Here is a 122,026-nt window from a genome sequence, read left to right on the forward strand (position 1 = left end):
CAGGGCACACTTATGTCACCTCCCTTCCTTCCTTCCTTGGCAGCTGCATATGTGACAAGTTTGCCTCTCCCACAATGTTTAGCTTACACATTCCCCTTATTAGCTTCTCTGTGCTTCTTCAGCAGGAGCCATATGCCTGTTAAGCCTCTGCCTGTGGCTTTCTCATAGCTCGTAACAATTTCACTTATTTGTATTCTTGCATGCTCTCTGCAGTGGGTCACATGTTCTTTCCAGAATAAAAGCTGTGTATCATATATTTACACACAGTCACTCTTAACATGGTGGCTGGTACGTTTTAGGCATATGGTAATTGTTGATTGACTTGGTTTTCTGTGTCATAAAGAGAAAGAAGGCAGCCCATGTAAACACTGAACAAACTAAGACACAGAAAGCAGCTCAACGCTGTGAGGTTGGACATACCCGGTTCTTCTCAAGGGACCCAGGTGACAGGCTCATGGGCAGGCGGTCCTCTTCCGGGTCCTCTCAGAGGAGACTTCCTCCCTCCTGTCTTGGGCAGCAATCAGTCCCCCAACATGGAAGAGGCTGTGAGTAAATAGGAGCCTAGATCTCCCTGGAGAAGAGACAGTAGACACCCAAGATCCACCCCCACCCCATCCCCCAGGGGAAGCAAGAGCTAGCCAGGCAGAGCATTGAATGAGAGTATTTTGCCAATAGGGTGATCCCAACTGCAGCCTTCATTCAGTATTTAGGCTGGTGTTTCAGCAGCAGTAGGGAACCAAAATTGAAAAGAGAGCACCGATGTCCCATCTTAAGGGACAGCCAGTGTGCACTCCAGTGTAGCAGGGCCACATGAGTGACAGGAGGTGCGATCATGTCTACTTGAATTTTTCAAAAGAACATGAAAACGTGGACTTAAAAAATTTCAGAATACCCTGATTTTCAACATTGGCTCAACTTGAAAAAAAAAATTAAAACAAACTATATGGGCCAAATGAAACACACCTGTGGGTTTTATGGGCCAAATGGGTAGGCAAATTTGAAAGCCCCAAGTTAGAAAGGATATAAAGTCAGGGGTGGAAAGTGAGTAGCCATAGGCAGAACTTGAAGGCAGAGAATGAGGGAAATGTTCAGACTTATTAAGGAGACCAACTGGCAACGAAGGGCGGCTGGAGGGCTGTAAACGCGATCGAGTTGCTGATTAAGAGGACTGGTCCGGTTGCAGCCTAGAGAATCACCGGGAAAGAATCTGCAGTGTAAGTAGGAAGGCCGTGTTTGAAAACGATGGTGACACACAGGTGAGTTGTGCCAGGGCCTGGTCTCCAGTGCCGGCACTAGAGGCCAGAGAGCGATACGTTTGAGAACAACTCTGGAGTTAGCCTAAAGGTTTCTGTCATGCGTCGTTCTCTAAAAAGAAAACAAAAAGATTGATTAAAAAAAAAAAAGTGTGTGTGTGTGTGTGTGTGTGTGTGTGTGTGTGTGTGTGTGTGTATGAATGTATGCCACATGCATGCCCAGGGTGTCACATCACCAGAAACAGAGTTACCATGTATTAGTGAACACTGTATGGGTTCTGGGAATAGAACCCAGGTCCTCTGGGAGAGATTCAGTGCTGCCAATCACTGAGCCATTTCTCCAGCACCCCAATTCCTTTCCTTAAACAATCTTGTTTTGTTTGTTTGTTTGTTTCTTTGTTTTGTTTTTGTTTTTGTTTTTTCAGTGCTGGGGCTTGATCCTAGGGCTTCAGGCATGCCAGACAAGCACTCTACCACTGAGAAATATCCCTAACCATATTTTCCTGACTTTTAAGGTTTCAGGTTGGACAGCTGAACTTGAACTCACTCTGTAGCCCAGGTTGGCCTTGAACTTGTGGACTTCCTAGCTCAATCTTCTAAAGAGCTGGGATTACACCATCAGGTACAAGTTCTCCTCTCCTCTCTCTCTCTCTCTCTCTCTCTCTCTCTCTCTCTCTCCTTCTCTTCCTCCTCCTCCCCTCTCCTTTTTCTCCCCCATCGCTTTCTTTTTGTTGTTTTCTTTTGAGCTAAGATCGTGCTGTATAGTTGGCCTCAAACTTCTTGTGATCCTCCAGCCCCAGGTTTCAGTGTGGTGGGATCACAGCCCTGTGCCACCATACTTAATTTAATCCGTTTACTTATTGATATTTATTTATTCATGCTTTCATATTGTTGAGGATAAAAACCAGGCGCTGTTCAACTGACTCCAACCTCAATACTGCAAAAACCATTCTTAACTCTCAGCTGTACACATCCCAGTTCTCACTGGATATGCCCATAACTAGACTTTTCAGCCTTCTGGCATTTTCCGGGAATAATAGGATGAAATAAAAGCATTATAAACTCACAGAGAGTTTAATAAATTCCATTTATATATGGAAATCAAACAAAACTCATAACTACAAAAAATAGCTGATTAGAAGCTACAACAAAGGAATGATCCCATTTAAATAGCCACAAGAACTAAAACTCTTGAATAAATTTAACAAGAAATATGCAGGACTTACAGTTTGCAATTTTAATGTAACTGAAGGACACAAAGGTTTAACAATGCTGAAATATACCATGTTCTTAGAGTCTCACCATCATAAAGCTCTCAAAGGTAGGGCACCTATAAGCTTCATGTGATCTCAATAAAAATACCAAAAGGGTATTCTAGAGGGAACTAAATAGCTAGTATTAAAATTCATGTGGAAAAATTGTCAATCATAGCCTAGAAATTTGGGGAAAAATTAGAGTAACAAGAAAGGCTAAAACTACCGGGTTTAAAAACTGATTGTAAATGCTTGATAGTGAAAGCAACGTGAATGAAAAAAAAAATCACTGAAACCCAGTGACAAATCCAGAAGCAGCTTCTAGGGTACGAGAGAATGCTGTGTACTGACTTAATGCTGTCAGCTCATGAGGAGCAGTCTGAGGAAACAATTGCCAAACCTACGCCTGTGTAAGTAACTCCAGGAGATATTCTCACCTCTGAAAGATTTCAATGAAATTATACATTTAATAGAAGCAGACATGAGAAATCTTTTATAATCTCATGTGAAAGCATGAAAGGTTAGTGAGCTTGGGATTATAAAATCTTTGTACAGTCTGTGCAAAACAAAACAACAATGATGCTGATAATGATTATGATGATGATAATTTCTTGGCAAAAATCAAAATATAAACAATGACTGAGAACTTGAACTCATGATGGGCAAATACCACTTTCCTTAATTATTGGGACTTATCTTTTAAGGATTAATTATAAGATGATACAACTAATAAAGAGAAAAAAAAACCCAACAATTTAATGGGAGGGGGATGGTAAAACTAGGAACAGCTGGCAGGAAATGGAACCCATACTGCATTATTCACTGGCCAAGGAAGATGTGACCACTGGTGCAACAGTGGCAAGCTGGCTATGGAATAACCAACTGCTTTCTGATTAGAATTGAAGCCTGCTCTACAGGACAGAATTTCCACCTGTCACTATACACCTGGGCAGAATCCCATGGTTGGAAGGCTAACAGGGAGTCTACAGCTGCTGTTTTGCTGAAGAAACCATGCAGGTTGCCTTTGAGATAATTACATTTATCCCCCTAGGTCAGAGGTATCGTCGGTTTTGGTCAGCAAACCTCTTTGCAGTGGATAGCTGTAACTGCATAGACGCATTGCTGGTCAGAGTGATGAGAATACATGATTATTTAATGCACTGCCATAAATAGGATGTTTATATTCATGGTTTCCAAGGTTCAAAGCACATTGTAGAAGAGAGACCAAAAAGGATGTGAGAGCTGGAGTATCGTAGAACACTGCCTTCTGGAAATGACACGGTCACAGCACTCTCGAACTTACTGAGCTGTCATTGGCTGGGCAAGATTGGTCATGTCAACATCCTACCACGGAATGGGGAGGAAACTCAAGAGTCCCCACCCATCCACGAAGATCTAGAAACAGTCGATGGGTGCTGGGAAGAGAGATATTTCCCTCAGTGTTGTAAGCACAGGCAAGTTGCCTGTACTCCTGTAAAGAACCCCTTATCCCTACAACCCAAATACAACTCACTGAGTTACTAAAAATACTTTTTAAAAGACATTAAAGCAGAAGAGGGCCTGGTAGGAAAGAGGATTGACAGGAATTGGAGGGGGACAAGAGAAGACAGAGACCACATGTGATCAAAGGCGTGCACACATACATATGACACCCATTATTATGTGTGATATATGCTAATAAAAACAGGAATCCAGATGTCCTTGAACTTGTGAAAAAGATACTAAACTCCACTTATCATGAAAGAAAGCACATCAAAAGCTGTAAGAACACCATCTTTTTTTTTCTGGAAGGTTGATATTTTCTTTTGTCTTAAATTTGATAACATTCTCATGATGATGTGGGAAAACAGACATTCCGACTCTATTGATGGGAAGGCAAGCTGGACGCATTTGTGATAGGGTCTCACTGTGTAGCCCAGGCTGGCTGTAGACTCATTATCTTCCTGCCATGGCCTTCTGGATGCATGAGGTTATAGGAATTCCCTCACCATATCTGCTTCAATCATTTTACTTATTGATAAATATCTTTCTCCAAATTATCAAAATTATAAATTCAACTACCCTTTGAGTAAACTGTTTCGTTTCTAGGCATCTATTCTGAAAATATGTTTGCAATTCACACCCACAAAATGGGACATTCTGCATCATCTACAACCCAAGGAGCAGGGGCCAGTGCATTAGGGAGCATGCAGGCAGAGACAGGAACCGCTGCACACAGGGGCTAAAAGTCAGGCTCGAAGACAGGGAATCCTCAAAGACAGGGAAGTGGAATGCAGAACATATACAGAAATACTGTGCCAGATGACAAGACATACAATAATGTATTAAAACTTGTATTAAATATACTCTGTGCGTGCGTGCATGCATGCCTGCGTGCGTGCGTGTGTGCATGCGTGTGTGTGTGTGTGTGTGTGTGTGTGTGTGTGCGTGCAGGAGGCAGAGAGAAGGAGAGGCAGCAGACAGACAGGAAATGAGGAAGAGGAAGAGGAGGAAACTGGTTGTCTTTGAAGAAAGAAGCTCGGAGGGAGGGGTGTGATGGGGACTTTCTCCCCTCCACCTAGTTTTTGGTACTCTATGTATGTAGACTGTAGTAAAAAGGCAGTGTATATAACAAAATAAAATAAAAAGGGAAGAAAAAGGTCATAATCTCACCACTAACGACAACAACAGTTGGGAGATTGCTTTCGTATCCTCATGTTTTCCCTGAGACTGTAAGTTTAGCGTGGCTGAAATGTGAGGATCACACCGCATGTGGCTTTGTGTCCTGAACACCTCTTCCACTGTCACATCATGAGAATACACTCCCATTTCCCACCACAAAGTGTGTTCTCACACAGTCTCATGATTGCTTACTGGTTCAGAACCAGGACAATGCTGGTTCTTGGTTTTGTGCCTCTAGAAGCACCGTGTTGGGGGCTAATGCACATCAGGAGCGAAGGCATCTGTTGCCCGAGCTGACTGGAGAGAGGAGCTGGGTCTTTTGCTTCCTACCAGCTCTGAAGTCCAGAGGGAAAGAGAGAGAGATGACTGCTCGGCTCACTCCTTACAAAGTGCCTGACAGAAGCAGTTTCAGGCAGTAGAGATTCCTTGTGGCTGGTGGTTTCAGGTGATTTCAGGCTGTCCTGGTGACGGAGGCATGGCCGCAGGAGCTACTCTGTGGAAGCACTCAGGCCACTTGTTCACAAGGCACCAAACCAGGAAATGGACAGGGTTGAACTAGAAGCCCCAAAACTCTGTCCCCAGTGACAACCCCTGCCCCTGTGACACCCACCAGCAGCAGCCAGGTCACGCCTCCTAATGGTACCACAGTCTCCTGAAACAGCATCCCCAATGGTGAGCCTGTAGGGGACATTTTACATTCAAACCGTTAACATCGCCCATGTGCTGGGAGAAACATCATGTGGTGGAGCCAAAGCAAGGTAGCAACCATCCAGGAAGGTGTGTGGTCCCCTTCGCCCTGTGGGAAGTAGGTAATGAGAGACCTCAGCAAGCTTGGAGACTCCCATTCAAAGCCATGAATGAACAACTCCATTTTGCCTCACTGGGTCGCTGTCTTGGTTAGGGCTCCTATTGCTGTGATGGGACACCCTGATCAAAGCAACGTGGGGAGAAAAGGCTTTATTTGGCTTCCACTTCCACATTACAGTCCATCATTGAAGGAAGTCAGGACAGGAACTCAAACAGGGATGATGAAACCTGGAGGCAGCAGCATCTGATGCAGAGGCCATGGAGGGATGCTGCTCACTGGCTTGCTCCCGCTTGCTCAGCCTGCTTTCTTGCAGAACTCAGGACCACAGGCCAGGGATGGCAGCACCCACAATGGTCCAACATTCTAGTAGAATAAATGAGCTCTGGGTTTAATGAGAGACTCTGTCTACAAACTAACTAACTAACTAACTAACTAACTAACTAACTAACTAACTAACAGGTCTAGAATGATGGCTCAGAGGTGAAGCATACTTGCTGTCCTTGCAGAGGACATCATTTGAGTTCCCAGCACCCACATGGTGGCTCAGAACTATCCATACACCTAGTTCTGGAGGAATCCGACTCCCTCATCTGACCTTCCTCAGGCCCCAGGAACACAAGTGGTGCACATGCATACTGTTGTAAGTTAGGCGCTCTGCCAACCTGCCTTTCAGTGGCTCAGAAGCCACGGCTCAGGTCATCACCCATTGCTAACTGCTGGTACAGTTGCATGGTGACACTTGGGCACCATGTTCCAGGGGATCCACCCCAGATTGCCCTCTCTGTCTTGTTCCTTTTCTCTGTTTCCCAGTCTCTGTCTGCTTCTCTCTCTCTCTCTCTCTCTCTCTCTCTCTCTCTCTCTCTCTCTCTCTCTCTCTCTCTCTCTCTCTCATGTCCCCACTCCAAGAAGGCCTTTCCCTTTCCCCACCCCCAGTAAACCTCTTGCGTTACATCTGTTGCATGGTGTGATCTCTTAGCAGCACACCGAGGCCCCCAACACTCCAAAGGCACTTTCCTGCTGCCTTATCCTAACAAGTATATGCAGCCCAAACACTCTTACACATAAAGAAAATTAAGTAATAAGATGGATAGTGACAGAGAGAGACACCCAGCATTGACTTCCGGCCTCTACATGTACACACACACACACACACACACACACACACACACACACTTGCACATGTACACGAGCATGTACTCATGATACAGAAGACAGAAGACACACAGAAGGCAGAAATCACTTTTCTCCAAATTTTGAGAGCCAGAAGTCCAAAGGGGAGATGTGTGCCGGGATACAACCTTCTGACCCTTTCAGGGAGGAACGCGCCTTCCTTGTTTCTTCCTGTCTCTGGTGATTTGCTGAGAGCCTTGCTCACCTCAGCACTTCCATCACCCTGGCCTACACAGCATCCTTCCTTGGGCGTCTGTCTCTGTCCTCCTTCTCTTCTCCATACTCAGCTATCAGTAGTATTACATTAAGACTGCTGGGCTGGAAAGATGGCTCAACAGTTAAGAGCATGTATTGCTCTTTCGCAAGACCCGGGTTTGATTCCCAGCACCTACAAGATGGCTCACAACCATCCCTGACTCCAGTTCCAGGGGATCCAATGCCCATTTCTAGCCTTTGAGGGCACCAGACAAGAACATGGTGTGCAGACATACATACAGGTAAATATTCATATGCATGAAATAAATAAATGTTTAAAAAAAAAAAAAAGGTCATTCTACACCAGCAGTGGTTTCCCCTAACTCACCTGCCACAACCCCACTTGCGAATAGTCATGTTCTGAGGCGTTGTGGGTTAAGACTTACACATCACTTGCTTCTTACGCGTTAATAGATAGGTCTCCACAAGGAAGGAAGCAAAGGCAGGTGTGGACTGTAAACGGGAGGTGTGGTCGTCCCCTTTCACCCCCTCACTGTAGAGGTTTTCATTGGTACAATTTCTGAATTGATCAGTTTCATTCTTTCTCAGCAGGAATCCCTGCAAAGTGAGCTATTTCCGTTTGCAGCATGATACATCCGCCCTCTTCACTTGCTTTATCAGCATCCAGGATAAGAGACCTCCATTCACTAAATCTTACTCCACCACATGGAGTAAGAAATATCATCATCCCTGGGTCAGGGATGGGGAAACTGAGGCTCAGAAGGAGTATGGGGCAAAGCCTCTTGGTTAGTGACTCTTGCCTGCCCAGAATTTGGCTCCAAAAAGATTTCACTTCTCATGAAGAAGCAAACAAAATTTTTATTGCATTTACATTATAGAAACATGTGTTCGTCATAAGTGCTTTCAAAGGATGCAAAATGACATGTGGGAAAATGGAATAAACTTTCCTCCCCACCCCAGCCACTTCCAGGCTTGACTCCCTCCCAGGGGCCCCTCTTCCTTTCTGACGTCTGTTCTCTGTGTTTTTTGTTTTTTGGGTTTTTTTTTTTTTTTTTTTTTTTTTTTTGGTCAGATGTGTACATCTTGGCTTATTTTTAGTGCTTGTTTTTTATTTACATAAAGAGAATCTCACTCTCCATGTTGCTTTGGTACTGACATTTTCCACTTAACGACACCCTGGAGATTTTTTTTTTTCCTGTGTCAGCAAAGCTCATACTCATCTTGAATGTTCCAGAACAACAGAGGGGCCAGTTTCTGTTGCTGCTGCCGGTGTCCCTTCTGACCAGCACCTGTGCTTGAGCCAGCCTGTCAATCTTTCCCTTTTGGGATGGGTAAGAGGGGACTGGGTAGCTGGCTCAGTGGGTAAAGTTTGCTGTAACGTGCAAGCAGGAGGACCTGAGTTCAAATCCCTCGCACTGCATAAAAAGCTGTGTGATCCCTAAACTGGGAAAAACAGAGACTGAAGAAATCAGTGGGGGCTTGGCTGGCCTGTCAGCCTAGTGTAATGCATGAACTGAACACCAGTAAGGGATTCTATTTCAAAACACAAGGTGGACCATCACTCCTGTGAGCGTCTACTTCTGCTGCTGTAGTTTAAATGTGAAACGTTCCCCACAGGTTCATGTAACTGAACACTTTGCTCCAGCCAGCAGCTGTTTGTGGAATATTGGGGGACCTTTAGGAGGTGGCACATGGCTGGAAAAAGTCAGTCACCCTGGCAAGGATCCTTAGGGACTATATGGCCCCTGGCTGCTCCCTGCCTCACTCTCTGTTTCCTTTCTGGCCCCCACCACAGTGGACTGAAATCTTCTGAAACCATTAATCAAAATAGATTTCCCTTTATCCCCTGTCATTTCTGTCAGGCATTTTTGTCATAGTCATGATAAAAAAACATTATAATTGATATGTGTTGGGATTTAGGCGGTGGAAGTATGGGACAGGATCCATAGTGACACCATGTGACAGATCTCAAGTGTGAGATTTATTAAGGGAGGAAACACAGAGGCTGCCTCAGGGTAAGGGTAGAGGGAAGAAGGGAAGGTGGGGGAAAGGAGCAGTTCCTTTTATAAGGTGATATAGAACATGCTCAGGGGGAGGACATGAGGCCTATGTAGACAGTCGCATCTCAGTGGCTGGTGATGTGTCCTGCTGTTGCTAAGTCCCTGGAGCTGAATGTGGAGGTGCCTGGTTGCCAACAACAACTGTTTTTAGGTTTTCCCTCTTCCCAAAAGGATGGTCCCCAGCATTTGAGAACTTCCATATAAATTCTCTGCCCAGGAAAGACACCCAGGATTCGTCCTGCCCTGAAGTGGGATCCCCCAAAGGAGGCCGAGCTCTCTAGATACCCCCCCACTACCCCTCACAGTCATGAGACACCCCCCTCCAAGACAGTGGCTATACCACCTAGAGTGATTCTAAATAAAAGTCAGCCTGGGCCTGGAGCTCACCTGCAGGGAATCCCATTTAACTGAATGAGGTTGGGGCCAAAGCATTGAGACGCTTTTACTCCTACAGCGAAGTCAAGTTGCGAACAAATGACAGGGCCTGGAGAGTTGCTCAGTGATTAAGAACACTTGTTCCTCTTGGAGAGCTGTGGGTTCAGTTTGCAGAACACATATGGTGGTTCACAAGCATCCTAACTCCAGTTCCAGGAGATCTGATGCTCTCTTCTAACCGCTAAGAGCATCAGGCACCCAAACGGTTGCGCATACATACATGCAAGCAAAACATTCATACACGTAAAGTGAAATAAGCATTTAAAATTAAAAAAAAAAAAAAAACAAAGCAGACGAAGGATCTCCCCCCCCCCCCCCCCCGCCAGTTCCAAAACTGGAAAAGGGAAAATGTATACACAAAAGAGAGGCAAGTGGGCCTGTCTGGTGGCGCACACCCTTAAACCCAGCACTCTGGGAGGCAGAGGCAGGTGGATCATTGTGAGTTCAAGACCAGCCTGGTCTACAAAGGGAGTCCAGGATAGCCAAGACTACAGAGAAAAACTCTGTCCTGAGAAACAAAAACAAAAAAACAAAGAAATGAAGAAAGAAAGGCAAACAGGACAGAAAACAAAAGTAACAGTAAGTTAAAAAAATTACATACCCCTTCCCTCAGAGGCTAAGGCTGCTTCCCAAGGCCCTGAGGAGCCCCACTGTTAGGTCCAAAATCTCTCTCCCCATGAGCTACTTATCCCCATTATAATCTGCATGGCTTGTCCACACCCACCCCAGCATGCTAGCCCCCTCACTACTCTCCCTGCACCCTCCCTCTCTCTCTCTCTCTCTCTCTCTCTCTCTCTCTCTCTCTCTCTCTCTGCACTGCCTCTTGCTATCTCCACTGCTCTCTCCTGCTCCTCTAGTTCACGCCCTGCGCAGCCAGCTTTTTTCTCTGCCCTGGATTCCTCCAGATGTCTCCGGATCTTTTCTCACTCTTGCCCCAAACCAAAACTTCCCCCCTAATGGAGCAGTCATGTGGGTAGTTTCTTTACTGCGTTTCACTGTTATATACCCACGTGTCCCTGTGGACATATCTATCCGGGCATCTCCTAATAAACCCTCACCCTGTGGAAGGCCCAACTCCAAACCAACAACCCAGCCTTTGTGTTCAAGAAGACAGCCAGGCTTCTTGAGACACTAGTCTGTGGTCCATGTTGGTGACATTAGGATAACGTACATGGGTGCATCCGGCAAACCACACTGTGACTGACCAGCTGCCGGGAACGACAAAGTGTCCGAGTCTGCTCCTTTGTGAGAGATCACACCATTGCAGGAGGGAATCAATGGCTCCCACAGAACGAAACAAGCAAATGCTGGGCAGGAGAGAGGAAGCCTTCATACGGGAATCAGCGTGGGGGTTCCTCAGAACCCTGAAACCACCCTCTCTGATACCCAATTCACGTACTCCTGGGTATACACCCGTAGGACTCTAAGTCTGTATGCTACAGAGATAGTTGCCCATTTATGATTCACAATGGCCAGTTATGATGTCATCATCAGACAACTAAAGAGAATGTGGCTGTTCACATGCAATGGAATATTACACAGACCTTAAAAAAAGAACTAAATGTTGTCATTTTCAAGAAAACAGATGTCTCCTCATGTTAAGCGAAATAACTTGTGCCTCTCGTGTAGAACCCAGCTTTTTTGAGGGGGCGGAGAGGTTCGAGACAGGGTTTCTCTGTGTATCCTTGGCTGTCCTGGACTCACTTTGTAGACCAGGCAGGCCTCGAACTCACAGAGATCCATCTACCTCTGCCTCCATGGGTGCTGGGATTACAGGCATGCACCACCGCACCTGGCTGAATCTAGATGCCTAAAAAAGAGGTCTTGAAAGTAGAAGAGTCTTTAGAGACAGGAAGGAGACCAACGTGAGGGGGAAAGGGGACCAGAGGAGGGTCCTGAGAGGATGGTTTTGATCACAGGACATGTCACATATGCATGAGAACGTAATAATGAAACTCATTGTTTTGCACAATGAATGTACACTAATGAAAAAAAAAGAGAGAGAGAGAGAGAGAGAGAGAGAGAGATGCTAATGAGTGATAGTGACACCTGGGAGGGGCAGGGTCACGTGTGTGGAACGCCCAGCACCCTGCTCAGGTTTTTTTTTTTTCCCCCTACCTTGTAAAAACAGAATTGCTACAAAAACTAACGTGTACTGATTAAGGAAAGACTCCCACATACAAAGCTTCCCTTCCGGGAGCTTCGGCATCGCGGAGAGGCTAGCTGGGCTTTTCTGTCTTTAGATAGAGAATGACTGAGGCCCTCTGAATACCTTGAGGCTTTCAAAAATAAATAAAAGGAGCCCCAGCGCTCACCTGTGTCGTCGTCCTCGGGCTCCCGCGCCCACAGATGGGCCTGGCGAGGCTCATGAGTTCACAGCGCTCTCTGCCTCCCTGTTCCTCCGCGATTCTCTAGAGCCACACAGGGGTTAAGGAGCACAGAGCGGTGGGAAGCCCTGCTCTTTACCTTTCTCCCCCTACGTTTCCGGGCCCGAGACTTCTTTTTCAAAGGAGGTTAATCTGATTAGAGCCGAGGTGCTAATAACTTAAATGAATGCCATTAAAGAGCACTAGATAACATCTGCACGTAAACCTGTCCTCAGAAAGGCCAGCAGCTGGAATGCCAAGCATCTGGCTGGCTCCGTGATGGGGGAGGGGCTGATCCCACGCTCCCGGGAGTCTCCTGCTGTCCCCGCGATAATCCCTTCTTCAGAGCAGCGGTGGGTGGATTGCAATGTATTTGAATAAGGACTCTCTGGAGTGTTCCTGTGTTAGACACAGGGCTTGGCTCTCTGCACCTATCACATCACTTAACTTTTGTGGTGACCTTGTAAGAGACTGTCATTTCTATTCTGCATGGGAGGTCTTTAAGCTTGAGTTTGCCAAGAGACTCATTCAAAGGGGGAAAAAAAAACCACCCTCAAATTTAGTTTGAATCTTGCTCTAATCCTTTTCCTTTCTAATCTGCACCCTGCCACCCTGTCACCCCACCCCGGAGCTGCCCACTCTCTCTTTCGGTGGTGGCGTTTATATGAAGTAGGATTTCCATCCCAGCTGGTAACAGCAGAGGGTGGGCTTCTAGCATAGCCATCCCTCTGCCTGGCCTGGCCTCTTTCCTCTCCTCCCCTCTTCTTCACCTGCATAGAGAAATCACAAAGCTGAAAGCTTTGGCCCTCAACAATCTCTACACGGAGCCACCCATCCGTTGCGAGCCATCTGGGGTCTGGTGGTTGGCTCATGGGTGGGGGAGGGGGACACCACATTCAAGAGCAAGACTGGGTATAGCTCACCACTGCTTTTCACACACACACACCTGGATTCCCTGCAAGAGAACTGAGGGTGGGACGCTACCTATGACAGGGATGAGGTCCCTGTCCTCAGGAGCTTCCTCACACCAGGAGAGGAAGAAGAGGGTGAAAAGAGAATTTCAAGACAAGTGACTATTCATCTTGTGGAAGGCCACCGTGGACTCTGATAGCGGGCCCCTTTGGCTGACAAACACGAATTTGTTTTTTCTGCCATTGTGATAGCTTTGAACGTTGGTAGACTTTAGTCGACGCGCACGCACGAGTCAGCCCTGTCCTTTCCCCTACTGGAGACAATTATGCTCTCCGTGTTGCAATGTTTCACATGCTGGTCCAGGAAGAAAGCAACAAACATCTCACTTAGTACAGTCGGCTGTCTCATAGACAAAATGATGCTTGGAGGTGATTTCAAACCTATCCCTGCCCTTACTCAGCAATTTGCTTGACCAGCGTAAATTGAATGAGTCCTCCTCTTTGTGCCTGGGAAGGAACCAAGCTGTAAAGAACAAAACAGATGACAGTGCTCTTTCAAAGACGTCTCCTCCCAGTTGGGCAGTACACCCTATCTTGATAAGTGGGTTGGGCATTTATGTGGATTGCTAGACTTCAAGTGCTAGACAGAAAAAGAGAGGAGGGTCAGAGGCAGGTAAGGACGTTCTATGAGAATATAAATCCGATAAAGAGAACCGTGCCACACAGGAGCATCGGCAATTATCAACGACCCCTTACCCAAACTGCACAGCCGAAGCGCTTGAACTTAAGTTCAATGGCAAATACAGATTGAAGCAGAAATGAGGACTTTACAAACGATCCAACCAAGCTGTGATGTGGGACTCAGGCTCTGTGCAGGGTGCAGTTGGACGTCAGCCGGGGTTCAAAAACCTCTCTGTCCCTGGTGAATTGGGTGACCAGGGGACATCTCGGAGTCTCAGCTGAATCCTGAGAGAATATATATCTATCTGAAGATAGTATCTTAAGTTCCAAAGTTTAAGAACAGGGAGTGTTTGTGAAGGACTTAGACCCAACATTTGGCACTCAACAAGCACCTCGGGTACATGGTGGCTATGACCACTTTTGTAAGAAAAGGAACCCATTTCTTTGAGATGTCTCAGTAGGTATTTTTGGGCTTGTGTGTGACCAAGGATGACCTTAAACTTCTGATCCTCTTGCCTCCAACTCCCAAGTCCTGGGGTGACTATTGTGCTATACCATGTCTGGTTCAGCAGTATAAGAGATTGAGCCCAGGGCCACTGAACATGACTATATGCACTACACTTTCATGGGATGCTGAACCCAACATGGCCATATGCTGTGAGTCATATGAGCTGCTATGTGTAAGTGTTGTGTCACTAGTCATCAAGGAGGTTTTTATTCACATAGTTTCTCACTGGGCAAAATGTTGTTCTATGGCAAAAGTGTATACATACTGTTACTAATTTTTGTTACCAATAGTTGATTCTGGCCAAACATGTCACATAGTCTTAGTATTAGTAATAAAAAGCACAATTACTTATGTCTGCAATTCTTTGTGTTTTTTTTTTTAATTTCTTCTTATACATGCTGCTTTATTCCATCCTCAATGTTATTGAGGACATTTTCCTGCAAATAAGACCATAAATTTTTCACAAAACTGAAGCTAGGTGCTGAATTATTAATATCATCTTCTTTTCACTCTCCTGTGGCTTCCTGTTACTCACAGGAAATTGTCCAACATTCCCTAATTGCCTACCAAGGCCTGCCTGGCACAAGCCAGCCTGCCTTCCCACCCATTCCTCACCGTTCATCTGCCAGGGCTGAGTGTTATATGACAGGGCGAAGACAGCACAGAGGTTCCTCTGACTCATATTCTTGTTGAGGCCATTCTGGGTTTGACTACAATTTGATCTCCTTAATGGAAAACCCTGTGGAAAATTACCCAGCTCTGTTCTAGGAACCTGAGGTCAAGATGTCCCAGCTCATTTATCTTGGCTTCTGTCAAACTGATTGCTTGCACAAAACCACCTTTCAACTGCCAAGACAGATAACAGGATGTGGATTTTGCCTTTAAAAGCCCCTTGCTCTAAATGCTACAGTTGGTCCCAAACACCTGAGCGTAGTCACAGCCAGCTGGGATAAAGACTTTCAATTGGCTGGAGACTGTGTCTGACTGTCTTCTCTTGTCTTGTGGGCTCCCCATAACTCTGCCAACACCAAACGTCCCTTTGCAGGAACCCGCCCTGCTTCCTCTCTCTCCAGGCTGGTCCCGTCACCCTATAGTTTCTCCCGGTTTGATCCAGCTTGGCAGTGGTACTTGCACACACCTTCACAGCTGTCCTCATGAGCAGGATTGAGGGGTTATGTGCATTTCTGCTCAAACAGCAGTTTAAACAAGATGGGAGAAATATCCAATGTGACAAGAGGTTTTTTTTTCCTCCTCATGAAACAAGAAGCGAAAAGGCAAGCTGCTGAAGCTGATCTGCACCTTCCTCTGCTTACCTTGGCATGAAGGTTCCCCAGGTTCTGGCCACTGCAGAACATGCTTCCCAGTGAAGAGCTTTACTAGAAGAAACTTTATCATAGCACAGTGGCCCCGGGTTAGCTAGAAGTCCTGTCTTCCAGAGAACGTGGGGGTACAGAATTCTGGTTGGGCCCTTAATTACCCATGCTGCACTGGTACCAGTTGAGCAGAGAAAGGAAGTTGGATGCCGAGGTGCCAGTCAGCAGCCTCTGGTACCTATATTTCTGCCTTTTCTGCATAAGGCTTCCCCAAGATGAGAGTGACTTGTTAAACTACATGGTGGTGTTTTCAAGGCTTATCCTGTTTCCAGTGACTCTGTCTCAACATTTTAAAATACCTGTAACTGGAGTTTTTAAGGCAAAATCCTGGGCTGGGAAATTCCAAAAGGCTAGGCTCAACCACCAGTCCCAGAATGTCAATTAAAGACACAAGCTATGGTGAAAAACAGAGGGAAATCTATTACCTGTGGCTCTATTAGGAAGATGAACCAATGGAGGCATCCTGTGACCCCCAAATCTGACCTGAGGGTCAGTTTAAATAGAAGTCAAGCAGTATGTAAAGCTAAGCACTCCTGGTTAAGATGGTCCTACAATGCACTGCAATGTGGTTTTAACAAGTCTATACTACTTGAGGAGACAGGTGGCTCTCCAAAACACGGAATTGCCCTCATGGATAACAACACTCATTATCCTGTGAGGTTTTGCTTTTCCTGGGATCCAAGGCAACTAACAAAGACAATGACTTAGCTGGGTCTTCAGCCTTGACAGGGGATGAGAATGGGTTAGGTAGGCAGAGTGTAGCAGGAGTCTGACCCCCATGTGAAGTAGTCAGATGCACAATGTGGACCAAGAAGCCAGGCCTTCATCTGCTTGAGGCTACGCTCTGGGCTTAACTGCTCTTCAGCCAAAGTTGCAGCATCTACACGCCCTCTCCCACCCCACCCCACCCAAACACCCATAGGATCGTGGCTCTGGTCTGGTCTTGTTACTTATCCTGAGGCAGGTGGGATTTTCCAGGTAAGCAGTAGCCACAGGACTGGCATAGGAGCTGTGCCCTTCCCGCCTCTGGAAACACCATTGGCTGAGGGCACAGGCTACACACCTGAAACAAATGACCTCCCATGAGGGAGCCGACCTGAGCTTCTCCAGACGGAAAAGCCCACTGCCTCCACCTGCCTCTCTTCTTGTCCCTCACTTTCCAGCAGATACAGCAGAGCAAATGACTATTGTCAAACCTACATCCAGGATATTCATATAGGAAATGCTCCCACAGGATCATGTGCTAAACACTTGTTCCCTGCTGGGTGGTGCTGTATGTGATGTTATGGAACCCTTAGGAAGTGAGACCTGGCTGGCAGAGATGCTCACTGGAGGTGAGCCTTTGAAGGTTATAGCCTGCCCCTGTGTCTGGTACCATTTTGTTATCATTGTTTCGTTGCTTCTCTATCATCAAGAGGTAAGGAAACCAAGCTGTAACATTCTTGTCACCACAAATGCCACCATCAGGGACAGTGTCCCCTGAACCATGAGCCAAAATAAAGCTTTCTTCTTTTTAATTGCTTCTTTCTGGTGTTTGGTGACAGCAGTAAGTTGTTCTCTGGCTCTCACTTGAAGCTTCAACTGTGGATCTCTGCCATAACTTTGCCTGTTAGTCTTCCTCTTGGTATAAATACTTCCTAGTCACCAACACTTATGGGCTAACTACCCAACGGAATTAGGATCATGTGGGCAATAACAACCTGTTGAGAAACGGCTTGCAAACAACTTCAATCAAGATTCCTGTAATTATAATTTGTTTACGGTGTATAATGCTCCAGACACACTACACACACGTTGTTAAAATTCTTTCCCTGGGGGTGGGTTGGAAACAACATCTACCTTCTCCCTAAGGTCCTCAGCACAAACCAAGATAGATCCCACCCAAGTTCATCCTGGGGAACTGCTTTATTAGGCTAACTTACAGAGCCATGGGTGAGGTATTACGGGCAGGCATATGGGTGGCCTTAAGGCAGCCACACTGAAAGATCTGTACCCAGTATGGTTGATGACTCCCCTGTGGCTGCAGAGATTGAGGTCCCTCCCCTAGTCCGTCTCCCATATATACACTCCAAACTCTCTGTATTAATCAGGATTCTTTTAAGGAAGAGAGCTGATGGAATGAATATTATATTAAACAGAATTTATATTAGACTGGCTAACAGGCTGTGCTCTGTCTAGTCCAATGATAACTATCCCTCAAAGGAAAGGCCATGAGTCTAGTAGTGTTGGTCTTTCATCACAGATAAGCGAGTTCTAACACCAGTGGAGGAATGCCACCGCAGCAGGATAGATGAGCTTGCCAGCAAGAGTGAGGGCAAACAGGCGGAAAAAAAAACCCGTCCTTTTTCTATGTCCTTTCATGTGGGCTGCTACCAGAAGCTGTGGCCCAGATGTAGAGTGAGTCTTCTGACCTCAAATGATTCCGTCATGAAAATTCCCTGAAGCCTAGCTGCTTGGGATTTAGCTGATTCTAGATATATTAAAGTCGACAGCCAAGAGTAGCCATCACACACTCCCTGAGGTTTCCTAAAACTGACATTTCACACACCTGGTTTGGAGGGGTGGCTGGACACCCATGTGAAGGTTCCATGATGCTCTGTGCCCTTTACAAAAAAGAAGGTCTACGGGCAACAAGGCCAGGCATGATTATCTTCTGCAAACAGGCACAGCTGCTTTGGTGAAGACGGAGGCATGTGAGCGGCAAAAGGTCTGAGGATGGCCCTGAATGACAACTTCCTTTCAGGTCTCACCACAGACATGCAAGAAGACATTTGCTGAAGAAACCATCTGCCTGGGCATGTAATAGCATAGTTGTCACTGCAAGGGGAATAAGAGAGAATGTATTCTGAATCTAGTATGTGTGACCATGTCCTAGGAGCGTGGGTTCAAGTCGCTCCAAGTGACACATTTCAAATATACTTGATCTTTTTATAGTCATAGAACAAAGACAGTCAATACATTCAACCACACATATAAGCAGGGACATCAGGTGGTCTGGTTCGTGGGAGCTAGGGGTTCTATTAAGAATGTATTTAGTTAATACATGTTTGACCTGCTAGTTAAAAGGTCAGATGATTAGGTGTCTATAAAGGAAATTAAAGATATCTCTCCACAATCTTGGCTTTTGACCTGCATCATTCCTACTCTCCCCAAGCATAAAGCTCTAATCAGTCCATCAAATTTTCAAGCCAGGTATGGCTCTTCCAGGGCACTTCAGTTCTGCACCCAAAGACACACATTGCTGTAAGAATAAAAGCAGAACTTGAACATCAAACTAAGATCAAAGACTAGTGTGGTTCTCCTTTAATTCTGTAGAGTATCCCTACATACTCAGGGATCTTCCTGCCCTTTTTCCCATGGGAATCAAATGCATGGACAGCCGTGCTCTCAGCCCAGCTTACACTGTTTCATATCATAAACCAGTAGGTGAGCAGCTATCTGCAAGACTGCTCGGGAGGGGGAGGGGAAGGAGGAAGGGGGGGGCTTTCCTATGCACATGTATAGGAAGCAGGCAGCAGACCATGTATTTTCACCAGGGAAGTTCACTTAGAACTGCTTAAAAGAAACAGACCAAGATTAAAGGGATTTCTTGAGCCCTTTACAAAGGATGGCCTCTGAGCATTCCCTCACAGAGAGCAGAGAGCCATCTTTCAAGTGACATTGTTTAGACAGTGCCTTGCCTCTGTGATGGAAGGGGTCCTAGGGTTGAATCTCCTTTGACTCTCTCAACACTGCATGCTCCTTAAATCATGGCAGAGGATACAGATTGGTGTCAATGTGGGACAGGGGGACAGGGAGGGGGCAGGGGTTCAGGCCTGCTTATCCATCAACCCCATCCTTTCTGCCTCTGGGTTGTTTACAAGACCCTCCATCCAGGCTGCCTCAAATAACCTTTGTTCTTTTTTTTTTTTTTTTTTTTTTTTTTTTTTTTTTTTAGGAGGAAGTGTTGTTTTTCTTATACCAACACACAAAAAAGCTCCTCCCTCTCTCCCCTGAAGGGCAAGCCTAAAAGATGGCATGGGGAAGAAAGGACTTCTGTCAGGTGAATCCAATGCCTACAAAAAAAAGTAATTGCTTTCTCCAGAGTCACTCCAAGACATTTTCCTGTTACCTCCTCCAAAACTGCTTATATGAGTTTATCTCAAATAAATAAATATGGCAGGAGGTAAGTCTTGGGCTGCCTCCAGGGTTAAGAACCACCAATGCAAAGCCCAAGAGTGACAACCAATGTGGATGACAAGCACATATTAAAATAATCTCTAATGCCTGATACCAGAGAGTCTTTTAGGGAAGTTGTCCTTCTTTCCCTTATAGATCATACTCATGAATGAGGGCAAATGCAGGTACTTCATTGAGTGACAACCAAGTCTGAGACTGTGCCATGCAGGAAAGCATCTGCTTTAGAAATTCAACCTGTATGCATAAGGCCTACAGCACAAGTAAGCCAACTGGTCAACCTCCATGCTCCCACCTCATCTGATCTTGGTTCTGTCCTCAGTACTAGCCACTCCTCCGTTCAGCAGTCTCATCTCACCCCCTTTCAAGAGTGTGTTCAGGGATGCATGTGCACTTTAACATGACCTTGAGGAAAGCAGCTGAAGGGAGATCCACTTCCTGCCTCAAGAGAATGAGATTCTTACATATCCTGGGCCTCTGTATCCCTGATCACAGGTGTAAATTTATCGCTTTCATCACTATTATAAGTCAGTGTTTAGGAAAATAGCTGTGTTGTAAACCTTTTTCTACAAGAGCCTGTCTTCCTGAGGACATCTTGCCTCTAGGTAGCAATCAGTGTGGATAACTGGGAGTTCCTTGTGGTGACATCCCTGATTCTGCCTCACATGCCAGTCGGCAGTTTCACTCCTGAAGTAGGTGACAATCTGGATTCCAGTTTCCATCAGGCATTCTTCATAACTCTCTGCTGCCGGAGCCTAAGGCAACAAGAGCCAAAATGTATCGAACTCTCCATGTACTTCTTTGGTTGGAAGCCCCTGGATTCCAAGACAGTATCAAAGTTAGCTGTCTGCTTTCCTAAAAATAGCTCAGTGAGGGCTGGTGGAGGAAGTGTCTGGCATAGTGAGAATAAAAGTCTGGGGGCAGTTTGATGACTAAAAAGGTTTGCTTCTGATATGAGCCTATGCACTCTCAACCCCAACTCTAGCCAGTAGCTATCAAAGCAGAAGTGGGAGTTCAGGCTTGGTAGAGATGTAAACTTAATTCACACTAATCCACAGCTCAGGTTTATCTTCCTACTTCCTAGATGAGAGCACTGAGAGCCAGACAGGGGAATTCACCTGCCTGACTGTGAAGACAGAGCTTCTACACAAGAACTGCCTCGGTCCTGCTTTCCTTTGCTGTATACTCCCTATATACCCGTTGGAAGCAGGCTGCTCTACCCCAAGGATGCCAGCTGGGGGCTTATGCTCCATAGGGCATCTCTTCTTGATGTCCTCCTTTTGAACTCCACAGAGTAGCAGAAATCTGTGCCCAGCAAATGAATCCTAGTTCATCTCACACAATTGGTGTTGAAAGTCTCCCATAGCTGAACCTTTCACCCAGGTAGTTTGAGAAACATCTTCCAGAAAGACACAGGATATAATTCTGCCATGGACATCTTATAAAGCCACAAGGGATGCCACCCTGGGGCCACATGCTGCCAGACCTCAAGTTCTCTGATCTTCAAGTCTCATTCTCCCTCTAAGAGATACCAACAGGGGCCACCATTACATGCAGAGTGTTTGGATTAGAGAGGTAAGTTTCCTACAAGGTACTGAACTCCTCAGTCATGAGGCAAAATGTATATAAACTCTGCTAGAAAATATAAGAAAATATACACCCTCACTCTAGTTAGAAGAGGCTGGAAGTGGACAAACTGAGGCAATTTGGCTTGGAGGAATCATAGCTTACCAAGTAAGGAAGAACTGAGGTATAGTCTGAGAACACACACACACACACACACACACACTCTCTCTCTCTCTCTCTCTCTCTCTCTCTCTCTCTCCCAGTCACACTTGACCTGTGTCTTCCACAGAGGGGCCAGAGCAGAGCCTCTGATGTTTCTGAGCTGCCTCTTCTATCTCCAAACACAGGTTAATGCCTTCCTTGCAGCAGCCCTGCTTACAGCATCCTAGTCTGCTTCCGCTGCTGTGATGAAATGGCATGATTGAAAACACAACTTGATAAGGGATGGATATACTTGGCTTAAACTTCCGTGTCACAGTCCATCGTTGAAGGACATCAGCACAGGAGCTCAATCAGGAACCAAGAGGCAAGAACTGAAGCAGAGACCAGGAAGCAATTGTGCTTACTGGCTTGCTCCAGGCTCATGGTCAACTGCCTTTCTAATACCTCCCAAGACCACCTGCCCAAGGGTGGCACCACCCACATATGGGCTGGATGTTGCCACATCAATCATTAATCAAGAACCTGCCCCACAGACTTGCCTACAGGCCAACCTGATGGAAGCCATTCCTTCCCTGAGATTCCCTCCTCCCAGATGACTCTAGCTTATGAAGTTGACAAAAAAAGAACCAATACATTCAAGCTACTGTTTCCTTCATATGCTTCATGCATTTCAAGGGACATTGACGAGGCATCTTCAAAACAAGGAAGATCTTCTTCTTCCCCTCCTTGCTCCTCCTTCACCTGTCTTTTTCTCATATAACCATCAGAATTCAATCATGGTACTCTGTCCTTCCTTAAGAGGGCTCCACCTGTAAACAACACTGTTAGTTTCGACCCACTTAGTGCCTGACATGAGGATTAAACTCAATCATAGAGTCAGATAATGGCAAGAAGAGACAAGTGGAATAAATCAGGAGCCACCACAAGACTTGCCGGGCTGGGAGCTGCAATTTTAAATAGGTCTGTTGAGAAGCCATTTGAGCGAAGACCTGGCCAAGAAGGTGGAGTGTGGCATGTGACAGCAGTGAAAGCTCACTCCAGAAGTGGGACAAAGGCAGCGTCCTGGGTAGAGATGCTGTCTTGTTGTGTAATGGCAAAGATAATGTTTTTGGTAAAAAAAAAAAATTTTTTCAATGCCCCAAAAAAGAGAAACAACCTTAAAAACATAAAATTGGCATCTTAACTGGACTCAGGGTGAGAGGGAGGTTTCCTGATAACTATAGTACTGCTAGGGCGGGGGGGGGGGGGGGAAGCTGCAAGGGGGAAAGAAACAGGAACTTTATGTATTAAAGCTCAGGGCTATTTGCTTGTTTTGTTTTTTAAACATTTATTTAGTGTATGCTCGTGGATGCTCTTATACGAAGTTGAAGAGGTTCACTGGCACCCACTTCATTTGATGTCTCAAAAGTTCTGCTAGAGGCAGGCCATCGTCACCTGCCTTTGGTTATTTTTAAGACAGTGTCTCAAGTAGCTCAGGATGGCTTGAACTCAGATCCCTTTAAATTCCTGATCTTACACACACACACACACACACACACACACACACACACACACACACAGGGGGCGGTGGAGAGATGAAAGAATGCACACATGCTCTCACACACCACACACAGATACGAATGCAGACACATATGCTCTCTCTCTCTCTCTCTCTCTCTCTCTCTCTCTCTCTCTCTCTCTCTCTTTCTCTCTCTCTCTCACACACACACACACACACACACACACACACACACACACACACGTTAAAACCAACAATAAACAAATAACTAAATGGCTTCCTATTATCAGAATGATTCCAGTAGATGAACCAGGGTTTCCCTTGGGTCAACCTTTCACTCAGCACTCAGCACTCCTACCCCACATCCTATCCAGCAGGTTCCCCTGTCACATGGATGGCATTCAATAAGAAGGGAGCAAAACTGCTCTTCTCGTAAGATGTTCTAGTTAAGAACCGTCAGACCTTAAAGCTATTACATCACTGCCCCGTTGTGTTCTCCTGGCCTCAACCTCGCAGACTCAGGCTTCAGTGAGAGAGGACCCAGTGGCCAGCATGCCAGGCCAAGGCCTGCAGCTCTCCCTTTGGTGACTAAGCCCTGTGACTAGATCATGCTTGCCCTCCTGGCTCCTTCTGCAGGGGGTTTCCCAGGAATCACCTGCTTGCTGGGAGAAACTCAAGGGGCAGGGTGTGGCCACCTTCTGCAGAGAGTTTAAACAGTAGTGGAACCCACTCACTCTGCCTCTTATTATTGTCTGGGACGTGCGTCACTGAAAAGGCCAATGATAGAACAGACCCCCTCCCCACAACCGAATTCACTTAGCCCAAAATTGCTGATTACTCTTTATTAATTTAATTATATTTCTCTATATGGATCTTAATAGGATCTTTAATTGCCTTTTCATTGCTCACCGTCAGTAGAATTACATCCAGCATGGCGGTTGACTTAGACCTATCTGTGATGTAGCTCTATGCCCAGCCACTCACGCTATCCCCAAAGATGGGGATAAACAAATACCAATATCCAAGAGCCCACAGCTGGCCACCTCACTGCCTTCTCACACCTAACAACCCTGCACTTCATTAGTTAGTGCATGAGGGCGCCCCTATTGGATTACTAGAACTTTCTTCCTGGCATAGTCCAATCCTCGCACACTCTAGACTATCTACTCTGCTGTTTCGCTGTGTAACCTCGGCTGTCCTGGAACTCACTCTGTAGACAAGGCTGGTCTCAAACTCACAGAGGTCCACCTGCCTCTGCCTCAAAGTGCTGAGATTACAGGTATGCGCCACCACACCCTGCTCAAGCCTCGGAGTTTTTAGTCTGTGGAAAGCTAAGGCACAGAAGCAGACTGTGTGGTGAGAAGCAGAAAATGGGGGTTAGGCAATGGCTCGCTTAGGTTCTAGCGGGAAATTTGGAGCATGTCTTTACTAATGGTGCTTATCTTTTTCAAATGGTTATTTTAAAATCAAAGAACATATCAAGAAAAACGGTTGTGATTGGGTGGTGGTTACTGGGGAGACCAACCTTGAAGTTTTACAGCTGGCCTCACTCCCTTTCCTTGCTCTGCTTCCTGACTGTGGATGCAATGTGACCGGCAGCTTCATGCTGCTGTTGCCTGCTTTCCCATCATGATGGACAGTATCTTGCCTTAAGCCATGTGCCCTCTCTTTCCCAAGTTGCTGTGGTTGGGGGCATTTTGCCATAGCAACAAGTAACTAGTTCACCCATCTATGTTACTATTGCCATGTTTTACAAAACTATTTCTGCCCCATGAGGAGTGAGGTAACATACATAGGGATCTGTCCTAGACAATCCTGCCTTTTATCACTCCTCTCAAAAGGGCCTCTGGCGCACTCTTGTGCATGCTGGCACAGCGGATCATTTCACTGGGTTCTGGAGAGGGCCACAGGGCTAGTGTAGGGGTAAGTACAGACTGTTCTAATTCATCCAAACTGAGCAAAACAGCCGGCAGTTAACTGTCTCCCCTTTAACCAGCTGCAATGGCAGTGCTGCTTCCAAAACTCCTTTATTAAAATGAGGAGTTGACTGGGAGGAAACACACACTTACAAAGTCATAGCTGATAAACAGAAAATCCATTTATGTTATTATACACTTAGAAGATGAGCCTGGACCTGCTGGGCAGAGACGAGTAATTGTAAAGAAACCAGCTCCTAATGAAGGCCAGCACAGGCTGCAACACCATCCCAGCACTTACAGGGCCTCCTCACGGCTCCAGAACGTGTTATATGGTGCGCTTGCCTGATTTATTTAATACAAGTAATTCCTGCTCATTATTCCTCTTATTATCATTGGTGGTGATAATGACAGGATGTTTGAACATGTTGCTTTTGCTCAGAGATTGGCCAGGGGGCTTAGTTTTTACCCTACTGTTGGTGACTCATCTAATGGTGGAGATTGGTGAACCAAGCGGAGTGCGCGTTAGGTGGACGGGAACAGTGCCTTCTGGACAGGGAGTTGGGCATCAGGGAAGCAGGCATTTCCCGTTGACATGGATGTCAGGCCTCAGCAGCACAGTGCCCTCTGTTCCTTCAAGGTGTGGGGATAGAAGACACAGAGGGATCATGTTCCCACACAGGTTACCAACTGTGCCACTGGACTTGTCCTTAGTATTACAGAGACCATAGACAGCCTCTTTCTGTGCCACATTTGCTCCACGGTGACTTCTTCATTAGACTTTTGAAGAGAGCAGTGGACAGACCCAGCCACAACAACTGGGGAAGACAAATTTCTCATTTAGGGCATTGTTACAGACAGAGGCAAAGGTGGTGAGACCCATACATCTTGCAAGGCCCTCTCTGTGGGAACGCAGCTTTGAGCCTTCTTTGTGTAAATGCTGTGATGAACACTAAGGAAGCAGCATGGTGGATAGCATCCAACAATCTCTAGGCTCCATTTTCAGGGCCAGCTGAATAAATGAATTAATGATCGAGTGGTACCCAAGAGCGGACAGCCATCTCGATCACTTAGAACAGATCTCCTGGCTTCTCTGATAAAGACACCTATGCAATTGCCCTCGTCTTGAACAAAAGAGAACAACAGTCAATTGGGTTGGAGAAAAGTAGACTCTGTCCTCAGCCTGGTTTTTCAGCTCATGCTGGTACTTGGGGGTGGGTTCTGTGAGTTGCATTTTCCTAGAGGGGCGAGCACACTGTGACATCAAACACACCGTCACAGGAGCACAGGCTCGTGTAGAGCTTTGTGTTAGACTTCTAACATACACCACTCATTCAGCTAAGGTGGTGGCTCCCATAGTGCTGCACTCAGCCACACCTGCTGCCACCGTGGTTCTCAGTGCTGTTCGTTCAGGTGGGCACTAAGGCTCTCAGTGTCCTTCACTCTTAATCTCCTTTCTACATTCCACTAATGGTCAGAATAAGAGTGTACTGGAACCCGGTGTGACGCTTCATATCTCTAGTTCCAATACTCAGGAGGCATAAGCAGGCTGATCTTGTAACCAGCCTGGTCTATATAGCAAGTTCTAGGCAAGCCAGAGCTACATAGAAAAATACACATTGGGATATTTCAGTTTATTTCCATCCAAGGAACTGAAAGATTGGCCTGACCAAAATATGATTTCACTGGTGTCTAATAATGACACAGAAAAATAAATATAATTATTCCCATTAGGTGATGAAACTAAGGCTCAGAGGAGTTGAAGGAATTGCTGAAAACCACACAATGGGCCAAAGCTCTTACTCAGGTCATCCTGGATGGGTAACCACCCCCAAGAATACTGCTCATTAATGTCATGTTGATGAGCGATACAATTCTCTCTGGAGTATGAGCCTTAAGACTTGGCACAGCATTGATGCTTTTTACAGTTTATCAAGAGCTTATAAATCCCTCCCTAACCTCACACAGTGCTACCACCTGAATCACTAAGTAGCACTGCCATTGGCATCAATTTGTCCTTGAGGAAACTGACATTTTGAAAGGCTCCAGGACCTTCCCAAGGTGCTGGTTTCTGTAGTTGGTATCCTGATATCTTCCATGTATTAGGGACATGGCTCCTCAGAGAGATACTCTTCAGAGCTGGTGAAACCATTAAGAGGTGAAGCCTGGAAGAAGGATTTTAAGTCATCAGGGTGTGTCCTTGGAGGACTGAGGGACCCTTCAAGCCCCTCCTGTCTTTCGTTCCTTGACTCTCTAGATTGTTCTGTCACACATACCCACTCTTTATGCTGCCTCATCAAGTCACGGAATGTCTGACATCCTGGCCCTAAATGTCTCTCTTCTCTCTATGAGTTGACTGTCTTAAGTATTGATCGTAGTGATGGGAAGTGGTCTGGTTTAGTTATTGTCAGCTTGTCACTCAGGAAAGGGGAACCTCAGGTGAAGAATTGCTTCAGTTAAATTGACATGTGGTTATGTCTATGGAGCATTGTTTTGATTGATGGTTGCTGTAGGAGGGCCCAGGCCACAGTGGGCAGCACCATACCTAGGCAGGTGGTCTGGCCTACATAAGAAAGCTAGCTAAGGGGCTGGAGAGTTGGCTCAGCAGCTAATCCCACTTGTTGCTCTAGATCCAGGTTCAGTTCCTAGCACCCACATGGGGGCTCACAACAATCCTTTTCTAATTAAATTATTTTTATAAATGTGTTTTAACCACAACTATCCTTAACTCAAGTTCCAAGGGGTGCAAACTTAGACCTCTGACCTCTGCAAACTAGAACACTGGTTAACACGTTATGCTGTTAGGTGGAATGCAGGCCAGTGTAGTTCCACATAGTGACATTGTTGCTTTACTGTGCTGTTCCTGTGTTGGTGCTGTAGCCCTGGCTGGCCTGAAATTTGTCAGGTAGCCCAGGCTTGGCTGAAACTTAAAATGGTTCTCCTGCCTCAGCTCTCAGAGCACTGGTAGTATATGAAGGTGTGAGCCACCTTCTCCAGCTTATGAATGCTGTTCTGTCATTACGTTTTCTGAGCATGTAAAGATGGTGTGAGTATTTTGCTCCAAGCCTTCTTTCTTCAGCCCTGCCGTGCTCATTAGATGCTTCCGCAGCTTTCTTCTCAGTGTTGTTGTTCTGGTGCTCTGGATGTGGCTCGCAGTGGCTCCTTCCCCACTTAACACCTTCCTTTCAGGCCTCAAGGGACCCTTAGTCTTCAACTTTTACCTGTACGGTCTTGACGTTCTGAAGGAGGGAAATGCGCATCCTGCATTGACAGGTTTCTATTTTATCACTCGACTTTGAAAAACTCAAGCACCCACAGAGGATAATCCAAGGTTTATGGGCCCTGAAGCATATGCAGTCGGGAGACCATGGACAGGAAAGAACACAGTTGGGTGGGGTTGGATGGGGCTTTGGAGAAAGCCCATGGATGGAGAGACTTTCCTCTGCACAGCTTCACAACAGAAAGGATGAAGTTGTGAATCCCCCTCTATGCACATGAAGATCGGAGGTCACCCCTTCGTAAGTCCATCTCAGGTGGATATGGAGAGTTTCACCTTGAAGGCTTGGCTCCCTTAATTCTTAGGGCATTTAACTTAACCATTGTCTCCCGTGTACACTTCAACTCCCCTCTGCTTAATTGTTTTCCATTTAACTTGTACCTCCTTCAACTTTGAGGATGGAACCCAAGGCCTCGTATATATCAGGCAAACACTCTACCAGTGACCTACACCGCAGCCCAGGAGCCAGGCTTTCTGTTTCTTCACAGAACCTCCCCCCACCCCCCATTGAGCCCAACCCAACTCAATGCTGTTAGTAAAAATGGACCCATAAATGTTTGAGCAAATGAATGAACGAAGAGTGTGTGTTCAATTGCTGCTTGTGGAATTTATGAGAGAAAATGTAATGGCCCGTATAATGACCATTTATTGAGTGCCTGTTATGAAAGTCAGGCCTCAGGCATCACTAGTGCTCACGGCAGCCTCACAGGGTGGGTGTCATCACCTCTAATTAATAGCTGGGGAAACTGAGGTTGTTGGTTAAGTCACTTGCCCAAGGTCAAGCAGTCAGTGGCAGGGCCTTATCCAATTCCTTTTCACTTCAGACTGTACCTTAGAGACAAAGAACAGAACTCCTGTCCACTGGGGGAAATGCAACCTGTACCTCTGTGGGCCCCCTCTGTGAGTGAGGGGGCAGAGGGACTTCCTACCTGCCTTCACAGGTCTCCTCCTGCCTCCCCTCTTCTCAAGGAACTTTGGACATGCCCTATCCATGCAACTCACTAGCCAGATGGGTAGGAGAGTGAGCAAAGTGTCCCCAAAGTGGGTCAGTAGTGGACAGTAGAATTAGTCAAAAGTCGGCATGGTGAATAGCGTAAGCTAGCCGTGGGACCTGGGGTGTTGATGGCAGCACTCAGGGAGCCTGCCTGGGCCCGAGCAGAGGGAGGAGGCCCTTGAGATGCCTTTGACTTCTACCAGACACTGCTGCAGATAGGCAGAAGAATGATGCCCTTTGTGGTCTCTTTGGACCAACACGACTCTGTGATCATAGAGGAATGCGAGGATGGATGCCAGCTTCCCACCGAGGGCGCGTAATGACAAAGTCTCTCTTGGGCAATTTTTAGTTGATGAAAATATGATGGTGCTTTAAAGAGGTTTCAAGAGCCTCGGGCGAAAGATGCTTTGATAACAGAAGGAGAAGAAGAAGTGCTCAGAGGCTCACACCTCCCGGTCTCCTTGAAGTCCCGGCCCCTTTGAGCCAAGAGGAAGGCCATCAGAGAAATTTCCATCTCACAGAGAGAAAACTGGGATCTCAAAGAATAAGAATTCGGGATTTATTCTGTATTTGGTTTGATATGGGATCACCCTGAGTACAGGAAGTGTCTAGAAGTCAGTCACGTGGACTCCCCCCCCCCCCGCCCCCCCACGAGCTGAAATTCAATTCAGAGAGCTGAGGTTTTTGTTGTTGTTTGGTTGGTTTGGTTTTGGTTTTGGTTTTTTTAAAGGATGCCACCTGATCACCTGATGCTGGTTTTGGGGAGGCCCATGGCCCTGATGCTGGAAATGGCATTGTTCGTCCTGTTGCTATTCATTCCAAGTCCCAAGTCCCATACTCAAGTCCTTGAATTCTGAGGCCCAAAGAATCAACATGGTGACAAACCATTTCTAACCTGGGGAGAACAGCCTTCTTCTTAGGGCAGATTTATGCATAGAGGCTCAGTTCTGAATTCCAGGGTCTAGAACTTGGCAAGACAAGATGTCCTTAGGAGCTAGGCTAAGAGCACTAGACATAAACACACTCTGGGTTTCTTTTGACACAGGTGGGGAGCAGGTGGGCAGGGATACCTGCCCCTTTGCTCAGATCCTGCAATGCATGTTTAAAAGGCAGACAGTTACCATCACCCAGCAAGGAGGTTGAGGGCCTTCCTACTGACCACGGATTCAACAGACCACACCATCATGTCTCCAGAGACAGGAACCAATCAGGCTTCTAAGAATCACTTATTTGTCCTACCCCTAAAAAGGCAGGACCAGGAACCGGGATACTAAGGTCTCTGGCTAGTGCAGGCTTACTATTTGCTCATTCTACTTGAAGCCACATCCTCATGTGCCCTCCAACTCTTTTTTTTTTTTTTTTTTGACAGGGTTTCTCTGTGTAGCCCTAGCTGTCCTGGAACTCTACCTGTAGACGAGGCTATCCTGGAACTCAGAGATTTGTCTGCTTCTTCCTCCTGTGTGCTGGGATTAAAGGTTCATACCAACACCGCCCAGCTGCCCTCCATACTCTTAAGAAGACTTTTCTGAACTCTGTGAAAGATCTCCAACATCTCCAGGTTCTGTAGTTATGGCCTGGACAGGTTTAGCTTCTTCAAGCTAGATCCATCCTTACATTCATCCCCTTGCCTCTGGGGTGGCCACATCTGGACCTTTCCAGGTCACTCAGCTACTTTCTTGCTTCTATATCCACCTCTGGAAGGCAGTGTGAATCCTCTAGTCGAACCAACCAGCCATCTCCAAGTCTCATCACATCCATGGTACCCTATCCTATGGTAGCTTGGGACCGGCACAGGCCCTGACTTAGTGGCTTACATCTGCTGCCCTGGTTTAGAAGGCTCAAAAATATCAGATCCTTTTGACGCAAGATGAGTCTCTTCTGGCCTCTGGGAGAATTCCCTCCTCCAAGCCCAACAGCCTTGTTTGTGTGTTCTGCTCTTCCAGCAGTTGCTTGTTAGGTCTTTCTGAATTTTCTGTGCATGTCTTTCATTTTCCCCAATAACATCCATTCATCTCAGGGAAGAAAAGCAGGCCTTCTCTTCTCTCTCATGGTGACTGCCATGAAGTCCAGCAAACAGTGACAATCCTAACAGGTGAGTTAGGAGTACTCTGGGCCTACTCTGGCCCAGACACTGTCAAAGGAATCTTAAATGCTTTAGCTTGACAAAAACCCAAAATGGAAGGGGGAAACCCAAGTCTGCCTTGGCCTTCTTTTAACTCCATGTCAACTTTCCCTCTCAGGCGAGTTCTCACCCTGATTCCACCTGCCAGTCATTTGATGCAGCCGAGGGGCTTCGTCAGCACCCAGAAGATGCCCATACCATGTTGCCTGCACATTTAGCTTTTGAGGCTGTGAACTAAACAAACAATTTCTTCTACAGATCTAGTCTCGGGCATTTCCTGTGGGAGCAAATATCAGATGGATACATGAACATCCTCAAAGTGGGTGCTTGTAACCCCTGATGTTCCCTAAGTGATAGATGTGTGGCCCTACACTATTTGAGATTTGGTTTTAATTCTTAGTTTTGTGTATGTGTTTTGCCTACATGTTGATCTGTAGACCACGTGCACGACTCATACCTGAAGAGGCCAGAAGAAGGTGTCAGACTCGCTGGAACTGGAGTTATAGGTGGGTGTTGGCAATCAAACCTGGGTCCCTCGAAGATCAGCCAGTGTTCTTAACCCCTAAGCCATCTCATCTCTCCTGCCCCACCGGTCAGACTTTGTCATCTTCCTATTGACTGAACACACGATCATCAGTGAGATAGAACATCTCTGTGCGTAGGATGCCTACCAGGTCTTATTTCTACTTCTCTGTGGGTTCATGTTGCTTTTCTTACTGATTAGTGAGAACAGTACATTTTTTTCAGGTGAATTTGTTTATAACTACCGCTCCAATTTCCTTAAAGAAGCATTTGAAGCTCTCTAATATCTCCAAGATCAGCATTTGTGTATGTGTGGTGCTGGGAACTTACACACGCAAGGCAGGTGGTCTGCATATTAGCTCTGTCAGTCATGACTGAGATAGGTTTCCAACTCTGAGAAATGCTTCCCTATAAATTTGGTCCTGTCTTTGTATGTGTGTGTCTACCCACAATTCCCACACACACGTGTGTGCAAGAGCAAATGTGCATATGCATGCTCATGTGCGTGAAGATATGTGTGATGTGTGTACATGCACACAAAGGCCGAAGGTCAACCTTAGGCATTTCTTCTTAGATGCCATCTGCTTTGTCTTCTAAGAGGTCTTATTCCTGTCATGGAACTCACTCAGGCTGGGCTGGCTGGCCACTTAGCCCCAGGAAAACTCCAGTTTCCTCCTCCTCAGCTCTGGAATTGCAAGCCCACACCACCACACCCGGATATTGGCTGTAGTTTCTGGGCATGGAACTCCCATGCTTGTTGGCAAGCGCTTTTCTAGTGGAGCCATACCTCAGCCTTTTTAACACTTGAGTGAGTGAGTGTAGTGGCTTATTTGTGTGTGATGTGAGGAAGGGAACCGGTGTCATCCCTTTGGTACAGACAACTGTTTTCTCCAGCTCCCTCCTCCTGTAGCCCGTGCCACCTCTTCATTCATCTCACGTCTAGACTCCTGGAGAACTGTTTCTGTTCTGTCTTACTCTGTTGGTCCATGTGCTCATGCAATTTTCACACCGCCTGAATTTCCCAGTGGGTGTTACAATGACCTTTCCAGCCTCTACTTCCAGTGTTCTCTTCTAGAACCTTCTGCTTATGATGGGTTTCCTTTCTCTTCAACCTACCCAACGTAGGGTCTCATACCTGTCTGTCTGTCTGTTGATCTATTCTTTTTGAGAGAATCTTAAGTAGCTTATGCTGGCCTCAGACCTCAGACTACGTATCAAAGACTGGACTTGAACTTCTTCTTCTTCTTCTTCTTCTTCTTCTTCTTCTTCTTCTTCTTCTTCTTCTTCTTCTTCTTCTCCTTCTCCTTCTCCTTCTCCTTCTCCTTCTCCTTCTCCTCCTCCTCCTCCTTCTTCTTCATCATCATCTTCCTCCCCCTGCTCGTCCTTCTTCTTCCTTATCTTTGTTGTTGTTGTAACATTCATCTGCACTTATTATGTACTTCACAAGCATGTCTGGTACCCATGGAGATCAGAAGACGGCATTGGATCTCCTCGAACTTGAGTTGCAGATGGTTGTAAACCACCATACAGGGGCTTAGAACTGAACCTGAGTCCTGTGTGAGAGCAAGCAAGTACTCTTATGCACTGAGCCATCCCTCCAGCCCCCGGCCTTGAACGCTTGATTCTCCTGCCCTGTCTTCCCCAGTACCGGGATGACAGGTGTACACTGCCTTGCTTGGCCACATTCTGTTGCTAGTTACAGTCGGTCTGCACACAGAAGGAGTTGGCAGCGTGTGGACTTGGCCTCATCCGGTGACACTCCTTGCCCAGCTCACTTTCCAGAGCCTGGGTCCCTGCCACCTGAGACTGTGGCCAATGACTCCCATCTCCCTTGGATCTCTCAGTGTGTCTGTATGTAGAGGGAACAACCATATAGAGTCCCCTTCTGTAGTCTCACTGCAACCCAAGGACACATTACATAAGAAAGAGAGACACCGCAGCCCTCCAGGGTTGCCCTGCCTAACTGACCCAGCTCGAGATACCAAGCCCACACTTTCAGAGCTACGTTTGTCTTTGTATACCCACTGGCAATGTCTAGGGTTAAGGAACACTCCTCAAAGGGATTTGTAGCTACACAATGCGAAATAGTTCTCTGAGTGATGCTAACGTTAAAAGCTGAATGGTTTTTCTCAGCCACCAAGGTGTCTTAAAGTGAATGCAGGGTTGAGACTCATTAAAAGAGGGCATGGGACAAATGTCTTTAGATAGAGGATCCCAGTTGCCTAAAGGGACTATGGCTCTCAGGGCAGGGTGGGGGTAACCAGTGAAAACAGTTCTATGTCATGGAAGAACCAAAGAGTTTCTAGAAACAGTGGTGTCTGACCTTCCATATGTAAGATTTTTTTTCCTTCCTTGTGCCACCAGCCAGTTATCCCAACCCTTGGGAAAGTCTGGTAAGTACAATAGCCTTGTGTTAGTGACGCTCTAGGGTGGGGGGTGGGGGCAGCTCTGAACTCCAGACGAGGGAAGGATGGGGAGAAACAGCTGCTCCGGGGCACTGGTGGGGTGGGAAACAGAGCAAGATGTGAGAATCAAGACTTCTGAAAGGGCAAAACTGGGGAGACAAATGTGGCCTTGAGAATAGAGAGCCCCCCAAATATCCCTGGGAAGCAGAAACAGGGCCCCACGTGCCGCTCTGGGCTTGTGTCCTGGGATGATGTTCAGCCTGGGTCATTTGGCTATGAAGGCAAAGGGGACAAGGGAAAGCCAGAGAGTGGCACCAGAGGGGTTGCCATGGATGGGGTGGTCACAGGCATTTATGATGCCTCCTTGAGTCTGGTCTGAGCCTCCCCCTCCCCCAGATCACAGCTGCTTTTTGAGAAGAATAGAGACAGCTGGGGCGGCCAAGCTGGAAGCTACAAGATTCACTGATGGTCCCTAGTTCCCAGGGCACAAGCTGCAGGTCCTTCTGTGAAGCAGGGAACAGCTGGCAGGGAACAGCTGGCACCAGAGGCAGGATAAGGCCTTCCTTCTCTCTCTCTCTCTCTCTCTCTCTCTCTCTCTCTCTCTCTCTCTCTCTCTCTCTCTCTCTCTCTCTCTCTGATCCTTCCCCGTTGAGGCTGCACTGACAGATGGATGGACTGACAAGGACTCAGCCTTTATGTGGTACCACTCACTCCTCAGCATCCAAATCCTCATCTCTTGCAGTCACTTCATTCAGCAATTTTTTTTTACAACCGTAGCAATATGTTCATTTGAACCATTTCACCATTTTAAAAACTGTTTGTGTGTTGTACATGTATGGGTGCACATAGGAGGGGTGTGGTTATTATACCCACATGCATGCATGTATGTGTTGGCCAGAGGTACACATCAGGCATCTTGCTTAATTGCTTTCCACCCTTTGTTTTGAGGCAGGGTTTCATTGGAGTTAGAGTTCTGTGGTTGAGCCAGGCTAGCTGGCTCATGAAACCTCAGAGGTCTTCCTGTCTCTGCCTCCCTGGCACCTGCACCATGGTGCCCAACTTTTAACATGGGTGCTGGGGATTTGAACTCAGGTACTCGTGCTTGCACAGTAAGTACTTCTCTGAGATCCATCTTCGCAGCCCTGATTCTTAGTATATGGTTTTTGCCATTAGTCATAGTCACAGGGCTGTACAACTAGCTTCCACTATTTCCAAAGTTCTCCATCAGTTCGAACAGAAACTCTGTATGTACTAAACACTGACTCCTCATTTCCCCCTTCTCCAGCCCCAGGTGACTTTTGATCTAATCTACTTTCTGTCCCTTGGAACATGTGAGGCTGCTGTCTCTTCTCTAGCTGAAGAATGGAGTTCCATTGTGTGTGTGTACGCCTCGTTTCCTTTATTCTCCATTGGTGGATACTTTCCCATTCACACAATACCACAATAAACATTAATGTACAAATATCTAAGTTCCTGCTTTCGATTAGAAGTGGAATTGACAGTTCCATAATAATCATTGTTATTGGAATGTGAGACACACATGTTTTCAGCACACGGTCAGTCCCATGCTGATAATGTAACTTAACATTAGTCATTTACTTGTTCTTGTGAATTCTTCCCCAAATTTCTTTCCGGATGGATTTTAAGTTTCATTTCTGATGGAAGAGTGGAAAGAAAATCCTATGCCTGCTTAAAAAAAGAAATTCGTTTGTAAGATTGGGGACAAGACACATATATCCTTTTTACAATATTGAAAGTTATACTCAAAAAAAAAAAAAAAGAAAAAAATTAAATTATCACTGTATACAAGGGAGATTCTGGAAGTCTGGAGGGTGGCGGGCTGTCAAGGGTATGATGTTTGAAGTCACTTTCAGGATCACTTCTTCTGTGCCTTGGCCTGCCGTAATAGACTTGCACTGCTATTCTGTGCGTAACAACAGACTGAAAACATCGCTCCTGTGAGCCAAAAGAAATCTTGCCTCCCTTTAAGTTTTCTGTGCCAGCGTCTTTGGCCATGCCAGTAGAAAAGTGACACTGCAGTCCCTCTGTATGCAGCCTTTTGAGGAACCACTAAGCTACTCTTCATGGAGAGACAGTACCATTCTAGTCCAGGGCAGCAGTGCAAGTCTCTCAGGCCTCACCATCTGCAGCCTCAGTTGGTTTCAGTTTGGGGTTGTCCTGAACAGCAGCTGTTACAAGGATGCAAAGCATCTCCAGGACCAGTGACATCAGGCGCCTTCGCGTGTATTATTGACCATCTGTATACGCACTTTAAACCCTTGGCCAAGCTCTGCCTTTGGTTTTCTTTATTATTGTGTCTGCGATGTTGGGGGCGGTGCCTGTGCATGGCACACTCGTGGACTCAGAGGGCTGCTTTGCGGAGTCAGTGCTCTGTCCTTCTACCTGTATGCAGGTTCTGGGGACTGAACTCAGAAAGCCAGGATGGTGTGGCAAGTGCTTTAACCCTCTGAGCCATCTCGCTGGCCCACTGCCAAGTTTTTGATGGGGTTGTTTCTTTGCTGTTGAGCTATCGGTGTTCTTCATACAATCTAGATATTACATCTTTATCAGATGTTTATTTTGCTGATCTTCCCCAATTCTTTGTGTCTTTTTAAATTTTTTTAAAAAGTTTCTAAATTATGTGGTTTCTTAGGTGATTGCATGCTGGTGGCTGTGGATGTCAGAAGAGGGCGTAAGAGTCCCCTGAGCTGGATTTACAGGTAGTTGTGAGCTGGGGATGTGGATGCTAAGAACCAAACCTGTGTCCTCTGCAAGAACATACATGCGACAGTGAGACAGCTCTTAATTACTGAGCCATCTCTGCAGCCCTGTGTGTGGGTTTGTTTCCTACTTTCATCCTCTTGAAAAATGTGTTTTGATGCCTGGAAGCTTCTATTATATATATTTTTTTCTAGAAATATATATTCTATTTATGTGTATATACACACACACATATATATATGTAATCCATTTATCTTTCTAAAAAATTATGCTTTCGGGGCCAAAAGTCACTGCCAAAACCAATGTCGTGGAATGGCTTTTGATGTTTTCTCTAAAAGATTTTTTTATTTTTCACTTTTATGTTTGGTTGCCTGGGTCCTTGTGAGTCCATAGGAATGTTGTTGAGAGGTTTCCTATTTTAAAATTGTTACACTCTTATGAGGGCTTACCTGAACCTCTGGATTGCTTTGAGCAATATTTTTCTTTTTTCTTTCTTTCTTCCTTTTTATGTTGTAGAGGAGTTTATTAAATGAGCATGGGGGAGAAGGAAAGGGGGAAGGGGTACCCCCAGAGAGAGACAGAGACAGGAAGAGTGAGAAGAAGAGAAAGGAAGAGTAAGAGGGGTAAGAGAGGGAGGGAGGAGAAGGGGAGAGAGCGAGAGACCATGAGGAAGGTCTATCCTTTTATAAGGCCCTGGGCAGGGTCACGCCCCCGTGCCAGGTAAGCAAGGACATCACAAGTAGGCAGACTGAAGCAGAATGCTAACATTCCTATCTTTTCCTATAATTATATTAACAATATTGCCTCCCAATCCATGAATGTGGTATGCCTTCCATTTATTTATGTCTTCTTTGATATCCATCAATGATGCTTTCTAGTTTTTCATGTATAGATTGTTCAGATTCTTAAGTGGATTTATTCTTACATTTTAGTTGTTATGGGTTGCTGAATTATCCTTTGAAATTATGGATTTTATGGAACAGAGCTTTTTTTGAGTTGATTTTGTGTCTTACAGCTTTGCTGAGTTTGTTGACTATAACATTCTCTTGTGGACTGTCACAACACATACAGACAGTGATAATTTAATTTTTTTTTCTTTTTCTGGGTAGAACTTTCACTATTGTAAAAAGGAAATATGTGTCTTGTCCCCAATCTTACAAATGAATTTCTTTTTTAGCAGGCATAGGATTTTCTTCTCACTCTTCCATCAGAAATGGAACTTAAAATCCATCTGGAAAGAGATTTGGGGTAAAATTCACAATAACAAGTAAATGACTAATGTTAAGTCTTCCCCTTGGGATAATCCTTAGGCTATTAAGCCTTATAGGAAGCTTGGGAATCTGTCCATTTAAAGGCCTAGAAGGTAATGCCACTTGTTTAAGCCCACAAAGCCAACTGAATAAGAAGCCAAGTCTTCATCAAATGATATTTGCATTAAAACACACAGACATACACACACACACATACACAGACATACACACACACAGGTAAAACATAGGACCTTGCAGCTCTGCCACTGAGAGAAGCATGTAAGAAAAGGGGAGAAGCACAGAATGGGGGTGACAGAAAAGCCTGACTGGTCCCCATGATTCAAGACTTGTCCTCAACACTTCACGGTTGGGTGAGGCTGCGCCCAGAAACAAGTTCAGTCACACAAGCTCTACCTGTAAGAGCTTCGCTTCATTCATTCATTCATTCATTCATTCATTCATTCACTCACTCAGAAAATATAAAACAACCTACTTCGTGCCTGGTGGTGGGAGCCCAGCACAGGAGACTGACGCAGTTCTTGCTCTCAGGAGCCACCCTGATGGGGCAGCTCACTCGCAACCGCGTTTTTTGATGCCCTTAGTTTCTTTTAATTCTCCACGGGATGAAGCCGGACGTGAGAAATGGGTGGGAACGGTTAGCTGAGGCCAGGGATCCCGGCTAAAGACAGACCATGGAAAGACAAGCAAGAGGAGCTGGTGATGACTCTGAGGACCCCTTTCAAGGAAGAAAGTCTTGCATGTCTGTCTCCCTGGACGATAATGAAGAGTGCCGAGCAGTGTCTGGGAGTGTTGGGGGAGCCCGCTGGTGTCATCCCCACACTAGGGATGAAGTGTTAGTGATCTTTCTCTGACATCGGACTCACTGCCAGTTTACAGGCACGGTTGGAAAAGGAGTTCATTTTTGAGAAAGACTTGGTATGGGCTGAAGGGCAAGAAAACCTTCAGTCCTCTCTGTGAGATGAGCATAGACTCTCCAGGCTGCCAGAAGGCCGCTCCACATCACCAACAGCCTTGGGTTACTTCTTATGGCTAAATCGCCCGGCTCTGCAGCCTCGGCCTTGGGAGAGATTTCCCACCCCAAGGTTCAAGGGACGGCCAGAGGCAGGGGACAGAACATTTGGGTTTTAGCTTTATCTCTTAGTTTAGTTTATTTTAGGTTGGGGGGGGGGGCGAGTCACTTTATAGTTCTTGCCCTGAGCTCTTTTGTATGAAAGATGGGAAGTAATATTAGTTGTGCTGGTTATTTGTGGCTGTTTGGCTGGATTGAGAGACAGCTTGGCAGTTGCTAGGGCATGCATGCTTCTGTATCGATCAGAGTGTTTCAGGGATGATTGGTCCATGGCTTGTGGGCTCAGTCGGGAGTCTCAAACCAAATGTGGGTGGCACCATCCTGGATGGCGCCTGCAGGAGGGGAACAGGGTGCCCGCCTGCACCCCAAGCTCTATTCTCCTGGAGCAGGCGCTCCTGCACTTGCCATCCCTCGTAGACTCCAATTCCATCTGGTTTTAAATGTGGTTTTGTACCAGAGACTGTCTAGAGAGCATCTGAGCCTTCAGCCTTACTCTGGGATGGTATCCTGGCTCTCTATTGTTCTCAGAATTCCCACTTCCTGTGCAGAACAGCTGGCTTTCTTGTCCCCCCCCCCGCACCCCCGCCCACATAGCCATTATGGGACAGCCCAGCCTCTGACTGTCCAAAGCATCTTAGGAAAGCTTCTTTTTCATTTTAGTTTTTTTCCATTAGTGTTCTGCCTCCATGTATGCCTGTGTGAGGATGTCAAATTCCCTCGAACTGGTATTACAGATAGCTGTGAACTGTCAGGTGGGTGCTGGTGATCTGAACCCAGTCCCTTGGGACAGTAGCCAGTGCTCTTAACCACTGAGCCATCTCTCCAGCCCCTAGGGAAGCTTCTTTACTCCGATCCATATAGTTTTGCTCTTCTAGAGCAATGACTCTCACCCTTCCTAATGCTGTGCCCTTTTAATACAGTTTCTCATGCTGTGGTGACCCCCCTCCCAACCATAAAATTATTTTGTTGCTACTTCATAACTGTAATTTTCTACTGTTACAAATCATAATGTAAATATCTGTGTTTTCTGGTGGTCTTAGGTGACCCCTGTGAAAGGGTAATTTGACCCCTCCCCTAAAGGGGTCACAACCCACAGATTGAGACCCACTGCCCTAAAGAATGGAAGTACTCTCCAATAGCCACCAAACCCCCAAATCTCAGTGGCTTTCTGTGAGGGAAATTTTCTTATTCATTTTAAACCCACCTGACAGTGAGGATGGGAGCTACTCCTCACAAAAGACAAAGGAATGTGACCAGCCAGGAGCATTTTAAATCTTTGGGGGTAGGGAGACTTGTGCTATCCAAGTGAAAATATCCAGAAGAAAGTGGAGAATGTGAGTCTGGACTTGGGCAAAACATTGGCTTGGACAACCTTCAGTTAAACTTTGCTTGCTTGCTTGTTACTCTGTGTAACAGTCCTGGCTGTCCCGAAACTCACTCTATAGACCAGGCTGGACTTGAACTCACAGAGATGAGCCTGCTGCCGCCTCCTCAGTGCTGGGATTTAAGGTGTGCGCCACCACAGCCTAGCCCTCATGGGTAATCTTTATTTCAGCTTGGCAGGATGCAGAGTCACCCCAGAGACACCCCTGAATGTGTCCATGGTAGGGTTTCCAGGGAGGTTTAACTGAAGGAGGCAATGCTCGCTCTGAGTACAGGTAGCACCAGTTCATGTGCTGAAGTCCGGGCCTGAAAATAAAGCAGGAAGTCAGTGGATAATCAGCATTGTCTCTGCTTCCTGACTAGGAATCCAATGGAACCAGATGCTTCTTGCTCCCATCACTGGGCCTTCCCCAGAAGGACAGATGATATTTCTTCAATCCATGAACCAGAACAACCCCCTCCTCCCCCAAGCTGCCTTTACCAGGTACTTTATCACAGTAATGAGAAAAGTGACCAACACAGAGGCCATTACCCAGAGGACACTGCTGCTTACATATACTGCAGAGGCAGGTGATCCTGCTCATCCCCAGTCCCCGGCACTAATGCATCAATCTTGGTTAGTCCAGGATACTCAGACAATCCCATTCTAACCCCCACACCCCCCAGTGTTTAAACACTAGACAATGATGTGGCAGGAGAAACTAGAAGGGACAGTCTAAACAGGACATCTTTAATTTTCAAAGGAGGCTCTTCCTTTCCTCTGCTTCTGCTCATGGCTCTGTGAGAAGGCATGACCAGAAGTTGCGGCAGCCATCTTGTAACCATGAGACAACAAGCCCAAGAGTGAAGCCCAAGCAAGATGGCAGGAGGGTATGATGAAAAGCAGGTCTCCAATGATGCCATCAAGCCACCAACTGGTGCTATTGTTTAAGCCGTGGCCTGTCTCCTTCAGTCACCACTGTATTAGTTATTTTAATGCTGTGGTAAAACGCAGGCTAAAAGCAACTTCCTCATGAGGTGATCTGATGGAGGCAATTCTGCCACTGAGGTCCCCTCTTCTTTCCAGGTGACTCTAATTTGGGTCAAGAAGATAAAATCCAACCAGCACACCCATCAACGGTGCCTAATGACCATACAGCAGAAGTGTGTCCAGTGTAGCTGAATGTGCCAAGTGGAGAAGTGTGCAAGGGGAAGCCTAACAGTATGAAGGGAGAGAAGAGAAGGGAAAGTAAACGGAAAAGGCTCCTGACACAGAGAGAATTAGAACTGACTGTGTCAGGCAGGGGAGAGAATGCAGCGGGTCAAACAGAAAGACCTGGCAAGCGGAATAAAGCTGTAATAAAATAGGGGCTGGGCATGATGGTGCACCCCTTTAATCCCAGCACTCGGGAGGCAGAGGCAGGTGGATCGCTGTGAGTTCGAGGCCAGCCTGGTCTACAAAGTGAGCCCAGGACAGCCAAGGCTACACAGAGAAACCCTGTCTCAAAAAACAAAAACAAAAACAAACAAACAAACAAAAAAACTCTAGTAAAATAATGATGGATGAGTACCACAACAATGGAGTGCTGGCAGGGACCACGTGTGACTTGACAGCATCTGTTCTCCAGCTCCCTATGGTCACTCTACGGTCATAAGGATGACCTGAGTGCCCAGGTCTGCTGTGTGCACAGAAGGTGGCCCATTCCCAGACCCAGTTCCAGACACCTGGTTCTGCCCCTATCTTCTGCAGACAGGACACAAAACACCTCCCTTTATCTCTTGAAGAAAGTCACTTTCTTGCAATCTTGTTCCCAATACTGGGCGCAGCCCCAGCTTCCTCTCCTCCCATCGGTTCTTCCTTGCTGCTCTGCTGTTCACTTTACCCCCCCACCCCCCACCCCGGAGCATCCTCACCTTGGACCACAAGGTTCCCTGATTATTATGAGGGCCTTCCTCCTCCTGGCATCGTTTCCTCTGTTTAGAGATGGACACCTCCTCCATGAAGCTGTCCACAGCCTCTCCCAGGTGGAAACTATTGCCTGCACTTCACCTCCCCATCTGCTCGACTTGAAGGGCTGTGTGAGCACCGAAGAGGAAGTGTTAGAAACACATAACGGTCCAGGAAGATCAATCCACAGACTCACCAATAAGCCTAATCCATAATCTGAGCACAGAGCCTGCAGAATCTGTGCGATGGACTGCAGAGGTAAGCGTGGTAGGAAGAGGACAGAGGGAACCTCACTTCCAGTCCAGCGCCTTTTCCCTTCTCTGATGATCCTGGAGGCAACAACCTTGACAAAGATGCCTGGGTAAGTCCCCGACACTGTCTGTGCCTGGCCCTCCCAGACTGAGCTGGGTACTACCACCTCCTGATTATGGTGACCTCACATATACACCCCCCTGCTTCCAACCAGCCTCACCCTGTCACTGTCCCTCCTCCTGGCCTCTGTCCTGGGCTCCAGGCCCAATGTCTGGTCACTCCATCTTATCTCTCTCCTCCTCTATCTGTCCTTGTTGCTTTCTCTGTCTGCCTGGCTTACTCAGATGCTGGCCTTGCCCTTTGCACCTCTCTTCCATACTCCCAGTCTCCTTGACTAAAGTGAAGACCCTGCCAAGAAAGCAGAGGCTTTCCCACAACCAGGGAGAGGTGAGAATCTTCCAAACACACTCAGAGGAGACACGGCTGGGCGGGGCACTGCCTGGCACAGAATCCACGTATGGGCTGCAGACTGGGCTAGACCTTGAAGGGAACGTCTGTCACAATCCAAGAAATGTGGGCCATGGTTTTAAACCGGTGGCTTCAATGTTTGGGTTCTGCGCTCCTATCAGCTAAAAAAAAAATTGTGTCTCTCTTCGGTAGTCCCAGTACTCAGAGATAGAAATTTCAAGGCCAGCCCGGCCTATATAAGGAATTCCAGGTCAGTTGGATTTTTGTAGTGAGACCCTGTCTCAAAACAAACAAACAAACAAACAAACACAAAACAAAACAAAACAAAACAAAAAACCAGAAAGACTGAGCACTGTCTCAATATATAAATAGCTAGCTATTTTATTATTATAACATATTAATTATATTTTAAAATAAAAATTATCAATATGGCAAAGTATGCTAGCTGCCACATTGTCCAATGTCACATCATAATTACCCCCCAAATGCCACACACAGTGCACACTGCCTGTTTCATGCTCCTCTGCCACCACAGGCCACTTGAATAAAGTTCTGGCCAGTGGGATTTGAGCAGAAATAATATGTGAACGCTTGAATCTGCCCTTTTAGCTGTCTTCCTCCAGGCTGCCTCTGGAACATGTACACCTTGGACTCTGTAGATGAGGACAAGTCTACCAGCCGAGGAGGAGTATAAAGGAAGGGCTTGAGCCCTGCGTGGCTGAGGAGGCAAAGACTTCAGAGCAGCCTGCTCATCTGCCTTCAGACACTTCTGTCTGACTCGCATCCCACTCACACCACCGAGCCTACGCTTTGGGCTCTGCCGTGTCTTTATGAGGGCATCGTGGCCAGCACAGTACACATGGAAACACTGACTACACAAAGGATGGCACTGGGCTGTGGAGGTGGCTTGGTGGTTAAAGCACTTGCACATCTCTAGAGCCCACCTAACTGTTGGGTGGGCATGGCAGCCCACCGGGCATGGCAGCCCACCTGCAACCCCAGTGCTTAGATGAGGGAGACAAGATCCCCCAAACAAGTTGGTTCAGTTGAGAAACCTAACCTCAATAAGCAAGGCGAAGAAGATGGAGGAATATTCCTAACCTCCACCTCGGGAATCCACAACACTTGTGCACATGTGTATGCACGCACTGCACAAATGCAAACACGTGTGTGCTCGTCCACCCACACATGTGAACATGCATAATGTACATATATCACACACTCATACACATAAGATTTATTAAAAAATAAAAAATGATATTTTGTGGCATTTTTGTTTTGCAAGTTTCTGTTTACAAGGCTTTAAGGATAGTCCAGGGGATTCCCATATGTCCTGATCCCAATATTCCTTGTTAATTCCTCATGTAAATGTGGCACATTGTTATTATTAATGAGCCAGTGTTAATACACTAATAACTAAACCTTTGCCGTATGGCCATAATCTTTAACTAAATAACTAAATAAAGACATGGTGGCTCCTCCTTGTAATCCCAGAGTTTGGGAGGCTGAGGTAGAATGACTGCCATGAGTTCAAGGCCAGCCTGGGTCACAATGATATTTGTCTCAAAAAAAAAAAAACCAATCAAGAAATAATCAACGGAGTTTATTCTTCCCCTCCAGCACCCATGCATGCTGATCACTCTTTCAGGCATATTTGGAGACCATAGCTTTAATGATCAAGCCCTTCACTAAGGCCCAATGGTCTCCTTATAGCACACTTTACAGGAATGAGGCACTGAGAGGGGACATGAGGTGAAAGGACAGTGCAAGATGCTTAATTCCTGAGCAGGTGCAGAGGGAAAGGGTTGCTGGTGTCCCGTCTGACTTGTCTGTGAGTCTAGCATACATACCTAAAGGGGAGGGGTGCCAGGAAAGAATGGAGGCAGGAGGTGGGCGTGGCAAGGCATGACTGATGGGCTGAGAAGCTGCGTGGAACAAGGCTCAGGGACAGGCTCTCAACGTCTGCTCTGAGATGCAGGTAAAGCTTTCCTTGTGTCAGAGCCCTCGGAGCCCCAGCTGTGTCCTCAAAGCCCAGCATGCTGTCTGCCCTGCTAGGGACTCTGTGGGGTTTTCCTTGACGCCTGGGAGCCTGTGGATCTGGAGGTCAGCCAGCACGCTGGAGAAAGCTCACAAGAGGTCTCATCTTGCCAGGCCAGGCTGTGCAATCAGAGCTCTTGGGAGAACCCAGACCTTAACTACCCCTTACTGTTAGCTTTTGCTCACATCCTGATTCCTAGCAAAGAACAATGCTGGGGTTTTCTGTGGCCCTGCATGGGGGTAGGAGGGTAGGGGTGGGTGGGAGGGTGGGGGTGGGTGGGAGGGTGGGAGGGCGGTGCCTGTGGCTCTGCCGGTCCTCTTTATCTCGGCTGGATCTCCAACATCACCTTTCCAGCATCACTGGACTCCTCTCGCTAAGCACACACATCAGCCCAAGTGGCCGTGCCCTTCTCTCATCCAGAACTTGATATTCCAAGACACGCACTTCTTGCTTCCACTCCTGTGCTCCAGTCTCCCCATGCATGGGCAGGCCATCCACCATACCTCTCCCCACCAGGACCCTTATGTCCGCCAAACTTTGGAATCAAATCTCACCTTCTACAATCTTAGTGGGCTCCCTCGCCCCCACAGGGCATGGTTACTGATCCCCTGTATATTGACTCCAGTGTCCCCGTTCGTTTTATGTGATTTTGGGGGGGGGATGCCCCAGGAGACTTCATGTTGTGTGGCACTGTGGATGTGGACCTCTTTTCTCTCCTTCAGCCAGGACTCAGCTGCCATATCTGATCCCTTTGAAGCCTGTTGCAGTGGGAAAGAATGATCGGCAGCCATTAGAAGATTGGCTGGGTGTGACAGTCCGCTTTTGGAATGAGAACAGTCCCAAATGGACAGCTTTCCTCTAATCTGATGGGACCATCCAGGGAACTGCTGTTGGGTCTCAGAGGCCAGGAGTCTAAGCAGGAAGGAATTAGTTTCTCTGTTGGTGTGTGGGAGCTTTTAGACCAACAAGGAAGGGCTGCTTAATTATCAGGCTGGGTGAAACCTGCTGGGGTTCCAGAGGCCTAAATGGCAAGATGAAGCAAGACAGACAGACAGACAGACAGACAGACAGACAGACAGACACACACACACACACACACACACACACACACACACACACGGAGGGAGAGAGAGAGACAAACAGACAGACAGAGAGACAGAGACAGAGAGAGACAGAGAGAGACAGGAAGAGAGAGACAGAGAGAACTTTGCCAAGTCACCAGCCTCTGCCTCTCCCTCTCATCCCGTATGGTGCCACCCTGCTCTGCTCTGCACTCACAAGAGATCGGTAAACAGTGGCAGAGTACAGGGGACTTCATGGGCACTTAGATTTCCCCTTGTGGATCCTGAGTCTACCATACCAAACTTCATCTTTATTTCTGGTGGGAATAAAACACAGATAGCCACCACGCTTGGTAAGGCACCTCTGATGGAGAGGAATCCTAAGTGTACCGTACTGTTTCCCCGGTGGGGCACTCTCCTTGCAGCACTGGGCTTTGAGGGTTCAGGGGCTCAGGCCAGGGCCAGTGACCTCCACCTGTCTATCTCTTCTTCCTTGGGATGGTCTCTAGAAATAAGCACCCTCCCTCCCACCCTCACCACCCTAGAGAAAGTTCTAGAATGTTAACAGAGCTCATTCCCATCAATAGCCTTCTCCCACTGCGCTCCATGGTATCCCCCCATTTCCTCAGAATACCACTGGGATCCTTGGATGGAAGGCACTTGGCAGCTTCCAGGCTTTCCCAGGCAGCCCCTCATCCCCTGACTCTGAGCACTGGCAACCTTTGCCCCGTGCAGCCATGACCCTTGGGTTTAAAGCCACTCGGTCTCATTATACAAAGGGGTGGCGCACATACTTCTGGGAAGTAGCTGGGCGCCCCCCACCCCCATTCCCGCTCCCATGCCTGTGTAAGGCTTGCTGCCCACTCTGCGCAAAAGGATAAGCTAACCTGAGGTGACACTGCGGCTTCCTTACGATGATGCCATCACGGGGCATCTGCTCACCCACCCCTCCTTGCTCTTCCTCAATATCACAAGGAAGAACTGGTCCCCAAAATGCAAATAAAGGAAGCGCCCCCACCCATTTCTGTTTGACTTTAGGGGACTTGCGGTTTGGCTTTTAACTTATCCGGCAGCTGACTTTGATAAAGATCGAAGCCCATGTATCCCAGTGGACGGTGATGGAGGGAAGATAGTGTCCCGCAAGACCTGCTGCAGAAAAGATACGAGCTAGATCCCATCTAGGTGTGGTGGCTCACGTGTCAACCTTCAGCTCCTGAGGAGGAGGAAAAAGGAGAAGGGACAGGAGAGTCTCGGGTAGAAGGACAACCTGGGTTCCCTGTCTTACCTACATGTGGGCACACACACACACACACACACACACACACACACACGCGCGGTTCTAACTCATGCTGGACGGGACCTTCCAGCCCCTGTCAGTGGCTCTGACCGTCCACCCATTTAAGGAGCTCCTCCCAGGTGCTTCTGCGCTGCAGTGGCTGAGTGTGTCATCTCTGATTGTATCATCAGTTTAATGACTTAAAAGCTCAAAGAAAAATGGGGTGCCTTTACCTTCCCACTCATAAACCCCACATTGTGAGCTATACTGGCTAACCTCTGATGGATCCCCTGGGGGTGACTGGTTCAGCTGATGTCTCCAATCTGGGGTTCAAGCTTGACTCTTTAGCTGTGTGACCTACCTCCCCTGGAGACGTGGAGCCAAGAGGTGGCTTGCCAAGAGAGGGTCTCAGTGCTTCATCAGAACCCCCCACCACACCTAAAAAATATCCTACTTGTAAAGTCAGAGCAAGACACAGCAAATCTCAATTCATGGGCAAAAATCCACTGAGTCCTAGAAACCAGCTTGTAACCCATCGCCTCTTCCTTCTGTGTAGAGCCAGGAGCACCCACTGCCCCACCAGGGTGAGCATCCACAGCTGAAAAACAAGCCAATAACAACTCGTTCTTACTTAAGCTAATAATAATTACCATTATCTAATTACTTGAAATAATTATATTTATTATTCATCTATTTGAAGACCCCCTCTGAAAAACCTATTTGGCACATAGATTAGAATCTAGTTCTGTAAATGGAGATTATGACAAATGACTTGATCACTACCCTTGCGATGCTCACAGATCCACAGAGGCGCCAGAGGACATCACACAAAGACTCTTGTGATGCAACTGCAGAGGGGGCAGCACGCAAGCTGTGATGATGACCGTGCACTGCTTCAGGATAGCTAGGAAAGCCTTAGAGAGAAGCTTGGGCAGGTATGTAGAGCCTGAGTGTACACAGAGGGAAGGCTGACTCCTAACCAGGCTTGTGAGAATCACAGAGGGAAGGATTACTCTGCAGTGAGGGCTTGGGGCGAGAAACAGAGGGTTTGAACTGTGTGCTGTCCTCAGCCCGTACGACTAAACAAGAGGGGGATGTGGGAAGCAACGGGCAGCGAGGCTGCGAGAGCCAGAACCTGTGAGTGAGCACAGCCTTGCTTCTTAGCATGGTTCCTGACCAGCTGTTCAAGCAAGTCCCTCGACTTCTCCGAGGATCATGTGGCCCCTTCCTACCAAGGGAAGGAGTGTCCATGGACAACGTCTCAAGAGAGTTTTGCAGAGGGTCCTGGGCCTCTTTTGAGAACAGCTGGAATGCCAGGGAAAGGAGAGAGGGCAGGGTCCTGAGCCTGGGGGTGGGGTGGGGGGGAAGCAGAGAGTTCCAGCTGGATGAAAGACCTTTACCTAGAAGTAATTCTAAAGGGCTCGTGAGTTAGAGTTAAAAGAAAAGAAACATGCATGATGAGACTTTCATGGTTTCTCTACACTCTGGTTACTACTGAGTTTTCCACTAGGAAGAAATCTCATTCCTCTGCCTGGCATGAGAAAGCTGAGGCTCTTGACTGTGGTCCCCTCAACTCATATGTTGGAGACTCAGCCCCAAGTTTATATTTGAGGGTGAGGCCTTGCAGAGGGGATGTGATTAGGATTGGGTAAAGTCCTGAGGCTGACCCCCTGTAGCCTGAACTAGCTAGCTGGCTCTCTGGACACCACACTGCATCCTCATTAGACATTTGGGCCATGTTTATAGACATCCTCTTCAAAACCATGATCTAAATAAACCTCCATCCTTGATAAGGGCCCCCGCCTGTGGCATTCAGTTACATCACCAGGAAGCCAACGGTTAGCCAGGTGTGGTCGCTCCTGCTTGTAATCTCAGCACTTGGGAGGCCCAGGAAAGAGGGAAGCCATGCATTTGAGGCCATCTGGGGCTGTACAAAGTGAGATGCTGTTAAAGGAAGGAGGAGGAAGAGGTGGGGAGAAGGAGGAGGAGAAGAGGAAGATGAAGGAGAAGGAAGAGGACAACACACACACACACACACACACACACACACACACACACACACACAGACTCCAATTACTACAACAACAAGACAAACTAAATGCCCTTTCAAAACCATGGAAACGGGAGAGGGGTTGCGAGGCTGAAGCCCATGTGGGCTCCATGGCAAGACCCTGTCTCAAAGCGACAAGGAAAGTAACAAGTGCCTCGAACTCCTTAGGGGAAAGAAGCCAGGGTTGCTGGTGCCAACAGCCGTGTGTAGAAACTTGATTTTAAAGCCACACCGTGTGGCTCGAAGCGGACTAAGAGCGTGTACGACAGATGGCGACACAGGTCGCGAGGTACTGTTAGAGGCCAGGCCATAGGAGGATGGTGTCTAGGAAGATAAAGCCTCACATGCTAAAGTGGCCACATGCACCCCCAAATACCTCTCTGTGGCCTCATTCCTGTATGCCGCCTTTTGCTTCGGGTAGTCAGGCAAAAGGGAGGCCTGAGGGAATACGACACAGAAGGAACTCACAGGAGGAGACTGGAAAAGTCTCTAGAGGACCCATATGTACTTTCAGGGGGACTGGAGAGAGAGAAATTGGGGGGGGGGTTGAGGAGGGACTTAGCTTTGTACAATGGAAGTACTGGGGTGACCCATGGTCTTGTCCCAGAGCGCTAGCAGGGTAAGGAGCCTCCTCCATAGAAGAGGCAGCCAGGAGCTGCCAGGCCCAACCCACTCCCTTCTGGTTTGGGTAGAGAGTGTGTACCTTCTGCCCTGCCTGATGGCCCCAGACCTCGCTGGCATCCCACCCACGGGCTGTCCAAACCTCATCCAGGCCCCCCCCTCCACCTCCGCGCCATGAGCTGTCTAAGCCAGGAGCAGGCGGCTGCCCCTAGGCCCAGAGCAAGCTGGCTGGAGCAAGGCTCGGGCTACCTCCAGCTCCCTACCCTCCAGCTGTCGCTCCCCCTCCATGCCCATGTGGTCCACACCATGTGGCACGGGGCTGCCCCCACCCCTAGCCAGCCTGGTCCAGCAGGCATGGCTGGCTCTAGTTTCCACAGAAACTCTGCCCTTCCTGGGGCTCCATGCAAGCCCGCCAGGAGGGTGGTGGGTGGTTTGTGTGGGCTGCAGGCTCAGCCGGCCATGTTCCACTCAGAGTTCCAACTGCTGCTGGCTTCAGAAGGCCTTCTCCTCCCACGCCTTCTGGCAGGGCACTGTCCTGACAACCACAGAGGCAAAGGCTGGCAGCAGTCACAGCTACGTGTCCCTTTATCCTTGCAAACAACTTCCCAAACTTTATCTCACTTGGTTCTCTATGAAGCAGGCCAACTAAGATCATTCTGGGGGGGGGGGGAGTGCTGAGGTGTAGCTCAATGGTAGTGTGCTTGCGTAGCATGGGGCACAAGGACCCTCCTTTCCCGCCAAGAAAACCACAGGAGGAGTCAAGGAGGGATGTGGTGTCTTGTGGTTACTTAGCTATCATGGACACCTCAGAAGCTTCCCCCAGCCACACTGTTGCCACTACCACATAATTTGTACCCTGCTTGGGAATCCCAGTATACATGTGTCCAGAGGCTGCTGCAAAAACCATCTTTAGGTGGCCGAATATGTAGCTTAACGGTAGAGAAATTGCGTACCATGTGCAAAGCCCTGGGGGTCCATCCTCAACATCACAAAACTTAAAGAAATAAAGGAAATAAATGAAATAACCAAAAACTGTAGTAACAAATTTTAAAAAAATAACAGCATTTTAGTTCACACCTGTCATCATGATTCTTGATGGCTGAGGCAGGAGAATTAATGTGAGTTCAAGGCCAGACTGGGCTGTAGTGAGTTCCAAGCCAAGCTGAGCTACACAGTGAGCCCTATTTCAAAATGAAAAACAAAACCAAACAACACACACACACACACACAGAAGCACTCACGCACGCACAGGCGCATACACGTTTATGCACTTTCCACAGCTTCAGAAAGTTTAGGAGAACCCAGAAGCACCCAGAATGGGGTGCATAGGGTGGCCGACAATGAGAGCTCACCATTGGATAACTTGGGCTTCAGGGCACAAAACTCCCTCCCCCGCTGTCCTGTCTCCTACAGATGGAAGCCCCATCGTCAGATGGCAGGACTCCCTAATTCTCCATTCTGAACAACTGTTTTCGTTATCAACAGGAAAACCCCACGAAGAAAGATGTTTTGTCTATGATTTTCCAGAAGGGCAACAAGAAGCTTCACGACTGAGGTGAAGGACAACCAGCCAAGCATGCTGACACATCAGTAACCCCGGTCCTGGGATGCTGAGACGTGAGGACCAGCAGTTCAAAGCCAGTTCCAACTATATTCTGAGCTCCAGGTTAGACTTAGCTATCTGAGGAGCTGCCTCAAAAAAAAATTTTTTTAAATAAGATTAAGAATAAACAAGATGAAGGAGAGCTGGTGATTTGGCTCAGCGGGCTAAAGCACTTACTCCAAAAGCCTAGTGACAGAGATCAGTCTCCAGAAGCCACATGAAAGTGGAAAGAGAGACCCAGGGCCTCCATCTACATACACTGCGACAAGCACAGGTGCACATGCGCGCGCGCACACACACACACACACACACACACACACACACACATACACATACACACACACATACACACGCACACACACACACACAGACTACTACTACTACTACTACTACTACTAATAATAATAATAATAATAATAATAATAATAATAATAATAATAACACAATAATGATAATTTTAAAGATGAGGACAGTCAGGAGGGAGAAGGTGTGTTAGATAGGCCTCTTCATGGTCCTTGTATTGACTTAGTAACACTACTCTATTCTTCTTACAGTGAGGAAATACTTCTGGATAGTCCATGGCCACCCACCCTGAGAGCACAGGAATAAACCATGGCAATGCCTCTCCCTCCACGCAGCTGTGTCTCTAAATTCCTCTAGCTGTGACCTGTCTGGGTGATCACCTTCAAATCCCCAGTGTGGCTGCTGCCTGGAATAGCTCTTCATGTCTCTGCACTCAGGGTGCTTCTCCTTTGGGATGGTTCAAAGGCCTCTTCTTTGGGAATGGGTGGAAGAAGACAGAAACCGTGCCAGCCAGCAGGAAATGAACACACACACATACACACACACACACACACACAGAGAGAGAGAGAGAGAGAGAGAGAGAGAGGCACGCACGCACACATGCATGCACACGCATGCACACATACACACACAGGCACGCTTGTCTTTTCCGTCTTTTCTTCCCTCCCCTCGGCTCCTCCGCCACCCCCACCCCACCCCTACCCTCCCTCTGCCACCCCCACCCTTGAGACTTGGAGTCAGACCTTTTCACTGCATTGAGTATGTGCTGTAGATTTCTGCTGTGAGCCTCCCAGCTTCTCCTCGAGGCCCCAACAAGGCAAATCCCATAAGGAGGGATTTCACGGAGCTCGGAGGCCTGGAGGAGCCTTGTCTTTCCATCTGTCACTTTACTCTAAGCTTTGACCTTTCTGTTCCCACGTGAGGCAGGACCATGGAGAGGCTCAAGTCCAACTGGGCTGCCAGCAGACTTTAGCAAAGCAGCCTGGGATTTGGATGGCACAAAAATGACACATTCAGGAAAGTGCACTTGCCTCAGGGGTTGGTTCACGGAAGGCTGAGTGGTAATGAGAAAGGTTTAAAATGGAGCCTCCCTTGAGCTGGATGTGGTGGCCCACACCTGTAATACCAGCACCTGGGAGGTTGACACAGGAGGAGTCTATGAGTTCTAGGCCAGCCTGGCATCAGAGTGCGAAGCACTGTCATTAGAAAAAAGTCAGAGACAGAAGCATCAACCAAAGAGCATGCGTGGACTGGACCTAGGCCCCCTACACATATGTAAACTGATGGGCAGTTTGATCTTCACATGGGTCTCCTAGTAAGTTGAGCAGGTGCTGTCTATGACATGGACTCTGTTGCCTGCTTTTGATCACTTCTCCCTAACGGGGCTGCCTTGTCTGGCCTCAGTAGATGAGTCTGAGCTCAGTCCTGATGCGACTTGATGTGCTGAGGAGAAGGGGAGAGGGATAGGGAGAAGAGGGTGAGAGGTGGGGACCGGGAGGAGAGGAAGGAGGGGGCTATGATAAGGATGTAAAGTGGATATATAAATTAAAAATAAAATTAAAAAACACAAAAGAATGAAAAGAAAAAAAAAGTCAGATATGGTGGTCCATGCCTTGGACTTCAGCTCTCAGCAGGCAGCGGCAAAGGATGGCCACAAGTTCAGAGATAGCCCCATCTACAAACCAAGTTCCAGGTTTAGTCAGGGCTCCTTAGGGGGTGGGTTGAGAGAGTGAGGTAGCTCAGCAGGTGAAAGTGAGAGACTCCAAGTGTGACAACCTTCGCTTATCTCCCAGATCCTGCACACTGACCCACTGAAGTTTACCTCTGACACATAACCACACATGTGCATGCACAAAGATACACACACACACACACACACACACACACACACACACACACACACACACACACACACACTCCCTTCACGCACACTCAGAAATGCTAATTTTTTAGAATTCAAAAATAAATAAAGAAAAATATAAGACAGTCTCCACTGGTTTAGGAGCTCCTATCTAGAAGCTGATAGGCAGAAGACCCCAGAGTCCTCTGTGTAACCCCCTTGCCAGGTGGTCAGGGACTTCATTTCTTCCCCAGAATCCAGGGAGATGCCAGATAATAGATATTTGAGTGCTGGCCCCTCCAGTGGCCTTCAAGCTGCAGTCACCTTGCACAGACGCCACTTTAGGCAGGTGAGCCGCACACTGTGTCTCTACCTGTTTCCCCACTTGAAAGACACAGGATCATGTTGCGGACAGGGAGCACTGTAGGGAGGAAGGCCCCTGCCAGGGTGCTAGCATCATTCTGAAAGACACACAAGTGTTGATTCAATGGCACAGTGGTGATGCACCCTCTAGCCAGGACAAACAGCAGATGAGACAGTAAAGCGAGGGGCTTTGATGCCCCACACACAGGGCCATCTTTGGATCAACTTTCCCATGTCAGGCCGATAGGGAGACTGAAAAAAAGCTGAGCCTGCTAGACTCTGAGGCCGTCCCTAGCAGGCTCAGCTCGGAAAGGGCACAGCCTTTGAGATTCACAAGGATGGCAATTCTTTGAAGTCTTCCTAACATTTTGTCTTCCCAAGACCTTGTTCATTTACCAGGGTTCTTAAAACCCTTTTGTTCACAAGCTTGTGATGAGCACAGAAAAGGGTCTAGCTAATATCGGAGCCCAGCTGTTTAGCGACGTGGAGGAAAGTCCTTTAAACAGGGGAAGGGGACAAATGCAAGCAAGGGCACAGCCTGGGGATGTGACAGGCAGGGCTGAAGGCCTCACAGGCCCCAGCTGCCTCACAGAGAACTGTGCTGTTTTGGGAGTGTGAGAAAAAGACTCAGCTGGCTGACAGTGAGGCCTCTGCCAGGTCCTGCAAATGCACAGCCCAGCCAGGGCCTGAGAGCTGGCCTCCTCCTGACTGTGGGGTTCCTGGCAGAGGAACCCCAGGCCCTGCCAAGCCCCTAAAAATGTCTGAAGTAGGTGTGACACCTTAAGGAACTCTTGTGAAGAATTAGTGTGGTGGGGACAGAGGTTCGGGTGGGGAGATGGGAGTGGAGGGGGGGGTGAAGGCAGGGAGTGAGGTGGGGGTGTTGAGGTTGGGGGTGGGGAACAGGGAGTAGAATTAGTAGGTCGACAGTGGGGTAGAGGTTTGGGGTTGGCTTGTGGAAAACTTTGTCCATCCCAGGGCACCAGGAAGCCTTTTCTAAAGAGGGCTTTGATTGCTGTGAAAACACGGGACAGAGCCAGCAGGGCCAGAGCAACGTGGGGACTAGGCAGCCCTGGCAGTGGCCATGTGAGATGAGGACAGACAGGTCAGCATCTAGTCTCTCCTCAACTCTGGGCTAGACCTGCGGGAGTGCACAGACAGCTACAGGAAAACACATCTGTGTGTATGAAGTGTCTAAAGCAGAAACGGTTTACGTGTCGTTTTATCTCACACTTGAAGACAATCTCTGGAAGATGAAGTAGATTGATGCGAATTTCCAACCTCAAACATCACCATGCCTTGTGAGCAGGACTCCTCCCTCACAGAAATTACAACCTTCCGAGTAAGGAGCACTTATGAGTGTAAATACGAGTGCTGTGTGACCTTCAGCAAATGTTTCAACCTCTCTGCGCCAAGGACTTCCCATTGGCTTGATGAGAATAGAGGCAGGTCCTTCAAAGCAGTGTTGAGAAGGCCACATGAGCTGTGACCTTTGTAAAGCATTGAGGAAAGCTTTGGGACATAGCCAGCCCAGCCAAGGGTTCTTGGAAGCACAAAGTCGCTTACAAAGCATGGTGGTGCTTACCTGCAAGACTGCCTCAAGCCTGGGGCAGAGTGTAAACCCTGTCTCAAGAGCAGCAGCAGCTATGGCGATTTTGAATGCAACCCACAAACGTGGATAAATACCCTTGATTCGCAGCTCCCTGTATTTGACGAGCATTCTGGCCCCAACACTTGGACTTTGAATGCCAGCTACTCCTACTAGATTAAGCTGTGTGCTGAGAGATGGATGGGGGAGGGGGACACAGGAGGGAGGCTACGTCAGGCCAAGTCAACCATGTTGAAGAGTTATAACTGACTTTCCATCAGGGCCGTCTGCCCCACGTACTCGGGCACATGTGCAGTACTTAGAGACAAGCCGCAGTGTTTGGATCAGCTTTAAGGGCATCTGGGCTAGAGAGGAACCGGGATTCAGAGGAGAGAACCATAGAGGTCTAGTGAGGGAGCGTGGATGTGGCAACTCGCTCCTGTAATTCCAACATTTGAGAGGCTGAGGCAGGAGGACAGCTTTAAGTTTGAGGCCAGCCTGGGCTACAAAGTAAGACTTAGCTACAGCAGCAGCAGCAGTAGCAACAACAACAACAACAACAACCAAAACAGAAATCAATCAAACAAACAACAACAACAACAAAATGAGACTATAGAAAAGGCTCAGTGGTTAGCGCACTCACTGAGCAAGCATTAGAAGTGGAGTTGAATCCCAGTACCCACATAACGAGATGGGCACCTGGGAAATGCCAGCAACTCCAGCTCCAAGGGTACCATGCTCTCTCTGGCCTCTGCTTGTGCACCTAAAAACACACACACACACACACACACACACACACTAAATCGTTTTACATTTCTTTCTTTATGTTTGAATGCTCACATGCATATGCCATGACACACATGTGGAGGGTCAGAGGACAACTTCCACTATGTGTCTTAGAGATCAGATTCAAGATATTACGGCAGTGTCTTTATACGCTGAACCACTTTGCCAGTCCAATAAAAAAAAATCTTTAAAAAATGAACAGAAAGCCGGCTATGGTAGTGCATCCTTTAATCCCAGGACTAGGGAGGCATGCGGATCCTTGTGAATTTCAGGCTAGCCTAGTCCACATAGCAAGCTCCACGCCACCCAGGGTTACATAGGGAGACTCTTAGCTTAAAAAAACAAAAGCTTATGGGCCAAAGAAAGAATTCAGCAGGTAAAAAATGCTTGCCTTGCAAGCCTAATGTCCTGACTTAGATCCCCAGACACCAGACACCATGCAAAGGTGTAAGGAGAGAACAACCTCCCAAAAGTGGCCTCTGACGGCACACACACTGCAGTATAAGCATGCCCAAGTTCACACACACTAGTGGTAAATACAACAAACAAGCAAACAGAAAAACCCAGGTGGCTCAGGTGCTAAAATCACTGACAGTTCTTGCAAAGGACCTGAGTTTGGTGTCCAGTGCCATGTTCTGGTTTACAGTTACATGTGACTCTGGCTGCCCTGGGCACGTGCATTCAGGCACGCGCACGTGTGCGCACACACACATATTCTCACTTTCTTAAAAATAATTAAGTCTAAATTCTTAATAAAAATCCCACAAAACTAAGGTCACTGATTACTCAGAAGCCCTGAGGGGGCAGAGAGCTCAGAGTTGGACTGTGGGCTGCAGATAAGCTGCTTTGGTTCTCCAGGCCACGGCATCTCCATCCTTATCTCGAGAAGGTGAGACTCAAATGCCTTCTGACAGTCACATGATGTGACTGTGGGATTCCCAGGGGCCAAGTATGTCTTGACAGGCTTTCTGGATGGATCATCACTTCAGTGTGTTGAAACCCTTTCAACATGCAGCCGAAGTCCGCTCTTGTTGCAGAGCCAACTTGAGAAAAGTTTGGCGCTAGGCGAAACATCGGTGGGGGCTATGTCCTTTCTCTCACCATTTATTCGGAGCCTCAGGTTTATTTCTTTTTAAATATTTATTTATTTATTACTTATACAATATTTGGCCTGCATGTGAGCCAGCTGGTCAGAATAGGGCACCAGATTTCATTATGGATGGTTGTGAGCCATCATGTGGCTGCTGGGAATTGAACTCAGAGCCTTTGGAAGAATAAGCGGTGCTCTCAACCTCTGGGCCATCTCCCCAGCCCTCAGGTTTGGTTTTTAGTGGTAAAAGACCAACCATAGTGAGAGCATTCAGAGCTTGGAAATTTCTCACAAACTCTATGCTCGTGAACTGCATGTAGATTTATAGGGAACATAACCAATCCCTTGTGTTTCTTTTCGCTAGAGCTAAATATTTCTCTTGAAGCGGAAGTCTGTTTAGCCCGTAGCAAGACAGCCTGGCTTCTTTGGGGGTACTTCAGATCTGAGGTCGCCGAATCACAAGCTCTCACATTGGGACTGGAGGTGTGGACACAGTGGGAGAGATCAAGTTGAATAGTGATGGCTTTGGAACCTTCCAGTAAGGGCGATCTCAACATCAGTCCTTGCACAACTGGGTGCATTCTCCTGTACGATGGAATGCACCACAGTTTCATTGAAACAGGGTGTCTCTCGGGGTCCCTCAGCCCCATCAGTACTTCTCAAGACTGAGAACTGGCCATGACGGCCCTAACCTGAAGTCCCAGCACTCACGAAGAGGTGGCCAGAGGATCACTTGAACCCAGGCGTTCAAGACTAGCCTGAACAACACGGTGAGACTCTCCACCGTATCCAAAAGGGGACTGCCAAAAAGGCAACATGATAGCTCACTATGCGAGCGTGAGGACCTGAGTTGTATCTCCAGCAAGCGTGTAAAGCTGGGTAAAGGGGCACACATCTGTAGCCCAAGAACGTGGTTGGGGGTGGAGGGATAGGTGGATGATGCCAGAGGGCCTCTGCTCAGTTAGGCCCAAGTGAGCCCCAGGTCAGTAAGAGACCGTGTCTCGGAGAACAAGATGAGGAGAGATAAATAAAGATGCCAGACCTTGACCTCTGGCTACACACACATACACACACACACACACACACACACACACACACACACACACACACACACACACACACCATACAGAGAGGGGGAGGGAAAAGAGGGGGGGCCTACACACCTCTCACTTTTTCCCTGGCACATATGGTTTCCCCAGCATTGACTGCACACGATATTTTTGTCTCAAAAAGCATTCATCCTGCCGATCACCAGAAACACAGACTGGAAACGGACTTGAAGGATCAGTGAGCCGGCTTTTTACTGAGCAGCTACTTCCCCTAGACACCCTTGTGAGGGGCTATGGGATATCCAAGGAGCTGTGACATTCTTTTTTGAGGCATAAATCAGAGACACGTTCCCAGACTCTGTCGCCTGGTGTGTAGCACGACGCCCCTTCCAGCTCGCCCCTTGGCCACTAAGTACTCAGGACCCCTTAACCCCTCTGTATGTGGCAACATAAATTACATCAAGTCGTGGAGTCAATGAGATGAGGAAGTGGGGGCGCGAGGGGAAAGGCAAAAGGACAAGAAGGTCCTGGTTGAAAGCGCAACCGAACTCTTCGTACATTTAATATCTGGAAGCACATCTCCACAATCCAGCTGGCTGCCCCTTTCCTCGGGTCTGCAGCCTCTTCCAGCAAGGGTGTTACACCTGGGTCATCCTCTACCTGCCCATCTGGGGTCTTGCAGCCGGTCACTGAAGGCAGAGGCTGATCCGCACATCTCCACATGCTTTCCCATATCCCCAGGAGAATTCGCCATACATGCTCCACACGCCACGTTCACCTTCTAGGGTGACTTTGGTGTGAATGATCCGGATCGTGTGTACTGGTGCCCTCGCTGTGCGGCGGAGTGGGTAAGAGCCAGGCTTTTGGCTTTGGTAAGACTATGGTTCGTCTCATTCTGTCAGTTACTAACTACAGGATTCACATATATTCATACAAATGCACACAGATATGTATGTTTATATATGTATATCCGTGCATATACATATGTGTGTGTTAATTGAGACAGGGTCTCAAGTAACTCAGACTGCCCTAGAACTTGCTATGTAGCCGAGAAGGACCTTGAACTCTTGATTCTTTTTACCCCACCCCCCACCCCCACTACTGGGATTCTGGGTGTATGCTGTCCTGCACCATGCCTGGTTTATTCAGTGCTAGCCATCTAACTCAGGGCTTTGTGCATATCATACTGTTAAATGAGTCATGCTCCCAGCCTCTGAGTGCATTTCTTATCACAGTAGAGCTGAGAGAGTGATAGAAGTCATGTGAGCTGCTTGGTGTAGCACTGGGGAAGAGAAAGGGTTAATGCATTCTGATCATTATTATCAACCCGAGTCTCCAAGCGCTGACCTACAGATGAGTATTTACTCATCATGAGCGCTTTGAGGGTATTGCTTCTGGTTGGGTATCAGGAGGAAGGTGAGGATCTGGTCTGTGTCCTAGATGCCTGTGCATTGGCCAGCATTGTTGACAGGCACCGTTCTGCTTGGGAAGGTCTCTGGAGTCCCCGGCTGGTAGGTCGTGTCCCCCTTACCACCACCACCCTCCCTCTGCGTGGACAGCGTACACTCTGGCATTGCAGCTCCCAGCCTTTGGCTTCTCCTTGTCCTGTAATTGGCACCCTGAGATTCCAGTGCGATCCAGGCACGCCAGCTATGTCAGCGTGACTCAGCCGCTGCATGTCTGACATCCACATGGCTCTATAGAAGGCTGGCTCCAGAGGAAGGTTATTTGGAACAGGGCTGAATGCTTGATGGCTGCACGTTATCTTGGTCGAGCCATTGAAGGTACATCTGATGTTTTGTAGAACGACTGAGATAGATCAAGTATAGAAACTCATGGGCCAACGAGGTGTTTATGGCCCTAGATAAAGCAACCAATAAAAGGAGATGGTTCTTTACCACTCCTGCAAAACCTTGTTGTTTCTCTTATACCCAGAATCCGAACCAGAAACAGCCTCCCCCAATAGAAAGAAGCATTGGTGCTGCCATGGTAACAGCTCCAGCAAAACCTGGGGCTGCTGGGAAACCTATGAAGAAAATGGACCCAGTCCTTAGGCTCATTGCGTTCAAACCAGGGAGCTTCTAGACACGTCCTTAAACTCTCTACCCCACCTTCAGCACACACCCATGGAAGCTTCTTTCACAGACAAGCCTAAGTCTCTCCAGTGTGCCTCTTAAAGTGCAGCCTCCCCAAATGCCCCTCTATTTCTATGTACTGCAAAGGGGGCTGATGCTGATGAGGTTGTACATACATTCGGAGACCACTGGATGCTTTGCTGCTTTTGTTCCTGGGCTTGCTCAGCTTTTCCCAGAGCAGTTTCCATTTCCCCCTTCACCAAGCCAAATATTCCCACTGAGTCTAGTGCAGTGACAACACACTGCCATGCAGACAGACAGACAACCTGGCCCTGGAAGCCCAGGCTCACGTGACACCTCTTCATGCAGGCTTCTTGGTCATTCACTCTTTTGGACCCTTCAGTCTCCCTCTTCCTGTCTCCCCACAGTATCTGGTATATTGTTCAGTTTTATGGCAACCTGACGCATGTTAAAGTCATCTGAGAACCTCAATTAAGAAAATGCCTCCTTAAGATCAAGCTTCAGGCAGGCCTGTAGGGCACTTTCTTAAGTAGTGATTGATGTGGGAGGGGGGGTCCAGCACACTGTGGATAATGCCGCACCTAGGGCTGGTGGTCCTGGGTTCTATAAGAAAGCAGACTGAGCAAGCCATGTGGAGCAAGCCAGTAAGCAGCATCCCTCCATGGCCTTTCCATCAGCTCCTGCCTCCAGGATTCTGCCCCGTTTGCGTTCCTGTCCTGGCATTCTTTGGGGATGAACAGTGATGCAGAAGTATAAAATAAATAAACCCTTTTCTCCCCAACTTGCTCTTTTGATCATGGCGTTTTGTAGTGAGCAGTTCTGGTTTCTTCAAGAACACAGAAATATTATGGGAATATGTTTTTGTTTTAATCTCAGGTGTGGGATATGGGGCTGCTTCAGCTTGACCACAGCAGCTGACTATAATTTGTCTCATGTTTTACCCAATAAAGTAGCCAAAAGCCTGGCTACAGCATTTCATCACAACAATAGAAACCTTAAGACGTCGAGTCACCTTGATCTCCCACTACATGACACTGAAGTCGAAATTATGTATTCGTTCTCTTTACTTCCTTAAGGATTATAAAGTTAGCAAAGAAGACAGACAGTGATAGCTAATCATGGCCAGTTCACTTGGATTTTAAATAACCTAGGAGAAGCCGGGCGTGGTGGCGCATGTCTTTAATCCCAGCACTCGGGAGGCAGAGGTGGGCGGATCGCTGTGAGTTCGAGGCCAGCCTGGTCTACAAAGTGAGTCCAGGACAGCCAAGGCTACAGAGAGACCCTGTCTCGAAAAACAAAAACAAAAACAAAAAAAAAATCACCTAGGAGACTCACTCTTGGATATCTGCCAGGATGTTTCCATAAAAGTTTATCTGGCAAGGGAAGTCCTGCCCTGAATGTGGGTGGCAGCATCTCTTGGGCTGTGGTCCTAGGTCAAATGAAAACAGCAAAGCAGAAAGTGAGCAAGCAAGCTTACTCTGCTGCCACCATGCTCTCCCAGCCAAGACGGACTGCTCCTTCAAACTGTGAGCCCATGTGAGCGCTCTGGTGCTTTAGCCAGACACTTTAAGTGAAGAGAGAAGTAACTAATACATGATTTCAAGGTGTTCATTTTTCCTCTTGGACCTTTTAATAAGTTGTACACGGACCATGAGCTCTTTCTCTACCCACATACACTCAGATGCAAGGGCCCTGAGGCTCGAGATGACTTTATTTATAAAAAGAACAACATCAACAACAACAACAAAAGCAGTGAGGGAGGACCCCTGAGTGTCCACGAAATCCAAGAAGTTGCCATGACACTTTCTCAATACTGAGAAATATCCCACGCAGGATGAAGGAAGCTTGGAAAGATGTCAGGAGACCATATTGCCCACTGGGAAGCACCAACCTGCAGAATATGTTTGGCAAGATCTCATGTAGGTTTTTAAACTCTTACTATACTCAAAAATCCAAAACTACATAAAGGCCCCTCTGATGTGATTGAGAAAGAAGTAGGTTATCTGGAAATGTTGGGAGAGTAAGAGATCATCAAGAGTGAATTACACATACCTTCAGCTTTTTATTTGAAATTAATGTACATTTATTTACCAACTTCTTGATGTTAAGCCAAAGCCTATTTTTAAGTCTGCATCGGCTGATTAGAGCCCAACATCATCATGTGTAAGCCACACTCATGGGGCATTGTGTAAGGGTTTTAGTTTCATTTTCTTTAAACCAAATTTACTTTAATATATGGAGATAGCATTTTCCTCCTACTCTTATAATCAATGCTGGCCTTGACCTCATTATGTGGCCAAAGATGACCTTGAACTCTTGACCTCACTCCATAGCTGTGTGCTGTCATGACTGGATCTTACATTACAATCCATGAAAACTTCATAATCTGCACTCTAGACACCTGTGTTAGCTATATTTTTCCTCACAGAGGCCAAATCACCCAATGGAAATAGTCTAAAGAGGTGTGGCATGGTGGCACATACCCTTAATCCCAGCACTCAGATTGCAGGCCACCTCTGTAAGGGAGCCAGAGTACAGTGGTCCCAACTGTGTAGGCAGCAACAAGTGGCAGAGGTTCTTCACGTAGCTCAAACTGAAAAGCAGTATGCACAGGGTAGAACTAGAGCTGAACACAACCTTCAAAGGCCCTACTGACCCACTTCCGTGAGCCAGGCCTCATCTCAATGGCTCCACAGTCCGCCAAACATTGGCACAAACTGGGGATCAAGGATTCAAGACTCGTCTGGAGAGGAGCATTTGAGTCTGAAAGCAAAACAGAAGATTTCTGGTCCTAGACTTGGGACACAGTAACAACGCTGAACGGGGCTAGGAGTGCTCCTTAAGGGGACAACACATGCTTATGGGAAGCTCTGGGTTCAAATTCCTGCTCCAAAAATATGGTGTGGTGTAGTGTGTGTGTGTGTGTGTGTGTGTGTGTGTGTGTGTGTGTGTGTGTGTGTATCTGCATTCCTCTGTATCTGTGTGTTTGTCTGTGTGTGTCTGTTTGACTGTGTATATGTGTGTCTGTGTCTCTGTGTGTCTGTATGTGTGAGTGTATGTGACTGTGTATATGTATGTATGTGTCTCTGTATGTGTCTGTGTGTCTGTATATGTGTGTCTGTCTATGTACATCTGCAGGCACAAGTTTCTCACAGGTAGCTGAGAGGAGGAAGGATGCATAGTGTGCACAAGTAATGCATGGTGTGTCCACAAAATATGTCATGTGTAGTAAGGTTGATTTGCTGTGGATTTAATTTGTCACTGCAGGACGGTGGGGAAATGAAGCAGCGTAGTGACCCACCAGAGCCTCTCTATCTTCCTCTAAGATGCTCCAACTCCAGAGGCTCCAGGGGAAGAGGCTCTTAGCATGACATCTAAGGGCATGAAAACGTGCTGTGCAGTGCGTGTGTAGTCGGTGGCAGAGCATCAGGGCTTAGCTGGCCGGCTTCTGCTCCGAAGGGTTTTGTAAGTGAAAGGCAAAGGGTTGGATCTCCATGGGAAAGTAGTAACAGAGATGATAACAGTAATAATGACACATATACAGCATCAACTGGAACATCTTAAGTTGCACCTTTTAATATTAACAGAGCCGCTGGTGCCACCCTCGCACTTCATTGGTTCACGCAATGGAAACCGTACATACGTGGCCACACTAGGAGATATTTAAAGTGAGCCTTGGGTCCCAGCACCTTTGACTTCTCACCTCTGTCTCATTGCATGGGGGTAGATCTGCTTTGTTTTTATATGGCTTCCCGCTAGGTAAGAAGGAAAGTGGTTAAGGAATTCTAGGCCTCAAGTGGGAGTTTCACCCCTGAAGCCCTGCAAGGCGCTTTGAAAGAGCTAGGTTCACATACTCAATTCTGATTCAACCTCCCTGGCAAGACCCATGGATTCTGTTGATCAGCTTTGGCCAATGAGACTCACCCTCCCTCCACGGAGCCCTGCTTCCCTGGGCGCTGTGCCACATCTAGGTAGATTATCACTTTCATCATGGAAAGCCTAGGAGCTGGGAGAGGAGCTGTTGGGTGTCCTTAGTTTAAAACTGAGGAAACAATGACCCAGAAGGGTTACACAACCCAAATGGATTTACAGCATTTATCCAGAGGCAGCCAAGGCACTGGTCCCAGGGAGGGGCCTAAGGTGTGGAGCAGACTCAGTGGGGCTGGAGTGATGATGAGCAGGTCCAGCTTGAGCTGGTCCCCAAGCAACAGAGGCATGAGGTCAATGAGGTTCCGAGGAGGGAATCATGGTGCCATGGTGCGGCAGAAACAGCAACGGAGAGAGTAACCAATGTCTAAGTTTTCTATGTGTGGCTGCCATGGAGCTGAGGAGTTGCCCCTGAAGGCTTGATCACTGGCTGATGGTGCTACTTTTGGAAGGTTCTAGAAACTTTAGGAGCCAAGGAAGTCACTGGCAAGAATGGACCCTCTCTTTTTCCATCAGGTAGGTCAATAGCCCGGATGTTCTCCAGGCCAACCAGGAGCCTTTGAAACCATGAGTCAAAATAAGCCCCCCCCCTTCTTTTTTTTCGAGACACAGTTTCTCTGTGTAGCTTTGACTGTCCTGGACTCGCTTTGTAGACCAGGTTGGCCTCGAACTCACAGCGATCCACCTGCCTCTGCCTCTGCCTCCTGAGGGCTGGGATTAAAGGCATGCGCCACCACCGCCCGCCCCCCCCTTTTTTAAGTTATTTGTTCTTACAGAAACATCAAGTCTGGCAAACGTAGAGAAGCTGAGTGAATGTCTCCCAGCTCTCTGGTGTCTGGTGAGGTACGACATCAGTGGAGCAAGTCAAAGGCCTCTGGGAGAACCAAAAGAGCAAAGCCGGCTGAGAATTGGATCCTGGGGAACAAAAATGTTGAGCCAAATCCCAGAGATGTAGGCGGTCCAGGGAAGGCGGCGCCATGGATGCTTTAACCTGACTTTTAGAGAAAGGGCTTCTGGCTCCTTTCCAAACCTCGCCAGTTCTGGAATGAGAGAGGGTTGCAAATGTGTTCCTAAGAACACACCAATAGAGGAGGCTCATCACCCATCACCGTTGCCCTCTCCAGTGGAGGGAAGTGTGGAGCCGTATGAACACCTACTGTATTACTTAGATTCCCACATATGCCCTGAGCCCCTGTTTGCTTTCCTTTAACAGCTTTCATCTCCCAGCAGGTGTGTTCAGGCAAGCAGATGATGACAGAAACGCTCACTTGAACGTGCTGCCTTTACTGAACACTTTGCTGTACGCAGAATGATGTACGCCGAGAGAAGGGCACTGGAACGAGGCTCTGGGGCTCCTTGCCGCATGATCTAGTACCCTGCCAGTCTGGACCCAGCTGCGGATGAGACGCCATCTTAGAGGTGTGCGGTCAGATCCTGGCCACTGCTTTGTTCCTGTGCTACTTCTCCAGCTCAGAAATAAGGAATCAGGTCCCAGGACTCACAGTGAGAACTTTCTGTACACAGCCCAGAGCTCAGCCATGCCCATGGGTCCACCCTAAGACCTGGGGTCCTTCCTTGTGCCACCTTCAAGAGAGCAGTTATTTTCCCAGTGATCTCGGATCTTTCTTACCTGAAAGGCGAACTCCTGGCTTCGGAAGATCCAGACTCCCCAAATGAAGGCTGTTCCCATTGGTTCCAAAGAGAACAACACTGGCAAGGGCCATCTTCCCCCATTGCTGGAGCATTCTTGGAAAGAGATAAAGGCAGAATATTTCATTTCTCGATGGGGATCACCCACTACTTTGATCTCCTTTCTCCTTCCAGAACCAGCCTCCCTCTTCTCACCAGGGATAAGGGTCTAACCCGTGAGGATCTGGGCGAGCTTTTCAGAAAAATGGCACTCTGCACACTGCAGAGATCAGCATGCTAATAAAAAATGATGCCCCAATATGCAGTGTCCATGGAGATGGCATCCCCACTGGAGCACTTACACCTGTACTCATCCAACATGAGGGTGAAGAAGGAGTCTTGCCCTTAGGCTCAGCAGCCAGCGCCAACATGCACTTATCCATCTCCTCCTCAGGAGCTGGCACATCATCCTTTTTGTCCTCTTTCTGCTCAGCCTGGGTTCCTACTCTTCCTCCCAGTGGGGTACCATTTGTTTTTTGTTTGTTTGTTTTTAGACAGGCTCTCTCTAACCTTCTTACCATCAGGCTGCAAACTTCATGGTATCTTCTCACTGTTTTTACTTCTGCCCGAGAGAGCTCTAACCCAGGGCTGCCTAAGACAGCCGAGGAAGCAGAAGTTGAAATTGGGAAACTCTGGGGGGGGGGGGAAGAAGGTTGCAACGGGGGCTTTTGTTCGGGACCTGTGTCTGCTTCTTAGTCCCTACATCAGGCAGCTCACAACTGTCTGAAAGTCCAGCTCCAGAGACGCAGTTTCCTCTCCTAGCCTTCAGGGCTACACACATTTATATGTACATACCCATGCACATACGCATAATTTTAAAAAACACGCAGGATGTGGTGGCACACACCAATAATCCCAGCACATGCAGAGGCAGAAACAGGCAGATCTCTGTGAGTTCCAGGCCAGCCTGGTCTACAAAGCCAGTCCAGGACAGACAAAGCTACAGAGAGGAAAACCTCTCTTGAAAAACCAAACAAAAAACCCCAATAAAAACAAAACAAAAACAAACAAACAACAACAAGAACAAAAATAAAATTTAAAAATAAGACAGTTCCAACACCTGTTTATAGAGCTGTGACAGGGTAGACACGGCATGGTACCAAACAGCATCATTGTTGGCCTACCAAATAAGTCCTGGTCATCACGTGAGCATCCAGGATTCCCTTCACCTCCTCCTTCTCATTTTCAGTAGCCCGTTTGTTCTTGTCCATGAGTCCAAGCTGGGAAACACTGGAGAACATGCATTTATCCATACATTTAAAAAATCTTAAATCCTCCTGGCAATGGTCAAAGAGACACGTTGTTAGTGGAAGTGTTCTTACATCAGTCAGGGCAGAGTAGATGGCAGTCCTCAGATCATCCTAACTTGATGCCTGGCTAGGTGGCCAAAGCTGTATTATGCCTAGGACTCATAAAACTCAAATCAAATCAAATCAAATTCAGGCAGCACGGCAAAGGAGGAGGAAGACAGACAGACCTATGTCCTGCATGCCATGCAGCAAGGGTGGGGAAAGATGCCCACAGACCCTACCTACCCTCTGTCCCTCGGCACAGGCAGGCCACAGACACACGAATTTCTGCAGACTACTATGCAGTGCTGCTTGGAAGGAGGAAGACAAACACAGACCCATGGGCTGCCCAGCCACTCACAGACCTGGCCTCTAGCACCTGGCATAGGTAGGTCATAGACACCTGCTTACCAGGGGCCACCAGCCTCATGGCCAGCCTCTAGCAGGAACCACCACAATGTGAGTATGTGGTGGTCAGATGGGACAGAACTGCAGCAGCTTGAGTGTTATGAAGAGAGATGGAGCCAGAGGCTCGAGGACGGAGAGAAATAGCCTATTGTGAGTAGCTGGCCCCACCACCTGCAGCCATGGTGACGTCCCAGCCCAAGCTGCCACTGAGGCTATGTCTGGGTCTGTGGCTATCCAGCAGCAAGAGTCACTCTCAATGTGTATGGTTCATATTACCACTAGGGAACATGGGAACGTTCCTGGAGGGGGCAGGTGCTGGGGACCACTTGGGTGTCCAGGGGCTGTGCAGAACTGCTCCCCCACCCCCAGCTGCAGTGCTCTGGAGAGCTGACCCCACATTTCACTAGTGGCAGCGCTCAGGAGAGCAGGCACTGCACCTTGCCCAGGCAGTACAGTGGAGCTGGGCCAGGTGGCAAGGATATAGATGAGCAGACCCAAGGGGGAGAGAGAGAGAGAGAGAGAGAGAGAGAGAGAGAGAGAGAATGCTGGCGTGGCCACTCATCTGTTGTGAGGTCGCATGAGTGCAGAGGCGATGAGCCCCTGTCCCTCCTTCCAGCTTAGGAGAGCTATCCCTGGCCCCATAGGTTGCAGCACTCCAAAAGAGCACCTTGTCTGAGCTGCACAGTAGAGCTGGCCGAGGGCAGGGGGCTTGAGCAAGGAAGAGCTGGTCCCACCACTGTCTGCTATAAGGTGGCACGGGTGTGTGGGTGTCGGGAGTGATGCCCTCCATCCTTCAACCCTCCTCACCTGTGGCAGTTGGAAGAGCTGGCCCCAAGGGCATGAGCGGAAAAGCCAGCCCTACTCTCTCACTGGCTGTAGCACTTGGGAGAGTGGGCCCTGCGCCTTGTCAGCACAGTGGAGTTTGCCCTGATGATGAAGGCACAGGAGAGCTGGTCCCTAGGGTGCAAGAGTGGGAGAGCTGGCCCAGCTCCTCAAAGGTTGCATCACTTGGGAGAGTGGTCCCTGCGCCTTGACTGAGCAGCACAGCGGGGCTAGCTCTGGGGGCCTGGGTGCAAATGAGCCAGCCCCACAGGCATGAGAGCAGGAGAGCTGACCCTGCCTCCTGCTAAAGGTGGCATTGGGTGGCTTAGCTGGAGCAGTGCCAGAGAGCTGCCCCTGACGGTGAAGGTGTGAGAAAGCTGGCAGGCTGACCAACTCAGCTACCACCGTGGCCGGGTCCAAGGCTTTGAGTTAGCCTACCCCAAAATCTACTCCATCTACAAATTCCTGAAGCATGTGAAAAGGCAAGGCTTACAAAACCAAAGCTGTAGAATCTCTATGACCCAGGGCAATAACTGGGAGGAGTCCCAGTGAGGAGCCAGTATTGATGGTGTCACAGAAGCCAGAGATCTCGGACCAGACCATTGACTCATTGCAATGAACAGTTGCAAGTGAAGATGCGTAGATAGAGGGATATAGTGTGGGACACACTGTAACACACTACAGCTCCCATCATGAGATGTTTTCTATGCTTTCTTTTTTTTTTAGATTGTGTGTGTGTGTGTGTGTGTGTGTGTGTGTGTGTGTGTGTGTGTGTGTGTGTTATTTTGGGGGTGAAGTGGCAAGGCTGAAGGGTGGATATGAGGGGACAGGGAGATGCGCAGGACTACGATACAAGATGTGAAACTCAAAAAAATAATGTTTAAAAATATATAAATCTTTTTGTTTGTTTGTTTTTCAAGACAGGGTTTCTCTGTGTAGCCTTGGGCGTCTGGGAGCTCTCTTTGTAGACCTGACTGGCCTCGAACTCACAGAGATCTCCTTGCCTCTGCCTCTGCCTCCCGAGTGTTGGGATTAAAGGCGTCCACCACCATGCCCGGCTAAATCTTAAAGACTGTGACTAAAATTAAGGATCGCTCCCTCTCTCACTTCTTCCCCTCCCCCAGTAAAACACACACACACACACACACACACACACACACACACACACACACCAAACAACCCTAAGAGGGAGGGAAACTGTAATACAAACTGGACAACGATCATGGTCTTCAGCTAAGCAGGTGAGTGAATAACTGTCCTGGGATCCAGCCCGCTCAGCTACAAAACCAGGAGCAAATAAGATCATCTTAGTTTCCATCCAATTCTAAGATTCTGTGAACTCTGTCTCCTCTTCCAATTAATGCCACAGTAACTCTTTTGGCAGAAAAACGTAATTATATCTTAGGAAAATGTTCATAGGGCTAGTGTGACATGAAAATGGAAAGTAAGGAAAGAGATGAGTTGGCTTCAAGCACTTGAAACCCTGTCTTGTCATACAGTATTGGATGGAATTAAGCCAAGGAATTGAAAAAAAAAAGAAAAAAAGCTTTGGTACACACAAAGTTGTTTTTCCTTCTAATTGGCAGCTTTGTGTTCTGTGCCTATATGTTTACAGTTGCTAGGTCTTCCAGGATGATTTTCCTTTCTATCAGTATAAACCGCTCTTTCCTGTAGGAAAGTCTATTTTGTCTGGCATAAGTATAGCCATTCCAACTCTTCTCTGTTTGTATGTGTATGTTTTTCCATCTTTTAAACTTTTTTTTAATGATACTGGGAATTGAGCCCACAAGCTCATGAATACAGTCTAGCACTGCTGAACTACATTTCCAGTTTCCAACTTTTCACTTTAAACTTACTTTTCTTGGCATCGAAAGTATTTCCCTGACAAGCAGCACATCATATCTGAAGCATGTTTTGTTTACCTCTCTGTTTTCTTTTGAATACAGCGTTTAGTCCATTTATAGTTAATGTAATTATTATTAAGGCAGGATTTATGTTTGCCTTTTGTCCTATCCTTCTTAGAAATAGTTATTTTTTTCTTTTCCCCACCAGAGCTTTATTTTATGTTTAACAGATATTATATAGCATTTGAATTATTTCATAATTTAATTTCATAGATATATTTTAGTTGTTTTCTTCCCGGATACTCTTGGCATTACCATTAAGATCCTACAACAACATAGCATGAAGCAATTCCAACTTAACATTAGCATTAAAAATCTTCACACCAATGCAGCACTTTCTCTTCTCTTCTGTGCTGTTATTATACAAATTACATCTTTACTCATTATACCATCAAAGGTATTTTATAAATACCAATTAAGTCCGTAGAAAATGTTTCTATAAAAGAAAAATCTACATACATATGTTATTTTTATTTGTTTACAAATTACATGTTGGTGTCTTTGTTTATTTGTGTGGATTTGAATTGCTGACTAGTGTCCTTTTATTAAAGCTACAAGAGCTCTCGATAGTTACCCCCTCTCTCCCTTCCCACCTGGGCTAGACATGTAATATAGCACCTCTTTGTGTGCCAACGAAGCGTGTTATCACTAATCCACACGTCTAGCTTCCAGCCGGTATTTTACATAGGTAGGATCTGCTAGCAATACTATTGGTCAGTTTTTGTTTAGCTGGAAATACCTTAATTTCTCCTTCACTTTTTATTTATGCCCACATTTGTGTGTGGTGTGTGAGTTCATACACATGTGAGCACAGTTGTGTGCATGTGTATGTGTGTGGAGACCAGAGGATGGTATCAGGTGTCTTCCTCAATCTCTCTCTACCCTCTACACTGAGGTATTACCCCTCACTTGCCCACCCCACCCTTGCCAGGGTAACCATTGGTGCCCTGCATTTCCTTAATTGATTTTCCTCTACCGATTGTGTGGAATCTATGTTCTTGGTTATCTATAAACTCCGAAGAATCATCTGGTTTCTTTGTGTTTGGGTTATGCTCAACTATTTAAATAGTGTGAAGTAATATGTCCCCTACCTTTTTGGAGGGACTTTATGTTTGTTGCAGTGTGCCTTCGGCAATCTGGTACGCTGCTTAAGGGTTTGGTTTCACTGTCCCTTGTGTACTCAGCTGAAAAGGTGAGTGCCTGCTCAAGCTTTCCCACAGCGTAGACGGAGCCATCCATGTGGCCTTCCACATCCTTGCAAGTACATCAGGCTCAGTGGCTAAGAACGCTCCCTGCTCTTGCAGAGGACCCAGATTCAGTTCCCAGGACCTGTGTGGTCCTTCAGGCCCTCTGTAACTCAAGTTTCTAGGGTTCTCATGCCCTCTTCTAACCTTCCAGGGGACCAGGCACACCCGTGCTGCACATGCACACAAGGAAAACCCTTGTACATGTAAAATAAATAATACATCTTTAAAAAGAAAGAAACGCGTTATCTTTGCTGAACTCTGTACGGACAGCACACATGCCAGCCAGCTTTCCAGCCCTGGGGTAAACATCTAAGCGGGTCAGTTTAAAGAAGGCAGCTTTCCTCATAGTTTCTGAGGACTCTGCCTGTGATCCTTTGTTCCCACTGCTTTTGGGTCTGTGATGAGGCAGTGTGTGTCTTGGTACTTAAGGTGGCCAAGAAGGAGGAAGGGCTAAGTAACTGGAACCCCAATACAGCCCTCACGGGGTCCCTTTCAGTGACCTAAATTCCTTCCCCTAAGTTTCACCATACTCCATTTTTACCACTGTCTGGGACCAAACCTTCAATGTATCTGTAGGGGAGCAATCAGCATTCAAACTACATGGGGTCAGCAAGATGGCTGAGTGGGCACCTGCTGCTGAGCCTGATGGCCTGAGTTCGATCCCCAGGAGTCCCACGATGGAAGGTGAGAACCAACTCCATGAGTTTCCTCAGATGTCCACACAAATACTTTAGCATGCATTCCCCCTTTCCCAAAACACAATTTAAAAATGTAAAAAATTGAAAACCTAAACCTCAGCAGCTCATCCCCCTTTTTAATAATAATAACAATAAATGTCTGCTTCATATCAGTCCTAACTGATGTCACTTAGGCAGTTGACGTGTTGAAGAGTGGGCCAATGGGTATTTTGGACAAACACACTGGCATAGGGCGGTTTGCCCAGAGCAGGAGCTGAATGAGACCAAATAACGAAAGCCTCTAATGGAGAACTGCCACATAAAGTCAGCAGCTTTAAAAAAAAATGGTGGTAAAGGGGATAGGACAAAGGTATGCACACACAGAGGCGAAAGTCCTGGGCAGTGGAGGAAACACCAGGAAAGCGGAAGTGAACAATGAGAAGTGGTCAAGGTCAGGGGGAGATGGGGGGATGGGGGATGGAGGGGTGGGAGTTGAAGGAGGGGGGAGTCACCAACAGAGCAGAACAGAGGCAGAAAGAAAGGAGAGAGCTGGTGTGTATTCTACTCAAAGTAAGGGCATCCCGTGGTACCTGTCAGTGGCAGGGGCGTGGCTCAAGACTCTAGAATGGACGGGCTTGAGATTAAACCACATGGGCAGTGGCCACTGAGTCACTAGCCATGGTGATGGTGAGCAGAGGACAGGGACAGCCCAGAGCCGAGATCGTCATGGAACAGAGATCCATCCCAAACCCCCAGGCCTGGAAGGAAGTAACACAGTAGAACTCAACAGTGCAACAAGTCCCACTGAGTTCCAGATCAAGACGTCTTCTATGTGATGGACCACGTAAGTATCCTATCTGCCTTTACTCCTTACAACTCTTCCTGGGAGACATTGTCTCATTTTGCAGATGGGGAAACTAAGGCCCTCCGCAAATCAATGCCTCATCAATTCATGACTCCAAATAAGTTCCTGCGGGCCCCTTTCCTGTTACTGTAGACAGCTCCACATGGTAGGCACTGTGGGTCATGAACTGGTGGCAGCTCAGACCTCCAAAATACCCCAGTGGCAATAAGGATCTCAAACATCAACATGGCCTTCGGTGGCAGCACAGACCCTGAACACTAACATGCCTTATTCCAGAAAACGGACCATTCCTCATCTCCGATATTTGTGGTTGCTCAGAGTCAGGGTGATTGTGCAATTGGGCCGTGTGTCCGTGACTTGGGGCAGGACCTATGGGAGCTCTAGGCTATTGTATACAGACCGGCCCTGCACTGGCTGCCCCACTGGGCTTGCAGCCCTAAGGCAGCACTGTGGCTCCACTCTCCTCCCTGCAGCAGGGCAGTGGCTGCAGCGGCTCCACTGTGGGTTGAGCAGCAGCACTGGCTTAGTGGGTAGCAACAGAGCAAGGTGGGCCTCCCAGCAGCTGGAAGACCAGCCCTTCCGTCAAGGAAATGCTTCTTCTTTGTCTGCCACAGCCCTGCTCCCTTACCTGTCGCCACAGAATCTAAAGTTCTCTCTACCATCCCACCATCCTCTTTTCCAATTCCATGAACCTATTTTTTAAAAGTATCTTCCCATAAGATCTGCCTCTATTATTATTATTATTATTATTATTATTATTATTATTATTATTAAAATATTATGCATCTGTAGGCTGATCCTCCATCACTGTGCCTCCCTTGAAGCGTACATCAAAACTATGACTCTTAATGAGACCCCAGTTCTGTTCTCTGGGGCCACAGACCACAGAAGGTGTAAGACGATGCATAGTTGAGTTCAACCCATTTATAATACGCAAATGGGTGTGATCTTAGGTTTCATTTTTGAAACTAGCCTGGGCAAAATGGCAGAGTCATTTCTTCCTATATAGTAGTTTATTCGGTGGCAATGAAAGCTGAGCCATCCAGGAACACAAGGCCGGGAAGGCAACGGCAGCGGCTCATGTTTTCTGCCGTTGTCTTCATGGCCTATGGGTTCTGAGCATCGCTTCAGGTCCCCCCCCCCCTTTCTACTAGCTGCACATTAGGAAGGACACACACTAAGATGGGTACCAGTGAAGAGACCGAATCCTGAGCAGGGCGGTCTGAGGGCAAGGGGAAAATGATGAAGGGCAAAAGAGAAGATGGCGAAGGACCTGCACCCACAAGTGCCTGGGTCAACTGAAAGTCGAAAGTAGGAGTGTGTCTTGTTCTGCCATGTTTTCATGACAAAAGGAAGCCCTTGAGCATTAAAAAACTGTCAGGAAGAAGAATCTGTGAGGTGTGCAGTGAGTGAAGGCGCTTGCTGCCAAGTCTGATGACTGTGTTCAATTCGCTCTCATGGTGGAAGGTGAGAGCTGCTAACTCCCACAGGCTGTCCTTGAATCTCGACTCATGTGTCACAGCAAGTGCATGCTGACATACAGGCTCACATGGGTTCAAGAGTATGAGCACACACAGAAGTGCATGCACACGAATGAACGAATAAATGAATAATAAATGGGATTAAAACTATCTTTTTATTGTCAAGAAGTTGGAGGCTTCCATCTCTGCATAGCTGTGTGACCTTCGGTAAATCACTTCCCACACCTCGGTAGCCGAATGTCACACGGTTCTTGGGAAGAAGCTGCAAAAAAACGAAGAAGCCAGCCCAGGGCTCAGCAGGCAGTAAGCACATGCACACAGGTTCTAACTCCGGCTTTGCAGGAAGTATCTTCTGTCATTAAAAAAAAAAAAAAAAAAAAAAAAAAAAAAAAAAAAGAATCACCGCTCAGAACTGCTCTCTCATGGGATCCTCTCCCAGGACTTGAGCTCCTCCTCAGAGGGAGATGTTCCATCACTGATGGGCGTCTGGGATGCTCCAAAGAACTTCCACATGACAGACTGGAACATGATGTGAGATACGCCTAAAATGCTCCAGGCTGCACAGAGCTGTGTTTTGTGTGAGAGATGAGTGCTCCCCAAGGCTCCTTCATGATTAAAGTCTTCGTCCCCACACGAGTGCTCTTGGGAAAATTCAGACTAGGAGAAAGCTCTTGGGCTACTAGCGTGGGGGTGGGGCACGCTCTCATAAGAGACTGTGAGGTTCATACACATATTTTCATATTTCCTCCCTCTATTGGTGGTGTAAGCTCTTCCACACACAGTCTCCCAAGGCCATGCTGCCACTAACAAAGATAAAACCAAGAGAGCTGCCCAATCTGAGATTCTGACATTCCAAAACCACGAGCCAAACGGCCCCTTCTCTTTACTTACAAAACAAGCTGCCTCCGGCATTTCGTTACAGTGATGGGAACCTAATTAACTGCAGCGGCAGATGGGGATTAGCACACCTCCCCTGACCCCTGATCAGTGCTCTTTCCATGATCCTGTGACTCCAAAGAAATCGTGTAGGGAACGGTTTAGAAACTACACCAAATGCAACAATTTATCTAGCCCACGTCTCTCTTTTTAAGTAGCCACACCGAAAAGGGGCACGTCAACACATGATTTTGTAATTCTAGGAACCGCTATCTCGCTGGCTTTCACTAGAGTGCAGAGCACCCAAACAAATGGAGTTTCTGATATAATCATAGCATCGAAATTGAATGAGAAAAGTGGGGCCCAGACAACAGAGTTTCCTTTGCATGCTGCTAGATACCAAGGCGTGCCAGAAAGCAAGGAGGGTCCTGCCTAGATATTGCAACTTGGTGGGCTCTGTGCCGTTCTTTGGCAACCAATGGACCTGATGCTATGCGGGTTGCATGTAGGCTCACAAGGGCCGGGAACTGTGCCACTTAACCGCCTGGAAGAGGACCTTCAATTCAGAACCGACGCCAAAACAAGTATATATGTTCTGACAGGTTCTGTCTGAATTAGACAGGATTTCTTTAATATTTTATTCCATATAGTCTTATACTATTCTTATACTTGACATGCCTTTAAGATTTTATTTTAGTCTAGTGGCTGGGGACTAGACAGACACCATTGCCCATTGCCCATCAGCTGACAACACGTAAAAGGAGGAGGAGGAGGAGGAAGAAGGAGGAGGAGGAGGAAGAGGAAGTATGAATGAAAAGAGTCCAGATGTCAAATGAAGCAAAAGTCTTCCAGTTAGTGAGGGAGTACCATTTAAAGTCTTTATATGAAAGTTGGGATGGGCAAAAGATAGTGTGTGGGTTTGAATCCTCTTTTGATGGCGAGGGCAAGAAAGCCAATGGTGCTGCTAGAGATGTAGAACGGAAGAGGAGCTCAAAGATTGCTTATCACAACCAGCTGATTCTGGGCAAACTCAGTCTTGGGATCAGAGACACCAACCCTTGGGTGACATGGCACACCAGGAGCCACAATGGGAGACCTCTGACTTCTAAGCACTATTTCTCTTGAATGCTGCCAAGGACAAGTACAACATTCTGGTGACACCCTAGCCACTAAGATTGTCTACAAGGCTGAGGAGATGGCTCAGTGGTTAAGAACACTGGGTGGTCTTCCAGAGGACCCGGATTCGATTCCCAGTACCCACAGGACAGCTCACAAGTGTCTGTGACTCCAATTTCAGGGTGATCTGACACTCTCACACAGGCAAACATACAGGCAAAGCACCAATGCACATGACATAAAAATAAATAAAAATTTAAAAAGACTGTCTACTATATATTTGGCTGTGTCTGGGTATGGCAGGATGAGTTACTTTAACCTCAAGTCGCCTCCGCCTAAAAGGAGTAACACACCGGCCACTGCCCTGTCAGCTGCCAGGAGAAGCAGATACTCTGAGGCACACAGTCACCCACAAAAAACGGGTGCTCACAGAATGAGGAGCCAAGAACACAGGTGTATCTTTAACTAGTTTCAAAGGACTCTGCTAGACAACCAACGAGTTTACCACATTTAAGTTCTCCAAGCCTGGTCCCTTGCTGTATCCCTAATAGATTACAAATTAAGAACACAGCTAAGAACATGTTTTCTGAATGGAATTTTAAAAACACTGTGTAACCCAGGTAACCGCTCCTGGGCTCAGTCCACAGAGAAGACACCACATCTCCCTGCTCTTACTCGGGTCAGCACAGAGCCTCGTTGTTAGCCCTTTGACCTATAGTTTCATTCTTATATTACTCAGGGATTTGCACACGTCAGAAAAACACTCCATGAAACAGAGCTACTCTCGAACCCAGATCTTATTATTTAAAAAAAAAAAAAACCCAACCAACCAAAACAAGACCAAAATACTCATTTATCTGGTATGCCAATTCTTTCCTACACCTAGCCAGAAGGGGATACGGTCACTTCTTGGCTTCAGGAGTTTATCAGTCAATTCTTTTTTCCTTCATATCATCAAACACATTTATTGAGTGATTATCGGCTATATGCCCATTATGTCTTCCATACCTAGTTCAGCTTTTGGAAGGATTCAATTTTAAGCAAATAAATGAAGTGCGAAAGCCAGATACATGGAACTCTCCGCACAGTCAACTCATCCATTAAGACCACTTAAGTTCTGCCTTACAGGTTCAAATCTTGCCCCCCGACATGCCCCACTGTATTTGCACATTGACCCGTGATGTTATCAGTCCAGCACATATGTGATCTCTCAGCATGAATAAGCCTGGCAGATGCTATATAGAGTTTCCACAGTAAACTCCTGAACACGGAGGCATATTTGATGACTGCCCAAAAACCTCAGGACATCCAGCCCTAAGCAAGACCGGCATCTAATCTATGGTCCAGATCAATGTTTGTCTTCCGCTGAGTGAAACGCACAGTGTGCCAAGCAGTCTTCAGTGACTGGAAGGGAGGTCTGACTCTGGTTTCGGAGGTAAGTATGGTTTTCATCTCAACTGTAGCAAATTTCACGAGCGTTCCATTCCCGACTCACTTAGATCATTTGCTAGATGACATAAAATCGCTGGTAATTATACTACAAAGGGTAATTATGTGAACGTTTCTTGTACCGAAGTAAGTAAATCGGAGCCTTATTCTGCTAAGGAAATTTTAAATTAAACACACTAGTTTGTTCCCAAAAGAAAACAGAAGAGTGTATTTTCAGGAGGGAGTAGGGGGGCAGGAAAGCCAGTTCTTCATTGGTTTATCATCAGACAGCGGGGACCATGGGCAGAGCCTGACACAACTAAAGGTCCTCAGGTAAATGTTGTGAGGGAGGATCCCACAGGTAGCCTGCATATTCAAGTCACAATGAAAGGGTCTGTTCATGAAGAACACTGGTTTTATTTTGTTGTTTGTTTTAAAAAAAAATAATAAGGTCTCATGGTCCTGAGATAGTTAGTTGGTGGCTATTGGGATGCTAAGACAATTGATAGGAAACCTCTTGTAAATTAACCCAACGCTTTGCTTCACAGCATCTTTTTGGATACCAGGGTAGAGCTAGGGACCTGGTGTCGGCATTTCCCCATTGTACAGCTTGCTGCTCTCAAGCAAATGGAAACGTGTGGGCATGACGAAGGAGCAAGGAATCTGGAAATAAGGCAGTTTTCTTATTCATTTAAAATTCTGTGTGGATTTTTTTTTTCTTTCCTTTCCCCCTTCCTGTAGGTAGTGAGTGACTTACTTTCAAAAAATGTCAGAACTGAGTGTTTTAGGTGTGATGTCCCCAAACAAAAACCTAACTATCTGGTGATAATTTTGAAACAGAGAAGAAAGTGAAGGCTGCTGCATGCACTCAGTGCAAGGCTCCCTACTGCCCCTCATCTCCATGTCTGATGACTACTACCCAGTGGGGCTTGAAGGAACTGCCTCTACAAGTCACAAAGACTCGCTTGATTTGCAGCCCATAGGACCACAGTGAAGACTGGGATTTGAGACACCTGAGAGCAGAAACAAATTTGGATTTTTTTTCCTTTAATTTCATCCTCCATGTGAACCCCTCTGCTCCAGACTTGTTTGCACAGCACATAGACACTCACTGTGCCAAGGTCATGACAAAGCAGATGCCCTGACTTAAAGCTGACATTCCTCATAGGGATCCAAGCTAGTGTGGGCTGCTTAGCACCCAGTCACAAACTGCACCCTTCCTGGACAGTTCCAAAACACAGTGTCTCTTCCTAAGACACACATTTTGAAGATTGGCAGATGTTGAAAACAACCAGTGTGAACTCATCTTTTTTTTTTTTTTTAATGCTGGCAAAACCATACCAAGAAAATAATTTTAGAAATAAATTTCAACCTGCCTCTGGGGGTTGGGGGAAAGGAGGGAAGAGCTAAAAGCTCAAAAAGAAAATCATTGTTCCATTTTAAGAACTGAATTAATTGTGAAAATGTTAAAGAGTGAATCTGGTACTCTGTGGGATTGTGGGTAAAATGTGTTAACAAATGCAGACAGTCAGTCTCTACATTTAGTGATTGAAAAATATAACAGAAAACAGATAATATTGACGAGAATGTTTTATAAGGCTGCAATTTTGTTGTAGCTGATACATGGCTCGATAATACAATAAAATCCAAGTGTTCAATAAAGAAAGTGGGTGTCTTTTAGAGGGGAAGATGTTGGCATTTAAACAAAGGTAAAGTGTTTAGGAAACAAACAAAATTGATTTTTGCTTTTAAAAAAATCTGGTGGTGGTAGTGTTAAATGTTTAAACAGATAATGTCCACGATTTAAAGTGTCAAATGAAATTGAAGAAAAATGGGAAGGATATTTATCTTTTAGGTTCTTAAAACACTTCCTTTAGCACTTCTCTTTAATGCTTAATATTTACGTAATTTTAATAATTTATGTTTAATAAATTTTTCTGTTTTTCTCCCTTGTACACACAAAATAAATGCTCATCACATGTCTCCTAAAAGGAGCCATTCTTCAATAACGGTCCCTCACACTGAGCCTCAAAAAGCAATTATTGACATTTTTATTAATTATAATTCCACTCCCGCCCCAACAGAAACACAATAAAGCTGCTTGGGTCAGACTAGCAAGCATTAAACGAAAAAGAACCAAATAATATGTTAAAAATAGAGAGAATGTGCTCAAACGAAGCAAGAAAACGGTGCTCATAACCATTCTGTCGTCTTCAGAATAGAAACCTTTCCAAGCCTCACCTCTGACTCAAACTGAAAACTCCCCTACTTTTGAAACAAATAATTCCACATCAAGTCCATTTCAAAGAGGCCCCTGGCTCCTCCCACAAGCCCCTTTACCTCAAAAATGTCAGAGCCGGGTGGTATTTTTCTCCCCAACACCCCCACTGCAGTTCCTTGCATGAGAGCATCTACTCATCCTAATTACCGTGGGCTCAAAAGATAATGACACATTTTAGTCCCCACGCCTCTAAACTGAAAGACTAAAAAGATTTTGTCCAAATTCAGGGGAAATGAAGGTGCGTGGGCTCACCCTGCATCTTTTCAACGAGTACGGATGCCTCGTGGGTATCCAGCGAGTGGGCGGGGAGTGGCCCTGCACTTTCGCTCATCTCTCTGAGCTTCTCACAGGAGTGTTTATAGATAGGTTAGCTGTGGGTGCAGCAAAATCCGTGGGTGAATGTTCCCATGCGTCCCCAGGAGCTTCCGTGTGTCACCATCGTAGTAACTAATTCAGCGGATGTTTAAATAGTGTGGGTGAGACAACGAGGAATTGGTCGCGCGTGAAAAAAACCCGCGTGCGAAAGTAAACAAAGAACTCTGTTCCCAAGGGGCAAAAGGGTACAAGTTCGTCTTCCCGGGTGGAAGAGAGGCTTAGGAAGCCCCGGGCGGCAGTCGGCAATCGCGATACTCGGTCGGATCTGAGGGACCAGAAGAACTGGACCGCAAACCAAAGAAACCAGCTTTTTCTGGAGCAAAGGGTGGATCTCAATTTCAAAGTTAAAAATAAAAATAAAAATAAAAATAAATAAGTGTGTAGGGGAGAGTCTCTGGTGGTAGAGGATGGCTGGAATCAGAGAGCGGAGCTTTGCGGCGGGGGCGCAACTCTGACTGCAGCACCCAGCGGGTGCTAAGGACGCGGGACCCTGCCAGGGGCTGGGCGGCCTCTGCTCAACCGGCCGCGCCGCCCCCTCCCCCGCCGCTTCCTCTTGCTCTCCCAGCCCCTTCCCCCACATGTGAGTGACGTCAAAATTCCGCGAAAAAGCCGCGTGGTGGCTCCCCAAGCAGAGGCGTGGTTCCTTTGCCCCACAGTACCCTCCCAGGGGCGCCCCGGGGTGGGACCAGGACCCCCGACGCCGCCAGCCCCGAAGTCCCTCACCCCACCCGATATTTTACTGACAAATTCACTTTTAAAAAGCAAAAGCATTTCCAGGGCTATTTTCGGCCGGGCGAGGCGTGTCCTGAAGCTGAATCAGACAGGAAGACGAGGAAGTTTGAGTCTTCATTTTTTTTTTCCTTTTCTTTTCTTCTTTTTCCTTCCCCAAAGGAGAGGTGTGAGGTGGGTGAGCCGGCTGCAGGCCCTGGCTTCTGAATCCACTTCCAGCTTATTTGCTGCAACAGGGACCCTAACTGGGTCCCTACTAAGACCCTCCAGAGGGTGACTATTCGCCAGGTCTGCTGTCGGGGAGTATCCTGGGTGCTCTTTGGCGCTTGGGCCGATGGAGCCCGGTGTAAGAGCCTCCAGTTCTGGTTCCTTGCACCCTCCTTCCCGGCTTCATGTCACAGCTGTTCCCCATCCTTCCTTCTCGCGCCCTCCCCCCCCCCCCCCGCCTCACCTTTTAAACCTAGTTTTTAACGTCTTTCCCACTCCTCCTACTGCGCCTTTTCTAACTTAGCTCTATATTAAGCAACCATCGAGTTTTGGAGGACTGGTTGCCTGACCATCCTTTTGTTCATGAAATAACACAAACACAGCTCTACTCTTAGGGAGAGCTTGGGAGGAGGCGGTGACCCCCTATTCCTGGACTAGGATGTCCCTTCTCCGAGGTGACAGGATTCGAACCAGCGGCTCCCCAGGTTGCGGCGACCTCAGGATCACCTGGCTGGCTGGCATCCACCAGGTGAGCTTGTTAAGAATGTGTGCCTAGGTGGCAGGTTCCTGCAGAAATATGCCCATAAACACCCAACTGCACCTTACACCTACAGGCTTTGTACACTTTCCAACCGAAACTGCTAGACGCCAGAGGGAGGGTGAGGAGGGGGGACATGTCCTGGAGGGAATACAAGTCCAGTAAAACTGACGTTTGGCTCAAGTTTATCATGGACCTTACCCAGTAAAGGATCTTTCCACCTCCAGGGGTTAAAAAGGGAAGGGTTCTCTTACTCTTACCCCCCCACCCCCGCCCCAAAGAAGAGCACGCTGGGCTGGAGCTTCTACACACCCAAGTCCACACTCAGGAAAATAACTACATTTGCACCTAAGGCGGTATGCGCTTTCCAGTATAGCTGGAGCACTTTTTATTAAAAAGAAGAAAGAAAGAAAGAAAGAAAGAAAGAAAGAAAGAAAGAAAGAAAGAAAGAAAGAAAGAAAGAAAGCGAGCTTTAACACGTGGTCTTAGTGGCGATCTAATGAGAGAACGCAATTTCCAGTCTCAACCTCTCAGAGACAGGCAGCCAACCTCCGCACCCTCTCACGCCGCACCCCCACGTGCTTGGGACAGATTCGGCGGGAGGTTCACCTTTGGGAACCCACAGTAGTTGGAGGAGGAGGTGAATAGGGGTGCAGAGAAGCAGAGAGCCTCTCACGCTGGAAGCACTCTAACTTTCTAGTCTCCAGATATAAGGACCCCCGTGCCGCGACCCTCTCCTTCTCCCCTCCTCCGCCGCCCTGCAAACCACAGGCCCCCTCTCCCACCCCCAGGATCCCCTCCCCGTTGGAATTTCACTGCAAAGCCAAGAATGGAGGAGGGAAGAGACGAGGGGCCCTCCGCTGGCTCTGGGGACAAGAGGCCCTGCCACCCAGACTTTGTCTTCCGGGTGGGCTAGCCCCGACGACGACCACCCGCCTCTTCTCCGACCGCCCCCCTCCCCGCCCGAGCTCCGGATGCTGTCTTCACTGGAGCTGCGGAGGAGACCCTGCATGGCTATCCTTCAAGTGGTGTGAAAAGGCTAGATGTCCTCCAAGCTTCTCTGTCGGGGTGAATGGACACCTCAGTACACCTCTGAAACCCCGTACTTTGCTTCCCGGTCCAGGAGCGGTGTCAGATCCGCTCCTCGGAGGTGGCCCAGGGGAAATTTTAAGTCATTGCTTTACGAGGTCTTAAAACGTAAATTCACATATCTACCCAGGAAGACACCAAAACCTCTATTCGAGAAGCCCATCTTGAGTAAAATCAACAGGTGATGGCCAGTACATTAGCCAAGTGTCATCTTGGGCACGGGGTTGATGCACTTTAAGTTTGCAACTTGGCTTTTTCAATGAGTTCCCACCCCCCCCCCTTCCCGAAAGCTAATGGCTTCCATTGCAATTAGACCTTTTCCTGGTCCGCCCCTTCCCTCCCCTTTCTTTACATGCAATAGATTGGATACTAATTCCTGCTGCCATTGATAAGGTCCGAGGAGCCAGGGCCCCTCAGAGGCTCAAGGCTGCCGGGGTCCCCGTCTCCCTCCGCCCTCCCAGGGCTTCCTTTTGATGTAGCGCGGAAGGCGTCCTACTTTAAAAAAAAAAAAAAGTAATCTGCCCGGTAACAATCAGCGCGCAGTAGCATGAGCCCCAGAGCTATTGGCTATGCAAATAGAGGGAGGGGAGACGGCGCCCCAAACTCTTACTCACCCTTTTAAAGTTATATCCCCTCCCCCCGCCCACCCCTTCCGCCCCACCCTCGTTTAAAGAGGCTGGCCCAAGGCCGGAGTTAATCGCTTGCACCTCGGCTTTATTGCTCCCCTCCCCTCCCGCGTTCTCCCTTTCACCTCCCTTTCCCGGCCTTTCAGGGAGCCCACGGGTGCAGCTCCCCCAGCCTGCCAGCTCCCTAGCCTCCGCTAGCTCTAGGCGCCCCTACTAGGGTTCCGGTTCTCAGGGAAGGAGGGACTCAGTGGCCCTCGGTGAGTCCAGAGAGCCACGACCCACGCCATACTATATGCGCGTGCCAGCGTGGCCACCCTGGGGGGTGCCCGCTGGGTCCTCGCCCCTTTCTCCCCAAGTGGAATAAACTGAAAGGCAGGGTGGGAGGAGGAAGGAGGTGAAAAAACGCCACGGTGTCCCTCTACAAACAGCTTTGACCGCAGGACGCGTTAGAGCACATGTCAGGGCCGACCCAAGGTCCTGGCTAAAGAATGAGGCGCGAGCCCCTGCGGGGTCGGGGATTGAGAGGTGCAGGACCCAGAAGCCTCCGGGGAAAGGAAGGGTGGCCTCGCTGGCGCAGGGAGAGCCAAACCTAAGCCCTCCCTCTCCCCCTCCCTGGCCCCTCCTCGTCCATTTCCTAGAAAGCTGTATCAGTGTGGCCACGCTCTGCGCAGACACCTAGGGCGGCTTGTCAGCAGATGCAGGGCGAGGAAGCGGCTTTTTCCTGCGTGGCCGAGGGCCGCGGAAGAACCGCTGCTAGCCCTGCCCCCCGGCCTGCGGTAGACCTGAGCAGCCTGCCGCGCCGCCCAATGGCGTCCCCAAGAACACGAGGGTTTTCTGCACAAGGGTCATATTCTTCCAGGCCGGAGAAGCAACCCCCTCCCAGCATCCACTCTTTCCTCCTCTTCCTCTCCATAGACGTGGCTCAGAGCCGGGAAACAGCTTAAACGTTTTCTCAGGAGCCTCAGGTTCTGGGGCATAATCTTTATTCCTGGGTATGCGAGGGTGCAGTGTTCTCAAAGCAGCCCTCCCTTAGTCTTCATTTAGGGGATCTACTTCTAAGTTGTCTGAGCTCATCCACAGGTTCAATCAATCTGGATCTTGAATAGTGGGCAGTATTCCCGATCACATTGCAAGCCTCTGAAAGAGGCACCCCCCCCCCCATTCATGGTATGCCCACAGAACGTAAGAAAGGATAGCGAAATCAATAAGAATCGGTGGGTTTTTGTGGGTTCCCCTATCGAGGCCCCTAGCGCGCGGGGCTGGATTGAGGCAGAGGGCCTCGGAAAAGTAGGGAGAGGGGGTGTGTGGCGGGGGAACGGGGGATCGTGTTTGAAGTTTGGTTGGGCCAGCTGCTGTGCTCCTTAATAACAAGAGGGCGGGGGGGGGGGGGAGGCGGGGAGAGGGAAGGGAAAGAGGGAGGGAGAGATTGAAAGGAGGGAGGGGGGACGCCAGGGGAGGGGAGGAAAGGGGAGGAGGAACCGGAGAGGGGGAGGAGATCTAACTGCCCTGCCAGCTTGCGTCACTGCCTCAGAAAGAGGAAAGCGAGCTGAGGAGAGCGAAGCAGTTGGGAGGGAAGGACCGGTGCGAGTCAGGCAGCCCTTGAGGCTCTCTGCTCGCCCACCTTCCACTCCTCTCTTTGCCATTTCTTTCCTCGCCCAAATCTCCAGTTTAGCCAAAGGGAGGAGGTAAGGGGAGCCCCCTCCAAAATAAAGAAAACATAAATAAAACTTTTACAGTCGGGACCGAGTGGTCGCCGGCTGGCCATGGAGCTTCTGTGCTGCGAGGTGGACCCAGTCCGCAGGGCCGTGCCAGACCGCAACCTGCTAGAAGACCGTGTCCTGCAGAACCTGTTGACCATTGAGGAGCGCTACCTCCCGCAGTGCTCCTATTTCAAATGCGTGCAGAAGGACATCCAGCCGTACATGCGCAGGATGGTGGCCACCTGGATGCTAGAGGTAGGTGTGCGAGCAACGCTCTCGGGGGCGATGGGGGGGGGGGGATACCCGCTCCATTCCTACCCCCATCACGCAGGGACCCTAAAACTGCTAGAGGACTACCCCTGCGCGAGGTGGCCCCGGCACCCTTGGGCGAGACGCGATTCTGTCCCTTGCTAGATTAACTAAGGGAGGAAAACGTGGGTGAGGCGACGGTGTCGGGGGTGGGGGGTGGGGGTGGGAGGAATGGCATCCCGAGCGCGTGTGCTTGCATGTGGCTTCCTTGTCTTCCCAACCCCATTCTGACTTGGGGACCTGAAAATCTATACCAACAGTTAAAGACATTCCCTCCCAAGGCTGGGGTAAACCTTGTAGCTTTAGGTCCTTGCGTGTGGTCCCGACTCCGCGTTGGCACTTCGGAAGGGGAGGGGGTGAGAAACAGGGAATTCAGGAGAGTCCCGGAAGTCACTGAAAAAACGTGCGTTTTAGGAGAATCTCAAAGAACCGCTGCTTTAGTCTTGCTTGCAATCTTTGCCGAGCAGGGTGCCCACGTATGCACAGCTCTGGACCTGCCATGGTTTCGCCATGTTGCTTTGCAAACTCCAATTACAAGGACTGGGAACATACGCCAAGTCCCTCCAAGCGCCCCATGATCGTGGCCACCCTCTTTCTGATCCTGCCCTCTCTCCCGGCCCACTGTTCACCAAGGTTACTTACAGTTTGGCTGCTTCTAAAGCGCGCAGATTTGGGTGGGGTAGGAAGCTGGGGAGGAGGTGTGTGTAGAGCGGGCTGGGGGGCACCCCCAAATGAGAAGTCAGAGTCCCGCGTGCCTCGTTGAAAGGGGAGGGGGTCCCGGATTCCGTCTTACCCAGCCCCCAAGCCGGGCACAGCCTTTCTAGCTACTGCCCTTGTGGGCCGCAGCCGGACACTCCGCAAGTTTCCCCACCAGGATCTAGAGCCCCTGGGGTGGAGATACTGACCTTACAGACACCCGAAACCTCTACTCCGGGAAGCCGGGAGCCTCTCTGGGGTTTTCAGGCCCAAAGGGAGTTTCTAGGCTTTTTGCTCGATTTTTTAATAATTTTTTTTGAAGCGGTCCCCGGCTCCAGCTCTGGCTGCGGCTGACTGAGGCGGGCTTCCTCCTCTTCCCTCCCCCTCTCTTCTCCACCCACCCCCCCAACAGCGGCCCGTGGGCCTCCGAGACCACCCTGCACATTTTTTTCAATTGTCGGGAATGATAGAATAGGGTCTGAGGATCCGAATGAGACCAAGAAGTAGACTCTCGGAGCTTCCAGAATATTTTTATTGATTTTTTGAAAAGATGACGAAATCCGAAAAAGAGAGCGAGTTAGAGTGCCGGAGAAGTGAGGAGCCAGAGGGAGCGGCGGGCGGCTGCTGCTCTGGGCTTTGCCTTGGGCTGGGGGTGGGGGTGCTTTATAGTTCATCGCATTTTTCAGCTTCCGCAGGAATATCTGAATCCCAGTGGCCGGTCGGATTTACCCCAGTGTTCTCACTTCTATTCTTATTATATTTTCTACTCCGCTCCTCCTCCCCCTCATACAAAAAAATACAATAAAAAAATTTTTTGTTGTTGCTACGGGGTTATGCTTATGCATTCTTTCCCTCTGTTTCTGATACTATTTTTTTCACTGTTCTCTCCGACCCTATCCCACTCTGGTTGTAGGTCTGTGAGGAACAGAAGTGTGAAGAGGAAGTGTTTCCTTTGGCCATGAATTACCTGGACCGTTTCCTGGCCGGAGTCCCGACTCCTAAGACCCATCTGCAGCTCCTGGGTGCTGTGTGCATGTTCCTAGCCTCCAAGCTCAAAGAGACCATCCCGCTGACGGCTGAAAAGCTGTGTATTTACACGGACAACTCCGTGAAGCCCCAGGAGCTGCTGGTAATGCTGCCCTCCCCGCTCCTGACTCTGTCTTCTCCCATCCCACTCCCCGATCAAGCTTAGGGTTCAGAACTGCCCCCCCCCCAAACCACCGGGCGCCTTCACACTAACCAGAACTGTCTCTTTTAGTAGGAGAGCTATTTTTTCCCATGCCAGGGAGTGAGCAAAGCTCTCAATACTTCACGGAAATCTGTAAGGATGAGAGTCAGTTGAGTGTGAGAGAGTGAGTATGTGTGTGTGTGTGTGTGTGTGTGTGTGTGTGTGTGTGTGATGTAGAATATTTTAGTGATGTTTTAATTAAGATCCAGATCATTTCTCACATGCTAGTTGGGTTGTGTCTTCTAAGAGCCTGGAGGTGTCACAGGTAATGCCTTACATATCAATAAAGGTTCACAATACCCACACACACAGTAGCTGATCGCTAAGTATGGATGTATCAACTATTATGCAAAGTCAACACCAGGCTTTCTATTGGTGGCATCTGAAGCATAAGTTCTTAGCTCCAAAAGGGACAGGGACCTGGATACAGTTTCCAGGGTGGGGTGGGGTCCTATCTTGGCTCAGGTTTTCTGCTTTAAAAGGCCCTTGCAGCCACACAGCCAAGGTTCTGCAGCTCTCTTTTGGAGCTTCTGGGGCCCACCCTCACTGGTTTTCACACTTTTCTCTTTCACTGGTGGAAGAGGACCACCCCGTCTGTCTACCCACTCCCTCCCCCTTGCTGCCACGGCCTGGGTCTGCATAATCTCCAGGCCTAAGACTGCCTTCTTGAACTGAGCCCTTTGTGAGGAGCAGGACTTTCTGGGCCTGTGCTGCCACCTAGTGGCAGACATGTGCAAGGCTGGGGGGGGGTGTTGCAGAGAATGCAAAGAGGGGCATGAATGACTTCACCTTTGAAACACCGCCAGATTTCAGCTGCTCCTGGTTTGGTCTGAAGAGGCCCCTAAAGGTGCTTTCTTCTGAAAGACCTGGGTCTTCCAATAATGGTGCCAGAGGACAATTCTGTGCTCACATCGCCCTGGAAGAAGGAAGGGCTGGGGCTTGAGCCATCTCTGGGTTTTGCCTAGTTAAGAGGGTTTTTATCCTGACTTTCTCCGAAAAGCTAGGGTAGACTTGAAAGCTGGTGAATTAGGAAAAAAAAAAGATTAGAATTAGAGCTTATTTTTCTCAAAACACACGAAAGATTCTTCCATGTGGCTGGTATGCTGGAGGATTTGAGGTGTTTTTCAAGACACCCTAATTTTTCCAGGACCAGCAAAGCAAATTCAACTCTCCAAAGAAAGCACATAAGCTTTCCACTTCCCATCCAGAAGTTGTGGGGCCTGGAAGGGTTTGTGAAAAGAGCTCCAGGAGCCAAGTAACGGACAGGCAGAATCTGCCTCTTGAACTCCTGAAGAAGACTGCTTGGCTGGGACAGTTTCCTTTTGAATGCACTTCCCCCCCCCCCCAAAAAAATCCAAAACAATCCAAACAAACAAACAGAACCCCGGGGTCTTAACATCATTTAAGGTAGCCCCAAACTTTTTAGACTCAGAGAGGCAGAGTCCCAGACATACACCCCCAGGTACACATATTATTAAGGTTTTATTTTATGTAGTCCGGGTCATTTGAACATAATTTCCCATATTTATTTCATAAGAGGAGGGACACAAGGTCATTTACTAGTGGGGCTGCCATAGACGGCCATGAAAGAGTAGGTGGCAGTCCCAGTGCATGTGCCCAAGACTTCTAGGACCCTGTTTAAGCACCTCCACCTTGCCTCAAATCACTATCTGCAAAATGTGGTTGCAAGTGACCACCTCGGGCCCTTTAGTTATGAAGACAAAGACCAGTGAAGACGTAGGTGAAAAGGCTAAGTGTCACATCCCAAGGCTTATGCATGGTGTGTCAAAGGGGAAAGTGTTGGCGGCAGAGAGAAAAATGATACTTTCTCCCACAAGTAAAGGCCAGCTAATTGGTTGCCGGGGAGTTGGGCCAAGGAAGCTTATTTTGTTCCACATCTGCAAGCATCATTTTTTTTCTCAATGCAGAATTGTCTTATGATAGAGGCATATTCAATAAATTCTTAACATAGAAACACGATGACCTTGGTTAGATCTTACTATAACCTCAACTTTGTGGCTGGGAAGGCAACATTTTGTGGAAGTCAAGGTTGGGCGTGAGGGGCTAGAAAAGTAAAGGAAAGTCCCATCTTGGCAGTAGCTACCTGGGCTCTCATTATTTTCAGTGGACCCTGAGGGGCACAGTGACAAACGAAGGCCCCCTTGTGATCAGGATTCCTGCAGCTGAGCCTTAATGAGCATCATTAAAGCTGGAACCCAGCCCTGGGGTCAGGCTATGGATTCTTAGTGCTCTGCCCTCTTCCTCCCGCCCTTTCCAGGAGTGGGAACTCGTAGTGTTGGGTAAGCTGAAGTGGGACCTGGCTGCAGTCACCCCTCACGACTTCATTGAACATATCCTGCGCAAGCTACCCCAGCAGAAGGAGAAGCTGTCCCTGATCCGAAAGCATGCTCAGACCTTCATCGCTCTGTGTGCCACCGGTGAGAGGGGGTTCACGGGCTTGCACTGGGGGTGGGGGTGGGGTAGGGGATGTGTCGGAGGCGGTACTGACTTCTCCACCATTTTGGGTGTGTAGGCGAGTGGGCCTGAGTAAGCCAGTCTGCGGTTTCATTTCTGGCTTGTTCACTCTTTTATCAGGACTAGAATATTTTCTTTTTCTCCTTCACTCATAAACGCTTTATGAGGACAGGTGTGGTAAGGGAAAAAAGAAATTAGTGCCTGCTAAAATATTGTTTATGATGTCTAAAGTGCTCTTTGAAGATTATATATACTGTTCACCAGTTGTATTTAAATCTTTAATCTTTTGAGGAAAAGGACGGCTTGGAGATAAGCCCAAAGGGGAATTTAAAGATTGGGGGGGGGTAGTGGGGGGAGAGGGAATGGGCAAATATGGGTTAAAGGAACAACAACAAGAAAAAATGCACCCCACCCTGATAAGTGGGAAGAAATCCCTTTTCACTGTAGCCTATTTATTGCCTTCTTCTGCTCCCTCTGTTGATGAGGGGGTGAACCTTTGAGCAAAAGCTTTGCTTTATGAGCTCTGGAAAGGATTTTGATACATAACCGTTACTGTTTGATTCCTGCAAAGAAGACCCCCCCAAACCTATCTTAAGCTGTGGATCATGACCCTGCAAGGTTGCATCATCAGGTACCCTGTATAGCAAATATTTACATTATGAATCATAGAGCAGCAAAATTACAATTACAAAGTAGCGACGGAATGATTTTTATGGCTTCAGGTCACCACAATATGAGGAATTGCGCTAAAGCATCGCAGCATTAGGGAGATGGAGAAGCACTGCTCTAGAGCGTTGGGAGTCCAGGGGGGATGTGTCAGGAGTTCACCTCCTCAGGGTCAATAGGTAAAGAAAAGACCTGGCCATGATGGGGCCCAGCTCAGCTCCCCAGGGGTTGTTGAACTGTGCAGGTGTGATGGGAGTTGGGGTGGAGCCGTAACATTTTAGTTCCTTGTAACTTCTGGGTTTGCATAGCGGACTGTGTAATAAACAATAGGGCCTGTGCTTGGTTTGAAGTTGAAAGGTCAGACTTTGTTACTTACGGTGGGGAGAGACCTTGTACAGGCTGTTGAACCTCTCTGAAGTTCAACTCGATCTGCAAAAGAAGCCTTTGCAGCCTTCCTTCTCTAGCCTTTGCAGAATGGACAGGAAAACTAAAAGCCACCGGGAAACGTGCCCTGTGTCTCCTAAGCCGGGCCATGTTAATGGTGCAAGTACACCGCTTACGTCTGCCATTCTCCAACTGAGGTGCTTGCCACAGGCTCCACCTCCCTTTTTTTTTTTAGAGACGTGTGTATTGCTGGTTTTCTTCTGTTCATGCCCTGGGGAGGCCATAAGCTAGACTCCTCTTTTGAGGAGTTACCTGCCTTTCCACCAGCCAGGGGTGGGGGTGGGGGTGGGGGTGGAGGTAGAGGGTGGACTCAAGAAGCCCCAGCCTTTGCTGCCCTTTGGTGTCCCTCTGCTCTCTGCTCCTCCTCCCTTGCTGACTGACCTGGGCTCTAGAGGTCAGTCACACACTGACCTGCTGTCTTGTCTCCCAGGAACTGCCCCCCTTCCTCTCTTGCCCATGATTCAGTGTGGGGGAGGGTCAAACTAACCTTTTCTCTCTGGCCCTAGGACAGCTGACCCCCAGACCTAAATTCCTCCATCAGCCAGCTGGCTAGCTGTGACTTTGTCTTTGACCAACAGGTCTTTGGGGGGCTCTGTTCACTGCTTCTACCTCCCTGATCTTGCACCCTGACTCAGATAGAGTTACCCAGACTCAAGCCGGATTCCCCCAAGTCTGTATAGACCACAACCCCATTCTCTATTCTTGGGGATTCCATCCCCCACTCTTGGCCATCTGGTCCCAGATCCTTGGGGCAGTTGCCAACTTTGGGGCCAAAATAGGGAGCCTGGGATTCAGTGACTAAGGGAAGAGGTCCGCTGGGAAGTGGGGGGTAGTCAGGAAGACACCCTGTTGGGGGCCTTGACCTAGCTTTAGCCAAGGAGTGGGAAGGGGAGGGGGAGACCGAATGCCTCTAATCAGATCAGAACAAATGTACCAAGTACTAAGCCTAAGGCATGGACTGGTGAGCGTGGAAAAGGGCCTCAAGCCTCCTGGGTCTGGAGAGGGTGGGCCTGACCACAAAGTCCTTGCTCGTGTCTTCCCTGCAAGTCCACATTTGGGACCCTGCAAGTGAGTAAACTTTGGAACCCTGCTGGTGTCTATAGGGGCAAGCAGCGGCCAGTAGGCTGAACAGCCTAAAACACCAAGGCCTGCTACTTTTGAAGGACAGTCTTCTTTTTTTGTTTTGTTTTGTTTTGTTTTGTTTTTTGTTGTTGCTGTTGATTTTTTTTTGGGGGGGGGGACAGGGTTTCTCTGTGTAGCCTTGGCTGTCCTGGACTCTCTTTGTAGACCAGGCTGGCCTCGAACTCACAGAGATCCACCTGCCTCTGCCTCCCGAGTGCTGGGATTAAAAGTGTGCGCCACCACGCCCGGCTCATGAAGGACAGTCTTCCTGAGGCTATGAGCTTTGGGGGCTAAGATGTGGTGAACCCGAGCAGCAGCACCTCTTTAATAGAAGGCTCAGTGTGATTCAAGGATCAAAGATGGGAGGAGCCTGTCCCTTCAGCCCAAGCTGGCTCCCCTGTGTACCCCAATACCTCATAACCTCTCTCTAACTCCAGTCCTAAATATTTCACCCTGGACCTGAGGACAACCCTGGGGTCTTGGTGATTCACAACAGCCTGGGAAGGGAACAGACCCTGAAGAGATGGTAGGTAGCCAGCCCTGGGGCTCTGTTACTAGTTTATGGGAAAAGCCAATTGTGAAAGAGCTGGCAGTGGCTCTGAGGGGGTGTGCTGAGCGTATGTGTGTGTGAAAGGGGAAGAGAGTGCGGGGAGTCCAGGGGCCGAGGGAGCGAAGAGTGGCCTTCCAGCAGTCTTCCTTTATGGGGCTCTGGACTAGGGTTGGTGGCAGGGCAGAGGAGTGCCTTCCTTTTCTGTTCAGCCTACAGTAGCTTCTAGGAGAGAGGCGGCCTGAGACTGCCTGGTATTGCTCTGCCAGCTGGTCTTGGAGGTGGAGGAGTTTGAGTGAGGGGAACTGCACAGGGTATGTGGTTCAAGAGATGGCAGATGTGGGTTTAGTTCTCCTGAGGGGCTCTGCTCCCGATCTCCCAAGTCAGCAAACAAGGTAAGAAGACCCAACTGAGGTAACTAGGGTCTCACTGGGGTACCAGCAACCTTATCCTGCTTAGCACATGACTTCATTGGCATTGAACTTGAACTTGGCACAGGTACCCCAGATACCCCACCTATCTCTTTTTGCTCCAGGAGCTGACCTGTAGCTACCGTACCCAACTAACTGCCTGTGTAACCCCGACCCCCTACTCCAAGGCTGAATCCTAGGGTAGGCCCAGTCTTCTCTTAAAGGTGTTTATTTGGTTTCCGGGGACTCTGGTGGCCCTGAAACGGCTGGGGACTTGACCCTTGTTCTAGAACTCAAGCCAAGCCTCTGGTGGCCAGGAAGGAGGAATGAAACTCACACTTCTACCCGGGGCCTCTGAGCTGCCCCCAGAGGGCAGTCATAGGCTGAGAGGAGGAAGTAATGAGTTGGATTGGAGTTGTGGGTGATACTGGTTAATCTCACATCCCATCGGGCTTTTCTCCAGCTACACTGCCTTGCACCATAAGGATAAGTTGCGATGTTACCCTCTCTCAGAGATGCCAGATGAGCGTATGCCGATGACATCATAGGTGCCATTTGGTGGCCAATGAGCACCCTGGCCTGGTTCTTTAAACTTGCACCTCACTTACTACAGGTTGAAAGAAAGGAAGAAGCAGAGACGACAGACTTGTTTGGTGGGTTTCCTCCGTCCCAGGGGGAAAACAAAAGCAAAAACAAAAGAAACAAGAAACAAAACAAAACAAAACAAAAAGAGACAAAACTGCCCTCCCCCTAGTGGAGGACAAGAGTAAAGCAACCACTGGGAGGCTTTATTAGCCTACACTACCCATTCTACTTTTATTCAGCAACAAACTCATTGGCAAGGCAGAGCACCCCAGTTTTAAAATCCATTTAAACCCCGTAGAACAGTTTGGCCAGTGAAATTTATTTTTTTTTTCTTTTGGTTATTCGAGACAGGGTTTCTCTGTGTAGCCTTGGCTGTCCTAGAATCGCTTTGTAGACCAGGCTGGCCTCGAACTCACAGCCATCTGCCTGCCTCTGCCTCCCAAGTGCTGGGGTGAAATTAATTTTTTAAAAATGCAGATTCAGATTTCAAGTTGGTGGATATGGAGTGCTTCTCCTGATCCTTGCTCATATTCGGGAGCCTCTCCAGACACCCAGCTGCTTCTGTGGCACCCCCAGGAAGGCAGAGGTAGTGGGTGCGTCTAGGGTCAACGAGGCTGGCTTCTGGCAAGATCTCTTTTGTATTTTTGCTCATGGTATGTAGGCGGTAACCTTGAGGGTTGTTCTAACCCCAAACTGGATTGGAGTACAAAGGTCTCCTTAATCAGAGGTCCAATACCCCTAGTAAGTGAGAGACACTGAACAATCACCCCAAGATTTCCAATCTCCTGTAATGTGTCCTTTGCCTGCCCCCACCAGGAATGAGGAGACCAGACCCTGGAGTTCCTCATAGGGGCATTGCTCCTGGGCTCTAGGTGTACCACATCAGAGTAAATGTGCACTGTATGGAAAAAACAACCTGTAACTGCCTGACTTCACAATCATACATGGAGTCTCTGTAGGCTCAATTTTCTTAACCAATATATTTTATTAACAACTTAGTGGCCGAGCATACGTCACTTATAACCCGACTAACCAAAACGGTAGGAAATGAGGATTAATGGACCCAATAACAAAACCGTAAGGATATCAGTTCCGAGGAACGATTCTCCTGGCATAATCAGCAGGATTTTTTTCTGCTGGAACCTAGAATAACCAGAACCCAGAACCTCAGCAGGAGCTGGAGCCCCAAAATCTTCCCTTGAGTGGTTCTCTCTAGGAGCGTCTCGAAGTGCAGCGATGAACAGCCAAAACTATCCCAAGTCTCCAAAAAGCCCCGCCTCCAGTTCTGGGCTCATTTATATATCTCCTCCCAGAGTCTGTTCATGAGATCTTTTCAGCTGGCAACAATCAAGCTCCTGCATGAGGTGGTTGGTCTTCTAGTGGATTAACCTCACCTGTTCTCTCACAAAACCATTCCAGTCCCGCACTTGGGATCCTAAAAAACAGGTTTATCTCTCTTTCAAGTCTCAGTGATGAGAACAGTGGAGGGTGAGGATTGGGAGCAAGGGTGATTGGCATCTATGGTTTGCCTGAGCCAGGCTCTGTGCCTAGGTTAACAGCATAAGCTAGTATAATTAGTCCTCATGATAGCACTATGGAGAAAGTAAATTCGTTCTTTAAAAAAAAATCAAGACAGGGTTTCTCTGTGTAGACCTGGCTGTCCTAGAATTTGCTCTATGGACCAGCTGGCCTCAAAGTTGAAGATCCACAGGCCTCTGCCTCTCAAGGGTAGGGATTAAAGGTGTGCACCACCACCACCCAGCAAATTAGTACCTTTTTTTTTTTTGATCAGAAAAGTTTCTTTCAAAGATACCCATGTAGTCTATATGAAGCCAAGAGCAACACACCATACTGGAGTGTACTGCTATGTCATAAATTGGCTACTCAGCTGTAAGAAACTGCTATTTCTTCAGTGCACCTGTTTTTGTTGTTGTTGTTGTTGTTGTTGTTGTTGTTTTCCTACTGGGAGAGGGGTGGCCATGCATACTGGAGCATAGTATAAAGAGCCAATCAGATTCGGCCTAAGGAGGATTTCCTTCAGTATTTTCTCTTAGAGAAAAGAGGTAAAGCTCCCCCTGTCTCTCCCCCACCCCCACACACATCAGAGGTCTTATACCTGCCCCCCAGATCAGGCCACATACCCATCCCTTCAGGCTCCACATACTAACCCTAGGTTGGTTTTGTTAGCAGGGTGTCTGCAAAGCTCTGCAGGGATGACGTGCATGCCCCCTCACCAGCACAAGGGAGGGAATGTTGTTCGTGGCCCTGTCACTGCCAGGAGCTCTCACCCAGGGCCTTGGTGGCCCCAGGGCCATGGGCTGGCTGCCTCCTCTACACTATGAATATCACGGAGGGGGGGGGGCGGGGGGGAATGGGCCGGGGGCTAGCCAATGAGGTTATTGGATAGAGAAACAGACCCATATGGGAGAGACCTACAGCAGAGCCAGCAGAGCAAGCGGCAGGGACGTTGGCTTCATCATGTCAGCCAGGAGGATAGAGAAGACACAGGCAGGGGTTGGCGGCCAACAGGAGTTAGGTGAGCCCCTCAAGGTGAAAGTGGTGAATAGCTAAGAGAAGAGAGCCAAGGGCTGAGGCAGCCAGACAGCCCGGCATACCCAGTGTTCCTGGGATTGAGCCCAGGTGGGGAGGGGACATGCGCACACTTCACTGATTCTTGGCGTGTCTCAGAACAGTAAAGACTTGGTGCTGGGGCTCTGGGCTCTCCGTTGAAAAAGCTTCACGGTGAAAGGCTGCTGTAAGAGGGAGTTGCATTAAGAGAAGGAAAGAGTCTAGCTATGCTCAGCCCAGTATTCGCGTTATGATTTTGAAGTGTGACTCATCCATCCCTCTATGCTCTGTCCCCATTGGACTTGTTGGTGTCTTTTCACAACTGCCACTAGGTTAAGCGATGACATCGTCACCTCTTTTAATTTGTGAGCCAAGGTAGGAGCAAGGGCTAGATCAATTTGACAATTGCAAGGTTTCCTTCCATGCATAATGTCACCTTCCGAGGTGGATTTGCATGTTAAGCAGGCATCACATGCAATGCGTGCGTGTTAGCAATTGGCAGGTCCAGGCAGCTTTGTCGTCTTCATGGAACCAGCAGTTACTACTGGGTCATAGTCACACAGCCGTTAGAGAGTCACTCAGCGGGAAATGAGTTTAAGGTCCCAGGTTGCACTTAAGGCGACTCCTCTGTCTTAACTCTTAGAAAAAAATAGGACTGTGACTGGAATGCAATTGTTAGTCTTTGGTGTTTGAGTAAAGTCCTGGCTTGCCCTGAGGTTCTAAAAATCCTTAACATGGGGTTAGAGGTTGAGAATGAAACCAACTCACCTTAATCTGTGTCTGTATTTATTTAACTTACATGTGTGTGTGTGTGTGTGTGTGTGGTGTGTGTGTGTGTGTGTGGTGTGTGTGTGTGTGTGTGTGTGTGTGCGCCATGCACATGCCTGGTACCTGTGGAGGGCGGAAAGAGGGCATTGGGTTCCTTGGGATTGGAGTTACAATTTATGTGGATGCTGGAAATCAAACCTGGGTCCTCTGAGGGAGTAATAAGTGCTCTTAACCGCCAAGTCAACTGTCCAGTCCTTCAGTACTTTTTCTTTATGGCTAGGCAGAGACCAAGGCAAGATCCTACTGGGAATATCATTCTTCATAAAAATTTTCACAATCCCCCTCATCTCCTTGTACTTTGTTCCTCCCTCCTTCAAATATTGAAATCCCATAGTTACACCACCTGTAGAGCCAATGGAGTCCTGGCCTGTACAATTGCACACCTCCTTGACTTTTCCACCATCACCCATGGAAAGATGCTGTGTTTTAATCTCACTCGCCCTGTCGGGGCAAAAATAAAAAGGTATCTGGCATATATTGACTTCTTGAACAATTGTTCAAGAGTAAGCCTGGGCCTTGGAGCCCTTGGTGACTTTCTGTGTACACTCAGATAAGTGCCCATCCTCTCCGGCCCCAATGTCTCCTCTAAAATTGGGAATAGCCACAGTTGTCAAATCAATAAAGGGCTTCCGGTGGAAGAAGGTCAAGGGAGAAAGTGGCTGCAGAGCCCAGGTGACAGAGCAGAGGACCTCTCCCCTTTCTGATTTCTGAGCATCTGCCGTCTGGTGAGCTCTGGGCCCTGTTTTCCTCCTGGCTTTCCGCCTGACTTTCAGCCTCTCGTTCTTTTATAGACTTCAAGTTTGCCATGTACCCACCATCGATGATTGCAACGGGAAGTGTGGGGGCAGCCATCTGTGGGCTTCAGCAGGATGAGGAAGTGAACACACTCACGTGTGACGCCGTGACCGAACTGCTGGCTAAGATCACCCACACTGATGTGGTAGGTACCCATCACCTGGGCTGAAGCCAGCCGTCTCCAGAAAGATGGGTGTTTATGATGGCAGGTCAAAGGTTTTATTGGTTGGTTGGTAGGTTGGTTTTCTTGGTGTCTGTCTTTGAAGATGAGCATTTTTAAGGTGGTACAAACTTCAGCAGAGGGATGCCTCCCCTCAAGGTGTGTGCTCCTGAGGTCTGGGCTTTCGGGGTGCCACTGAGTTGCATCATCAGCTCGCCTCTAAATTTTATTAAGACATAGTCTCTCAGAGTTGCCCGGGCTGGCCTTGAACTTGTGATCCTCCTGCTTCTGCCTCCCAGGTAGCTGGGATTACAGATGTACACAACTATCTCATCCTTCCTCTTCAGGGTTGGAAAGTCTGCGTGTGCCTTAAAATACAGCCAGGACCTCAGCAGCCTGACAGAAGGGGGGAGGGCTGTGGACCGATTTTCCCTCTGTGGTGTGGGGTTCATGTCCATTTATGTACACGTTGTCAGGCCTCTGCTCTGCCCATGGAGAGCATCCAGGTCTGCTCACTCTCCACTAAAGTGGTAAGGCACAAGGAGGGGACAGCTAGAGCAGGGCAGGAGCTGCAGTGAAGGGAGCAGGTTCAACGGGTGGCCTTGTGTGGGCGATACCTCAGCCTGTCAGCCTTTCCACCATCCTGCCTCAGGCTCTTCTTGCGCTCAGAGTTGTGATGGGTGACAGAGCACACAGAGTGTAGTCCAGATTCAAGAAACTATCATTAGCTTTAGACTTTCTCCATCCTGTGTGGATGGCCCCCAGTCTGCTGCTGGCTGCCGGAACATAGAGCTCTTAAACAGAGAGGTTTTGAGCTGGATCAGGATCCCATACGGTCCTGATTTCACTGGCTAGGACATAACAGTGAGAGAAGGCTCCATTTGTAATGGCTCTCAGAGCTCAGATAAACTGCAACCTGCATTTTCCCCGGGCATCAGAGAGAGGGTAAAAGAAGCAGCAGAGAGGCCGGACAGATGCTAGCAGAGCTGGGATGCAAGCCTCTGGGCTCTGACTCTAGCCTGGAAACTTTGCTTACCACTCTGGCTCCTGGGAACTTTGTGTTTGCAAAAGGCATTTGGTTGAAAGGCCAAGCAGAGAGAGGAGTGCTTTTGGCTCCTAGGTCCTAATGCATCACCATGGAGAAGCTCGGGAATGCAGGGGGAAATTTGCAAGGCACCTTCTGGGTATTCAGGGGAATTGAGACTTCCCTGTGAGGGAATTTACTGGGTTCGGGGTGGGGGTGGGGGGTCATGTCGTGTGATGTACAAGCCTCTGGCTGGTGCCTCACCAATGTATGCTGAGCAGAGGTTATTTAAACTCGGGGATCTCAAGGCCCTCAGCTTCCCTGGATTTGGCCTTGACACTAGCTCAGAGAGGTGACAGACCTTGAAGGCCATGTTAGAACTAATCCTGGTCTCTTCTCTGAACCAGTTTTTTAAGTGGGGTGTTTTAAATGCTGGTATCAAAATGTACGCTTTTCAGCAAGGCCTCCAAAATACAGACTGCGAGGCTCCACACCCGTAACCCCAGCACAGCATGAAGATTGCATTTCCAACTAACTCTCTAAAGGAGAAAGCGTGTGTGGAAGGGTTTCAACAAACCCTGACCCTCTTCTTGCCTTTCCTTAATGTCCCCTGCTATGGTTTCCTTTATAGATAGGATGCTAGCCAGTTGTAAACACATCATTCTTCGATTTCTGAAAACACACACACACACACACACACACACACACACACACACACACACACACGCCCACAACAGTTTGACCCTCAGGTGTCACCACACTTTCAGGAGTTATAGGCCTGCTTTGATTGGCTGACCTTCCCAGCAGGGCCCCATTCTTTGTCTTCCTCTCTCTTGCCCCACACCTCAGTGTTACATATCATCAGAACCTGCTCCTGTGGGCTACCACAGAGGCCCTCTGTCTGCTCCCTGATTTGCATGACTGCACACCAGCCTGTCATCTCATACCAGAGACGCTACCTTTTCCTCTCAGACACTGTGCAGCAGTCAGGAAATACAAGTCGGCTGTCAGACTGGGCTAAGGACAAGCAACTCTCCTCCCGTCGGTCACAGCTGCTGGTTTGGTATTTTATTTCTCTTTCTTTTTTTCCTAGACAGGGTTTCTCTGTAGCCCTGGCTGTCCTGGACTCACTTTGTAGACCAGGCTCGAACTCACAGAGATCCACCTGCCTCTGCCTCCTTGATTGCAGATTACGGGAATGTACCACCACCATACCTGGCTGGTAGAACAAATGGCTCTAGGAACTGGCTCTTCTTCTGCCTTATGGGTCCTGGGACTTGAACTTGGGTCAGCAAGCTTGGTGGTAGGAACCTTTATCTACTGAGCCATTTCACTGCTCCTGGCACCTCGTATCGGCATGATTTGTCTTACTTTGGGGTGCAGGCCCATGTGAAATTCTCACAGTAGACCCAAGACTTAACCTTGCAGTATTAAAATCCAGGCATAGACGCAGGAACTAGTAAGATTGACCTCGCCGGTTCAGGGGAACAGATGGCGCCTCAAAATCCTGAGAGTACTGCTGGCCCCCCAGGGAGTTCACTCATTTGCTTCCCGCAAGTGTTTTCCTTGGAAATGTTGGGTGTGCAGCTTCCCAGGTGCCCAGTGTTCTCTCCGCCATCCCCAAGTCTTTGAAGAGCTGAAGACCAGAGCAAAGGCCAATGAAGCTCTCTCTTAGACCGCACTGGTGTTCAGAGGGAGAGGAGTCCTGATCTCATGACCTCTGCTCATTGTTTTGTGAATGAAGAAGTGGTGTGAAGAAGAACTCCTCCCCGTTCACCCCTTAGGATGCCCAGTCGTTGCAGACTTCCTGTGTTAGAGAGGAGAAACGAACAAGGTCTGGTCCTTAGGCACCATACTAGAAGCTGGAATGGGAGGGTGGAGCATGAAAAAAAAATCACTTAGTGATTTAAGCAGGAAATGGAAAGTACCGGTTGGAGGTGACTTGGTGGCTAAAGCACCAGCTGTTCTTCCAGAGCACCTGGTTTGATGCATAGCCCCATGTGACAGCTCACAATGGCCCGTACCTCACACGTGCAGTGCACAGACATATATGGAGGCAAAACACCAATGTGCATGAAATAGATTAGTTAAAATTTAATAAAGTGAAATATGCAGAGCCCTCACAAAGATCCTGGACTAAGGCGTGCTGGTGTGTTCTGAACTGTAAAGGAGGCAGGGCATGGCCTGAAAATGAAAGAACTCGTGAGGCCCAATGTAAAGCTTGAGCAGAGTAAAGTTTGCAAAACACGTCCTTGGGCTAGAGAAACAAAATGTGGTATGTCCATTCAGTGGTGTATCACACAGTCTTTCAGAAGGAACATCATCCTGATACACACTTAATATCATGCTAAGTAAAATAAGCCAGAGGCAAAAGACATGTAGTATGTAAAGCTGGAAAGGTCAATTTTATAGAAACAAAAGGTGGAACTTTGGCTCTCAGGACACACACACACACACGTGAACACATGAACACACACACGAACACACACACACACGCACGCACGAACACACTGCATTCATATGAAACATTCTGGACCATCCCTGCGAAATGCCAGTTAGTATATTGGTCTGTCCCGCGGAGAAGTTAAACCAACACCCAGGACTACATTTGCTTCCTTGTGACAGAAAGAAGCCAGGGGCAGCTGGTGGCTGACTGGGGTTTCTGAGCTCACCTTGTTCTCCACAGTCTTTTCAGCCTTGCTGTGTTCTGCTCTCTTAGATGGTCTGAGAGCACGGCTGAAGGTAGGTCCCGTCGCCTCATCTGCCACAGCTAGAGTGCATTCCCCAGCTCACTGGCAGCAGATAGCCTGGACTGCAGGCCCCCACGCAGCTCTGAGAAAGTGCATCTTTGTTTTCCCATCCGGTTGCCAAAATAAACCGGAATGCTCCATTCCAAAGAGAAATCTGAGTGAGAACCCTGACAGTTTTACAGGGAGGGAAGTCTCAGAGGGTGGTGTATTTTCGGTACTTTTTCCTTCCAGCCACAAGTTAAGAGTTGCTAAAAACAGACACTGGCCAGGGAGGCAGGCTGGCTCTCGGGAAACTTCTACCTACCCAGGCCTCCGTTGCCAAGCATGAGTTTGAGAGCCGAGACCGGCCATGCCAGGCCCCTACAGAATCAGGTTCTTTTTCTGCCTCCTCCACAAATGTAATTGAGCTTTGGTCCAGCATTTACTTCCCTGTTCACTTGCCTATAGGGCCTCTTGAATACAAGACACAGCTTGGACTTGGCTTTTTAATCTCAAGCCTCTGGCAGTCTTCACACATGAAGGTGGAGAAAGAGAGGGCAGGAGGAAGGAAGGATCAAAGGACAAAGGGCAGACAGATGGGTTTGCCTTTCGTTCATTCAGGACTTGGAAAGATTTGTCATCTATGTCTGTCTGTTTGTGCGTAATTAAACACTAGTTATATGTCAGAAGATTTACCTTAATTTTCACTCCCAGTCACACACTTAAGCCATTCTGGAGTGGAACCAATGGGTGGCGTGAGTCACAATGGTAGAAGGCTCGCCTCACACGTGCAAGGCTCTGGGATCAATACCCATCACTTCAAGAAAGAAAGAAAAAAAAATTGAACTGAGGCTTCCATGCGATAAAAATTAGAGGCCGTTTCTAGAAGATAACGAACAGAGCAAATACAGGCTCAAGTCATACTGCCTGGGTTACAATACAACTCCTTGCCATGTTCTCAAAAACTGCCCAGAATAGGTTCTAGAAATTTTTTCCTTTAGGGTCATCTTGGCAATTTATGATAGTGTTTCTCAGTGACCAAAGTCATCTTCAGTGCGCTTTTCAGGGACAGGAATTCTGGGAAGCTTGGCTGACAGGCAGGCTGGGGCGGGGAGGTGGGTAGAGCAGGGGGCTGCCTCTCTCTCTCCTTTTTTTTTTTTTTTTTTTTTGTCGGCCTCGTTTGGTATGCAAGGAAACGAGCCAAACAGCCTGTGAAGAAAGGAAGAATGAGATAGTTTCCTAAGTTGTCTCTGCCTGAGTTGGCCGCGGGTCCGGGGCTCATTCAGCCCTTTGTCCCCCTGTTGAGTGCAGTGCGTGTGTTGTGACAATAGATGGGTGCAGGAACACTGAGGGCTAATGGTTGGAGTTCCGTGCTCCCATTCATGGAGGCAGCGGAGGGTGCAGGGCAGAGAAGCCCGAGCCAGCAAGTGGAGGAAGTTGGGGGGGGGGGCGGGGGGCAAGTAACGAGCTGGAGATCACAGCTACTGCTGTCAGGGCTCTGAGGATGGAGTGGGGGTGGGGGTGCCAGGGCAGTGCAGGGAGGGGGGCCATCATCAGAGGAGTTGGAGGGGTGCCCGACCTCCAGCGCAGTGGAGTGCCACCTGTCCGGGCTGACAGACTAGCATTATGGCTTTCCTTTTAATCAGCTTAATTTGGGGCATCTTAACACAAAGCCTGCTGCTTTGGGAGGCTGCCGCAAAGTTGAGGTCCTGGAGTTCTCGCTTGTTACATGGATGTAGCATCTTTTTATCGGGGCACTGTTATCATCACCCCTACATACATACATAATACACACGTGCATGCGCACGCATACACACATTTGGCCTGTGTCTTCCTCTCTGAAGAGTCTCTGTCTACTTCCTTACATCCTGAAAGAAGCAGAGAAGTTGGAAAGAGAAAGTTTTCATATTGGAGACTTGCATTGGTTTTCTGCTATCATTCAGGGGGGGACAGGCCACTCCCATTCCCCCAGTTCCCATGTTGGTCTCTGCAGGTCGCTTAGACCTCCAGATTTGCTGACTAAGGTTATCACCTGTCAGTCATGTCCCTTTGGAGTTACTCTGAACTCCATACATCTCTCCTCTGGTCTCCTGACATGATCTCTGTGGCTGGGTTAGAAGCAGGGCTCTTCCTTCTTCTCCATCACGACCCACTCCTTCCCCAGCTGTTTATATTCTGCTCCACCGTACATCACGACTGCCCTGCAATGTGTCATCTTCCTTCCTTTCTGGTAGCTCATAGGAAGTGCATTTGCCCTGTAGGCTCCAAGAAGGGCTCCTACAAAGCTGGGGAAGGGTGTGCTTGTGCTTGGAGTGATGGATTGGTTGGTTGGCTGGTTGGTTGGTTGGTTGGTTGGTTGATGGATTGATTGATGTTGGGAAAATATCCTGCAGATCTCTCCGCCTGCAGGAAGTACTGTGTTTCCCACTTCCTGCAGGTAGAATCAGTTCTACCTGTGTGATTTCCACCTGGCTGAGCCAGGCTAAGGGACCCTAGTTGAAAGAAGAGCTGATAACTAAAAACTTTGAGGAAGTAGAAACTCACGGATGGTTGGATTTAGCGGTTGACTATGCCAGGAGCAGCTGGCGTTGCAGCCATCTTTCCTAGGCTAACTACATCAGTCCTTCTTGTCCTCTACAAGGAAGAGGGGTCAAAGATCAAGGGTCATTCAGGGTCACTAATGACTTGAATTTCAGTTAACATCAGAAAGGAGAGTGCACATTTTATAGGGAATCTTTGGACTTTTCCCTGTTGCGAGACTAGCCTGTGAGCCCGCCCGTGGCTGGCACGTGTGTTAAATCACACCTGCCTCAGTCCAGTCAGAATGACTGCCAGGTGTGTGGGACTGCCTTCCCTGTAGAGGGGGTGTCTCAGAACTGCCCCTTTAATGTCTTGGGCAGCTGGAAGGGAAGGGTTACCAGTAGGAAGAGCTGGGAGGGACACTGCAGATCCTAAAGCCACGCTCTGGAGCTTTCTTCAGGCTGATCTCTGGCATGACTAATACACTGCCACCATGGAGATGTACGGCAGTCATGATGGTGGGGAAGATGTGCCAACCCAGATGATCTTGCCCTGAGACCAGAAGTAAGAAAGGTTGCACAGACTTGGCCAAGAGGCACTAAATTTCCTACTGGGGAGCAAAGTCTCTCCTTGTAGACTACATCAGAAAATATCCACTAAGTTGACCCCCACCTTAAAAGATTCCACATTCTTCACAGAAGCTCTCATGCAGCCCAGGCTGTCTCCAAATGCACAACCCTCCTGCCTCCTCAGCCAGCCTCCTTTTACCTCAGATGGCTCAAAGTTCTCCTCCCAACCCCCACTGCACAGACCCAGCCTCACAAAGGGTCCCTCGTCCGCTAAGAAGCCTGCTGTCTTGAAATAGCAGGAAACTCTCAGACCTTACGCCTCAGGTAGGATTTGGTTTCTGTGGCCAGCTCCACAGTTGGAGGCAAATATGTGGCTGCTCCCTCTGATATGGAGCTGTTCCCACTCATCCTCTCTGCCTCCCAAGAAAAACCCATTTACATCACCAAATGCTGCCAGATTGGCTTAGCAGGAGGGACATGGCAACAAAACAAAAAACAACAACAACACACAGAAGGCGGCAAGACCCAGACTTCTAATCGCTAATGAGGGTGGATGATGTGACTGCAAGGTACCAAGGTCAAGATGAGAGATGTTAGACTCTTACTTGGCACATGAGTCCTTTATAGTGGTATTGTTGAAATTAGCTTGGAGGCCCTCAGTGTTGGACCATACTATCTCTAGGACCAGACCTGTGGCACATCCCTATCTTAAGTAATTGTTAATCCATATCTTCTTTCAAGGAAATCTAAGATGAGCATGTTTGTGTGCCTAAAGTAACAGATACTCGGGGAGGCTGAGGCCAGAGGATCACTTAATTAAAGCCAGCCTGAGAAACATCCAGTCTCGAAGATGGAGACATTAACACACACACACACACATACACACACACACACACACACACACAAGAATGTACATGCACATGCGTGTGCATATGAATGCACACACATGAATATAGACGCACAATACACAAATGCACATGCACACACACATGCGTACATCAGTGACCATTTATTGCTTTGCTACTTAGCACTTCTATAGATGAAGGAATAGAGATCGGTTGTCTGATGGAGCTATGCCCTGCCAGCTTCACCTTCCATCTTCCCACTTTTCTTAGGTTCAGGCGTTTGTGGGGGACAGACGAGGCATTTTTGACCTCTGACCTTCGCTCTTGATCTGTTGTCTTTCCTCATCCTGAAGCTACAGTTTGAAAGGTCTAGCGGATGAGAGATCGGAAAGAAGAAATGGAGGTGGGGGAGGGGCGGAAACGTCACTCCTTGCTAGTTAATGCCAACTTTATTTTAGGTCTTTGGAAAATAAAGATAATGCCTTTGTGTTTGGAAAATAGCAGCCTCTGGGTGCTGAGATCGGCACGGTGAAATAAACGGAGGGAAACTATGTTCTGAGCTGTGGGCAGGCACAGCGAGATTTAAGCCAGCACAGTTCCTAATGTGTGGAGGCTGCTTCATAGTGAGTGCAGCAAGGCAAAAAGTCCTTACTAAGAGCAGCAGGTTCCTCAGCTTGCCTGCTCTACACCCCACCCCCACCCCCAACCTTGTAGCCTGAGCCATAGTCCCATCCCAATGACAGCCGTGAACTTGGCCTCACATTCCATGTCTCCCAGCTAAGAGAGGCTTCTGCCTGAGGCAGCTCACTCTGGATTTTCCCTACCAAATATAGAATAATAAAGGCAACAGTGCAAATTCTTGCCTATTCCCAAATTGGACAAGCTCGAGTGGTCTGAGTTTTGTAAATATTCTGCATTGTGTTTTTGTGAGAAGAGTCAGGATGGTAAATAAGCAGAAAATGCAGGGATTCTTCATTTCTGAACACTTTAAACAGTTACGAGTCGCCCTTCTTGCCTATTTATTCCTTGGTTGCTTGCTTGGCTAACAGGGTAGCACCTATGGGACTCAAACCCCTTCTGTGCCACCTCCTACCTTTCCCAACAGAAAACCTCCATGGGCCCCTTGATGGCCAGCAAAGGCCTTCTGTAGCTGGATCATCTTCGGATCAATATAGTTTAGAATAGAAAATGCCTGGGCTTCAGCTGAAATGCCAGCTCTCATCGGCTGGATCTGAGAGATGGGCTTCTAGCTTGCTCCCAGGTGGTGCCGCTGCTGCTGCTGCTGCTGGCCTGTGGACCCCACTTCCGTGTACTGAGCTTCCATAGCTCCTGAGAACACCATTCTTTTCCTTCACATTTATTTCCACAAGAAAACCAGGATGGGGTGATGTGAATTGGATAGTGTCTGTCTTTGGGGAGGTGTTTTGTGCTTGTGTTTATGCTAATAGCTCCTGTCTGGGCCTCTCCTCTAGGACTGTCTCCGAGCCTGCCAGGAGCAAATCGAGGCCGTGCTGCTCAACAGCCTGCAGCAGTTCCGTCAGGAGCAGCACAATGGATCCAAGTCTGTGGAAGATCTGGACCAAGCCACCACCCCTACAGATGTGCGGGATGTTGACCTGTGAGGATGCCGTTCGTTCGGGCCCCCGCAAAAGAGAGAGAGGCGTGTTCGTCATCTGCTTGCTCCCTCTCTCTCTAGTTATGTTATGGTCTTTGTGTTTTAGGGTAAAACTTCAAAAAAACGAAAACAAAAACAAAACAAAAAAATCCGCCCCCACCTAGATCATATTTAAAGATCTTTTAGAAGTGAGAAGAAAGGCCCTGTAATTGAACCGCATGTGGTGCCTGTTCAAAGTACAACGTAAGGGGATCCCTTGTATATTCGAACAGCTATTGTTTGATGATGTAAAAGTCATAGTGAGATGCTTGCAGGAGGAACCGCTGACTAGCTAGACAATATGCAGACCTGCAGGATGGGAACAGATTAGAGGCGACTGTCTTGTGTGCTTGTGAACTAGTGCATATGCCCCCTTTGGTAGAATTGCAAGGAACCGCGGAGGAGGCCTGAGTGACACTGAGTAGTTTGCAAAGCAGTGAGCCCAAGAAGGAATCAGAAACAAGAAGGGTCATGCAGGAGAGGTTGCGCAGAACTGCCTGTCCACATGACTGAACCATTTTGGATGTTAAGAAGCACCTTGATGCCTCACCTCATAGTGCCGACGAGACTGAGTGTCGTGGGCTCTCTATGTTGCATTCTCTTTGCTGATCACAGTAGCTGCTACCTAAGGGATATGTCTGTTGCCAGTTGGACACAGGTGATTGGCTCCTAAGCCTAAGTGTTTGGTGAGTTTGTGCTTCTTCTTCCAAACGTGGTTCGCTGTAGATGTATCCTACTGTTTATCTGATGGAGGGGATTAGCTATGGGCCATGACCAAATCTCATCTAAATGGGGGCAGATGGAGACTGAAATGAAACTTCCCTATGTAACGGAAGAGGGCGGGATCATCTTTAATCCCTTCTTAGGAAAAAAAAAAAAAAAGACCTTAACTTTTGGTGCTGATTGGCAGGTCTGGTCCACAGTTTAACATTGTTATAAACCATTCCATTAGAAAAGCACTTTGAGAAATTGTTCCTGGGGGTGGGGTGGGGTGGATGGGATGGTTTATGCAAATCATGTTGAATACTCCTTCGTCTGCTCCTCCCCTTCCTGCCCACTTCCAGTTACTTACTATTCATTTTTGGAGTCTGATGATGTTCTGGTACCTATCCCTGGGGTCCTCACCAGGCCTGAGAGAGCCCTCTGCTGAGATTCCCATCCCAGCATTCCTCAGAACAGCCTATAAACAAAAGGTCTAGACCATTCTGATGGCATAGAAGGATCGAATCCCCATCTATAATTTCCTCCTTTGGACATGGAAAGAAAAATTACTTTTGGTGCAAAGGCGGATGGCTGAACACCAGGGCGTGGCATTTTGTTCCCTTTTCCGTTTTGTTTGTTTGTTGTTTGTTAATTTTAGTGCAAAGTTGTATTCATCGTACTTGAATATCTCCTCTCCCACTTCTTTGAGGCAGTCAGTAAACAGAAGTTGGAGCCACAGTTGTTGGCTTTTTTTTTTTTTTTTGCACAATTATAATTGACAGGTAATGAAGCTATTTGTTAAAATATTTGCCTTTTTTGAGGAAAGATCAGAACAGGGCTGCTTTGATGAAGTATACACAGGTTCTGCCTTGTTTCGCAGTATGAGGGTTGAAGATGGAGAAACATCTAAGGGTCTCTTATCTTTTGTTTTCTTTTGTTCTGTTTATTATTATTATTTTTCGCTGCTAAGAAGCTAAGATCATTCATCCCTATTCACATTAACAGTACCTAGCTGTAATGTTTCACGGTGTGCTGCTATTTTAGAAACATTGTTATAATATATTATTTTACTGCTTAAATTTCAAGTCCCGACATAGATGGTTGACATATGTGTTCTTTGTACTGGAAAAGCTTTTCCTCAGTTTTTTTCCTTCTGGTAGCATATTGATGGGTTGTGTTTCATTTTGTCTTATGCCTTTTCTTTCATGGTTCTTCATTTCCAGGTTCCCCCCCTCCCCCCTCCTCTGATTACATTCTTCAAAGAGAGTTTTCTTTACCTCAGGTTTACTGGACAAAAAATCAATAGCGATAACAATGTATGTTTTTGTTTTCATAATACCTCACAGCTATACAGTTTCTGTTTGGAAGGCCGCTAGCACGAGGCACAGGGCAGGCAGAAGGTGGGTGCTGGGCATCCTCCTAGGTAGATGGCAGGCAAGATCTGACCCCAGGGGTCCTTTCTGTCCTCGAAGGTCACCAGGCTTTCCTTTGACTCAGGCACTCTCCTCATGATAAAAAGAGCACAAGGCAGACACTCAGCAAACACAGGCAGTGGACTAGGTCAGCCTGATTTGCAGCCAGGCACCAGGAGCATCCACCAAGCATCCATCAAGTATTCTGGCAGACAGTTAGGAGACCCTCCTCCATCTTGTACCCCATTCAGAAACAAGACTTTTTTCTTCATGGGGTCCCTTCATCATGAACCTTGACCAGTTTCCCTCTCCCAACTTGGGATGGCCTCCAAAGTCTTCCTAAGACGGAGTCTGTGGGCGATGAGGCTGTAGCCTTTTCTAATAGTCCCTTCCCCAGCTCCTCCACTGTCCTCTACAGAGGCTGGCAACGCTGTGCAGGGCCAGGGTGTCTGCGTTGTGGCATTGAATGGCTTCAGGTTTTGGGTCCCTTTGAGTGGACAAGGTAGGAAGCACAGGTTGAAGAAGTCTGGGAATGCAAGTTGAAAGGGAAGGAGAGGCTGTTGCTATGGTCTCGAGTGTGTTTAGGAAGGATCAGGACTTGGTGAGTCAGCATTACCCTAAAATTCTAGGGAGTTTGTGGTGGAACTGTGGGTGATGAATTGGGAAGTTTGAGGGCGGTGGGGGCGAAGGGAGCAGCCTGCAGCTAGCCAGTGTTTATCCAGAGCTCACGTTGCATAGCACACTCCTGGTCTTTAAGGGGTCCCACAGAACCTGATAGACACCTGAATACTTGGGCAACTGGGGTACCTGATGAGTGACCTTTGAGCTTAACAGAAGCATTGAATGAAGGAAGTTGACACACAAGGGAAGAAGCGGGTCACTATCTGTCCCCCGCCCCCCCTCCCCAATCCCCATTTCCTCTTTTCTGGAACCTAGAAGGGATGTCTGTGGCCATCCTAGTGTAATGAGTGGTGGAGAATGGCTCTTCTGCTTGCTCCTTGCTTACAGAAAGGAAGGGGACCTGGATTCCTTGGTGACCAATACCCTCTGCTTAGATCTGGGTCTCCTTGGCAGTATTTTCATTCCAGAGGGGTATACTTGACCCCGTGGATTTCAGCTCGCTCCCCCTACCCTCCCTTCACATTCTACAAAAGGGATTGCAGATTCTCATCTTCTTCTGCCTTGATAATGATCTCTTGTTTGTTTGTTTTTTTCTTCCTTTGTCATTGTTGTTTGTATTTTTTTCTCCATCAGTAGGGGCTAAGTTGTTTCCCCTAGCCTGCCAAATTTTGATACTTCCCTGTTTTGACCAAATCCTAGGGGGGAAGAAACCCTAGTATGCCAAAAATAATATGCTAAGTATAAGGAGATTCATAGTGGTTCCTAATAGCCAGGCAGCCTGTGGAGGGTGGGCTCCTTCTAGAAGGGACGGCTTTTAGAGGCTGCTTTGGGTTGAACTGTCCCCAGGACACCACGGAGAGCAAGACAGGTCTTGTCCTTAAGGTGTGTGCCTACCAAGACAGACTCCTCTCTAGCAGCCAGGCTAGGGGTACATGCAGCATCCCTGGGTCCCATCTTGTTGCTAGCAGGGTAAGTGACCCTTTGGAGGGAGCTTAATAGCTTTCCTATAGTTTAGCCCTTTGGGAAGCCACCAGTCTGTGCCTTAGAAACTGTAGAACCAACAGGCTAAGATGGGATCGCTGTCACAAAGCGGGCAGAGGAGCATGGTCTCCATGGGGTATGGGAACAGGGCTGGGTAGACCACACTTGTACCTTATTTCCTGTACATACTGATTTTCTAGTTCGAGAGGGGATTCTGGGTGGTGTGGGAACAGGAGGTAGCAATAAGAAGTCTAAGTAAGCCAGCTGACTTCCAAGCCCAAAGGATTCCCCCTTTGCTTACCTTAGACAGTCCAACCTTGGGCATAGCTTTAAAAAGGAAATTAATACCGAGACAGTGAAGTCCCCTTAAGCCAACAAGCCCTCAATAGGTACACAATCCACACGGGCTTTTGTCAGTGCAGACTCTGGGTGGTTGTCAACAGCTGTAGCACACTCATCCATTTGTACAAAATTGGGTGGGAGGCCCCAGGAGGTATTGTGGTCTCCTTCACCCGCCACAGCTTTTGATGAGTCTAGATTCTAAACTACATAGAAGAATTGCTTGAGCCAGGACGTGTGACACTCTCCTTTGAAACTGGGCTGGGCTCTGAAACCCATTCTTGGTTCTTGTTTTAAGAAGCCATCCAACACATACATACACTTGATGGAGCTGCAGATCTGTGCTTTTGCCTGCAGCCCACTTGTGAGGGAAAAGTGCCTTACTGACTGTAGCCATTACAGTAGCCACTCGATTTCAACAGGTGCCTATCTTTGACCAAAAAAAAAAAAAAAAGAAAAAAGAAAAAAAAATTAAAAGTCTCTTAATTGTCATTGGCTGTCATTCTTATGCTGATCATCTTGTATGTCCCCAGCAAGTCACCGGGCCATCCAATTGTCTCCATGATGTTCACTATCCTTCTGCCGTGTACCTCAGATCTATCAGTTATGATCTCTTGTCTTGGATTATTTTTTCTTTCCTTTTTTTTTTTTTTAATTTGCTTTAAGAGTGCGATGCCATATCAAATCAATGTTATTCTCTCACAGTGTATTCTATAACAGGTGTGGGTGGGTTTTATGGTTGGGATCCTAGAAAATGCTAACGTAGCATGATCAGTGTGAACAACAACAACAAAAAAAGGGGGGGGGGTCTTTAAGAAATCTGGAGGAAGCACATTGTATTGACTACAATGGTGATGTGACATAGCTGTTAAGCGCTAAGTGATCTTTAAAAGAACATGACTTGTTCTTCTGACTAGTTTGACGCTGGAGTTGAAAGTGGTTTCAAATGCAATTAGGTTATGCTATTTGGACAATAAACTCAACCTTGACCTACAATGTCTGACTGTTGTTGACTTCTTTCTGAACTGGTGGTCCTCAGACAAGACTATACCTGTCCTGAGTGAGAACTGTGTTGTCAACAGTTGATAACCGACATAAACCTCCAATCATCCGCTGGAAGTGAAACCACATCCATGTTTTACAGTGCAAGGAGTTGCTGACCTTCCCCCCGCCACACACACACACCCCATTTGGACCACAAATATAGGCAGAAACAAGCAGAAATGTTGTTTACAAGACGCCTCATGAGTGGCTGAGTCACTATTGTTATGACTGGACTTCTGTGACAGACCCTGGCTTTTGCCGGGTACTGTCTCTTGGCCATGAACGAGTGCCCCTTTGGTGTGGGGGTCAAAGCCACAGTGCTATCTCCAGATCTTGGGGTGTCTCTAGGGATCCCCGCCCTCAGCCGAGTGGCTTCTGCCTCGTGTTCCAAGAGGCTCCCACACGATGCTTCACCCTGCACCTCCTGTATGAAGCCCGGTCCTCCAGTGCATTCGATCCCTTAGAAATGGAGTTACAGATGGCTGTGAGCCACGATGTGTGCGCTAGGACTCTAACCAGAGAAGCCAAAGCTCTTAACTGCTGAGCCATCTCCTCAGCCCCACACTTTTTGCACTTCCTTTGTGTTTTTGTTTTGGTTGGTTGGTTTTGTTCTGTTTTGAGTCAGAGTCTTTTATTACTTAGCCACCACTGTTCGGGAAGCCCCTCAATATAGACCAGTCTGGTTTCAAACGCACAGAGATTTGCCTGCTTCTGCCTCCCAAGTGCTGGGATTAAAGATCTGCACCCCACCCTACCCCACCTGGCTTGAGGAGTGATTTTTTTTTTTAAGTGAAGGGGGAATATACTCAAATTGCTTGCCAAGCACACACAGCACAGTGGACATTAAACTCCATACGTGAGAGTGGCCCTAGGAAGCGGGACAAACTGACACAAGCACTGACTCGGAACAACCCCTGAAGGTGTGGTCAGGAAGTTTCCAGATAAATGACTGGTGGCCTGTGTGCTCTGGGGCTTTGAGGGCCTTTCTGCAGGTGGTAACTGCTGGGATGCCTACAGTTCTGTCCGAAGGCTTGAGCAGCCAGAATTGACAGGTACCAGAGCCCAACTTACCTTTCTTCCCCTTTGTCATTGTCATCTCCTTATCCTTCCAAAGCTTTGCTTACTACGAATGCTGCTTCCATTTTACTAGAAATGACAGCTTAGATCCACAGCTCCTGAGACCACTGTTAGATTTGTAGGTGTCAACTTGCATTTAAGTATGAATCCCTTCCTGTGATGTCCACAAGGGGGTGCTGGTGCCACAGGTGGAACCAATTTATAAAGCCACTGGGATGGGGTCTGTCTAGAGACCAGGCTTGTAGTACCTGACCTGGGGGGGGGGGGGGTAGGGGGTAGGTGGCATGCAGAGTCACACCTGTCCCATGCATGAATAATGAATGATCCTCCCTCACATAGGCACCTCACAGGCCACAGTCTCTCCCTTTGGACTAGCTGGGAACCTGATTCATCACCTTGGGGCTTGTCAGTGTCTACAGAGGCAGCAACCTGGCAAGGTAGCAGACAGAATCCAGCCCGCACATACTGGCTCCTACAGTTACTTGTTGGGTTTTAGACTCAGGACCAGCGGCTGAGGTACATATTTAACATACCAAAGTGGTCCTGGCCTCCAGGTTCTCCCAGCATCCCTCAGTCCCTATCTGTTACAGGGCGTGGCTGGCATACCACAAGCCCTCTCATGAACTTCCCAGCCCAGGGGCTGGGCTTCCCTGTATAATCTAGACATTTTGGTTCCCTCCCTCTCTCCGCATTTTTTTTTCTCTCTCTCTCTGTACGAATGCATTCTATCTTCTTTCCCCTCCTCTCTGTTTCCCTCCCTGGCCTTATTCTCTGGGACCAGTGAACCCGCCAGAGAGCTGCACCCAATACACCTGTCTTTATGCTTTAATCCGACTCATTTCGTAGGTAGAAAAAACCTGTTATCACTAAAATAAGGGGAGGGAGCTCTCACAGAAAAGTCAAGTGTGATATTTATCTTTTTAAATTAATTATTCTAATATTTGTACCAATAAAGACACAAGAGGCATAAACTGAAGTTAAAAAAAAAACTTGCTGGCAAGATAATTTATTTTTTGTTGGTTTTTTGAGACAGGGTTTCTCTGTGTAGCCTTGGCTGTTCTGAACTCCCTTTGTAGACCAGGCTAGCCTTGAATTTACAAAGATCCACCTGCCTCTACCTCCCGAGAGCTGGGATTAAAGGCATGTGCCATCACCCCTGGCTATTTTTTTTTTAACTATATACAAAATATATATTTACAAGCCTGGTTCTACAACTAAACTGCTAACTCTTCAGAAATCTCTGGTTTTTTCGAGACAGGGTTTCTCTGTGTAACAGCTCTTGCTGTCCTGGAACTCGCTCTGTAGACCAGGCTGGCCATGAACTCACGGAGATCCACATGTCTCTGCCTCCCAAGTGCTGGGATTAAAGGCATGCACCACCACTGCCTGACCTCTTTTTCTTTTTTTAAATACATTTTTTTTTTGAGACAGGATTTCTCTGTTATCTTAGCCATCGTGGACTCATTTTTGTAAAGATTTATTTTATGTATATGAGTGCTCTGTTTTCATGCACACTGGAAGAGGGAATCAGATCTCATTATAGATAGTTGTGAGCCACCATGTAGTTGCTGGGAATTGAGCTCAGGATCTCTGGAAGAGCAGACAGTGCTCTAAACCGCTGAGCCATCTCTCAAGCCCCTAGAAATATCTTTCTATCTCTGTCCTTTTACCTAAGCAGTCTACCTTTCTCTTGAGCACCTCCAAACCCATGAGAGCTCCTTAGCTCTTTCCTAGGATTCTGTTTTATTAGCGGCTTCCATGTTGTTTCTGCAAGCACAGAGAGAGAAACTCCCTATCTCTTACCCGGAGCTCCTTCCATGCGGGCTCTTCTCAGCCAGAAAGAGAGAAAGAGCTCTCCAAGGCCCAATTGCTATGTACCAGGTCTCTAGTTCCCTTGGCAGGCTGAACCGTGTCACCATCATGGGGGTTGGGGGGCTCCAGGCCAAGTTGGTGGGGGAGCCCAGGGCCACCTAGATGGCTTTGCCTCAGATATTAGAACAAAGATCATTGCCAACTCACTTTATGGACCAGGCTGGTCTCCATCGGTCTTTAGCAGTCTTATCCATGGAAGCTTCCAGAGATACACCCAAGCTGCATCTCTTGAGGAGACAGCTAACTGCACCTGGCATCCATTTAGGCTTTTGCATTTTGCTAACAATTTTGATTTCTATATATGATAATCAAATATCCTGCAACAGTAAAGCTCTTGGCCACTCATCGGGCATCTAGGTCTGCTCAGCCCCTTCTTCTGCCTCTACACCCGACCCTCTGACTCTCCATCCCCATCTGAGAAACGCTTTCTCAGTAGCCCAGGCTCTGTCCTTTCCCCTGGCTGTGCAGCACCATAGCTCCAAGGTCTGAGGAAGCACTCTGGAACCTTCTCAGGACACACGTCTAGCACTTCCCCATTTCTAGTGCCTGCTAGCTCTGCTCCCGGAAGAGAAGAGGCCCCTGGATGAAGCTTCTGTCACCTCCTTTACTGCCCTTTGGGGTTTAGCTATCAGATAACCCAGGGGCAAGGCAAGAGGTTTTGAAATTTTTGTAGAGCTCATAATGAGCACGGGGAAGGGATTTATTAGGACTTTTGGTGCAGGCGCTGCCAGGACCAGGAGGAGCCTGTGGAGCATGGCTTGTTCATGTCTCGGTGGGTCAGGGAACTTCTTCAAGGTCTGTCCCCAACAACCTCCTCCTACAAGCCAGGGCACACTTCCCGAAGGTTCCATAACTTCCCTAAGCATCGTCACCAGCTGGGGACCCGGGCTTCAGACACTAGAACCTGTGGGGGACATTTTAGATGCAACTATAATGGCCCCTGCTTGGAGAATGGAGGTGAATGGGGCAAGAAAACAGATGTGGTTGTGGACTGGACAGGATGATGTCCCCTGCTGATGTCATTGGTAGGTAGAGCGTGTTTGGGGATGGTTACCTTTTGCTTAATAAACAGCCATCCCACCTGGGCAGGAGAAAGGAGATAGGTGAGGCTAGAAGAGAGGAATTCTGGGAAGAAATAAAAGGGCAACACAAGGAGGAGAGAGACCTGAAGGGAAGAGACGAAGGACGCCATGGGTTAGCTGGAAGAGAAGCACATGGCCGGCAGCGTGGATGGAGAATCCAGCCCAGATGAAGAGCATTAGCAAGTATTTGGGATTATGGATGGGAGGTAGCTTGATAGAAGTTATTGGAAACAGATGGCATGGGTTTGAGACAGGGATCCCATGCCTGAGGCCCCACTATGGGAGGCAGTTTAGAGGATTGATATCTGCCCTGCCCCAGGTTAACTAAGGCTATTTTAAAATATAACAAGTGTCTGTGTCTTAATTGATCACTAGCCCAGCCTACAAATAATATAAATAATACGTGTAAATTAAAAACAATATGAGTGTCACCTTTAATGAAGAGGAAGCCTAAGAATAAAGCAGGACTGTCCGATTGGAAGCACCCTTATCCTGGGTTCTTACTCTGGGAAGTGGCAGCCTTTCCCAGCATGTGTGCCTTGCACCCTAGTTCCTTGTCACAGTGATTTGTTGTTATTAAACAAAATCCCCAATGTTCGATTGTAACAATAAAGACTCAGGAGCCAGACGCAGGGGCAAAAGCCTACTAGCTCAGGGCGGCAGAGAACGCACCTAGCTGACCTTCCTACTCAGCCGATGTCCCAGGAGGAAAAAAAATCTCTTTCCTTCTTCACACTGCCTTAAACACCCTTCTCTCAGTGCCCTTCCTTTCTGTTTAATCCCTATCAGCTGGTTGCTTGCTACGTCTCTTGACCTAGGGTTAACTTTATTTAATCCTGCGTACAGAAAGCTCTTGGATTAAAGCCACACCACAAGTACTTGTTTACAGTAAACAGGAGGCTCTAGGATGAATGATTGAGCCACATCACAATTAGAAACAGGTTTTTCTAGCTCACAATGGGATCAATATCCCGCAACAGTCACTCTGTTTAGGTTTCTCCCAGGATACATGGTTTCCAACTATGTGACCACCATGCTCCCAAATTCATTTACTTAGATTGGATGTGCAATAATCTATTTTTCCCTCAAAAATCATCTTTTAGCTTGAGGAACCTGCTTTTCCGATTATTCATTCCTATCCTTTGCCAGTTCAGGCTTGCTCGGCTCTGGGTAGGGGACAAGGGGACAAGGGCCCAAGGTGGGAATGGAGGCCTGAGGTTTCCACTGGGTGCCTTACAGACTCCCTATAGGAGCAAAGACTTTTACATACCTTATTGGCATAAGAAAATCCTTTAATTCTTTTGCCTTACATTTGTAACCACTAGAGATGTTAACACGTATGGACTTTGGCCACTCCTTTCCAACTTTGCTATCAACTTACAAAGGAAGCAAGCCTTACACTAAAGTTTGCAGCATACCTGTGACTGCAACACCACAGAGCCGAAGCAGTCCACATGTTCTGCCTGGTATCCCTGGACATCCCAGTCTCCAATGCCACGTTGCATTAAAGTTGCCCTCTTTGAGACAGACATCCCCAAGGTAAGATTGTCTTATTATTACAGTCAGCAGCAACTATCCAGAAGCTAATCCTGTGAAGTTTTCTGTGTCCCTGAACTTTACAAAGACTCCCTCCCTCGTTTAATCCTCCTGATAATCCAGCAAGCTTTCCTATCTTGAAAGGAACAAGAAGCAGCTCGAAGCTCAAACAGTGTATGTTAACCACACAGTTCAAAACCCGCTCTCACAGCTTAAGCACACCCCTGCTCCCCTTACAACTCTCCAATTCTGCATCTCAGTATTATTAAATAGTGTATCAATATGTGATATGATCAGTAGTTTTCCGGGCAGACATCCAGCATTTATATGACCCTTTACAAAGTGTCTGATATCAGGGGTTGGGGTGATGACTTGTGGGTTCTATCTGTGGGGAGGCTGGGCTGAAGATCTAGTCACAGAGTTTTCTTCAGCCTAGATTGTGGGCTTTCTGTTTGGTTGGTAGGTGGTGGTGGTGGTGGTTGTTGTTTCAGCCCTCAGGAGGCCAGCTGAGGAAGGGCTTTGTCCTGAGAACCAATCACGCAAAGGGCCTCCTCCGCTGGGAGGGAGCTTTCCTGTCACATCACCTAGCTTGAGGGAGTGCAGGATAGTAGGCACTTAGCAGTCTCTCCTAGGGGTGTGGGATGGGGTGGGGTGGGGTGGGTATGGGTAGGGAGGCAAGGGGTGGGGGTGGGGGCCCGAGGAGCAGCCAGGGACTTAAGAGAAAGCCAGATAGGCAAGCATGCTTAGTCAAAATAAAAACAGCTAGCCAGGCGTGGAGGAACACGCCTTTAATCCCAACACTCGGGAGGCAGAGGCAGGTGGATCACTGTGAGTTCGAGGCCAGCATGGTCTACAATACAGCCAAGGCCTGTCTTGAAAATACAGATAGACCCTGTCTTGAAAAAAAAAAAAGAGTTCAAGGCCAGCCACGTTTATACTAAATCAATCAGTCAATCAATCAATTGGAAAAATAAATAAACAAAAGAAAAAAAGAGAGAGAAAACTTTTCCATGACTCAGCTAACATTGAACATACATAAATCCATGACACATGGGCTTAATTTTCCTTCATGGTGTCATAAACACAAAGGCTATATTTCCCCCAAAGGGTGAGAGTAGGCAAGGAGTGAAGAAGGCATTTCAGAGGCCTTGGCAGAGACTCCTGATAGCGTAAGCCATCCCAGTCAGCACTTACGACTTTCATAATACCCCTTGATGCCGCTGCCATTGCTTCCAGACAGCAATGAAACTGGCCAGAGAAAGAGTTCTTTCCTCCACAAAGTGACAGGCTAAACAGCAAGGCATGAAACGGGATTACTGGATGCACATCTTCAAATAACAGTGAGGTCCCCCAGAAGCATGTCAGGTGGAGAAGGCATCCTTCAACTGTCCATCAGCAAAAAAGGCTGGCAGTTACGAGCATCATCGGCAGCTTCTGGTAACAGATGTCAGGTGTTGGCAGACGGACTTGCCAAAACCAATCTTCCTCCACCCTCAAACACAGAGCTGATGGGAGAGCTGGGCACAGTGGGCCTGGCAGGCCCCTCTTGCTTGGATCATTGGTTGCATTATTATTTCTCAGTGGCTGGATAAAACAGATGGTTCACCGTGTAGTCCTGATTTTCTGTTGCTTTCAGGATCCTATCCTTCCCTTGGGGGCCAGCATGCAATCAGTTGCATGACAGTATCAATGCATGAAGGTTCCTGCCCAGTAAATCCAATCCCCATCCCCCTTTTTAAAAAAAGAGATTTCTTTATTTTATGTATATGACTGCTCTATCTTCCGGTATGTCTGCACAGGAGATGAGGCCATCAGATCTCATTATACATTGTTGTGAGCCAGGATGTGGTTGCTGGGAATTGAACTCAGCACTCTGGAAGAGCAATCAATACTCTTAACCACTGAGCCATCTCTCCATCCCCCTCATCTCCCTCTTTTATGCTGTATAAACTGTAAGGGCAAAATTAATGCCATATTTGCCGGGCGGTGGTGGCGCACGCCTTTAATCCCAGCACTTGGGAGGCAGAGGTAGGCGGATCGCTGTGAGTTTGAAGCCAGCCTGGTCTACAAAGTGAGTCTAGGACAGCCAAGGCTACACAGAGAGACCCTGTCTCGAAAAACCAAAAAAAAAAAAATTAATGCCATAGTCTATATGTAATGCACATTCTGCAATTAATGATGGTCTGTATGAGAACTTGTCCCCAGGGTGACCCTTCTCCCTGCGTTCTGGGAATGACACCTGCCAGCAGTCCCCAGAAACTCCACCAGAGCGATTACATACAATTAGCTCCCAAGGTTCCTCTGAGATAAAAAGACTTCCCCACCACACTCAGTCTCCACCCGACCTGCCCAAAGATCAACATTCCTGGGACATACAACTTCCCTGAAGATCCAGCCTCCACCCAACCTGCCCAAAGATCAACATTCCTGGGACTCACAATCCCCCACTTCCCTATTGCCCTTGAAGATCTGGATCACTCTCCTATCCTGCTCCATCAGTAAGGACTGTGATCCGAAGCTCTGAGTCTGTAATACAGGAGTCTGTGTTTGTTGCATAGGTATCAAGTCCTGGTGGTCTTTTTAGGGGTCTCGCAATCTGGGTGATCTCAGTATTACCCTGAGCGATCTTGGTATTACAAAACCACTGCAACCTAACCCTCCCAGCTCCTGAAACAAAAAGTAGCAGTGCAGCACAGTCTCGACTGCTTGCTCGATCACAGAACTGCA

At 47.9% G+C, this 122,026-nt stretch overlaps 1 protein-coding gene and 1 long non-coding RNA gene across 4 annotated transcripts; one reads left to right on the plus strand and one right to left on the minus strand.

The window, feature by feature from the left end:
• Positions 1 to 40,932: 40,932 nt before the first annotated feature.
• Positions 40,933 to 88,360, minus strand: LOC311588570. Of its 3 annotated transcripts, none has more exons than XR_014776262.1 (4): positions 87,674 to 88,360; positions 67,926 to 68,078; positions 66,743 to 66,858; positions 40,933 to 41,083 (listed from the first exon to the last, which is right to left on the minus strand). It is a non-coding gene; the product is annotated as an uncharacterized lncRNA (long non-coding RNA). The 3 variants fall into 3 exon arrangements; XR_014776263.1 differs by lacking the exon at positions 40,933 to 41,083 and adding an exon at positions 62,890 to 63,076 and having other exon boundaries at positions 67,926 to 68,031; XR_014776264.1 differs by lacking the exon at positions 40,933 to 41,083 and adding an exon at positions 62,890 to 63,076.
• CCND2 (cyclin D2) lies at positions 86,281 to 113,684 on the plus strand. The gene is made up of 5 exons (XM_084766332.1): positions 86,281 to 86,714; positions 88,378 to 88,593; positions 90,971 to 91,130; positions 99,129 to 99,277; positions 108,452 to 113,684. The coding sequence occupies exons 1-5, from the start codon at positions 86,523 to 86,525 to the stop codon at positions 108,599 to 108,601; spliced, it is 867 nt and encodes a 288-aa protein (XP_084622458.1). The 5' UTR covers positions 86,281 to 86,522; the 3' UTR covers positions 108,602 to 113,684.
• Positions 113,685 to 122,026: the final 8,342 nt, after the last annotated feature.

The sequence above is a fragment of the Acomys minous genome (genome assembly GCF_964271855.1).
Source record: "Acomys minous genome assembly, chromosome: 17".
NCBI lineage: Eukaryota > Metazoa > Chordata > Mammalia > Rodentia > Muridae > Acomys > Acomys minous.

What these genes read in the sequence shown, in the direction of transcription:
- CCND2 (XM_084766332.1), top strand. Translation starts at nt 86,523, where the DNA reads ATGGAGCTTCTGTGCTGCGAGGTGGACCCAGTCCGCAGGGCCGTGCCA. An exon ending in TGGCCACCTGGATGCTAGAG is followed by an intron (nt 86,715 to 88,377) that starts GTAGGTGTGCGA and finishes CTCTGGTTGTAG; the next exon opens with GTCTGTGAGGAACAGAAGTG. An exon ending in CATCGCTCTGTGTGCCACCG is followed by an intron (nt 91,131 to 99,128) that starts GTGAGAGGGGGT and finishes GTTCTTTTATAG; the next exon opens with ACTTCAAGTTTGCCATGTAC.